Source organism: Dryobates pubescens, chromosome 5 (assembly GCF_014839835.1).
Source record: "Dryobates pubescens isolate bDryPub1 chromosome 5, bDryPub1.pri, whole genome shotgun sequence".
Lineage (NCBI taxonomy): Eukaryota > Metazoa > Chordata > Aves > Piciformes > Picidae > Dryobates > Dryobates pubescens.
The window spans coordinates 15,503,626-15,647,804 of NC_071616.1; the positions used below are offsets into that span (position 1 = coordinate 15,503,626).

The 144,179-nt window shown below is 44.9% G+C and overlaps 1 protein-coding gene across 1 annotated transcript; it reads right to left on the reverse strand.

Annotated features, from left to right (window-relative positions):
* Positions 1 to 13,123: 13,123 nt before the first annotated feature.
* Positions 13,124 to 91,185, reverse strand: DDHD1 (DDHD domain containing 1). The gene is made up of 12 exons (XM_009899543.2): positions 90,428 to 91,185; positions 73,124 to 73,297; positions 59,001 to 59,129; positions 57,226 to 57,373; positions 42,617 to 42,723; positions 41,109 to 41,215; positions 28,513 to 28,775; positions 25,837 to 25,912; positions 20,349 to 20,498; positions 18,796 to 19,048; positions 16,567 to 16,749; positions 13,124 to 13,504 (listed from the first exon to the last, which is right to left on the reverse strand). Exons 1-12 carry the CDS (start codon positions 91,092 to 91,094, stop codon positions 13,323 to 13,325), a joined length of 2,439 nt encoding a protein of 812 aa, XP_009897845.2. The 5' UTR covers positions 91,095 to 91,185; the 3' UTR covers positions 13,124 to 13,322.
* Positions 91,186 to 144,179: the final 52,994 nt, after the last annotated feature.

Genomic DNA, 144,179 nt, shown 5'->3' on the forward strand with positions numbered 1-144,179 from the left:
CAGGGGACAGGCTGAGAGAGTTTGGGCTGTTCAGCCTGGAGAAGTCTCCATGGAGACCTCATAGCAGACTTCCAGTACCTGAAGGGGTGGTACAAGAAAGCCAGGGAGGGACTTTTCACAAGGGCTTGTTGTGATAGGACAAGAGGGAATGGATTGAAGCTGGAGGAGGGCAGATTTAGACTGGAGATTAGGAAGAAATTCTGCCCAGTGAGGGTGGTGAGACACTGGAACAGGTTGCCCAGGGGGGTTGTGGATGTCCCCTCCCTGGAGGTATTCAAGGTCAGGCTGGATGAAGCCTTGAGCAACCTGGTCTAGTGGAAGGTGTCCCTGCCCATGGCAGGGGCGTTGGAACTTTAAGTTCCCTTCCAACCCAAACCATCCTTTGAATCTATGAATCTTGCTGCTCCCTCTGCTCTCCAGGGCACATAGTCCTCCCTTCCCAGGAGCAGAGATGTTTCAGAGCTCACAAAGGCGATTCACAAAGCTGACTGCAAACTAGAAAACCTTATGTCAGGAATAAGTCACAAGGCATCCTAACCAGAAACATATTTGAGGAGTGAGTCAGGGGAAGGGGGAGGGGGGGAAAGAAAAAAGAAAGTTGCACCCTTTAACTTGATGAAAAAAGCAGATGGCAACAGCCAGCATTGTGAACAACATTCCCCACTGCAGCAGCCGAGCCAGAAAGAAAATTCATGACTCAACCCTTGCATTTCATCCAAATATAAAGAAAAAAAATGTCTCTTCCAGGAGGGGTATCTTTGGGGAGAGTCAGCAAGAATGGATTTAGCTGGTTAATTAACTAAATGGCTTGGGGAGGGTGAAATTATTTTGCAGAAGCTTTTAGGCTCCTTTCAAAGCTCTGATTTAAACCCAGCGGAGTGTGGCGGAACAAGTGCACTCTGCAGATGGATGTAAGGCATGAAATATATTCCTCCATGCTCTCATAGAGTCATAGCATGTTAGGGGTTGGAAAGGACCTCCAGAGATCCTCCAGTCCTGCCAAAGCAGAATCACCTAGAGCAGGCCACACAGGAATGTGTCCAGATGGGTCTTGAAAGTCTCCAGAGAAGGAGACTCCACAGCCTCTCTGGGCAGCCTGCTCCAGGGCTCCATCACCCTCACCATAAAGAAGCTTCTCGTCACACTGAGGTGGAACTTCCTGTGTTCCAGTTTATACACATTGTTCCTTGTCCTATCACTGGGCACCACCAAAACCAGACTGGCACCTTCACCTTGACACCCACCCCTCAGATATTTATAGAGATTAACAGATCCCCTCTCAGCCTTCTCTTCTCAAGACTACACAGCCCCAGGTCTCTCACACATGGTTCCTCCTGGTGCCACAGAATAAACTCGGGAGGGCTTCAATGCTTACACGAAACAGCTTGCATCCAGAGCTTCTTCCCCCAAAAGGCTGTGAAGATGTCGCCATAAATCATTGAGCTGAGGAGGCCAAGAATGCCATCATGATTATGAAACATGAGGAGGAATTGGCAAAGCATTTGCTGAAAGAAAATAATTAAAACAAAAAAAAGTCCATAGAAGTCTGATTGTCTGTGAGCAGCTGGAATCAAAGGCCAGGACGCGCTGCGGAATGCGGGACCAACGCGTTCTGCAGATGTTTTTCAGGTGCTGGCACTCGCTAAGGCTGTTCAGAATCAAAATCCACTGCAGGGAGACACTTGTCTGAAGCAGCCAGTCCTCAACATTTTTCTCCCCCCCTCCAAGACTCTGTGGTTGCAGATGTCAAAGCTGCAATGCTCGGTCAGCGCTGTGACTTGGGAAAGAAAGTGAAAAATCCCTGGAAAGCAGCTTGGCGATATTGGGTGGGAATTGCTGCCTCCAGGAGATCAGACAAGATGCACTGGTCCTTTCTGACTTGAGCCACCCATCAGTGTCTGAGTTTAGGTGGCTCTTGGTAAGGAAGTGAAGGCTCCTTTTGCAGCTGCTCCTTAGAGGCTGCCCACTGAAAATGGGCTGGAGACCATGCACCAGAAAACCCCCATAATGGGGACAAGCTCAGCAAGGGGTTTCAGTTCCCTGGGAACATACCTGTATGTTACCTAGAGACACAGCTCCCCTAGTTCTGGGAGGTCTCACCTAAGCAGACAGGACACAGGCTGCTTTGCAGGACTGTCCCCAGGCTGAGCATGGTCACTATAACAATGAAATACTACCAGGAGAAGCCTTGTGATAGTCATGCTTTAGGTAAACAGCAGTACCTTAGCTGAGGTGCTCTCATGGTGAGCAGGAAGGGATCACTCAACCCTGACGTCCAAGAGGGTGCTGGAGACAGGCGCAGGACTAAGCCCTCATGGGAGGAGAATCACAGAACTGTTGAGGTTGGAAGAGACCTTTGAGATCAGCAAGTCCAGCTGCTCACCTAGAGCTCAGAATCCCACAATTACTGCTAAGCTACTACTACTAAACCATGTCCCTCAGCACTACATCCACATGCTTTTTAAACCCCTCCAGGGATGGTGATTCCACCACCTCCCTGGGTGGCCTGTTCCAGTGCCTGAGAACCCTTGCTGTGAAGAAAATCTTCCCAGTATTGTACCTGAACCTCCCCTGGTACAACCTGAGGCCGTTTCCTCTTGTCCTCTCACTTGTATGTGAGAAGAGACTGACTCCCACCTGGCTCCAATCAAGGTTGACATAGTTGTAGTGAGTGATGAGGTCCCCCTCCAGTCTCCTCTTCTAAAGACTAAACAACCCCGGTTCCCTCTGCTGTTCTTCAAAACACTTATGTTCAGGGCCCTTCACCAGCTTAATTGCTCTTCCAAAGCACAGCTTCTAACTTCAGAGCTCTCCTCCTGCTTGCTGCCATCCGCCTTGCACCCACATCTCCTGATGGGAGCATCAAGCTACAACATGTGTTGAACACATGCTGGCTGATATGCATCAGGCTGCTCCATAAGGCTGCCAAGCTTTGCCTTGATTTAATCAGCGCTTCTCCTGCCTGTTTCTTTCCCCCCCCCTTTCTTCCCCGCCAACCAAAATGCAGATGTGGTCTCTCCAACACCAAGGAGATGTCAGGTTTCTTTCATAACAGCAGAGCACGCAGTGTTGGAAGGAACATCTCTACCTTCTTCCCTTTTCTGCAGCCACCACAAAGCAGCTTCACCTTCTTCCCTTTCCCCTGCTGTATCTTAGTACTTTGGTTTAGATAGAAATGTAAAATACCCCACCCCACACTCAACTGCATGAAAGGGGCAACCTGCTGAAGGAGAAAACCTGGGGAGCGTGCTAAGAGATATAACTGTACAAAGCATGATGTTGGGATGGGAAACACAGAAAATTCATAGAATCAAGGAATCATAGAATGGTAGGGGTTGAAATCATAGAATGGTAGGGATTGAAAGGGACCTCCAGAGATCAAGTCCAAACCCCCCTGCCAAAATAGATTCACACAGGAACACATCCAGAGAAGGAGACTCCACAACCTCTCTGGGCAGCTTGTTCCAGTGCTCTGTCACCCTCACAGTAATGAAGTTTTTCCTCATGTTGAAGTTGAACTTCCTGTGTTCCAGTTTGCATCCATTGCCCTTTGTCCTATCACAGGACACCACAGAAAAGAGACTGACCCCTTCTTGACAACCACCCTTCAGATATTTATATATATAAGATCCCCCCTCACTCTTCTCTAGACTGGATTTCAGCTGCTGTTTCAGTACAAGCTCTTCCAGCCATGGACACCAGTGCCACAGCCAAGCTGTTTAGAGATTCCAGTTGAATCTCTCCTTATGGAAACCATAGAGACTGACTGAAGGACCCTTCACAATCCAGCAGATGTAAAACAAAGTGGGGAAGTACTGGTGAAATGTAGTGGTGGTATCACTTGGACCCACTCCTGTAAGACAGCAACTGGGAGATAGATTCATAGAATGATTTGAGTTGGAAGGGACCTTAAAGACCATCTAGTTCCAACCCTCTGCCATGGGCAGGGACACCTCCCATTAGATCAGGCTGGTCAAGGCCTCATCCAACCTGGCCTAAAATGCCTTCAGGGAGGGGGCATTCACTACTTCCTTGGGCAACCTGTTCCAGTGTCTCACCACCCTCACTGGACAGAATTTCTTCCTAATCTCCAGTCTAAATCTGCCCTCCTCCAGCTTCAATCCATTCCCTCTTGTCCTATCACAACAAGCCCTTGTGAAAAGTCCCTCCCCAGCTTTCTTGTAGCCCCCTTCAGGTACTGGAAGGCTGGTACAAGGTCTCTCTGGAGCTTTCTCTTGTCCAGGTTCAACAGCCCCAACTCTCACAGCCTGTTTGTTGTGGAAGTGGTTTGTCCTTCTTTGCAAATATTCTTGAGCATTTCCTAACTGAAAGCATACCTAGCAACATTGAAAGTACAGCAAGCTAATTTTAAACCTAAGAATTGGTTACTTAAAAGTCATTCAGAGTGTGAAAAACACTGACAAATCCTGAAATATGAAACATTCTGGAAAGGTTCTCAGACCTGAACACAGGCATTTTCAGACCAAACAGGTGTTTGCTCCTCATTTGGCCCTTCAGCACAGCAGCAGGGGTTGAAGAGCAGGGAAGAAAATAATTTGTGTACATGTCATAGAAACAGAAGGGTTTGGGTTGGAAGGCACCTTAAAGATCGCCTTGTTCCTACCCACCCCCTACCATGGGCAGAGGTACCTTCCACTAGACCAGGTTGCTCAAAGCTCCATCCAACCTGACTTGGAACAATTCCAGGGTTGGGGCATCCACAGTTCATCTAGGCAACCAGTTCCAGTGTCTCACCACCCTCACAAGGAAGAGTTTCTTCATTTTATCTCATCTAAATCTCCCCTCTTTCAGTTTCAAGCCATGAACCCTTGTCCCATCACTATGCTCCCTGATGAAAAGTCCCTCCTCATCTTACAGCTTCTCTTTAAGTACTGATAGGCCACATAAGGTCTCCCTGGAGCCTTCCCTCACTTCAGGCTGAACAACCCCAGCTTTTAAAATCTCAGAGGGTTCTCTTCATCTTGCAGAGACTTTTCCCATTTTGCATTTCTACAGCAATTCACAACAGGGAAACACCTACCCCAGGAGCTAGTGGGGAGCCTGTTCCTGCCCAGCTGGACTCGGAGTGACGAAGCACAGGGCAGGTGGCGAACCCACAGCAAACCACAGTGAGGGGAAGCCCCACTCCCTCCCTGCAGGCTGGTTTTTGCAGCATGGCCAACTCAGCATGCCAGCTGCTTATGGTTTCACGAGCTCCACAGCCCTGAGACCACGACCATTTACCTCAACTCACCCACCTTTGCTCAATCATTCACAAGTGACTTTTCCACTTACGAGGGCCACTCAAAATTATCTCCATCCCCTGCCTGCTGGGTCCTTACCCTGCAAAACCTGAATAACTGGAGTCCAGAAACCCCAGTGTGTGATGGTGACTCAGTTCTGAAAACACAAGCTGTGAAAAGTCACCAGAGACGATGCGGTCTGTCAGCCTCCTTCTGCTGGTAGCACAAACTCCTTTTCAGTTTTGGGTAGGTGTGAGAGGCAGCAGTAGATGAAGAGATATCACAAATTCACAATTAGCAGAGCTGCTCTCCATTCCCCCTTCCTGTGGCTTTGGTTTCCAACCAGTTTGGGGTTGGCAGGCAGAGGAATATGAACAGAAAACCAGCATTCAACCCTCTGCTTGCTGAGAGGCTGCTGTGTGTAAAACAAGCATGGAGCAGCTCATGGAGGCTAAGACAGATCTCAGGGTATCAGAGAATGGTCTGGGTTGAAAAGGACCTTGAAAATCATCCCCCCTTACTATGGACAGTGACACTTTTTCACTAGACAAGGTCACGCAAGGCCCCATCCAGCCTGGTTTTGAACACTTCCAGGGACTGGACATGTTCAGCTGCTCTGGGCAACCTGTTCCACTGTCTCACCACCCTCATGGGGAAGAACTTCTTCTCTGCTTTAAGAACAGAGCATGTGACCAGTCTGAGATGACATACTGACCTTCAAGGAGATACTGAAAAAGTTATAAAGCCAGCAAGAACAACAAATTTGACCTGGGGTCCTTGCAACTTGTGTGTCCAGGCAGGGCTAGAGTCTGTAGAGAAGTTTGCACTTTTCCTGTCCTGTGTTCATGCTCCCAATCAATGAGTCACCAGGGAATGGGCAGAGTAGCTGCAAGAAACAGAGAGAGAAGTTAATCTGTGGCAGATGTCTACAGAATTGTCAAATGGAAACCCTCCCTTTGGATAAATCAATATGGATTTCAAAACCACAAGAGATTGCTTCTGGGACATCTCAAGTTTGCCAGGGGACTCATTGACTTTTCACTCTTGAAGGGAAAGGATTGGCCAAGGGCTGCTAGTCAGGAGCAGCTGCCACAGAAGCTGGGGAGACAGGGCATTTTTTTTGAGGGGGAAAGGCTGATGTTGGAATTTGCTTTCTAACAGGACCAGGGAGCACTGACCTCCGGGGTGAACTGAAACACTACAGCAAAGTGTGGGTCAAATGGACCTTAAGGGATGCAGGAGAAATCCAAAGAGCAAGGAACCAGTCTTAGGAGATGCCAGCTCAGATCCACTGCTCACTAACACACTACAATTAATTGCTAGCGACAGAAAATGCTCTGTCAGTCCCAGGGTTAAGCTGACTGAGGGAAGGCATTAAAAATAAAAGGTGAGGAAAGAACATGCAAACCCTTCCTGAAATCTAAAGGCATCCAGCTGGGCGTTGCTGATGCTAAGCTTTCTGGAGACGTCTCAAAGATCACAACGGCAATATGTCTCTTGGGTTTCAAGTGGGTTTGAAAGTTTTTACTTTAGGACTTGAGCGTGCACAGGTCTTAGAATCATTGAATGGTTTGGGTTGGAAGGAACCTTTAGAGGTCATTTAGTCCAACCCCCTACAGCCAGCAGGGACAGCTGTAATTAGAGTAGGTTTCTCCGAGCTCCAAACAACCTGACCTGAAATGGTTACATGGATGGGGCATCTACCACGTCTGTGGGCAACTTGGAACAGGGTTTCACCACCCTCAGCACCAACATTTTCTTCCTTCTATCTTGTCTGAATCTCCATTTTGTAGTTTAACCCCATCACTCCTTGTCCTGTCACAACAGGCCCTGCTCAGAAGTCTGGCCCCAGCTTTCTTACCAGCCCTCTTTAAGCACTGAAAGGCCACCAGTAAGTCTCCCTGGGGCCTTCTCTTCTCCAGGATGAACGTCTCCAACTCTCTCAGCCTGTCATCATAGAAGCATGAAGCAACCTTCAATTTCAGCAAAGTGAAAGCAGAAAAGAAACCCAAATAGTTCAGAAGAACTCGAAAGCAACATGTAAGAGAGAAGCTATAATAAAAAACACCTGCGGAAGAGAGAGGAAAAAGCAAACCCATGAGAATTAAATGGAGAGCAAACATGGATGTCAAGAGAAGGGAGACAGACTCTTTTCAGTGAGAGGACAACAGGCAATGGGCACAAACTGGAACCCAGAAACTTCTATATGAAGATAAACTTGTTTGCTGTGAAGGTACTGGAGCCCTGAAGAGGCTGCCCAGAGGGGCTGTGGAGTCTCTTTCTCTGGAGATTCCAAACCCACCAGGACACTGAGATCCTTGGCAGCCTGCTGTGTGTGACTCTGCTTTAGCAGGAGGTTGGACGGGATGACTCCAAGATCCCTTCCAACCCCTACCAGTCTGTGATTCTGTGAAAAACATCAAGCTGGAAGCCATCTGATAAACTTGAAAATTGGATTGCCCCACAGGTGACATTTGGAAGAAGATTTAAAAGCTTTTCACAGGCTCAGCAAAGCCAATATAGAGGGACTCTAGGGAAGCAATGAAGACTTGCCACTGTGATTGCAGATGGACAACAACCAGTAGCATAATACCCGGAAAAGTGAAAATAACTCAGTGGGAGCCTGTCATTGGGACCTGGTGTCTAAAAGCTCACTGAACCTCTGATGGTCCCTGAAGACTGGGGACATTCATAGATTCATAGAATGGTTTGGGTTGGAAGGGTCCTTCAAGATCATCCATGGGCAGGGACACCTTCCACTAGATCAGGCTGCTCAAGGCCTCACCCAACCTGGCCTTGATGACTCCAGGGAGGGGGCATCCACAGCCTCCCTTGGCAACCTGTTCCAGTGTCTCACCCTCCTCACTCTAAAGAATTTCTTCCTAATCTCCAGTCTAATTCTGCCCTCCTCAAGCTTCAATCCATTCCTTCTTGACCTATCACTACAAGCCCTTGTAAAAAGTCCCTCCCCAGCTTTCTTGTGGGCTCCCTTCAGGTTCTGGAAGGCTACTCTAAGGTCTCCCCAGAGCCTTCTCTTCTCCAGGCTGAACAGCCCCAACTGCCTTGGCCTGTCCTCACAGGGGAGGTACTTCAGCCCTCTGATCATCTTTGTGGCCGCCTCTGGAACCACCTCACCAGTTTGGTGGCTTTCTTACACTGGGGTACCAGAAATGGATGCAGTACTCCAGGTGGGGTCTCATAAGAGCAGAGGGGCAGAATCACCTCTCTTGTCCTGCTGGTCACACTTTTGATGCAGCCCAGGACATGGTTGGCCTTCTGAGCTGCAAGCGCATATGGATGGCATCATGAGATGACCTTGTAAAACACCATGGGTCAATAACCTGCAGTTCAATCTCAGCAGAAGAATGATGTGTGGAGGTAGAAAGCTCATTTCCAAGCTAATAACAGAAAAATGAGAACAAGGAATTTCAAATAAACTCGCTGGGCAGAGGGCACACAAACAGACACCAACTAACTGCAAACAGTTGACACAGTGATTCACGAACTCCGCTCGAAAAAATCAATCCCCACCGCTCAACTGACAAGCAGCATAGAAGAAAACTCTGAAGGAGGAAGAAGTGGCAATCCAGCCCAATACAGACAACTGAGAATGTGAAATATTTCAGATCAGCCTAATAATACCAATTAGGAAAGGAGATACAATAATTGAACTTGGCCACCTAGACTATCATGGTGAATGGAAATCTGAGCCCAGTGCCCATCAGTGCACTAAACTCTGGTTTCTCTGCAGCCTTCCAGTGTTATTTTCCCTCATAAAGGAAGCAGCTTGGGGGTTATTTTTGCCCCATATCTGTATACAAGGCTTGTTGTGCTTTTTTCTACCATACAATGCCACCCCCCCACCCCCAACTGTGCCCAGCCATCCTGAGTGACATGATTCTGGCCCCAGCAGGGAGCTGCATCCTCAGTGGCTGGGAATCACCACTGTGTGTCCAGCCTCAGCACCTCCATCTGCAAAATGGGGAGAAAATTGCTGCAGTTTCCTTGGCTGCAGCTGTTTATACCTGGATTTGGCCAAGCAAACACCCTAAAGCCAGTAAGAATGGCCAGGATATCAATGAATTATAGTGGTAGGGGTAGGAAGGGATCTCTGGAGGTCATCTGGTCCACCCCCCCTGGTAAAGCAGGGTCAAAAGCAGGTTGCCCAGGATCAGAATGTCCAGGTGGGTTTGGAATCTATCCAGGAGACTCAACCTCTCTGGCCAGCCTGCTCCAGGGCTCCAGCACCCTCACACCAAAGGATTTATTCCTTATGTTCAGATGGATCCTCCTGGGTTCCACTTTGTGCTTTTTGCCCCTTGTTCTGCTGGTTGAAACCACCGAAAAGAGTCTGGCTCCATCCTCTTGCCCCTCACTCTTTAGCATGGAAAAGATTCCTTCTCAAGTCTGCTCTTCTCCAGGGTGAACAGCCCCTGCTTTCCAGCCCTCAGCATCGCTTTTGTGGCCGTCCTTTGGACCACCTCCAGGCCCCTAATCATCTTGACATATACAAAGGAAGAGAGGTTGTAGTAAAACCATGACAGAATAATTAGGAGGGAAGTGATAGAATTCAGAGAAAAAGAAAAAAAACAAACAACCCACAAAACAAATAAAAATGCCCACCCCACAGCCATAATTAATGCTGATTATCTGCCAAAATGACCTTGTAGCAAAAAAACTGTAAGCATGAAATCTGGGCTAAGTTCTCAAGTTTCTCTTCAGAAAACAGCTCAGTATCGGTCAAAGACTGACAACAGTGCAGCGTGTTCCCCTTATCTTGGTTTCTCAAGAGAAACCACCAGTCAACACAGCTTGTAAAGCTAAACATCATTCTTGCAGAAGAAAACAAGTTGGTAATTGGAAGCCAGGACATTCCATCTCTATATTATGCCACAAACCATCTGACCAGAAAGTTTCAAGTGTGAAATTTAGACTGCAGCATGCAGAGACGTGACCCACTGGAGTTTGTGCAGAAGGGAAATGGGGCAACCCTTTTCCTAACAACTTCAGTGTTTCATTTTCAAATGGTGTTTCATCTTTGCAGGAAGACAAGAGATCTTTTTGGAGGATTAAAATGATGAAAGCCTGCCCACAGCGTGCTTGACACCTCTGCATACACTGTAGAATAAATCTCCATTTATTGTTCTGAGGTATGTTTTATCTTTGTGATTAAGAGTGGAGATTTGCAGATGCTCTATGAAGCTACAAATCAGAACAGAACCATAGAATCAGAGAATAGTTTGGGTTGGAAGGGACCTTAAAGTCATCCAGTTCCAACCCCTGTGCCATGGGCAGTATCTTCCACTAGACCAGGTTGCTCGAGGCCTTGTCCAACCTGACCTTGAACACCTCCAGGGAGGGGGCATCCATGACCTCCCTGGGCAGCCTGTTCCAGTGTCTCACCACCCTCACTGTAAAGAATTTCTTCCTAATCTCCAATCTAAATCTCCCCTCCTCCAGCTTCAATCCCCTTCCTCTCATCTTAAGACTACAAGCCCTTGTAAAAAGTTCCTCCCCATCTTTCTTGGAGCCTTCTCCAAGCTGAACAGTGCCCCAACTCTTGTAGCCTGTTCCCATAGGGGAAGTGCTCCTGCCCTCTGGAGCTGCTCCAGCAGTTCAATGTCCTTCTTGTGCTGAGGGCACCAGAACTGGACACAGTACACTAGGTGGACATGAATACATGTCCATTAACTTGAGAGAAATGCAAAGCAATGAACAGGTATTGATCCTTCTTATCCCTTCTCCTCACAGAATATAATTTACTTCTCAGCTCTATCTTGTCCCTGATTCACCAAGGTTCAAGTACATAACAGTAGGATCCCATCCCTTATATGGACGGGAGTCAGCAAGTACTAGCACGTTCTGAGGAGAGGGGAACAGCTATTCCATAAATCTGAACCACACTCTGGACACCAGCAGTTTACACAGACCACAAGAATGACAGGAATTAAGCCCCATCTGTTTACAACCTTTAAACTGGGATCTAGTGTAGATCCAGTAGTGGAAGGGGATAACACAGCAGCGACATGATCCAGCTCCAGGCACTGAAAGCACAAACCATGCACATTTGGAAATGGTTTGTGTCTCTTACTTACAAAAGTGGATTCTCCCTTTTTATGTTGCAGCTGTCCTAATTAGGAAGGGCTGATTAAACAACTTATCTAGGAAGCCAGCAATGTAAACAGAAGCCTGTTTTCTGGAGCAGAGACATTAAGCTTCCACCTCTCACAGGGCTGCTTTAATTTTTTTGTTGTTTATCAACCAAGATAAATACATCAGGCAGGAGAATCACAATTCACTGAGGCCAGAAGGATTTCTTTGCAGAGAGCCACAGTGAAGTGTGGTGCTTTACACTGTCTCAACATCTTTGTTCACTGCATTTATAAATGTAGTTATACTATAGTATAAACACAGAATGGTTTAGGTTGGAAGGGGCCATTAAAGGTCATGTAGTCCAACCCTACTGCAGTCAGCAGGGACATCTGCAACTAGAGCAGGTTGCTCACAGTCCCAGACAACCTGATCTGGAATGGTTCTAGGGATGGGACATTTACCACCTCTCTGTACCACCTCTCTGGGCAGCCTGGGCCAGTGTTTCACCACACTCACAGTGAAGAGCTTTTGTTCTATCTAGTCTAAATCTCCCCTCTTTTGGTTTAAAACCATCACCCCCCTTGTCCTCTTGCAACAGGGGACAATAACGTTTGTCCCTATCTTTCTTACTGACCCCTTTAAGTACTCAAAAGCTACCAGAAGGTCTCCCTGGAGTCCTCTCTTCTCCAGGCTGAACAACCTCAATTCTCTCAGCATGGCCTCACAGCAGAGGGCTTCCTGCCTCTGAATCATTGCTTTGACCTCCTCTGGCCCCACTCCAACAGGTCCATGTCCCTCCTGTGCTGAGGACTCCAGAGCTGGCCCCAGTACTGCAGGTGGGGTGTCGGCAGAGCAGAGCCGAGGGGCAGAATCCCCTCCCTGCACCTGCAGCCCACATACATTTACAGTGGCCATATAAATTTAATAATGCACATGGCAGCTGGATCCCCTGCAAACAAAGTTTAAAGTGAAGCCAAAAGCTGAGAAACACTTGGGACCTCAAAAGCAAGGGCAGTTACTCACCTTGGAGAAGAACGTGACCGATGTCATTTGTGTGAAACCACAAATATTTATTTTTAATGAAAAAATACTTAAAGTGTGCCACAGTGTCCATAGAGTCATTTGAATAGTAGTACAAAGATATGCATTTCTGAGAAAAAGTCTTAAACACTGTAGAAAATAAACGTGGTTCTTAAATTATGCCAAAAGAAACCAGTAAAAAAGTAATGTTTTATACACTGGAATAAAACAAAACAATCATTAGAGATAAGAATAAATTATAATTACAGTATTTCAAATATTTGCTCCATGCTTTTGATTTTTTTTTTTTCCTTTTTTTTCTTTTTTTTTCTTTTTTTGTCTTCAGCATTCATTTCTAAACAGGTCAATGTGGAATAATACACCCTCAAAAGCCAGCAGTCAGATGGTCTTTCAATGGAGAAGAGGACGTGGACCTGAATAAAGTCCTGGAGAAATGACACAAGCGAGTTGTTATTGACTGATACAGAACACATCAGAATATGGCAGTTTTAGGTTTGTCTCTTCACATATATTTTTTGTTAATGGAAATTGATTTTAGATTTGATTTTTGTGTTTTTTTTTTTTTTAAATCAACTAATCTTTTATACTTCAATGAACTAAACAGTCATTATGCTCGTTAACAAGGATGTCACCCAAGCACACCGTGCCACTGTGCTTACAGGATGCTACACATTGTATCAGCTTTTTATACAGTCAAACAAGAATTTGGGGTCATTTCAGGGCTAATTAAGCACTGCAAAAAAAAAAAAAAGTAATGTTTAAAACTATAAAGTGCTTCAAAATACAAATTCAGTTCTGCTTTTCAGAAATAGGAAAAAAACCCCACACCCAAACATGCACTTAAACCTGAAACCTCCATGCCATACATTACTGCAGTTCAACAGTAAACCATCTGGGTTTGTGCCATTTGCTTTAAAACCTTCTTCCCCAGCCCCAGCCAACAATTCAGCTCAAGTCCAAATTGGATTTGTCAGGCTCTTCTTGGTCCTGTTTGTACATGAAGGTGAGGAGGAAAAGCGCGATGTCTAGAGATGACCAGTAGGCAGTGTGCGATGTGACGGCAGACCAGTATCTGCTCTCCACAAGACCTTCCCTGAGCTCAAAATCAATCCTGTGCTCCAGTTCCACTAGAAAAGGAACAAGAAACAAAAGCACCATTAGAGTTGCACATCAGCAGAATCAAAAACCCCAACAGATTTGGATTCTGACTCTTCGTGTCAGAAGAGCAACAAAGACGGGCCAAGGGTCTGGAGAACAGGTCTGGTGAGGGAACTGGGGTGGTTTAGCCTGGAGAAAAGGAGGCTGAGGGGAGACCCTGCTGCTGTCAACGACTCCCTGAAAGGAGATTGAAGCCAGGTGGGAGTCAATCTCTTCTCCCAAGTAACAAGTGAGAGAACAAGAAGCAATGGCCCCACATTGTGCCAGACAAGGCTTAGGTTGGACATTAGAAAAAACTTCTTCCCTGAAAAGGTTGTTAAACCCTGGAATGGGCTGCCCAGGGCAGTGGTAAAGTCCCCATTCCTAGAGGGATTTAAAGGCCATGTAGATGTGGCGATGAGTGACGTGGTTTAGCGGTGACTTGGCAATGACCATGTAGATGTGGTGCTGAGGGACATGGTTTAGTGGTGACTTGGCAGTGTTGGGTTCATGATTGGACTTGATCTTAAAGGTCTTTTCCAATTAAATTGAGCTTATGATTCTAAAACCTAAAGCTTGCAGAAAACTGGCATTTTTTAAGCATCTGTTTTCCTTCTAATAGCTACATAAATACACTTAATTTATGCTCCTGATAAGTACAGAGACGTGTCCAGCTAATGCTGAGGCCCTGCTGGGAAGCACTGACGTTCAGAAGCTGGACACTCAGATCTTTCTAAAATAAATGAACTTCTCACTTCTTCAGTGGCTCCACAAGGAGACTACACCCAGCATTAGAAGCCCTTTCTGAAAACCAGCAGTCCCCATGCAGCACCAGCCCTTTTAATTTCCAGATCATTGCAAAGCTCTTTCAGCAGCTATCCTTTCAAGCTCAATGGCTGCTTTGATTAATTCCACATTCAAGGCAATTTTCACTGCGTCTTTAGCGGGGCCAATGGTTAACCTATTGTTACAGGCACTTCGGGGGTTAGAAAAAAAACAGTAAGAAAAAAATCTCTACAAGGAGCAATAGAATGAAAAGGACAAAACAAAAAGCCTGCTCAGCTCCAAAAGCCAAAACCCCATATTGAGTAAAAAATGCAGCCATTTATCAAAGCCAGTTTGAAGGAATGTTAGTTCTTGGCTGGAAGAGCGCAGAGAGGGAGCATGGCGCTTGGGGAACCGCATCCCTGCGCCTCTGCACAGGAGCATCGCGCACGCAGCGAGGAGAGGAGGTCAGAGCCTTCAAACACCAGGAGATGACCAGACAGAGTCATTTCCACCAAGAGCCATCTGTCCATAAAAGCCAGCCGCTTGGCAGGAAGGACAGCCCGAACGACTCCGTCTGAGAGGCCGTTACGGCAGCTTGGGAGGCAGCCAAGCCCCACCACAAGCCCAGCGGCCGCCCTCTCAGAAGCAAATACTTGGGTTGTGGATTGCATCATTCAGCTCACAGCCTCCCTGGCCTCTGCTCCACGCTCTCCTTCTATGGAGCAGGGACAGGCTTTCAGCAGAGAGGGAGGCAGGAACCACGTAGGCGTGCCTACCCCCCTTCCACCCCCCAAAAGGACCTCACGGCAGCTCCACCATATTTGCTCTCATGCTGCTCTGTTTTCCTCAAGTTTCAAACCAAATCTCTGTCCTCAGCTACAGACTCAGACAGGTTGCCTGCTGAAATGAGCAGTGAAGAACTCGTAGCAATGCATCATGTGGACACTATCACAGGGTACAACATACTTGTGACTCCTTAGATTGCAAAAACCACCCCTCGCCTTGCATCAGTGCCAAGGAGAAGTGTGGAAATAAAACCCACCCAGTATGAATTCCTGCAAAGGAAGTACCTATATTTTTCCATAAAAAGCCAGCTGCAAAAATTGCACATTCTGTTCTGGGAGGTTCAGATCAGGACAAGGGCAGCTTCTGTTTCCAGTCATACGTGCCTGTAGGTTCAGATTGCTTCAGAATCGTACATGCGTGGGGAAATGTAAATAAATCCACTAATGATGAATAGTGACCCGAATTCTCTGCAGGAATTACTTTGTTTTTCCTAGCAGAGAAGCTATTGATATGCAGAGTCTAGGAACTACTGATATGCAGACCTCAGTAACCACAGTTCATAGATACATACACATACACGACTGGGGCACGTGTACGGACAAAACATAAGGTAAGGTAGACTGGAGAGAAGGAAGAAATTTTCTATGCTGAGGGTGGTGAAACACTGTTCCAGGTTGCCCAGAGAGGTGATAGAAGCCCCATCCCTGCAACCATCGCAGGCCAGGTTGACTGGGGCTGTAAGCAACCTGCTGTAGTTGCAGATGTCCCTGCTGTCTGCAGCAGGGCTGGACTAGATGACCTTTAAAGGTCCCTTTCAATCCACATCATAGAATCCTTTTGATTGGAAGAGGCCTTTAAGATCATGATGTCCAACTGTTAACACTATCATGTCACTGCTAGACCACGTCCTTCAGCACCACATCTACACGGCATTTAAATACCTCCAGGGACAGGGACTCCACCACTTCCCAGGGCAGCCTCTTCCAAGGGCTTTATGGTCCTCCAACTTTAACCTCCCTTGGCACAATTTGAGGTTGTTTCCTCTCATCCTGTTTCTTGTTACCTGGGAGAAAAGACCAACTCCCACCTCACTCCAACCTCCTTTCAGGTTGCTACAGAGAGTGAGGAGGTCTCCCCTTAGCCTTTTTTTATCCTGACTAAATAACCTCAGTTCCCTCAGCAGCTCCTCATAAGAATTGTGCTGTAGACCTTTCACCAGCTTCAGTTGCTCTTTGGACACGCTCCAGTACCTCAATATTCTTCTTAGGAAACAAACAAAAAACCCCATTAAAGCCAGAACAAAGAGTCAGTCTTTGGACAGTCTTAAGATATGGAAGAAGCAAGCTCAGGTTCAGTATTTATCATGCTAGAGCAAACCAACCTAACCCAATAGTGACAATATTTTATTACAGTATTTTCGGCCTCTCAAGCATACAGATGGAGCCCCCCCAAGCTCTCGTTTCCACACAGCTTGTAAGGCAGCCTCCTCAGCACTAACCTGTGGGTTCAAGAAACCCCGAGCTGCTGTGTGGTAAAGGCGGTGACCCAGCAGCTGTGGCCTTTTTGTCATCTCCCTCAGCTCCATCTTTTCCTGTCTCCAGTGTCTGTGGGGTGGTTGTGCTAGACCTTCCAAACCTGGAGAAAAGCATCCCACCGAGGCCCTTCCCGATGCTCGCAGCTCCTGCAGTTGGCATGGAGGAAAAAAAACCCCAAACACAAACAGAAGGGCAGCTAAATCAAACAGCAAATTAAAGTGACTGTGGCACCCATGAATTAGAGTTGAGTGACAGATGAGGGAAAACACCATTCATGCTTCTCTAGGGTGGGAACAGCTTATCTGACTTCAGCGTCCACTGTTTATCGTGAGGCCAATCTAGCGTAGAAGCAAAGGCTGTAATTTGGAAGCTGTAGTTAGAGGAGCAAAAATACATGAGAAGATTCTTGCAGCAAGAAATGTGGGACTTTTACAGAGAAGAGTAATTCTTCTAGTCTAAGGCTAAGATCAAAATGCTCTATAACAATGTTAGTACCTTCTGCACTTAAGAATCCTATCCCATTTAAGATACTCCTCTCCTTAAGGATTGTTCTGTTGGCATCACCCCACAGACCCTGAAAACCGTGCTGCAAAGGGACTTTTTTTTGGTTGCTCACTAAGAGGGGTATAAAAGTCAAGAACAGATCTAGGATGTTTTCTCCCGACTTTGCTGCCACCTTATGGACAAGCCATTAAAGTTACTACAGTAACGGCAAAAAGCAACCCTGCTTTGAAACATAACCTACTTCTACTTAAGGACTTGACTTGTTTGATTGGGAAGAATCCTGGCACCAGCTTTCCTCCAAATCCCACAGAGAGGGCTAAAGAAAAGCCTTGAGTCAACAACAACTGCAATCGTGTGCTCAAATGTGAGCTCCAGTAAAAGTGAATTTAAGCTCACTTAAACCAGGGCTCTTTTTGAAACAGAAAGCCAGGAGGGGACAGACTGAATGTCCTGTGGTGAAATCATTAGGTAAATGTAATAGCTCACAAAAAGTGATATTTTTCTTCTATTTGCCAAACCCCAAAAATGCAGTCACAAACCAGACTTCAATTTACCTTTTCCTCCCATAAAGTGGAAATTATTAAATCACCAGGATGTTCCTTCCTTACGGCAGGCAACAATCATAAATTCATAGAATGGCTTGGGTTGGAAGGACCTTCCAGACCATCTACTGCCAACCCCTGTGCCATGGGCAGGGACACCTTCCACTGGACCAGGTTGCTCAAGGCCTCATCCAACCTGGCCTTGAACATCTGCAGGCAGGGGCATCCATGACCTCCTTTGGCAACCTGTTTCAGTGTCTCACCATCCTCACTCTAAAGAATTTCAGCCTAATCTCCAGCCTAATACTGCTCTCCTCAAGATTCAATCCATTGCCTCTCATCCTATCACTACAAGCCCTTGTAAATAGACCCTCCCCAGCTTTCTTGCAGGCCCCTTCAGGTACTGGAAATCTGCTACAAGGTCTCTGTGGAGACGACTTCTCTCCAGGCTGAACAGCCCCCAATTCTTTCAGCCTGTCCCCATAGCAGAGGTGCCCCAGCCTTCTGATCATTTCTGTGGCTTCCTCTGGACCTGCTCCACCAATTTGATGTGCTTGTGCTGGGGTACCAGAGCTGAATGCAGTACTCTAGGGGTGGTCTCACAAGAGCAGAGGGGCAAAATCACCTCCCTTGTCATGCTACTCACACTTCTTTTGATGCAGTGCAGGACATGGCTGGCCTTCTGGGCTCAAAGCGCACATTGCCAGCACCCAGTAAAGCAGCAAGAACATGAACTCCCTGATCTACATCCTCTCCCCACAAGCTTTGACTCCAGCATACATAAACTGTCTTTTCTGCAAAGGAACTATCACCTGGGAGTTAAACAAGCCATAAACCCACACATGACCTTTATAGGTACAACCAAGGAGGTTTGAGGTGCTTGTGGTTGCACCTCAACCATCACACCACAAAGCACTGAAGCCCTACAAGAAAGTCCTACACATTCTTTCCAGTAAGGGTAGTAAGACACTGGCAGAGGTTGCCCAGGGAAGTTGTGGATGCCCCCTCTGTAAAAGTGTTCAAGGCCAGGTTGGGTGAGGCCTTGAGCAATCTGGTCTAGTGGAAGGTGACAGGGAGGCATTAAGGTCCCTTCCAACTCAAACCATTCTATGAATCTACAAAACAAAGGAGATAAAGCAGAGTTACCTAATATACTTGCTTTGCCTATGTTTGTTATAGACTCCCCATAGTGCCGTCGAACCATGACTGGAGAAGTAGTTGGGCTTGGTACAGCCGAAACGCTCTCGCTCTCTGTAACTGAGGTAGTTTCTTTTGTTGGGTTGAGGAAACTTGGCTTCATATGCTCGTAAGGTAGAGGGTTTGCAGTGTTGTACCAGTGGATCTGGACAGGCGAAATGTTGCTGTAGTGTTTCAGAATTAAAGGTTCTAACCTATAGGCCTGCAAGAGTAATTCAGGAAAGACATGATGAGTGGCAAGACTGAAAAACATCCCTGCCCATACAGAGTCCTATCCAATCTCAAACCCAAAACATCTAAGAAGTGGAGCCCAGAATCTGTCAGAATGGTGGTGTTATGTTCGGGTTCACTTTTATTTCCCCAGTCTGGAAGATACATTAGCTGTCCAGTTGCTTGTGCATTTACTGTTGCACATTGCCCTGCAACACTACTTCTACTGCAGCGTGTTTGCAACACACAAGTTACCATCAACAGATGTTGGTCATCGTGGATGGACAGTGCACACTTTAAAGAGTTCAGCTGCTTCTGCACAATGCAACAGAGAGGAAGGAACTGGCCATGTAAACGTGTTGTCTGATGACTCTTTACATGGAGTGCTTATTAAAACCAATCATTTTCAATTTGTTTCATGTAGAAAAGCATTCTGCAGTTCTTTCTCTTAAAACTGAGTAAAGTTACTATCTGCAGAGTGGGATCACAGATTGCAGCCTGACCAACTGTACTGAATGTCCCAGGGGAACTCAGGTTTTGGAGTAGTAGCTGGAGCTGAACAAGATCTTGATGGGTAGATCAAGCACGTTTGGATGGAAGTCTGAAGATACTCAGATTCAGGCAGAGTTAAAACCACAATATTACCCCCAATTTATTATTCTAAGATAAGCATGAAATCAAGCTTGCATCAAAGCAGTTGCCAAGGTGATGCAGATCAAAGGCTCCTTGATAACAGCAAACACTGGCTATCTATAGAAGAGAGTAAGGACAGGGTTGAACCTCTTCCAATCCTGTCCTTCCAAATATGGTCCCATCCTCTACCAACCTGTTACTCTGGACCCTTTGCAGAAAAATAAAACCCCAACACAATGGTGGTTTTGTTTTTCTACAGCATCTTGTAAACTGCTTGTGAACCCTTTTTTTTTAACAGCAGTAGTATCTTTGAACAGCTGATGTTTAACAGAAGTCACTAAGTTAAATACAAGCTGAAACTTGACTGAGAAGGATTATTTCTTATGTCTCTGGGGACCAAAAAAGGCAGAGTAATCTTTAATCTTATGCTTATTAATCTGCAAAGGGAAGCAAAGCATCTGGTACTTAAGGCAATTCTCTGCAGGAACTGCTATTCTACAGGTACAACCCCCAAGCCATTGCATGATAATCATTAACAAATAGTCCTGTGCCGGAACATCCTTGTGTTGGTTCACACCTTTGAAGAGCATACATTAGCACACAGCTGTTGCTTAAAAGTAGTCAAGGTAAAAAAGCTTGCAGCTGCAATTAAAACTCACCACTGGATCTGTTGGATGAAAAATATTCAGCAAGCGGTTACAAATTGTCCTGGGCAGAATGTGGTCTTGACTGCCACTGTTCCCCGGACGGATGCCGCGCAGTGCCAAAAACACTGCTAGCGGAGATCCCATGCAGAAGAAATTCTCAACCTGATTGAGAAATTTGATCCACGTTAACAAGGATGGAAATAATGTTTTAAACATGGCTGGGTTTGAGCTCTCAACTGATTTCTCAGTTTCAACTGAGGGATTTGCACAGTATTGTTAAGTCAGAACAGGGAAGACCACTATAACGTAGATATAACATGAGGATCAAGTTTCCCATTTTCCATTGCTGTGAAAACAGACACATGTTGTGGTGCTACAGCAGTGGAAAACTGAAAAGCAAGTCAGATATTGGAAGTGGAAGAGGTCAACCAACACTGGAAAGGCTGGAGCAAGAAGAATTTGGAAGACACTAAGGAAATGTGGTGAGTTTTACAAGACTGATTTCTCTCGAAACATCCCAAAGCTTACCACATCTCCTTCATCTTACCCTAACCAAGTATTCCATAGTTTTGTTTTGCTGCACCCAACCACTGAGGAAGTAGAAATGCAAGCCACACTGAGCATTAAAGGTGACCTAGAGAATTCAGTCACAGGCATATAGGCTGGTGCTGTCAACAGAACGGTGCTTGTCAAAGCGCCACCACATCAGGAACTGCTGCCAAGGGGCAAGTACAGCACACTAACAGACTCTGTGCTACTCTCATGTCATGTAAAGTTACTATAACTTTGCTCTAAAAAGACTGCCTCTAGCTCTGAGGCAACTGAGTAAACCTGACCTGCAACTGCTAACCCATCTGACAGAGGTGACCATAGGTGAACATAGAACCACAGGATTCTTTTGGTTAGAAAAGACCTTTGAGTTCAACCATTCTCTAATTTTATGAAGGCTGCTGCCAAGCCATGTCCCTCAGCACTGAATCCCTGCATCTTTGAAGCACCTCCAGGGATGGGGATTTAGCCACCTTCCTTGGGAGCCTGTTCCAGTGTTTGAGAACCTTAACACTGGAAGGTGAGTACCCTAACCTAGATTGGGACTCAACAGGGACCAAGAGGTGAATGGGTCTGTATCCCATTACTAACCCTCAGCCATCATCTCCTAGAAACACCAGGTGTAAAACTCTGTAGTTATAACATAGAATCATAGAATTGAAGGGACCTTTAAAGGTCAAGTCCAGGGACATCTGCAGCAAGATCAGGTTGCTCAGAGCCCTAAACAACCTGACATGGCATGATGCCAGGAAGGGGGCATCTACCACCTGTCTGGGCAACCTGGGCCAACATTCCACACTTTTGTAAGTCAAAATTATTTTTTAACCTTTAAAGTATTTCCTTCTATGAAAAATAAACTTCACCATTATGAGACCTTCACTGCAGCTTGCCCAGTTTGCAGGGCACTACAACCAAGCAACTCCTAGTGTGCTGCTACTAAGCTGCATTCTTGCTAAGTGCATGTGGAGGACGCTTGGATTCCCATGTGCCTTCTCTATACATCAGCACATGGAGTGAGGGTGTAGAAATAATAGTCTGTTTCATCTATCAGATTCCAGCACTGCACAAAACATTCCTCCTCCTCTGTCTTGGCTCTGGCACCCCACCTCTTCCTTCCAACAACCATCTCGGTCTTCAGCAAAGCTATTCAGTGTCATACGCTGCAAAGCTCTGCTCTGTCATCTCCATTGTTCCTTCAGTCTAGTCAAAGCTTCTCTCCTTTCTTAGAATGAAGCTATACACAGACCCTTCCATCCTTGCACTTCGGACAAAAAAAGCTTTCTCATCTTCAGATAACAGAAGAGGATATTCACCATGCAATCCTTTAAAGTGAACAAGCAACCTTTGGCCCTTTAGTCCATCTGATACTCCTGTATCCACCACCTGGAGCACGCAATTATGGTCTTTCTGCTTCAGAAAGAAATCAGAACGCCACTAGCAGCTTACACCTGCTAGCAGGTTCTTGAAAGATGTTTTCATGATTTCCCCTTAGCCAACTGCAGACCAGGCCAAAATCTTACAAGGTAAATACTTTTGGTGGTTACATGGTGCATGGCTTTTGCCCTGTTATTTCTGTTCCTAGACACAAGATTAACAGTGTCAACAGACACAAGCTTTCTTCTTGGAGAGTGCTCTTCTTTGCTATGTATTTTCTTACACACACCAGCCTTTCAGTGTGGTTTCCCAGCTCTGGAAATGCTTACAAAGTACCAAGAGGTGGGGGCACATTAATGGGTAGCACTAGACCAACACCAAAGCAGTGAATACTAGAAATCACAATTAAATCTTCCAAAAATAAAGTCCTCTAAATTGCAGCCATTAGACTCTCAGCGCTGCTGCAGAGTGGCTGATGAGAAGATTGCCATAAGATGAAACCCATTGGGAACTAAGGACTAAAATCCTTCTATAAAACATTCATTTTTGTGTTTCTCCTAGAAGCAGGAATGGAGCACTTCACATATAGCCCTGCAAATGTTTAATCACAAGGAAGAAAGGTTTAATACTCAGGCAAGCACTTTTCTTCTGGGTATGATTAATAAACAGAAGACTTAATGAATTTATTTGTATTTTAAGTGGAAGCTGAGCCAAAGAGTCATCCATTCACCTTCAGACTGCAGGATTTTCCAAAGTAAATAACCAAAATCAGCTGAATGAGCTCACATAAGTGAGGCAGCACAGCTCTGCTGTGCATAGGTGAATGTGGGGGAGAAACAAATGTTGTTTAGTGGTGATGTTAAAACAATTACAATTTACGGCTCTGTGTTGTCTTTCAGCCTGAAGTATCCCAAATATCCTCCTAGAATGAGGAAGTAAAGATCTCTGCACCAGCCTCTACCTGTTTCTACACCCAGAAATGCCCTGCAGCTATGACAGACAAAGGCAACAAAAACCTCCACAGGTGTAACACACAGAGAACTGAACTGGGCAGTGTGTGTTGAACTCTATGGCACATTCCTGAATTGGATTTAAAGGCTTCCTCGTCTCAGATAAGGCTGCACATCAGCAGCCATTAAGCTCTTGTAATTCTTGTACACATGCTAAATCACTAGTAATAAAAGTAATTTGTGATAGTTATCAACACTGATATCACTGTCAGATGATGCTACATAGAAACCACAAGGTTAAGCACTTGAGCTTCTTACAGAAGAGTGTCTTTAACCCTGGGTGAATGAGAAGTGCTAAGAAATCCTCAAGCACCTTGGGCCAGCACACTGACAAGTCCAGATTTCAATGGATTTCCATATTAGTCGTAGGGAGCAGTGTGTCTTGTCCTCCTCTTCTCAACTGTGACTGAAAATCAACTTTTGACAGTTATTTTCATGCACCACAGAGTCATAAAGAGGCAGGTATCACATCATCTTTCATGTTCTTCAGCCCCTTTAACCTTTTCCTCCAACCCCTCTCACACAGCTGGTGGGGAGAAGGCTGAGCTTCTACAAAGAGTGTTTGCTTTGCTCCTAACACACACAGTTCCCATCAATGTAAGTGCATTCAATTATAGCATCTGAGAAGCAGAGGAAGAGAGAAAGATACCTCACCCTCAAGTTCTCCTTCTGGTGGCTTGTCCAATATATTATTAGAGTACAAGACACTTTGTATCTTCAGGCTTGGTGGTTTTGTTTCTGCCCCAAAGGCTCAGTCAATTGCAAAGAGCATTTCAACACCGGCCAAGTGAGCTGCTGAATTTATTCTTGCACTTGCCTTGCCAGAAGCAACCTCTGTGCTTGCTCAACATCAGCAAGCTTAACTTTGCTTAATGTAGGACTAGAGACTCTCTCTCATCCTGGGAAGCTTAATTTGTTGAAGTCCATAAAAGAGGCAACACATCAACAGTGCTGAGCCTTTTTCATGACAGTTGTACATGCCCATTAGAGCCTAAGGAGATCAGTGCCCAGAGTCCAGTCTCCTCCATCACACAGACTAAAATAATTGGTCAATCAAGCATTTGTGGTGAATGGCAACTCATGATCAAAGCAGAGCTTCGGTCTGCCATGAAGAGTCAAGGTGCAGGTACCTACAAAGTTGTTGTTGGTGGTACCTACAAAGCAGTTCATTCTCTTCCAACAAGCTTGTCACACTCAGTAAGCAGGACTGGGCTGCTAATGAGCAACTATCTTTCCATCAGCCTGCTGAAACCCTCTTTTGGCAGAAGCACTTTGCCCTCATGTTCATGGGAAGCCTCTCTCTTTCCCTGGAGCTCTGTCTCCGGCATGATAATTGAACAATTACAGAATCACAGAATGGCAGCAGTTGGAAGGGACCTCTGGAGACCCTCCAGTCCAACCCACCTGCTAAAGCAGGGACACCCACAGCAGCTTGCCCTGGATCACAATGTGCAGGTGGGTTTGGAATCTCTCCAGAGAAGGAGACTCCACACTCCACAACCTCCCTGGGCAGCCTTTTCAACGAAAGTCACTAGTGTAAAGTTTCTCAGAAACAAAACATCTTCCTCTCAGTAAGGGATGTACTGCAGTGGAAAACTACCTAGCAGTAATCCTCCCTTTCTCTTCCCCTCCTTTCCTGCTCCCCCTGAAAGACAACTGTTCAAAAACTCTTCAGTTTAAACACAACTTAGTGGAGAAAATTTTTCACAGAGCTGGAGGAATATTGGCTTGACTCCAGCTTCCTTGATGGTAGAGATAATAGCATGATACACACTTCTGAGCAGTGATGAGAAGGAGAAGGCTATGACAAACTGAATTATGGTTAGCTTTCTCTTTTTTATAGCTCAAGACTGACCTTGGCTTCTGGGAGTCCTTCTGAACTCAGATGGAAAGAAAAAGGGCAGATACAGACACAATAATCTATTTTGTTCTCATCTGTCATGTCACATCTTTATGATTTAAAATGTCAGGATAGTTGAGCAACTAGAGAATGGTGTACATCCCACCAAAAAGCTAGCAAAAATCTTCCCCCCAACACTAAAAAGTTCTGGCAAATTTGTACAGCTGATTAGCAAGCCATCTCTTTCATGAGACTAGAAGTAACTTGTGCTAACTGTCAGAGCAGAATAATTTGGGAGGAAAATCCACCACTGGAGGAAAATTCAATCAGGTTTGCTGAGAGCTGTGACATGCTAAAAGTAATCCCCGAGGGAAATGGATTAGTCAACACAGTAGAAGTGAAATTGTTTAAGATGCATGATGAATGTCATTTGCCAAATGGCTTTTATCTTTCCACACAGTTGTCTGTGTGTGTAGCAACAACAACTTATATAAAGGTTTATGTATTTACATATAAATATTTGTAACAAAAAATAGATGAATCTAGGAATGTATTTACATTGACACATGGACACAGACTTCAACCAACACACTGAAATGATTCTACCAACATCAACTCTAGGGACATGGAATAACCCCACCCAACCCAGCAAACAGGATCATTCCTATTGCAGATGTATTTTTACAGCAAGGAGAACATTCAGGAGAAACCTCTCAAATATACATACCTTAAATTTTAAGACAGGTGGTTTTGATATGGTGGATGCCTTTAACCCATATAACCTCTCTTCAATTTCTCTCAACCTAGAAAATAGAGATCTTTCTGAGATCCAATAAAAAATGCAGCCTTAACCTCTCTGATCCAAACAGGCATTCCTGTGGGGTCCAACAGTTTTGTCTGCTGGGAAGAGAGAGTGATGGTGTCAGTATTTCTTTGAGGCAGTTCAATTGATTAAGAATCAGTATATGTGAAATCCTCTTTCTCTGACCACAGAAGAAATCAATCAACACTTGACAGTTTCCTTGTTCAGCACCCCAAGCATCTGCCTAGCCTCTTTCCTCAGGAGCAGGTGATTCACCTCCTGTTTCCTCAGTGTTTTTTGCAGTTAAATCATCTGTTTTGGTTTGGGTTTCTTATTAAAAAAAAAACAAAGCCAGAGGAAATTCTGTGGCCCAAGCATTATGGAGGTCTCTAGTTTGGGGGAATAGCTGGAGAACAGTGTCCCACCCTTTCAGCTGGCATTAAAAAGGTTGGGCACATTCAGTTAGCTTGAGTTTAAAAAGCAGCTACAACAAAAAGCAAAACTGTCACCAGTCTCAGAACATTATACCTTTCAGAGATGGGAGACTTCATCTCATAACATTCACAGGTTCATACAATGGGTTGGGTTGGATTGGAAGGGACCTTAAAAATCATCTAGTTCTAACCCTCCCTTAGACCAGGTTGCTCAAGTTCCATGTAAGTGTTACAGAAACAAGTACCTTAAGATTAACCTCTGCCACCCTGGTTAAAAAGAACCAAGTCTGGAGCTAAAACTTCCCACAGACTTTCCAGTACTGTCAAAAAATGGTTGTGTGGTTCAGTCTTAAAAAAGGAAGGCATGAAGAATATTCAGCTCTTGTGAACTGTTGTTGAAGGTTTCCAATGCCTGACCTCACACCCTGTGTGTGATTCTACAGTGTAGAATATTTGTAGGTGCTACAACACATCTTGCATAAGCACTTTCAGAAATCCACTCTGTGTTTGCCAACCTTACAGCACCAGAAATCCAGAAGTTACAGGATGTTATCAGAAGATTTTCTGTTGTTTCAGTCTGAACTGTGCTGGAGATGTTTCACAAAATGGAGTTACTCTTTCTAGATGGAAGTGCCAGTGTAGAATGGTACTTGGATTACTATGAATGCAACCTGAAGAACTTCAAAAGGTGCCTCAGGAGCTGGAACATGGTATATCTTCTCTGATGATATGCTAGTGGTAAGCCTGAAGGATGTGCCTGGACAATTTCATTAGAATCACAGAATGGTTTGGGTTGGAAGGGACCTTAAATATCATCTAGCTCCAACCCCCCTGCTACGGGCAGGGCCACCTTCCACTAGAGCAGATTGTTCCAAGACCCATCCAGTGTGGCTCTGAACACTTCCAGGGATGCAACATCCACAAATTCTCTGGGTAACACCACCCTTATAGTGAACAGTTCCTTCCTTATATCTAATCTAAATCTCCCCTCTTTCAACTTGAAATCTTCACTCCTTCTGTTACCACACTCCCTGATGAAGAGTCTCTCATCTTTCCTGTAGGCCCCACTTAAGTACTGGAAGGCAGCTAGGAAGTCTCCCCACAGCCCTTTCCTTCTCCATCCTGAACAACCACCACCAACTACGTTTATTACTTTCCTTCTCTCACAAAGACTGCACTTTATCCAGCCTTGCAGCTGACAAGAGATGTCCTGTACCAATCCATAATTACATAGAATCACAGAATACAAGATTGGAAGGAACCTCAAGGATCATCTGGTCCAACCTTTGATGTACTGATTTCAAGCAGGGCAGGAGATTTGAAGCTGTATTAATGCTTCCAAGGTACCACCAATACTACAACAGGTTTCAAGAAGAAACCAAACAGAACTGTGACCATGACTGATCCTCAGTTCCACTGGCAAAACTGAAGCTCAGGCTTCATCTATGGGTGTCTTAATAGTACCTCAATACCCAGGTTAGGACAGGTAAGACACCTTAACACTGTGGAGACATCATGATGATCTGCAATGTCCTCTGACACCAAGAGTCCCTACGAACACTTGCAAGGTGCCAAAACTGAGACTGTCTGTCACAGTGGGGAGTGCTGCTTTACACTCCCAATGGCACCAACATTTCTAGATGTGAGCAGGAAGAAGCTGGTAGGTGATCTGCAGGCCAGTAGCAACCCCATAAGCCAAATCCCAGCAATTACATCTGTATCCAGTTGGTGGAGCTCAATTTCTTAGGCTCAGCTTGGAAAACTCTTTTTGCTCTAGCAACTTGGGAATTTGACTGCTCAGGTTCTGCTCAGTACTACAGCTCACTGCCCACCTGTAAGCTACTTTGTTGTGCTTCTCAAGTATCTGAAGGGCTAATGGCCTGACCTCCTTTCTTCTTGGCTATGATCTGCTCCCACTTCATCTAGTCAGTGAGCAGCAGCTACTTGCTTGGTTCTGGTACAGCCCATAGGATGTGGATTTAGAGCTTCTATTGCAGTGCCAGCTCCCTTTGCCTGCTTAGTCCTGCGTTTAGCTTTCACCACAGCCACTCAAGGGAAGAACATCAGCCACAAAAGATAACAGCCATGGTTAAGTTCTGGAAACACTCAAAGAGCACCATCTTGAGATGTGGTTTTCTCCTTTGATTATCAGAAGTGGGTGCATTACCGTTGTTTAGTTACATAAAGCTCTTCAAGCAAACGTTGCTCCTCATAGCTCATCCAACGGTCTTCAAGCTCCTCCTCTTCCTTCTGCAGCAACTGTTCATAAAGCCTGACTGGGTTCCAACCAGTCATGATGTCGTAGGTGATGACGCAGCCCAAGGAGTGGGACACAATGGAGACTTTCCCTCCTTTCTCCTCGAACTCAGGATTCCGGGAGCAGAAGAGCGTGTACAGCCGGTTCAGCTCCTGCTGCAGCCCTTTCACCAGCTGTTTTGACAGGGTAAGGAAAGAAAGTTTAATATCAACATCTTATCACTCTTGTTCATGCATGCTCATGTACTACACCGGCCAGCTTCCCAAGCATGCATCTAGGGTGAACATAACTAAGTCTCTTCACATACATTTGGAAGATGAGTAAAATCTAATGGCTAGTAGCAGCAGCAGCTCCTCTGACTGTCACTGGATTCAGCAGCTCATCTCTCCCCTCCACACCCAGCAGCAATGGTCACAGAGGACACCTGGTGACCCTAGAACTGCTACACTACATAACCCACAGCACTGCATTGAAAGAAACCTTTTAACAAATGACATGTCTGCTTAAATGACTTCACAGCATCCTGTGAGGTGAGCAACAGCAAGGTACTTGGTTGTCACTAGCGGTCCATTAGCACAACAGTGACTAATTAACACCACTGCATTTCCCTTATTGGATGTTTTGCTCGTTTTTTCACAGCACTGAACGATTCTCCTGTGTCAGAGGTTTAGCTCTTTTTTTTAACCTAAGGAGGCTGAGCCATACATGGTCTAGAATCGACTCACATCAAGACATTCTCTCTCTTCTCCATTTATTCAAGTAAGCATCAGCATTCATAGAACTATACATTGGTTTGGGTCAGAATGGACCTTTCAAGGTCATCTAGTCCAATCCCCCTACACCAAGCAGGGACAACTGCAACTAGATCCTCTTTGCCCTGCACCCCTGCTATTGATCAGAACTGAGAGGATGCCCTCTCACACTGCTCCTCCTCTCCAGGCTAAACAGCCCCAGGTCTCTCAGCCTTTCCCCCTCACAGAGATGCTCCAGGCCCCTCAGTGTCTTTGCAGCCTCCACTGAACTCTCTCCAGTAGATCCCTGTCTTTTTTGAACTGGGGAGCCCAGAACTGGATCCAGTACTCCAGATATGGCCCTACTAGGGCAAAGTAGAGGGGGAGAAGAACCTCCCTTGCCCTGCTGGCCACATTCTTCTTGATGCCCCCCCAGGATACCATTAGCTTTCTTGGCCACAAAATGCTAATATATACATATGCAATTTATACAGAATGATATCAATTATCACAGAAATTAGAGAGAAAAGTTCAAAACTCTGAGATTAAGGAACTAGACAATACATAAGAAAAAGAAAAGGCATCTTTGCTTGTAGAACTCAGCATGGTAACTGAGCAATGCTTCCAGGCTGTGGCAGAGAGGAGGACCAACAAGAAATTGCAAATCATCCCCTTGTTAGCAGCAGGAAATTAAAGCTATAGAAGATGTAATTTCAGCATGATTTTTCAAGAGCCTGAATCATTACTGGATATAAATATGGATGGCACGAGGACTGTCAGTGTTTGAGACACATTTGACTAAGTGAGAATCCACACATCCAACCCCCTGCCTAAAGCGCTGTGAAATGATTACCAAAGCCTTCCAACAGCTTGGGGAAATCAGGATTTTAATACCTATTCTCGAGTATTTTTGACTGTGACATTGCCTCATTCTTGTATTTGGCTCTGTAGAGACTTTGGGAACTACTTTCACACATGAACAAGCAGGCAGAGGTTTTAGCAAGAGTTGGAGCTGAAAACAGAAATCAGGACTAGCTTTGGCTGGCTGGAATGTTCTCCACTTAGGAAAGTTTTGATCAAAATCCAGAGCACAATAGCAAAGATCTGTTGAAACTGAAGTGTTTTGGGATTCCTGCCAGGAGCTCAGTGAAGCAAGGGAATACTGATAGCCAGCAGCTTGTGTGGCTGGCTGCTGTGGAACCTTCCATGGGAGCCAACACACATCATCCTGCCATCAGGGAACACAACAGGGAGCCCATAACCTCCAGCCATGCAGCTGACACTCTGGGTGGAGCACTGCCTTCAGGTTTGAGAGCTGGTGGTGTTAAAAATGCCAAGCAAAGTAGTGCTGGATTCATCAAGGCTTCCACCATCCCTGACAGTACAGTAGGGAAATGAGTAATGTCATCTTAGAATCATGGAATTGTTTAGGTTGGAAAAGACCTTTAAGATCATCAAGTCAAACTGTTAACCCATCACTGCCAAGTCTACCACTACACCATGTCACCAAGCACCAAATTTACCTGTCTTTTAAATCCCTTCAGGGATTATACATTTTTATCCACAGCTTGCCTTTTTTGCTCACCCAGAGCTTGCTGACAACTTCTCCTGCTCTCACTGCACATCCATCCAATGACCTCTGGAAGCCCTTTTCCCTCTGTCTTCCCTGGTGTTTCTGACAACCCCAAGCCTCATCACCTGCCACTCCATGGAATCTATTATATCCTTAGGAAGCACCTGCTGGTTTCTACCTGAAAACAGGAAAGCAGAAATCATCCAGGAAAACAAAAAAGGTGAGTAACAGAATGCAACATGATCAGATCCACCTCTCTCTCTTCCCATCTCCCCTCATCTCCTCTCTCCCAGTTCCCACCTTAATTTGGGGACCACTCCAACAGCTGTTTCTCCAGCCCCCTTGGCAGAGGCATTTTTTGACAGCCCTCCCAGTAGGGCTTGCCTCAAGAAGAGACTGGAGTTCTCTTGGATTGCTGCCCAATCCATACTGCCATCTCTTAAGACTTCTGCCACAGACAAAACAAGCACAAATATCTCACAAAAGAATAAATGTGACAGCAGTAGACTGAGGAATTTTTTTTTTCCCCTCTCGTTGCAGCTGCTCACACAAATGCTGCTTGCTGCTCTGACTGCTAAAGAGCTGGCTGCTCACTCTGCTCCATCACCCTCAGCTCTTCCAGAAGGTCCAGTGAAATGAACAGCTCAAACCACGGTGACAAAGGGAGCCCTTCCTATTCCTTCAAAAAATCCCTTCCTCCCAGCCGAACTTTCTACCACAGCATTAGCTCAAGCATCAGCTTGAGCATGCTGCAATAGTGGAAATAAAAGTGCAGAAAAATATTTCAGTGGTCCTATTTTTCCCCCCAGGAAAGGTTCTTTCTCCTTGTTTTGCTCTTTTTAGGGGAAAATTTCCTCCTTTTCCTCCTTGTTTCAGTGCAGAATTCAATGGCTAGGAGCCTTGTGGTAGTGCTGCAAATATTCATAGCTACCCAGAGAAAATGAAATGCAAACAGAGCAGGGTTTTGCAATGCCTGAAGCCTTTAATATAATCAAATTTCTGAGGCTGATTTTACAGCAAGACCTAATCAGGCAGATGAAGCACCCCACAGATCTCAGGCTGGAGAGAGAACCCTCAGGCACTATTAAATTTTCAGACCTGCTTAATTCTGTTTAATATCTTTATCAATGACCTGACAAGGGGATTGAGGGCACCCTCACTAAGTTTGCAGACAACACTAAGCTGAGAGTGAGTGTCAATCTGCTTGAGGGTAGGGAGGCTCTACAGAGGGGTCTGGATATGCTGGATTCATGGGTTGAGGTCAGTGGGATGAGGTTCAACAAGGCCAAGTGCTGGGTCCTGCACTTGGGGTCACAACAACTTTGTGAACGCACCAGACTTGGGGCAGAGTGGCTGGAGACTGCCCAGAGGAAAAAGACCTTCCAACCCCTACCATTCTGTGATTCTATGTGTTGGCCAATAGTTGGCTAAATACGAGCCACTGTGTGCCCAGGTGGCCAAGAAGGCAAACAGCATCCTGGCCTGCATCAGGAATAGCATGGCCAGCAGGACCAGGGCAGGGATTGTCCCCCTGTACTTAGCACTGGTGAGGCCACACCTTTAATACAATACTGGTTTGGGCCACCCTTCCTCCAAGGACACTGAGGTGCTGGAGTGTGTTCAGAGAACAACAAAGGTAGTGAAGGGTCTGGAGAATAAGTCTTGTGAGGAGCAGTAGAGGGAACTAGGGGTGTTGAGCCTGAAGAAAAGAAGGCTGAGGGGAGACCTTCTGGGTCTCTACAACTCCCTGAAAGGAGGCTGGAGCCAACTGGGAGTAGGTCTCTCTTCTACCAAGGAACAAATAGTAAGACAAAAAGACATGGCCTCAACTTGTGCCAGGGGAGGTTTAGGCTGGACACTGGGAAACATGTCTTTTCTGAAAGGGTTATCAGGCCCTGGAACAGGTTGTCCAGGGAAGTGGTGGACTCACCATCCCTAGAGGGGTTGAAAAGCTGTGTAGATGTGGTACTGAGGGACATGGTTTAGGGGTGACCTAGCAGTGTTAGATTAATGGTTGGTTGGACTCAATGATTTTCTATCTTACACAATTCTATTATTCTATGACTCAAACTACCAGAAGCATAGATACTTGAGAGACAGCTTGACACAGTTTGACAAGGCAGCATCCAGGAAATGGATGCATCTCCTACACATTCTAGTCTGGTCCCAAAGAGTAAGGGAGAGTCTTGATTACCAGTAGTCAAAGATCTCACCAAAACACAGTGAATGGAGAAAAAAATGCCACTGGACAACTCATCAGATGTGGCATGGTACTGTTCTTCTACAAAATTCTTCTGGGAACATGATTCATGCTTGCTTCATAAAAAGCAGATTGATTACTAGTTGCCTGAAGCTCCCTTTATCAGCTGAAGTTTTGCCAACAAATCTTCCCTGCAGGAAACCCAAGCCCACTAGATCAAGTTGCTCAGAAGTCACCAGCTTATATTCTGACAAACAGAGGTTAAATGCTCAATGCCCTTCACAAACCATGTTAGAGGCACAAACCAAATTCTGCACATTCACAGAGAGCCAGTGCCGACAGCTGTGCAGTCTGAGGGAAGCCAAGAACAAGGCTGTCAACCAAGGAATGGGTTGTTGGACTTGCTCAGACTGACAATCCCCTCTCCTTTCCAATGATATGCCTGCTTGGCATATCATTTCCAAGAAGTCAAAAAAATAACAGCCCATTCCACCTGGTCAGGAATCCTGGTGGCAAGGGATGAAGACAAGGCCGGAATCATGAGTCAGATGAGACACATCAGTGTCATTTCCAGCAGAAGAAGGAGCAGTGGCAAGGCTGATAATAAACACTGAAGAATCCTATCTCTTATCACCTCTTGGGTACTGGGGAACTGCTTGATCGTGATGGGAAAGCAAGTAACTGTGTAAGCAGTGACACACTGAAAGCTGCTGCCCGTCTCAGCTGAAGCCCTTTGGTGCAGAACATTAACAGCATCCTGTGCTGAACTGGAAAAAACAACAAGCCTCTGAGTCTCTGGCACCAGCATCCAACACAGCTGTTCATTCCTCTTCAGATGCAAAAGAAGCCTCACAAGACACCACCATAAATAATCACTTCTGTTTCCTCCAGGAGGAGGAAGAACTTAAAATCACAGAAGCACAGAATGCTTCAGGTAGGAAGATATCTTTTAAAGTCATCTAGCCCCCAGCAGTCAGCAGGGACATCTGCAACTAGAGCAGGCTGCTCAGAGGCATCTAACACTTTCTCTGGGAAACCTGTACTGGTGGTGCACCACACTCATTGTCAAAAACGTCTTCCTTCTCTCCAGTCTGAATCTCCCTCTTTCAGGTCAAAGCCATCACCCCTTGTCCTGTACCAACAGGCCCTGCTCAACTGTCTGTCCCTGTCTTTCTTATCAGCCCTCTTAAAGGACTGCAAGACTGCAATAAAGTCTCCCTGGAGCCTTCTCCAGGCTGAATAACCCCCAAACTGATCTTCCTGCTCAGAGCAATACCTGTTCCAGTTCATTAAGGAAGTGATTAGCCCCTCTGCAGCTAATTGGAGTGAGTCCTGCAAGGTCAGGCCTTACCATCCCCCCAGGAGAAGCCCCATGCTCAGTCAAGAGGGATTCCACCTTGGGTACTTTGCCCATTCTAGTGGGCAGATCACTAGGGTCAATGGGGTTTTTCATTGCATGCCAAAAGTACCAGGATAGAAAATTACATTTTCCCTTCAATACCCTGGAAATGAGTTTTTTTCAGAGAAAGCAAGGAGTACAAAACTCCTGCTGGGACCCTGATCACAGAAGTAAGTGAGCTGGCGCTGCTCTCGCTCAGATCCTCAATGATGTGTTCACTGCCAAAACTTGAATATAGCACTCCAGACCCAGCCTCTTTGATCTGTCAAAGTCAACAAAACCACTTGCTCTCCTCTTGGACTACACTGCTTGTTCTCTTCTGAGACTGCTCTCAGCTCTGACCACCCCCTTGTTGTAACTTTCTGAGGTCCTTTGTCTCTGCTGCCTTCACAATACCCTTACCCAACGGGCAATCTTCTCACATGAACAGCTTGAAGCAGGAGAGAAAAAAACTTAAGATAGCTCCATATGAAAAGGGAGTGCAGGAAACTTGACCTCTGTACCCCTCCAGCTTAAGCAGTGTAACTGTTTTCGTAGGCTTTGTGGGAAAGGAATTTTAAGGAGATCTGAAGAACAGTGTTGCAGCAGCTCCCTCCAAACCTCAAGAGAACTTCAGGAGAAAGTGCAAACTCATTTGAAATTCAGCAATCAGGCAATAAGAAGGTGTGTGAGGCAACTGGAGGTGGAAGGTCCTTAAAAGCCAACTAAAGAGCTGCAAGCTCAAGGATGGATTGTTAAGGAGCAGGAAAGCAAAGACAAGAAGTGTTTGCTTCATGTGAACCAGGAGAAGGTGCCAGCACACAACATGGGCCTGGATGGTGAGACTGCTGACCCTCCAGAATACAAGTTGTCAGGCTTCCCGACAGCATCACTGACGGCTGCCAGGAGAGTGTCACAACAACAGATGAGAGGCCAGAACGACACCTAGCTGTGTGAAGAGACAGGACTGGCTGTGTGTCTTAGTGATGTGAGAGAAAGAAGATCTGCCCGGACCTGAGTCTCTCTCTCAATTCGTACTGCTGCTGATGAAAAGCTGAGTCTAACTCACTTCCGACCAAGTCACTGTGTTCAAGGCTAAGTGTAGGCTCAGGCAGATCCAGACACCTGTCACTTCGTAAAGTCAAGAGTAGATTCAAGGACAATCAAGGACAAGCCATCAAAGTGCTGCCAAGCAGCTCCTAGACTATTAGGTTCACCAGAGTAAGCAAACTCAGGGCTGAAATAGTCTCAGTTAAAAATGTCCTGCTTCACATCCCTCTTGTTTTCAAACATGCATAAACCAGTTGCCTTTTACAGCTGAAAGGATTGCTGAAGTGCCTCCAAAGAAAGGCAATCAAGGTGAGGGGTTCAGAGGAACAGCTGAGGGAACTGGGATTCTTTAGCCTGGAGAAAAGGAGGCTGAGGGGAGACCTATTGGCTCTCTAGAACTCCCTGAAAGAAGGCTGTAGCCAGGTGGGGGTTGGTCTCTTCTCCCAAGGAACAAGCAATAGGACAAGAGGAAACAGCCTCAAGTTGTGCCAGGGGAGGATTAGGTTCGACATTAGGGAAAACATTTTCATAGAAATTGTTGTCAAAGCCTGGAACAGGCTGCCCAAGGAAGTGGTGGAGTCCCCATCCCTGGAGGGCTTTAAAAGCCTTGTAAATGTGGTGCTGAGGGACATGGTTTAGTGGTAGACTTGGCAGTGCTGGGTTAAAGGTTGGACTCAATGTCTTTGAAGGTCTTTTCCAAGCTAAACAACTCCATGATTTTATAAGAGAAGAACATTGCCATTGCAAAACCTCACATCAAAGAATGATGAAGACTCTCGGAAGAGTTAATATTTGTCCTGACTTTCAAGGGTATAGTCATTAATTCCCCTTTTTAGTACAACAGGCAGATCATCAAGCCATTCAAGGTGGACAGTGAAGTTTGCTCAAGGGAGCAATACTAGGTTGGCTGAATTGCACTGCATTCTCCCTGGCCTCCTGAAGCCTGTAATGACCCTCCAACACCAAACCCACAGCCAGCACATCCCAGATCCCAGCTTCTTCATTTCCTCTCCTCAGCTGGTGAGGAATGTTCAATATCCCCTAGGTTTCCTTGCTCTCCAGCTGTGGTGGAAGTAATCCATAAACATCTCCTACTAATTTTCTAAGGCTACTGTAATATTTGCATTAAATCTTTAGAGCTCTTGGGATGACAGATGTAAATAACATTTATCCTGCACTGAAAGCATTTTCTGCCAAGATATAGATCAATAATTTACAGAATTACAATTAGGCTGCAAGTAAGTACAGTGAAGACCAGTAAAATAAGCATTTAGCCATATAATGGAGGTGACAACACTGAATTTACTATGCATCAATTAGCCTTCTTAATCTCTCCTACAGCCATTTATTATTAAAGGAATATGAAGCTACAGTGACACAGATGTGAAATAAAGTCACCCACTGAAGACACTCAAACCCAAGATGATGTCAGAATTAAAATATTAAGTGAGTGTTCATTTAAAAACAGGCACATGTGCACCCAAATATCCATTTATTGGTTTTCCTTATTGTCTGTGCCACGTTTAAAAAGTGATTCTGTTTTACTCATCATGGACCACTGCACAGGCGAGAAACTGCAGAGCACAATCCACTTTGCAGCCACACACAAATGCTCTGTTGGCTGCATTCTCCTGACTGAACCCTGAGACCAGGCTGTCTGAGATGTTCACAGGGCTGCACTGAATTATTAATACTTGTCTGGTATCAAATGACATGTCAGAAGTCAGGGGCACTTTTGGGATATTCTCCTACCATGCTGCTGAAGAAACAATACTTGAAATGAGAGAGGAGGTCATCCACCATGCTCCTGTAACACTTAGCAGAGCAACACATCTGCATCTCAAACAGCTCCCTGCTGTCTCCTGTGAAAGCCTACACAGAATCACAGAATTGTTTAGGTTGGAAGAGACCTTTAAGATCATCAAGTCCAACCATTAAACCATCATTACCAAGACCACCACTAAACCATGTCCCTCAGCACCACATCTACACAGCTTTTAAATCCCTTCAGGGATGGTGTCTCCACCACTTCCCTGGACAGCCTGTTCCAGGCCTTGACAACACTTTCAGTCAAGAAATTTCTCTCTATGCCCAACCTAAAGCTCCCCTGACAAGGCTTCTTCCTCCCAAAAGAAGATAGTGGCTGCCCACTTGCAAATCCCTTAACGAGTTGTTTGAAGAGTGGTCAAAAAGCTTTAAAGAAGCAATTACGATACAAAAAATTCTTGGAAGCAGAAAGAAAATTCCCATGGAAGTACTGCTGAGGAGTCGCCAGGTGAACTTTGTCAGCTTTACTCAAGGCTCCATTTATTTCACAACAAAGTTTAATCAGCTCCTTTAGAGAGAGATAGTTCTAGTTTTTCTGTATGGAAAGCACCAGGAGTGCCTATACTACACACCAAAATGGTCAGTGGGATGAAGTGGTGATCAAGAATACTAATTCTGAGCAATGTGTGTCCACGTGAATACTTGAAGACAAGGCTCATTCTGAGCTGGAATGTGCACTCAGAGTTAAGTGCCACAAAAGGGTTCCACAATGAACACAGGGGAAAAAAATCCCACCAAAAGTATTTTTCCAGAAGAATGCTCAACTTGATGCTAGTGTTTTCAAACTCTGCAAACGTTAGGTCACAGCAAATAAAATGGGATAAGGAAGTCAAACCCCAAAATCCCCCACAATCAACCAACCATAAACCAAAATAAGTCTGCTGTCTAGAGGTAAAGGCAAAATAAAAGATGAGAAAAACCCCAACCCAATAAATTATTTCAGCTTTGTATGACTCCTAAACCAAATGAGCAGAATCAAACAAGAAGCCACAACGCTGACAGCTCCCTGGCAGAACATGAACTCTGTGGCTGAATGAACAAGAAGAAAACCTGCATCCCAAAGATGTTGACTGCTACACCCAAGATGCATCTCAGAAACCGGCTCTTCGAGGTTCTAACGTTTCATTTATAATGACACTTTCTGCACTGGACAAATACTTACAAGTCAAATTGTACAAGTCTGCTTTGAGAAAGTTGTAGGAATTATCAAAACAGCCTGAATATGAATCTTAAAACCACAGAATGGTTTGGATTGCAAGAGACCTTTAAAGGTCATCTAGGTCAGCCTCCCTGCAATCAGCAGGGACATCTTCTAAAGGACGTTGCTCAGAGCTTGGAACAATTTGACCTGGAATGGTTCCAAGGATGGGGCATCTACCACCTCTCTGAGCAACATGGCCCAGGGTCTCATCACCATCGACATAAAAAATGTCTTCCTTTTATCTAGTCTGGATGTCCTCCTGTTTTATTGTTGTTGCTTTGTTTAAAACCATCAGCCCTTGCTTGTCCTGTTGCAAAAGGCCCTGCTAAAAAGATTGTCCCCATCCTTCTCCATCCCCAATCACAAAGAGCTCCAAGATCATCAAATCCAACCTTGTACCTACCACCTGCATGACCCATATGGAGCAGTATGAACAACTTGTGTGTGTTGTTGCAAATGCTTCGAGAAAATTAACTTGATTTGGTAAAAACCCCCTCAAAACAACTTGCAGAGCACACCCATTTGATTGGTCCATTCCTGTACCCCAGGGATGGTGACATACCTGAAAAACTGCAGTTGTACCCAGCAGTGAATTAAATTTTTCATGCATTGTTGGCCAGCATACCTGAACTTTACTTGCTAATCTATTTCCCATAAGATGTCTACAGACATGCCAAGCCTCTAATGCAGTTTGAAAAAAAGGCTATTTTAAAGCTGTCAGAAAAGTTTTCATCTCATGTCACAAAAGTTCATGCTGCCCTCAGTTGCATAACATAGACAGGAGAAATCTGATATACAAGGGAGATACCCAGGAGCCCTGAACAATGAACTGTGCATCACTGAGCAATGAGAGAGGTTCAGCTTTCAGTGCACCTATTGCTAGTGTTGGAAGCTTAAAAGGTTCATGGTGATCTCACTGTCACTGCTGCTATCAGGGAAAGAAGTATTATTAGGTAGCTTAGGCTTTACAATTATGTTGTACATAGCTCATTTTAATGAAAGGTAGCATCAAATCCACAGGTAAACCATGCAAGTCTCTCCCTGTCCCAAGTTAACCATGCACAGAGCACCAAGGAAGCAAAAAGATTATCATTCCTAGGTGATCCTGCTTTGGCAGAGGGATTGGACTCAATGATCTTTAAGGTCCTTTCCAACCCTAACCAATCCATGAATCTCCAGAGGTCCTTACCAATCCTTACCATTCTATGATTCTATAATTACTCCATATGCAACACAGTTAATACACAAAAAGTCTATAGTTCCTGTAGAAATTACTCCTAAAATATCCCCACAGGGATTTCCAGTAAGTGGACACAAAGAGGATGCAACTTGTGTGATGCACCAGACATGTTTTCCAGGTGACTTTATCACTTACGCAAGGCTTTTCCCTTCTGATTAATGGGGTCACACTCGACAGCTAAACAGACTAAAGCACACAGGTGCCTACCCACACATGGCAAGGTAAGATGGGAGCATGCAGTATATGGATAGTCTCCTAACAAACAGGTAACTTTGCTTTTTCTGCAAAGAAATTGTACAAAAAACACATTAAAATGTGTGTCCAGCAGGACCAGGGCAGTGATTGTCTCCCTGCACTCGGCACTGGTGAGGCCACGCTTCAAATCCTAGGTTCAGTTTTGGGGCCCTCACTGCAAGGAGGACATTGAGGTGCTGGAGTGGGTCCAGAGAAGAAGGGCAATGAAGCTGGTGAAGGGTCTAAGGCAGCACATATTTGTGAGGAGCAGCTGAGGGAACTGGGGTTGTTTAGCCTGGAGAAAAGGTGGCTGAGGGGAGACCTTCTGGCTCTCTAGAACTCCCTGAAAGGGGGCTGGAGCCAGGTGGGGGTCGGTCTCTTCTCCCACATAACAAGCAACAGGATGAAACAGCTCAAGTCATATCAGGGAAGATTTAGATTGAACATTACGAAAAAAATCTTCCCTAAAAGGGTTGTCAAGCCCTGGAACAGGCTGCCCAGGGCAGTGGTGGAGTCCCCTTTCCTGGAGGTATTTAAAAGCTGTGTAGATATGGTGCTGAGGCACATGGTTTAGTGATGACCTGGCAGTACTGGGTTAATGGTTGAACATGACGATCCTAAAGGTCTCTTCCAGTCAAAACAATTCTGTGAATCCATAAAACTGGCCCAAGTGGCCATGCTTGCAGACACTACCATTCCATCTGACTGCACAAAATGACAAATGGGCACAGATTTTGCAAGAGGCAAGAAGCAGCTCACCTCTGTGGACTCCCATTGCTCCCAATAAGCAGATGCAAGATAATGCCATATAAACATTCCCATTCCCAGACTTAGTTTAAATAAACACTTCTGCTCTAAATAAATTATTTCCTTTTATTCCCCAGCTGTTTCTCTGATCCTCTCACTCTCAAAACTGTATTTTGATCACTATGGATGACCATCACACACTTGCAAAGTGTTGGTATTCTCTATGCAGGGTGTCTCATAAGGAAACTTTGCTCTCATTTCTAAGCCCAGTTTGATTCACCCTCTGTGCCCAGCTCTAGTCAACCTTCCATAAACCCACACTTACTTCATCTCTGTAAAGAGGACTTGTATAATACATGATATCCATCGCGCTGCTGTTCAGCATATCCCTTAAACCTCGGACTTTATCTGGGGTAATGGAGTCCACAGTGTCTGAAAAAAAGAAAAGAGAAAGTTTGAGTTACATGTAGGAGAATGATAAAATCCAAAAAAGGCACAGGGTGAGAACATGACATGAAACTTCTGGGGACAACTTTACAGGTTGAGGGAAGTGATTGTCCCCCTGTACGTGGCAGTGGCGAGGCTTCACTTCAAATGCTGGGCTCAGTTTTGAGTCCTTCACTCCAAGAAGGGCATTTTGTTGCTGGATCATGTCCAGACAAGGGCAACAAAGCTGATGAAGGATCTGAAGAACAGGTCTGGTGAGGAGTGGCTGAGGCAACTGGGTTTGTTTAGCCTGGAAAAGAGAAGGCTGAGGGGAGACCTCACTGCTCTCTGCAACTCCCTGAAAGGACCTTGGAGCCAGGTGGGGGTGACAGATTCATAGAATACATCAGAGTGGAAGGGACCCTGATAGGTCATCTTGTCCAACCTCTCCTGCAGTCAGCAGAGACACCTCCAAGTAGATAAGGGCCAGGGCAATATCAAGTTTGATCTTGAATGTCCCCAGGGATGGCACCTCAACCACATCCCTGGGCAGCCTGTTCCAGTATTTTCAGTATTCAGTATCACCAAGGTTGGAAGAGACCTCAAAGATCATCGAGTCCAACCTGCCACCACAGGCCTCATGACTAGAGTAGGGAGGCCACTACTGCCCACTGCAGGCTTGAACTCACAACCTTCCCATTAAGGGTCTTATGTGCTACCAACTGAGCCACACAGCTGGAGCACCCCTGTTGTAAAGAACTTCCTCCTAACATCCAACCTAAATCTACTCTGCTCCAGTTTCAAACCGTTACCCCTCATCCTGTAACTACAAGCCCTTCTAAACAGTGCCTCCCCAGCCTTCCTGTAGGTCCCCTTCAGATATTGAAATACAGCTATAAGGTCTCCCCAGAGCCTTCTCTTCTCCAGGCTGAGCAGCCCCAAGTCTTTCATCCTGTCTTTGTGGGAGAAGTGCTCCAGCCCTCTGATCATCTTGGTGGCCCTCCTCTGTTCCAGCAGGTCCATGTCTCTCTTGTGTTCAGGACCCCAGAGCCAGACACAGTACTCCAGAGCAGAGTGGCGGAATCACCTCTCTGACATGCTGGCCACGCTTCCTTTCATCTTCTCCCTAGTATCAGGTGATACAAGAGGAAAGGGCCTAAAATTGTGCCAGGGGAGTTTTAGTTGGACATTAGGAAAAATGTCTTTTGTGACAAAGTGGTCAGGCATTGGAACAGGCTGCCCAGGGAGGTGTTCAATAAATGTCTGGCCATGGCATTTCAGGGCATGGTTTAATGGCCACGGTGGAATTGGGTTGATAGTTGGATTTGATCTTAAGAGATCTCTTCCAAATGACACAAATCTATGAATGCATATTGGAACAACAAAAGAACCAAGCAAGTAATATACCTCCATCAAGGGTGAGTTTTGACCTCCATTCAACTGGGAGAAATTCAACATGCGTTGCAAGATTGGAAAAATATTTTTCTTCTATTTTTCGTGCGGTATCTCGCATCCTGTGGAAACGAGAAGAGAACATGCTCCTGCAAAGACTGCTACTGGTGGCTCTGTCACATGCAGCCACCACACCCAGGAGCAGCGGCTCACATTTCGACTCTCCAAGTGCGGCAGTGCCTGCGTACTAGCGCTGGGAACGACCTCACCTCATGCTATTGTTAGGAAGTAATTCAATTCTCAAATAACAAAGAATTTTGTGCATTACAGCCTCCAGAGAAAGCTTTAGAAACTTGAAATGTGTCAATGCCATGGTTTTAACATAAGCCACCTAAATTCAGCCAAAAGATACCTCTTAACTCTGAGGGGTTTGGGGTACAATATGACTGAAAATTAATGATTTTATCACCGCCTTGAAATTTTGAATTCAAGGAAATCAACCATTTAGACCAGTATGGAAGGAAGATAGAACAGAATAGAACAGAATAGAACAGAACAGAATAGAATAGACCAGACCAGGTTGGAAGAGACCTTCAAGATCATCGTGTCCAACCTATCATCCAGCATCACCTAATCAACTAAACCGTGCAACCAAGCAGCCTATCAAGTCTCCTCCTAAACACCTCCAGTGATGGTGACTCCACCACCTCCTTGGGCAGCTCATTCCAATGGGCAATCACTCTCTCTGTGTAGAATTTCTTCCTAACATCCAGTCTGAACCTCCCCTGGTGCAGCTTGAGACTGTGTCCTCTTGTTCTGGTGCTGGGTGCCTGGGAGAAGAGACCAACCCCCACCTGGCTACAATCTCCCTTCAGGTAGTTGTAGACAGCAATAAGGTCTCCCCTGAGCCTCCTCTTCTCCAGGCTAATCAACCCCAGCTCCTTCAGCCTCTCCTCATAGGGCTTGTGCTCCAAACCCCTCACCAACTTTGTTGTCCTTCTCTGGGCACATTCCAGCAAGTCAACATCCTTCCTAAACTGAGTGGCTTAGAACTGGACACAGTACTCAAGGTGTGGCCTAACCAGTGCAGTGTACAGAGGCAGAATGACCTCCCTGCTCCTGCTGGCCACACTGTTCCTGATGCAGGCCAGGATGCTGTTGGCAACCCCAGCTCCCTCAGCCTCTTCTCATAGGGCTTGTGTTCCAAACCCCTCACCAACTTTGTTGCCCTAATTGGGTGCTTTTTAAGTACACAGAAAACTACTAGAAATATTGCTTGAAAAGTCAGAATTTAATTTCACATATCAAAGTGGAAGGCTTGAGACCTCTGAGAGTGACATCTCTGGAGCTGTTCAGGAAACCTGTGGACCTGACACTTCAGGGCATGGCTTAATGCCCACAGTGCTTGTAGGTTGCTGGTTTGACTCCGTGACCTTAGAGGTCTTTTCCAACTGAAACAATGCTATGAAATAGGAGCATTTATTAGCATTTTAACTTGCAGTAGCAGAAGGAATGGCTGACTCTCCTTTTAAAAGGCTTCCTGTTTTTAAAGCATACCTGAATGTGAACCTGTTTGAAAAGATGTGAGAAACTTTGAAGTACCTGAGAAAGAATGGTCAGGCATTAGAATAGGTTGTCCAGGGACATGGTGGCATCACTGTCCCTAGAGGTGTTCAAGAAAGGTGTGGACATGGTGGTATTAAGTTGATGGCTGGACTGGATGATCCTAGAGGTCTTTTCCAATCAAAACAATTCTATGATTCTACAATAAATAAAGTAGTTCTGACCCTCTTTGTTGTTTTGGAGGAGAAAGGGAATCATGGTGTATAATATTCTTTTTGAAATGCTACTTTACTAGTGGTGTGTGAAAGCCTAGTCAGCAAAAAGTGAAAATCACCATGAATTGTACTATTAGCAAAACATGCATGCATTCTACCACAATCAGCCAGTGACCTAACTGAGAAAGCATTCCACTTTCCTTCCTTTCTATGACTCTTGGCTCCCAATGACGTTGCTGTGTTTGAAGATGAGCATAACTAAATCTGACCAAAGGGCAGCTATGCTGGGTTTCCAGCAGCTGTTGCCCAGTTCCAACCATTATTTCTGAGGCAAAGCCCAGAGTTTCAACATGGGTTGTTTTTATTCCTTCTTCTTTTCAAGGCAAACTCCTTTGAGTGATTGCTATGACCAAAGGCATGATGACATTAATCTCCCATCTGTACTTCCACCAGTCCAAATGCGGTTTAGTGAGCTTAGCCCCCTCACTGAGACACTTTCCTTAAACACATCAACGCTCCTCTGGTCTCCTTCAGTAGAAATGAGACAGTTTAACTTAAATCACTATCAACACCTAAGACAGTAATCACTTAAGCTGCTCCATTTGATGAGCACTTTCTGCACCAACGCAACATCAGCCATACACAGAGATCCCATACAGACAACTCTGCCAAGCCCGAGTTTCATCCCCCTTCCGAACAAAGGCAGCAGGACACAGCAGGGAGCTGCAAGATGAAGTCAGGAGCTGCCCAAATCTCCTCTGGACCTGACAATATGGATAAAAAGGAAGGGGTATTGACAAAATTTCTTCTTCATCTCCCGCTGTAGCTGTCATCCTGCCTGGATGCTAGTGGGATTTCGGCTGTGCAGAAGAGCTGAAGGCAGAGCTGTCTGGTGGAACACAGATGAATTTCAAACGTCAGTGGCAGCTCCTGAGGGCTGCAGAGAGATTTCATGGCGGCTTTGGGCAAAATGCCTTCTATGTTTTCACTTCACTGCACAGTGAAAGAACACTTCTCTAAGGAAGGGGTATAAAAGGCAATGCCCTGCAAAAACATTTTCTGCAAAGATACTGAATTTTTCATCTTCATCATGTTGTTTGTTTCATCAGGAAAAGGGAAAGCCCATCATGGTACTAATGAAGCAGATCACAGGATGTTAGAGGTTGGAAGGGACCTCTGGAGACCACCTAGTCCAACAACAGGCCAAAGTTTTGAAGGAGGCAATCAAAACACTTTTCCACAGGTGTCATCTGCTTTCTGATGGGGCAAGGGAAAAGGGAAAAAAAAAGAAGAGGAGCATCCTTTACACCCTCTGGCCTGACCAAATAGCTAAGACACACAACTGCTCAGCAGCTCTATTTTTAAAGGCTGGCTTGATTGCACTCCTAATCTCCCAGTCTCTAGTACAAGATGACCAAGGTTTAAGTAAAGCAGAATGCCCTGCCCATGATGAGGAAAAAAAACAATTCAGCAAGAGGATCTGCTTAAATTGAGGTTGACTTAAGGCCTGAGCTGACTTAGCTCTGCAAAACACAAAACCACCCTCACCACCCCTACCCCACCCAACACATCTACTAAGGTCATTTTTGGAGAGCCCAACTTCTAAATGATCAACAATGTAAAAAACAATATAAATCAGTAGATACATGAATATGCCTGGAGTCCCCAGTCAACCAAAACAAAAGAGGAACATACCTGTCTGACCCGAATCAGAAGATTACTAGCACAAGTAATTGCAGGGACCCCAATTTTCAACAAACCTTGTTTGGAAATGCAAACAATTCCTTGGTACTGCCAAGTCAGCTTGACTTTCTCTGCATAGTGGCCAGCTCAGAGGAATTTCGAAACAGTTAAGTTTAGCAGGAAACCATCCAAGCAGCAATCTAAAGCTGCCAGGCTAAAAAGCAGTAAAAGCATAGAAATGTTGTATGAATAAAGCACAGGATTCTACCCAGGAGCTACTAGTATAATGAAGGAACCAGTAAATAACCTGGTCCTAATGGTGCAGGGAAAAAACATCCAAAGTATTTACACATCAGTAAACATTATGAAGAAATAGCCATTAGAGCTTTTGACATGTCTACATTCAAATATGGCAGCTACAGGGTTTCTTCTCCAAAAGGGTCCAGGTCTCACTAAAGCTATTCATAGGCAATTTGACTTCCTCCTGGGCCCCCCTTCACTAAAAGTCTCCTTTCTAAAGCTAGATAGATGAGTTTGGGAAAAAACACTGCAGCAATTCCACCAGAGCTTTTGGGAAAAGCTTGAAGTCTTTCCTCCTAAAATCTATGCCAGCTTTGTCTCCTTATGCAAAATACTGTGAAATGCAAAACCTAATTTTACCCAGATCTGGAGGGCTCTCCCTGACGTCAGCTGAGATAATGCCTAGCCTTGGGCAGAATAGTCCCAAACTTCTGCTACAATGGGTTACGGACAAACATTCAAAAGCCCTTGGGTGCATTAGAAAACCAAACCTCAACACTGTGTGAGTCTTCCCCATGCATGGCAAAATCCATTCTGGCAGAAATGCACAAGAACTCTGCTTCACGAATTTGTTTTATTGTCCTGGTTTAGGAGAACAGAACTAATTCTGTTCAGTGATTTGACTTTTCAGCTCAGTCTCTGCTAAGTAAATGCAGTTTCTGAAGTTCACAGCATGTTTTCACAGACATTGGTTGCTTCTCTCAGTGCTGATAGAACAGAATAAACCAGGTTGGAAGAGACCTTCGAGATCATGCTGACATTTAGAGTGAATGCCAAGGACTGGTGCACAGAACAAGGTCACTGCTAAATCCTGTGTGCTGTATTGGAGGTGCAGAGTAAAAGGCTGCACCTGCAGGGAATGGCAGTTCAGGTGACCCTAAACTGATCAACAAGGGATTCCATTCCATATGCATATTTGGTATAAAACAGAGGGATCAGCAGGGTCAAGTCTCTCTTTCACTCTTCTTTCAACAGCCAGCATCCAAGCATCTGCCTTTGATCTCTGTCCATGAGTTCCTGAAACAAATTCCAGAATCTGGTTCCCATCTGCTGCTGAGTCCAGTCTGGCACTTCCCCACTGCCTCCCCACAGTATCAGTGGTGACAGTAACTAATTGCCATCAGGGGGCTGTGTTTGATACTGGTTTGCATGTATTTGTATGCAGTTCATTTTGTTGTTATTTATTTCCATTGAAGCTGATTCAGCTTTCTTTTCCAACCCATCAGTTTCTCTCCCTTATTCCCTTTCTCTTCCCTTTGGGAAGGGAGAGGGGTTCATGGAAAGCATCTGCCACTGGTTTAGAATCACAGAATCAACAAGGTTGGAAAAGACCTCAAAGATCATCAAGTCCAACCTGTCACCCAAGACCTCATGACTACTAAACCGTGGCTCCAAGTGCCACGTCCAGTCCCCTCTTGAACACCTCCAGGGATGGTGACTCCACCACCTCCCTGGGCAGCCCATTCCGATGGCTAACAATTCTCTCTGGGATGAACTTTCTTCTCACCTCAAGCCTAAACTTCCCTTGGTGCACCTTGAGACTGTGTCCTCTTGTTCTGGTGATGGTTGCCTGGGAGAAGAGACCAACCCCCTCCTGGCTACAACTACCCTTCAGGTAGTTGTAGACAGCAATAAGGTCTCCCCTGAGCCTCTTCTCCAGGCTAAACAATCCCAGCTCCTTCAGCGAGGCCAGCCCAGCCCTAACCCTTGACATTGATAGTACAAATTCTGAAGAACACTGTGGTGTCATTGCCAAATGATGTGGCTGTGCTCACACACAAAATCCCAGCAGCTATACCTGCTGTACACATCCTCATCTGTCCTGATATAAAGGTGTTTGGTTCTTTCCTCTATTTTCTTTGAAATAAATATTTTGAGCTATTTTATTAGCTAGCAAGCCCTTCCACTTATTTGCTAAGTAACACCAAGTGAAGTAATAAATATCCACCTAAACAGGCAGAGAATTATTCTCCTTTCTAATAGAAATGAAAGCTGGAATATCGACCCCAGAGAAACACTTACTTACACCTTTACATTGAAAAATGCTGTCACAACTAAAACAACTAAGAAAAAGAATGAACAATTCAGGTGCAGATACACTGCATACTTTTGAAAGCATTTTGACATATTGCTGTTTTCCATGCAAGAAGTTAAGGCCAGAAAATAGATACTTTGAGACTCCCCATAAATAAAATGTGCTTGGCTGCCTTTCTCTGATTAAAATAATAAATAATAAACTCCTATTTTCACAAGCATATTCCAGAGGCATATTAACATATTTATGATCCCTGCTGGTTTATGCTACAAAATTTACTCTTGTGGAACGTTCACAAATACTACATTAAGAAGTGGAGAGCTACGAACAAGTTCACTTCAGCTAGTTCACCAGTTTTGTAAAATGACCTTGACAGCTGGGAACAGAACAAAATGCCTGGAGGCTGGAAGATGTTACTCATTTTATTCCCAAGTCAGCTTTGCAGGCTCTCCTCAGTTAGATGATAAACAGCCAAGAAAAAGGGAATGGTTTAGAATTTAGAAAACCATAACACCAGCCAACTTCTTACTCTGAACTCTCAGTTTCAGAGATAGGCAATTGAGATGTCCCCATAAAAAAAAACCCACAAACCTAAACTCTGGCTACTGTCTGCAAAACTGTGTGGATCCACTGCTGGACTTGGGCTGCACAGAGTAAATTATGCTCTAAAGCACTTCTCAACTGCTTCTCAACACTCTGATGTTCACAGAATGGTAGGAAGTGGAAGGCACCTCTGGAGATCATCTAGTCCAACCTCCTCCTGCAAAGCAGGTCTCTTACAACAGGATGCCCAGCATTGCAATGTCCAGGTAGGTTTGGAGTATCCTCCTCCTCCAGAGGAGGAGATGTCACAGTCTCTTTGGGCAGCCTGCTCCAGGGCTCCAGCACCCTCACAGAAAAGACATTTCTCCTCATATTCTGATGGAACCTCCTGGGCTTCACTTTGTGCCTATTTCTACTTCTCCTGTCACTGGGGACCATGGAGTAGAGTGTGGCCCCATTCTCTTGACTCCCACCTTTTAGATCAATACAAGCACTCAGGCTGCTCTTCTCCAGGCTAAACAGCCCCAGGTCTCTCAGCCTTTCCTCCTCACAAAGATTCTTTAGTCCCCTTGGCATCTTTGTAGCCTCCACTGGACTCTCTGCCCATTAGTTCCCTGTCTCTCAAATGAAGCACAGCATTCACTGCATCTTTGAGGAAATAATAACAGAACTTAGTAAGGAAACTCAGGGCTGGCTTGAGCTAGATTGGTCAAAGTGAGAGTAGTGGGTGTAAGTAATCGTAGAAATGGAGATCTGCTGAAACCAGAGCAAATGAAAGGGAGGCTGTTTTCAAAAGCATAGCTGCATTGCAGAAATGCAAACTCAAGTCTTACTCAAGCATATTTCAATGAGTCTCATCTAGTTCCAGCCTCCCTGCCATGGGCAAGGACACCTTCCACCAGAGCCAGACTAGACCCGACCCATTAAGACCTCTGCTCTAGGACACACACAGACTCATTTTACTTCAGAAGGAAGATGGAACTTGTAGCATGTAGACAAAATAAGCTTGACTAATTAACACTACATCCTTCTCAAGAATAACAGGACTGTGCATGATCAAAGAACTCAAGCTGCTTGGTTAAGCGGATTATGGAATCCCTGAGACAAGCTTGAGGAGATTCAGGTGCTCCAAGCATGACTCCCTCCTTGGCACTGCCTTCTGAACGGCAGTTAAGCTTGTTGGATGGAGCTTGCAGCAATCTGGTCTAGTGGAAGGTGTCCCTGCCCATGGTAGGGGGGCAGTTAAAACTAGATGACCTCTGAAGGTCACTTCAACCCAACTATTTTGTGATCAAGGTAGATGTTGTCTTCCTTACATCTATTCTAAATCTCCCATCTTTTAGTTTAAAACCACCACTCCTTGTCCTGTCACAAGAGGCTCTGCAATAAAGTCTGTCCCCAGCTTTCTCATAGGACCCTTTAAATACTGCTGCTAGGTCTATGCAGAGCCTTCTCTTCTCCAGGCTCAGCAACTCCAACTCTCTCAATCTGTCCTCATACCACAGGACACCTCTTGTTAAAAGGCCTCCTTCAAGTACTGAAGGCTGCAATAAGGTTCCTCCTGAGCCCTCTCTTAGATGTTTAGGAAATCTAAATCCTAAAGAGGCTGTTACAGCTTCTGTCTAATCTGCAGTCCTGTGTTAGGTAATTAATAAACAGACAGCTATTATGGAAGTACTGAATGCCCTAACTATCACCTTTTACCTCCTGAGTTGAACTTCTCACTTAGCTTGCAAGACAAGCTCAAATTGAAGCCTGTAAGTCAGTTTTTACCCCTTGGATACTTCATTTCAGATGAACATGATGTTATTACCAGCACCATTGGAATGTGCTGCCCAGAGAGGTGGTGGAGTCACCATCCCTGGAAGTGTTTAAAAAGAGACTGGATGAGGCACTTAGTGCCATGGTGTCTGTGTCCAGTTCTGGGCCCCTCAGGTTAGGAAAGATGTTGAGTTGCTTGACCATGTCCAGAGAAGGGCAACAAAGCTGGTGAGGAGTTTGGAGCACAAGCCCTGTGAGGAGAGGCTGAGGGAGCTAGGGTTGCTTAGCCCAAAGAAGAGGAGGCTCAGGGGAGACCTTATTGCTGTCTACAACTACCTGAAGGGAGGTTGTAGCCAGGTGGGGGTTGGTTTCTTCTCCCAGGCAACCTGTGACAGAACAAGAGGACACAGTCTCAAGCTGTGCCAGGGGAGGTTCAGGCTGGATGTTAGGACGAGATTATTCACAGAAAGAGTGATTGGCCATTAGAATGGGCTGCCCAGGTTGGTGGTGGAGTCACCATCACTGCAAGTGTTTAAGAAGAGACTGGATGAGGCGCTTGGTGCCATGGTTTAGTTGATTAGATGGTGTTGGGTGATAGGTTGGACTTGATGATCTCAAAGGTCTTTTCCAACCTGGTTAATTCTGTATTCTATGACCAAGGAATGGAAACCAGGCATATAATACATAAGCAATGTAAGCAGTCAGATGGAAATAAGCACAAAATAAACATAAGCAGAACTACCAAAGATCTGAAAAAATTAAAAATTACTGACAAAAAAGATCACACAAAATTTTGTTTTCAGATTCCAGAAGCACACATTTATTGCACTGAAAGGCCTCTGAGAGCCTCTGAACTTCATGGGGGCTTGTGTACCACTGGAAATCTACCAAAATAGCTATTCTGAAGTAATTATTATAATGATATTCCACAATTAAAATGCTTTCTAATGGGATTTGCAATGAACCTGCAATTGGTGATCATGGAATGCCAAGATGATGTCAGCTGTTCAGACATCAATTTTTGTTCTATGAGCAGCAGTACAGGCAAATACAATTTCTGAATCAAAACAGGAGTTCAGGGGTAGACAGAGAACAGTTTAGAGTAAGAGCAGCCAAAAACTGTCACAGCATTACAGCTACTATGGAAATACAATGAACAGTTGCTTTTGATTTTCCAGCACTGGAACTAATGAAATTTAGAGGGTCAGTCTAAAAGTCTGACCTTTATCTAAGTCAAGTAAAACAGGGTTATTTCTAAAGCAGGTTGGAAACGTGGATAGCAACATCCCTAAACTCTATTTAGTATGGGGCAGGACACCCCTTCCCTCCTACTCTAAATCAGAGATTAAGCTTCAGTGAAAAACTATTTCAAATAACAGGAGAGTGTGTTTAGTAAAATAAAAGAATGTTCCAAAATCATTTTAGGTCAGCATTGTACCTTTTCTAAAACCTGGCAATGCCAGCATACTGCACCTGATGGCAAAGAACCCCCCCTCCAGCTATGGACATGATGCCATAATATCTTAGTTTATATAACACAGAAATACAAAAAGTCATGGAACCACAGCATGTTCTGACTTGGAAGGGACCTTTCAAAGTCATCTAGTTCAACCTCCCTACAGCCAGCAGGGACATCTGCAACTAGAACAGCTTGCTCACAGCCCCATACACCTTGACCTGGAAAGTTCCAAGGATGGGGCACCAACCACCTCCCTGGGCAACTTGGGCCAGTGCTGTACCACTCTCAACATCAAATATTTCTTTCTCCTCTCTAGTCTGAATCTCCCTTTTGCAGTTTAAACCATCACCCACTGTCCTGTCCCAACAGGACCTGCTCAAAAGTCTTTCCCCAGCTTTCTTATCAAAGCTTTTAAGCATTCAAAGGCCACCTGAAGGTCTCCCTGGAGCCTTCTCTCCAGGCTGAACAACTCCAACTCTCTCAGCTTGGCCTCACAGCAGAGGGCTTCCAGCCCTCCCATCATTGCTGTAGCCTCCTCTGGCCCTGCTCCAAGAGGTCCACATCTCTCCTGTGCTGAGGTCTCCAGAGCTGTCCCCAGCACTGCAGGTAGGGTCTCAGCAGAGCAGAGGGGCAGAATCCCCTCCCTCCACCTGCTGCCCACACTGCAGGACATAGCTGGGTCTGGGCTGTGAGCACACAGTTCCAGCTCATGTCCAGCTTTTCACTCACCAGTACTCCCAAGTCCTTCTCCTCAGAACTACTCTCCAGCCCTTCATCACCCAGCCTGTGTTGCTACCAGTGGCAGTCCCAACCCAAGTGCAGGCTTCACACTTGGCTTTGTTGAACCTCATGAGGTTCACACAGGCCCTATTCTCAAGCCTATCTTAAATGCCTCTGGATTTAAGAGGAGGATACCCTATCTTTAAGGAATTAAATACCCCCCACCCCGTGCTACCAAAGTGGCTCACACCATGTTATTCTGCTCACGTTAGGTCAGCTGAATCACGATTCCAGCCTGGAGGATGCACAGTCCCTTCCCAGATGAGTTCTGCACTTAATATCAACACTGACAGGAACAGCTTGCTGTACCAGCTGCTGTGCTACATTTAGATAATAAATGTGTTTAACTACACTGTGAAGAAACAAAATCATGGCACATCTACCAAAGATCTGTGCAGTCAAGCATCGATAAAATGCATTTTTTCTATTTACCTACTTACAGGACACTGTGCAACCACAGCATCTAACCACATTAATAATTAGAGTGAACTCCCATTCCTTAATGAAATTAGTGCATATAATGTTAAATTACCCTGGAAGAAGAGTTCTGTTTTTACCTCTGTAACCAAGACAATCTGTCTAATGATGCAGATGCATCCACGTGAACTGCATCCACTTCTCAAGGTGGTAACCTGAGGACAGAGCACATCAAATGCTCTGGCAACAGGACATAAGGAAATGGCCTCCAGCTGCACCATGGGAGGTTTAGGTTGGGTATTTAGAAAAATATCTTCAAAGAAAGGGTTGTCAAGCCTTGGAATAGGCTGTCCAGGGCAGTTGCGGAGTCACCATCCATGAAGGGATTTGAAAGCTGTGTAGATGTGGTGCTGAGGGGCATAGGTTAGTGGTGACATGGCAGTGCTGGGTTAATGGTTGGTTGAACTCAATGATTTCAAAGGTCTCTTACAGTCAAAACAGTTCTATGACTATGTTACAGACTTAGCATGGCTGAAACCACAGGTTTGCTACTAAAAACTTTGCACTTAAATGGACAAACCCCAAAACCAACCAACCAAAAACCCACAACAAAACCCTGAAATCTTTTCTCCTCGTCTTCTACGTGTGAGTGGTCAAAAAATATTTCTCCTCACCCATCTTATCTTTCAAAAGGCACCATCTGATTCCCTGTGTCCCTCTTGCAAAACCATGTTAAAAAAAAATAAATTAAAATGCACACATCTACTGTGGATGAAAGTGCTAACAGAAAGCACTAGCATGGCTTGTGTGAGCTGCCATTGTGCTGGCTTGACAGACATTGCTTCTAAAATCTCTTCCTAGAACATATGGGATGTTCCTCACTGATAAGTTTTAAGCAAGAAAAAAAAAGAGAGACTTCAATCTAAACCAATGCTTTCATTTGCAGATTTTGTACAGAATACACAATTTATGCCAATAATTAGCATTTGAAAAGGCTATGCAACACTGTCTGATATTTCATGAGGATACGAGTGAGATTTACTGAAGCACAAAATGTCTTGTTTCCCTTTTAGATAAAAGATCTCACATAATGGGCTGTCAACTAAAGCAGGACTTCTAGAATAAAAACACTTATACATTGTGTCCTGAGCTGCTAATTCATCCATATGACCCCTGTTATGTATGTTCAATTGAAGATGGGCTAAGGAGAAACAAAAACCAGAATCATAGAGTGGTAAGGGATGGAAGGGACCCCCTGGAGATCAAGTCCAGCCTCTCTGCCAAAGGAGGATCACCTAGGGCAGGTCACACAGGAATGCATCCAGATGGGTGTTGAAAGTTTCTTAGAGAAAGGGACTCCACAACCTCTCTGGGCAGCCTGTGCCAGGGCTCCAGCACTCTCACGGTAAAGAAGATTTTCCATCATGTGAAGGTGAAACTTCCTGTGTTTCAGCTTGTATCCACTGCCCCTTGTCCTATCACAGGACACCACTGAGAAGAGACTTGTTCCTTCTTCTTGACACCCACCTTTCAGATATTTATAAGTATTAATAAGGTCTCCACTCAGTCTTCTCTTTTCCAAACTAAACAGCCACAGATCTCTCAGCCTTCCCTCATCAGACAGATGTTCCAGTCCCTTCACCACTCTTGTAACCTCTGTTGGACATGCTCTAGCAGCTCCTGGTCCCTCTTGAACTGAGCATCCCAGAACCGGACACAATACTCCAGACATGGTCTCACCAGGGCACAGTAGAGGGGGAGGAGAACCTCCCTTGACCTGCTGGACACAGTTCTTAATGCACCCGAGGATAACACTGCCCTTCTTGGCCACAAGGGCACATCGTTGTACCACGGATAACTTACTGTTCACCAGGACTCCAAGGTCCTTCTCCATCTCCTCAGAGATAACAATAAATGTATGGAGCAGCCAGAAGAAGTCAAGAACTAATGAGCAGGCCAGGCATACACTGCACACTTTATCTTTCCACCAGGAGCAGTGGGAAAAGCAAGCCAATGAGATTTAGAACAGATTTTCATTGCTCTGTAAAAGGGACTGCTCTGCAAGCTGCATACACAGCTTTGGTGGGTCTCTTCCAATGTGCCCACATATGCCTGTGTCTGGGTTAATATCCCCAAACAACACCCCAGTCAAGTTCATCTGTTCTGGATCTGCAGTGCTGATGGCCTAGGCCCCTTAATAATTCTAAGGTGGAAGTTTTATTTCTCATCACTGTTAAATCAGCAACTTGTATTCAAGGTATTTGCATCCCCAGTAACTGCATCCTATAAAAATGTCACTTTTTACATTTAGTGATAAATTCATCTTTTTATCTTTGGTTTTGATTGCTTGCTCTTAAACACCATGAAGAAAGGAGCAATGAAGTGACAGAACAAGGGGCTTCGGGAGTAATGGATTGTTGCTTTGAGATGACAAATGACATAGTAGTGAAATCCAGAGGTCTGCTCTACTACTCCAGAAGACACTGGAGTGAACAATGAGCTGAAGAAGCACAAGAGGCTGCTGACATGATGGCACACACCACAGCAACTGCACAGCAGCACTGACCTATGTTGTTATTCTGGGTTTAAAGGGAGGTTCACAAAGGTCTTACCATGAAATCAGCAATACCAGATCTACACACACTTTCACAGGCGTCACTGGTAGGTCTACTGTCAGCTTTGATAGAGCATGGAACTATTTGGGACACAGGTATGAAACCATCTGCACAATAGAGATGTGCAGTTAACACTTTAGCTCTTCTTTCAGCTAGTGAAGGAGTCCTTAACCCAGCACTCCCCACACAACGCTGTTGTCATGATTTGACAATTTCTTCTAATATTCAAAAATCTTTTCATGTTCAGCATTCTCAATAACTCAAGAGTTTCTCTTCCCATTCACCAGCACCCAAAGTGGCCTTCTGAGTCAGCTCAAATGTCAAATCAAAAGCCATTAGCAAACCAGTCTTCACAACAGACATTCAATTAAAAGATTTGGTGAGCTTTCAATCACGTTTTACTGTTCAACTGCTATCTATGCACCAAACTCCATAAGCAGTCCCACACCAATAGCTTCCAAGGGCATGAAGTAAGTGTCCTTTCAGCAATGCCAACATTCCTAACTTAAAGGGGGCTTATAAGACAGATAGGTACAATCTTTTGAGCAGGGCTTGTTGCAACAGGACAAGGGGTGATGGGTTTAAACTGAGAGATTCAGACTAGAGAGAAGGAAGAAATTTTTGATGCTGAGGATGGTGAAACACTGCTGCAGGTTGCCCAGAAAGATGGTAGATAGAATAGAATTAACCAGGATGCCCCATCCCTGGAACCACTCCAGGCCAGATTGTTTGGGGCTCTGAGCAATCTGCTCTAGTTAGCAGACTGCAAGGGGTTTGGACTAGAAAACCTTTAAAGGTCCCTTCCCACCCAAACCAATCTATGATTCCTGCTGAGTCCCTGCTTCCCCTCTTTTACCAGTATGCACATGTCCACTGTTCTGGCAACCAGCAGGAACAAAGTTTTCCTTGATTTTGACCAAATGAGAAATGTCTTTCTCGAACAAAGCAATTGACCAGAGCTGCTAGAAATTCACAGGCCAGTCTCCTAGAAGGCTCAAGTGCTGGTCATGAAAACAGAGTGTACCTTTGGTCTTCCTGCTTTCCTGGCTTGCAGCTGCTCCCACTAAGTACACACATTCAAACTAACACAGAAAGTAGCATATCCGCAACATTAAGACTAATGACTCAGGGAAAGAGGAGGAAAAGGAAACAGGGAAAGATACAGCCTAAAGCAAGAAGTCTGATTATCATTTAGAACAATCAGCCTTAGATTCAGGCTAGAGTTGGTACTGTAAATATTACAGATCACTCACATAGCTGTATTTTTGATGATCCTTCCTTGGTCCATTTTCTGCCCAATACCATGCACCACAAACACAATGTGACTAGTTTGTGGTGGCTTGTCCTCTAACGTAGCTTCTTCTACATAGCCTCTATGTAGCCTTGTCCCACTACTTGAAGCTGTAGAAAAAAACCATCATCCTATATTAGTTACATTCTATGAAGTGCAATGGTCTTATATGCTGACAGAAGCTTAATTTTGCTCACACCAACACATTATTCTGAAGATTATACATGAAGGAATAAGATGTATTTTGGAATAGCTGCAACTTTAATCTCTTGAGGGATTCGAGTGAGTAGGAAATACTAATTGTATGGATTCATTACCAGGCCTTTTCCACTGTAGAGATAATTTCAGAAATGTTTTGAAAACCACATTTTGCATAGCTGTGCACTTTTACAACACAATACTCTTCCTCTGTATGTCTCAGTCATTAAACTTCTTTATATATCTGCCTTACTCCCACAGCATGGAAATACCACAGAAATGTCTGGCCACCCACTGTCACGCTTTCTCTGTCCCAATTAAGAAAGCTTTGTAGTTTTGATGGGGAAAACCTTGGTTTGACTTCAGACTGATCCAATCTCACATTCTTCCGTTCAGTGGAAGAATCAATAATCAATTAACCAGGGCAAATCTGGGTGCTCTCTGAGATGCTTGAGAAACCTGCACAGTGTGTCTCCACCCCCCTCTAGTGACAGACCCCTAGAGAGGACCACAGCCACACTGAGTCCAGAAACCCCTTCAGAGGGTCATGTACAAGGTGGCAGCATGGTTCCCCACCACAAAAAAACGGGAAACAGTCAACCTGTTTTGTTTTAAAAGAGAAGGAAAACACTACAAAACCCTGAAGGGCAGATTTTTTACACAGGATAGGTTTTGCCTACCAAATGGAATTCTACCAAATTGCCTACCAAATGGAATTCCTCTGCCAAAATTGTTTAGGACAAGTATTATTTATTGCACAGTAGCCAAATAATATTCTGGATACAGAACATTTACTGTCTTCTGCAGCTGAAGCACTGAACTGTATTAATTTGGGGCAAACAGTAATTAAGTATCCACTCAAGAGCCCTGTGGGGTAAAAGGACAATAATTACAGAACAGAAGTACGGAGTTTAAAGCCAAACTTATTACCTGACCTTGCCTCTTCAGAGACCAAGGAACAAACTAGGTGTGTATGTTCTTGGTTTTGTGGTTGTGCAGGAGCACGAGGCCAGAGAGGACAAGTTCCAGCTGTCCAGGTTGGCAATAAATTGCCTTTTGGTTGATAGAGACCATTCTCTCTTCCAACCATCCCAGCCTTGCTGGTTCTATGACTAGTAGTTTTGAGGTAAACCAAGCCTGGATTCCTACTGAAAACAATTCCTGTCTAAATCTTTCACTCCTCCTCTCAGTTGGTATGTTTAATGAACAGAAAAAAAGGCAAGAGGTGGTGAAAGGTGAAGGAGTGATAGTGTATTTGAGGAATCCATCACAGCATGCAAGCACACACTGGGGAAGTTAAGGTTGCAAAGGGAACTGTAATTCTCTTACTGTGCCTGTGACACTCTGACACTGTAATATTTTCATATCATTGTAATACTGAGTGCTGCATCCAAAACAATAATATGCAATACAATTAACTCACAGCCCACTCACATCTAGTTATGATTATGTACAACCACCTAAAGACCCTAATCTACTTGTCTGTAAAAACTGCCATAGTTATTCACATTATTCTTCACAAACTCTGAGAAATATTACCTTTGGAAAACCCCAACTTCTGTGTAACAGTTCTTGCAATTTTAGATGTGGTTGCATCACTGTAAAGATACACTTCATCCACACTGTGCCAGTCCACATGGTTGCGACTCAACTTCAGACTATGAATAGCTGCAGCAAAAAGAAACAACATTTAATTTAGATGGGTAAGATTAAAAACAAACAAACAAAACCTCTTCAAATAGAGACAAAAGAATAATTCATATACAGGTCAAAAGCTAAAGCTCTGTTATACCTAAATCTGTATTGTTTCTTACCTTGGAAAGGTTTTTACATTTAGGATTAATCTGCCCAGGACAAGCAGCAGTTTGGAGACCACTTCCGAGGACAGTTCACATCATTCTCCTCCCACCCTTATTTTGGGATGGCAGGTGTTCAAAATATTCCCTTAGCTAAAGACAAAACCTAAGTGGAGGCAGGGCAAAGCATCCTGAACTACTGCAGGATGGTGGGATGACTGAGGGGCTGCCCCATGGACTCTCAGCACTAGAAAAAGACATTTCACTCCTATCTTCTCTCTCCTGGCTCTGTACAGTGAGATCCTTGGTTTTGACGGCACTCTGCAGTGACCCAGAGGCGTTCAATGACTCCATTACTCGAAGGCTCCATTGCATTTCTTTCCTTTCAGAAATATCTAGGAGCTGGAAATGTGGTTGAATGAGCAAGCCTGTGAATGAGTAATTTCTGGCACAGAACAGAATCTAGCTCTTTCAAAAGCCACTAAGAGGCCCAGTGTTTTTTGTGCAGTTATTGTGTTTTCCAGATTCAGAACTGATTGAGCGCTGGGACCAACCTCATGACATACACTACCCAATTGTCAGGATTAAGCCCAGCAAGCATGTTATAATGCAGATCAGAATGTCTCATCTAAAGCTTGGAGCTTGCAGGAGCAAAGCAGTACCACAGCTGTATTAGTAGTAATTTGGGTTTCACCTTGAGTTTGGAAATCTGCTTCATAGGTCTCATCTAACATGGGATACACAGCATTTGGAAAGCTGACAACAGCAATAACCCTGTGACAAAAAAGAAGTGTTACTTAACTGTCATCAGCCTTGCTCAAAAGTTCAAAGTTGTGGAAAACACCCAGGGAGGCTGCTTTGGGTTTGTTGGTGTGTCGTTTTGGGTTTTTTTGCCATCACAAGCAGAGCTCTAACCCATCTCCTACTTGAAACCACCGAAATGATTTTTTTTAATACTCTTCTAAAAGCATTCTGAGAAAGGTTGGGCCATCATGATTTCATGTTTTAAATGTGCTACAGCACAAACCAACCACAAGTCGTGACCTTTCTCCCGTAGCATGTTTGGTTTCTTTGCCAAGGTCTGACCTAGTCTGATGAAAAAACTAAATGAAGTCTGTAAGAAGCAAGGGGATTAGAAAAGGATTACCCCTTCAAAAAACCAAAATAACATGAACTGTATTGCTGTTTTACACTGACAGAGCAAGAACAGGAAAGGAAGAAGCCTGGCTTTGAAGAGCAGACATCAGCTGAGGGGAATGACTGACCAGAGCAAGAAGTAATCAATGAACATGCTTTCATAAACACCTCTGCAGACAGAAAGATGGGTCCAGGTCCAAAAAGCTCTATTTAGAACTTGAGAAGGAAAGGAAAGGAAATTCTCAGCAAGCTTCCTCTTTCAGACTCAAAGACAGTGCAACAGAGACTGATGTCCTGATATAGGCACACAGTCTAGCAGCAAAGGCACGACACTGCCTTGCAGATGCCTCTGCAATGTCTTCCATCCTCAACTCCATGACAAACAGACTTGCTATGCATTGTTTAGCAGGTCCTTAAAAGCTGTTGTGCTAAAATTCCTCTCTGAATATGTTCCTGGGGAAGCTGAGAGAGAAGAGCTTGAAGCTCGGTACCTTGGGACATTGTGCTCAAGGTCCAAAGCATGCAGAGGCAGAGAGGCCTATGGCTGAGTCACTTGTTACTACTGAAAAAAAGCAGTTTGGAAAGGAGTAACCTGAAACTCTCTCTGGACTCAAGTACATGACAAAATATACAGGGAGAAGCAGGTTTTCCTTACCCTGCATGAATTACTCTCATTAGGGAAGAACAATTTCTAATTCTTACTCTTATGGTGTTCCTCAAACACACGCATGTTGAACAACACTTCAGAATGAAATACAACACATGCAAGCACTGAGGAACCGCAGATGAAATAACCAATGCCATTTCTCTACATATTTAGCAATGGTTTCAAAAGGGAACCTGAAGAATTCAGTCTACTGTTAACATAAGCACCACATGAAACAACCAGAAACCTGAAGTAGGAACATACTTCTCTGTCTTGTGACAACAGGGAGTCTTACTTCTCTGAGTTGTATTGTTAGTATATACAGAATGACAGAATGGTAGGGGTTGCCAGTGACATCTGGATGTACTGAATTCAAGCTCAGATCTTTTTACAGGCCTTGGACTACAGAATTTTCCTTTCTGCCCAGCACCCAGAATAAAAATACAAGTGTTTATTTGTTCTTGCTTCTCAGTTTTCCTTAAACAACAAAACATCAGCAGCTTTTAGGGAAGCAGTAGGATCCAGGACATGTGTATGGACAGTGCCTTACAGAGAATCTACCAATTTGCCAGTAAGATGACAAATTTTGCAACTTAAATTGACATATTTACATTTTATTTTGCATCTCTTCACAAATGTTGTTTGCCAACACATTCACTGCTTTGCTTTTCAGTGCCTGGCCTTGTGCACTCTCCTGAGCAAAGCCCAAACCAGCAGTATAGAGGCTCACTCACTGAAAAAAAGTGTCCTAGTGGAGGCACATCTGGAATACTGGCTCCAGTTTTGGGCTCCCCAGTTCAAAAGAGACAGGGAACTACTGAAGAGAGTCCATCAGAGGCTATGAAGATGCTGAGGGTCCTTGAGCATGTCTGAAGGAGGAAAGGCTGAGAGACATGGGGCTGTTGACCCTGGAGAAATGCAGCCTGAGAGGGGATCTTTTCCATAATCAACAAGAGCTAAAGGGCAGGGGGTAAGAGGATGGGGCCAGACTCTTTCCAGTGATGCCCAGCAACAGGACAAGGAGCAAGTATCTTCTTACTATGGTGGGGTGGGACATTGTCTTCTCTTTCTTAATTTATAGCAACATTGAGAAGTCTGTTCATCCTCAGATCCTGGATGTGATGTCAACCATTGGAACAAACTCCCCCAGTAAGGGAAAAATCTATCACTGTGTCCTCCAGGCCCTCTTCATGTGCAAGAAAACACATTAAAAATAGAAGAGAGACACAACTTGACAACTGTTGTTGTGCTTTATCTTTACTGTGTCGTAGCAATGACAGTGTCTAGGGAGGCAGAAAAGGTACAGCCTTACAGATTTGCATGGCAGAAACCAAACTGAGAGAAGAGCTGAGATCAGTCACAAGGATAAAGGATCCATAAGCCATGTGTGCAGGCACATCGAGGTAGAGACATTGGTTTTATGTCACTATGAACAGGAATCATAGAAGGGTAGGGGCTGGAAGGGACCTCTGGAGATCAAGTCCAATGCCCCTGCCATGCAGGGTCACCAAATCAGGAGATACTCTTTAAGCAAAAGAACCCCACCCCTGCAACAAGTTTCCTCCTCATGAGGGCCCTCACTGTACCAAGGATGGTGAGGAGATTCTCAAGACTCTCAGGAGTCCAACCAAAATGTGCTTCTGCTGCCACCGGTCCCAGGGTCTTAATAGTGAGGCAGGAAATTAAAAGAAAAACAAAAACCTGTCTTTGGAGAAGATTTGATTGCAGTCTGAAAATCATCATCCTAAAAAGAAATCAAAATATGCAAACTGCGCTGTCCAGGTGTGGCATAACAAGAGATGCTATTTCTGTTTTGAAACTGATCACAAAGAAAAGAAGGTTGGTTTCTCCTGAAAATGATTAGGTAACATGTTTTACATTTTCTTTGCAGAACAAACAGTGACTGTCCTAGAAATCTCCTGCATGCTGCAGAGATGGTAAAATTGACAGCTCAGGAGCTTTTCATAGCAAGAGATCTCACAGAGTGTCAGGAAGTCACCAAGGCATGCAGTACCATGGCTGAGGAAGCCAACTTGCAGAATTCAGATTAGGCAGTGGGTACAGCACAAGGGAATGCTCTTTGTGTTAGTTCTTCTGCTTTCTGGGTCCTTCAGGAACATGTTTTCCATGTTTGTGGATTCTCTCCAGAGCACCAGGCCAGGGTATTGCTGAGCTTCACGGAGGTCTGACTGCAGCTACAACATCTCTGAATGTCAGGCATAGAAAATGCAAGGTCTCCTGTAAAACCATGGGACTGGAATCTCCCTCTGGTCTGGACCAGACTTCTCACAGCTTTATATTGACATGAACTGCTTCTCTAACACTGACAATATACACAGACTTCTTAGCAGGCACCTCCTCAGGTGCATTTTCCCCAGTGGCAGAAAACCCTGCTTAGTCTTCTACTTTGGGACTGAAAGCCAAGCTCATGGAAATTAGATCAAGTTTTGAGTTCCTTTGTAGCCAGAAAAAAAAAAGGGAATTTTTTTTCCCAGCAATATCAACCAAGACAGACACCTAGAATATGAGTATGGGGAAGGCACAACTCCACTGTATATGGAAGACAACCTGATGCTGAACAGGAGTGAGCAAGCCATGCAAAACCACGGAGAAAAGCACAGGAGAAAGGAGAGGAATCAATAAAGTACTTCCTCCAGGTGAAAAAACACAAACCTTCCATTTCACCAGGAGAGAAAACCTTTATAGATGAGAAATGAGGAGTTAAACATAAAAAACCAGAATACTTATATTCCTAAAGCCTTGAAGAATCTGATCTCAATAAGACTGTAGAAACTCATCTTGAATCAAAGTAACTGGAGAATAACTGAGGAGCAGAAATTCTGCACTGTTTTTGATGCTTATGGAGAAAGCTGGAGATACACACATGTAAACATCCTCCCAGCTGAAGTGCTTGAGCAGATGAACACCTCCAGCATCAAGTGCAGACAGACAGGCACTTGAACATGACATTTCACCATGGCATTTTAAATTAAATGTCTTTTTTCAAAGCAAGCACTTGTGGGTTTTTTTACATGATACTTTCATCCCTGCCAAGACCAAAGCATGGGGTGATTCTCTTCTAACAGAATTTGACTGTGCTCAAGACAAAATTAATTTAGAGGAAAGCATCTTTGAAGTGCTGAGAGCTGATCTTACCTTCATCTCCACCACAAAGGCACTGTCATTCCAGGCAGGGCTAAAGACCAGAAGAGGGATATGTGCTGTCTGAAAACCATTTCTGCCTTCTTTTTTACCTTTTTTAAAATGTATTTTTATTTAAATGTAGGTGTCTTGCCATCAGTAAGCAGTGGTTTCTATCCAAGAGCCTGCCACAGGTAGCTAAGAGCATAATTTGGCTGTGATTGTTCTTTCTTAAACAGCTCCAAAGCTCTGATACATAAACCTGAGGCACAGTCGTAGATTTTTCTTATTTATGTAAACAACAACAACTAAAAAAGACAAACCACTAAAAGGGCTGTTGCTCTTAATTAAAAAGGGCTGTTTCACTTTTCTGTCATTTTCATACTGCACTTTACCACCTCTCAATTAATCAGTGTCACTTTTTGTTGTACCAGCAATTACTTTTAAATTGAAGCACACTCATTACCACAACTGAACATGATTTGGAGGGAAAAAAAAATAAATAAAGATTGCAATTACAATTACAAAGCAAAAGGTAGAAGCTCTTTCCTACTGCTCCAGGCAGTAACACTTAATCACCATTAGGAGATTCAAGCTCCATGTGTGAGAAGAGACAGGAAAAGTTCACTGTCAAAAATTTTTATTTAAAACATTTTCATTTGGACCAATTTATAGGGAAAACATAATGAAAGGAAACAAAAAGGCAAACATTCCTGCATTTTAGAATAAATTCTCATACTTTACAACATCCCCAAGAGCTAGAAGCATACATGACGTGACAAGGATAACTCTAAACCTACCTCTAAACATTTACATTTTAAACCTAGGGTGCATTTTCCAGAGGTCCAGGTCCACAGTCACTGAAGTCTGTAAAAGTTTAATCACTGCTGGCTTTAATGGTTGCAGTGAAAGACCAGTGACAAGTACTTTTGAGCCTCTGCAATCAGTAACAGCTCCTCTAAGATCTGCTCCCAATTTCAGAAACAAATTTGCATGTCAGCTGCTGCAAAGTTCAAAGGTTTTAATCACCTGTTTTATCAGCCTTTCTCTTTTTATATTGTATGTGCAAAGTCTCATTCCATTCAGCTAATCTAAAAGCTGCAGTAAAAATTATTTACAACATTAAAATTAAGGATGCATGCACTATCCAGAAAAAGTGACAAAGATTACCTAATACACCCCCCAGTCCATGCTTTCTCTGACACTACCAAACCTAAAAGTGTTGCTTTTTGTTTATTGAAAAAGCCAAACCACATATAAAGAGCATAAGAAACAAACTTTTGCAGTTTTCATTACATTCACAAACAATTATAATAAGGATTACTGCAGAACAGTGTTAGCATCTACTTTGCTCTAAGATTCACAAGGCTTCTACTTTTTCTTCTAAGATTTATGATGCTTTTTCCTTCCCTTTTGAAGGAAATGGCATGAATACAACTCAAGAAATTGAAGCATGTAAATGTAACACATTTAACTGGGATAAGCAAACTAGCTTTTCAAGCTTCCTAAGCCAGGAGTACTACAGGAAAAAAAAAGAAATCTACAATTACTGTACCTTGGGAATGCTTTCGCTTAAGACATGCAGCCTCTGACTTCTCCTTATATCCTCTCCATTTGAACAAAGAAGGGAGGGAGAAGGGAGGGAGGTAGTAGAGAACTAAAAGTAAAAACACTGAGCTTCAAAGTAAAATTTTTAAAAGGGGGATAATTTTCATTAGTATTTATCATTTTTGGGGGGGGGGGGGAAGTTGGCACATTTTCTGTATACACATTAAAAACACACCCCTGGTTTTGTAGCAAAAGTGTCAGGTCACATTAGCCAAATCTAATTTCTTCCCTCTTCATAAACAGTTATGATAGCACAACAAAGCTAAAGGCATCAGTACAGGACAGCTGGGACACAGTATAATCAGGTTCACCAAATGCCTTTGCATTTATACTTACAAAAGCACAAATTTGTATAGGGTAGAACCCAGTAAACCCTCTTAAGTATATGCTGAACATTTGAGAAAGAAGCAAAAAGCAACTTAATTTTAAGCACCCCCCTATAATTTTCCCCAAGGAGTGTAAGTGGACCATTAAAAGCTAGATTAGCCAAAATAACCCTACTCTACCCTGTTCTGCAACTCCTGTTTTCTGTGGTGAAATGCAACAACGTGGTTTCATGCTTTGCTGCTGAGGTTCTTGATGGTAAGACAAGTCCACAGCTTCTGTTAGACTTGCAATCATCTTTAATTTTACTCCTCAGGAAGATACCGAAATGCTGCACAGCAATCCAAAGGATTCTTTTTTCAGGGACTTCTGTATTGTGTGATTATGGAAGGAAATATGGAAGGTTAAGTGAAAGCTGCTGCTAAGGAGCAGGTCAACCTATGTTAGTAGGAAGAAGCTGCTCTTGGCACTCCCACAAGAGAACTTCACGGTTAACTCAGGCATAATAGACAGATACTTTTCCACTTCTTCAGGGGTTCCTGAGCAAGGCCGAAAGACCCACAGATCTACACCTTCCCTTTTCTGTGGGCCCCTCACTCACACAAATAAATCTTAATTTCAAAATGTTTTAGTCTCAAAAAACCTGAGTTAGTCAAGAGAACATGTTTAAAACCCAGTGAGAAAACAAGACTCTCCAGCCTGGCTTCTGCATCCACAGTCATTAAGCTGTGAAACCAATTAGGAGAGAGGGGAGAAGTGAGAGTGAATGACACCTTCCCTTACAAACACCAGGTGCAGTTAATACTCCATGATCCAGTAACTTATGCCAGCATGAGTGATATTCCATGGTTGTGTCAGGGGCTTTGGTGATGGTCCAGGATCCCACATCTTCACAATCTCAGCTAACAGCTCTGTCAGCAGATGCCTTAATGCAGATGCAAGTCAAGTATATTACTATTCACATCAAAGGAGAAGAAAATTAGGCTCATAGCTACTGCACTTGAGACTTGATGGAATAATTTAGTCTGTAGAATATTTTACTGGCAGTTCAACACTCAAGAAGCATGTACACAGGAAATCCAAGAAGACTACAGGGTGAAAAATTACACAGTGAGGATGGTTAAACACTAGAACAGACTGGTCAGAGAGGCTGTGGAGTCTCCATTGTTGGAAGTAGTCAAAATCCCACTGGAAACATCCTGAGCAACCTGCTCTCATAGACTGTGTGGCTTTGAGCAAGGAAATAGGACTAGACCATCTCCAGAAATCCCTCTTGATCTGTGTGACTCTGTGTTTAGGACATTCCTACCTAAAGGTTAACCTTAGCAGGCTGTGACAAAAATCTATATAAATTTTATGAAGAAAGTAAATATTATTTCAAACATAATTACTCCCCCCATCCCCCAACTATTCCAAATACAACTTCTGTCGTTTTTGTGGCATGTAACCACATCCCAAAAAAAAAGAAAAATGAATGAAATTCCAGAAAAACCCCCAATACATTTATACCCTTTCAAAAAATCAATGCATTAAAAAAATTCTGATTCTGACCCACAGGGTTTTTTCTACAATTCTTATCATCTATCACAGAATCATAAACCTGATCATAGAATAACTTCTGTCAAAGGGAGTTTTGGGGCTCGTCTGCTTCAATCCATTACACGTAGCAGGATTGACTTTAAGTTGGATAAAATCCATTTGGAATCAGGTTGCTTAGGAGTTCTGAGCATCCCTCTGTGCAAATACACTGAATGACATCTATTCCTATCATACTATCACATATATTAAGTTTCGAGCTTCACTTCAGCCTTAATTAGGATTGTCAGGTCATACCTCAAAAAGATGATAGATTTACAGATGATAGGTACTCAATTGTAGTTGTGATAGTAACAAGTATTCTTAAGGTAGGTATGGAATTACAAAACCATTTTGGTTGAAAAATGATCTTTGAGATCATCAAGTCCAGCTGTTAATCCAGCACCAACAAGCCCACCACTAAACCATGTCCCTTAGCACCACATCTCCACGGCTTTTAAATCCCTGCATGGATGGGGACTCCACCACTGCCCTGTGCAGCCTCTTCCAGGGCTTGGCAGCACTTTCCATGAAGAAATGTTTCTTAATATCTAATCTAAACCTCCCCTAGCACAACTTGAGGCCATTTCCTCTTTTTCTATCACTTGTTACTTGGGTGAAGAGACAGACCCCCAGCTGGCTCCAACCTTCTTTTGAGAAGTTCTATAGAGCCAGAAGGTCTCCCCCTCAGCCTCCTTTTCTCCAGGCTGAACATCTCCAGTTTCCTCAGCTGCTCCTGATGTGACTTGTGCTCAAGACAAACATTAAAGCAGCTAGAGGGTATTATTGATACCAAGGGTCATTTTATCACGTACCCTTTGAGCCACTGCTCAGTGGTCTTGAATGGAAGAATCAGAACTAGCCCTCACGGTAACCTAGAGCAGTGGAAGAAACCATTCACTACTACCCCCCCAGGAACACACTGAGCTCTTGCTGCTCCTGCTCTGCTGTTTGACACCATCACTGAGACATGGAAGGCAAGAGATGACAATTTTACTGCGGTAAACCACTGAACCCACAGGTTGAAGCTGCAGATGAAAGTCACACTGTGACAGAAGTTACTTTTCCATCTCCGACTGCCTTCCTGCGCTTGAAACTGGGCACCTGCCTACTAACATCTCCTCTGTGCTTGAGGAACTCACAGCACAGGATATGTGGGCTCCGGACACAGAGCAAGAGAGAAAAATCAACAGTGAAATAGTGAGTCTGACCCTCCATCAAGAAGTTCTTGGTCTGAACATCACTGCCTTTATTGCAGTTAATGCCGTTAGCAAAATATCTACATTGGGAGCCCTTAGGAACCTGCTCTGATCTGAGTTCGTGGTCTTGTTTTATCTTACAATGGCCTTGATATTACTGAAATATCTTGAGAACACTGCTCCTTTGATGAACTACTTTAGCTAAGTCCTGAATTTACTGTCTGCATCAAAAGCCATTTCCAAATCTTATGCGGTTCTGTAAGCTCTAAGCTATATTGACTGCTAAAAGAGTACTACAATACCATTTGCCTAGTCCCTTCCAAGTGGTTTCAGCTGCAATACTGCTTCACAGAACAAGGATTATAATCTAGGTTGTCTCAGAAATATTTATGGAATTATTTTACAATAGTTAGTGTAACCAATAGGTAGATGTAATATGAGAAGGGTCAGTGTTCCTGCACAGAGATAAAACCCATTCCCAATCTGATCACATAAGCACCTCACATACTTCCAGATCTTAAGGATTGAAGTTCATATCCAATATTTAACATTTGGAACCTAAAAATGTAGATCAAAATGTCACACCTCTGTTGCAGAACCACTGAATTATAGGGGTTGAAAGGGTCCTCTGGAGATCATCATGTCCGATTTTCCCACCAGAGCAGGTTCATCTAGAGCAAGCTGCACAGGACAGCATCCAAGTGGGTTTTGAATTACTACAGACTCCATCACCTCTGAGAAACCTGTTCAGTGCTCTACCACCCTCAAACTAAAGAAATTCCTCCTCATGTTCAGATGGAACTTTCTATGTTCAAGTTTGTGCTTGTCACCCTTTGTCCTGTCACTGGGCACCACTGAAAAAAGACTGGCCCCATCCTCCAGACACCTACCCTTTAAGTATTTGCAAGCATTGACCCCCTCCCTCAGTCTTTTCCAGGCTAAAAAGCCCAAGTCCCTCAACCTTTCTTCATGTGACAGGTGCTCTAGTCCCCCAATTATAGTTCTTTGCTATACCCTCTCAAGCAGTTTCCTGTCTTCCTTGAACTGGGAAGCCTAGAACTGGGCACTACTCTGGGTGCTGATGTTAATTTACATATGTTAAGTTTGAAGAATAAATTATTCTTAAGAACAGGCAAAGCTAATATGAAAAAATAGTCTAGTGTTACTTGGATGAAAAAACAAGTACCAGACAAATTAATTTGAGGTCTTCAAATCTTCCCCAACATGGTGTATCTCTCAATAGAGCAGTAGATCAACAAACCAGACCTGGAAGCCCACATGTACTCTTACTGCAGTGCAGTGTCTCATTTAGGGGTTAAGGTGTCATCCCAGTTGACAGCTTTTAGCACAGACTGGAGTGGCAAACGCCAAGCTCTGCTCCTCAACACAACTACAAAAGGACAATAGGATGACTCTCATTCTGCTCAGAAAAATTATATACAATTACTTTATGCAAAGACAAGCCAGTGCCTTCCTGAATCTGTCAATATGCAGATTTGTGCAAATGTGTGATTTGCATTAAATGCAGGCTGCAGACACTGAATTTCCCAACAAAGCAGATGAGATGCAGCCAACTCCCCAGTTCCTCATCCTCATCAGTGTGGTTTCCTCTTAACTACTCTGTCTTAAAGATCACAGAATCTTTTTGCTTGGAAAAGACCTTTAAGATCACCAAGTCCAACCATTTATAGCAACATCCTTTCCTTTATCAACAGCAAACCATTTAAACTGAAAAACCTATGTGGAATTTGGTCAGGATCAAAGCAGACTCCAGGATAGTAAAATGTGAAACAGTGTGGTCAAGCTTTGGAGGAAATGGGTGATGCCTTGCAGCATCTGCTTGCACCAGGACTTCAGCAGCATTCCTCTGGCCTGGTTTTAGGAGACAAAGCTCCTATGTAGGGTCAATGAAGAGAGTTTCATGCTCTCGGGATCCCTCCCTGACATGAAGACATTCTGCTGGTCTGTGGTAGTCTGAGGAGTCAGCTGTCACATGCCAACATTTATCATGGACACTGTGCTTCAGAAATCTCAGCAGACTTAAACAACCACCACCTTGATGGGACCATAATATGTTTCATGCAGGATGCAATTACAACAAATTGTAGCATTTAAGGAATTTATAACCTGAATTCAGCACTTCTCCAACTAATTATGTTTACTTCACCAGAAATAATTCAAGTTGTAAAGCTTCTCCCAGTGCCACGTGCAGATGGCAATCATGGATGCCAGATAATCAGAGATGTATTCAGAGGCATATTATAATGACAAAAAAAACCCCTGAACCCTATTCACACTTACTGGTAGCTGTAATTTTCCTGCAACTCTCCTATTACTGTGAAAAAAAAATAAAAATCAACTAAATCTATTGAAAGCTATTGGAAACTTGACAGCCCAATTTGCAGCAACTGCACACATAGATTGGGATTTTTTATTTGTGTTTTTTTTTTTGTGTGTGGTTTGTTTTCTTTCTGTGTTTTTGTTGTGTTTTGTTTGTGTTTGTTTTTCCTGTTTGTGCTTTTTTGGTTTTGTTTTGTGCTTTGTTTTCTTTCAACTTCAGTTTTGAAAAATGCACTGGTGTCTGACTTTGGAGGTTTCCCCCCCTCTAATCTTATATTTGCATATGTATTAGGGATTATGTCTTTTTCATCATTCTTTCAACTAAACTGAAAATTTCTGCTCCACAGACCAGACTTTTTCTTAAAAAACCTGAACTCTCTTCCTTACTCAAGAACAATCCAAGTACAACTGAATCATTCTCTCCCTCCTTTCCAACTTTATCTTACTCCTTCCTTCCAGAATTAAGCCACCAAAGGCTCGAAGCACTCAGCAGCATGAAAAGATGTGTTTTTCATGCAAAAGCATACTACCCCTACCAGAAACAGGGTGCAGCTGTACTAACAATGCTGAGCTTTGTACCAGTACACTGGAACAATAGAGCAGTACAAACAGACAGAAATACAGGTATAAACGCCTTTTAAAAGGGCAGTTGTACTGGCATGGTACTATAGCTCAGGGCTCACATCATTTTATGCATCTGCTTGACAGAGCTGTTGAAGGAGACTGTGCTGTAGGCATGGCCAGAGGAAAAGATCTTCTGAAGTGGGATAAATAGGAAAAAAATATTCAAAGACTCCTTTGTAGCTTTAAGGGGATTTAGAAACTTAGTTACTCTCCCTACTGTTGAAAAAGCTCCCTGATTCAACAAATTGTATCCTGTTTTTCTTACAGTAATCATAGAAGCAGCATAAATCCTTCCTTGCTCCCAATTTATTTACAAGCTTGTACTTTTTTGTGGTCCATGCAGCTCACATGCAAGAGCTCCTCCATGCTCAAGGCCAAAATACAGCCACTCCTGCACTCCGTAACTGCTTTCTACACAGTTTAACTGAAAGAGTTTAAAAGTGAAGTTGTTTTGTAAAGAATAACGCAACAAAACTCCTGCTAAAATATATTGTGAGGCCTCTGCACTTGCAGCCCCCAGTTTGTAGATTGTTCACCAAGTGACAAGCAATAAACAGAAGTGTGAAAGCCCAAAATACTGAACTTACCCTGAGCAATCAATGTCACTGTGTTCTTTAAGTAATAGATAACCCATTTCAGATGGCTATTCTCAAAAAAGTTAAATGCACTTAACTGAGATTCCCAGGAATGCTAATTGATGTCCTCCACCTGGTCATTATAATATAAGGACTTCCACAAAGGAATGAATGTCCAAGATTTAGTATAGCTGAGAACTACTCACCGCAGACTGACCAAGAATGGAAAATGCAACGTGATCTGTGAAACTGATACTCCTTTCAGGGCAGAATTAGGAATGCTACCCCGAGAGTTAACAGCTGCTTTGTATTTGGAGACTGCCTCTTCTTGTTCCATCAAGAGATTGCAGTTTTGAGTGAGATGCAATTAAAAGATACATGATGTGAAGCAAAAGAGGAACAAGAAGTTTTACCCATAAATATAATTTTCAGTGTTCTTCAAGCATGCTGCAGCAGGAAATCCTACACCACCAGGATGCACTGAAAAATGGGAGAGCAAACTGATGCCTGTCACGATATCCACCCACTGTGTTGGATGGAGGACATTACAGATCACATTCTTACTTAAGACTTTGTGTGGATGGACTACATCACCTTTAAAGGTCCCTTGCAACCCAAAGTGTTCTATGAGTTCAAAACCAGGCTCCAACTTTCCAGAGAACATACTATAAAAATAGTGAATGAAACACAATCTTACCCTCCTTCCCATCAACAGGTTTTGATACTTCCATATCAAAGCTCTCCTGCAGTTGCTGGCCTTTGAAGCGGTTGAGATGCTCCTGTTCTATTAAGTTGCTTTCCTCTTCTTCCAGAGGTTGCCAGGTACCATCAATAAACCACTGTCCACGCATTACAGGGATCTTTTCTGTTTCTAAAATTCAAACAAAAAGTATTTATTTTGTTTATGCAACAAATCATAAATTGACAGCAGAGAAGGGAAAGGGAATTGTGGTTCCTGTATTGCTGAGAAAGTTACCCTGCTGCTGCTGGGATCCCTAACAAGGCAACCACAAACGCCTTGGGAAACACAGAAACACACACTGGTGGGGTTGGAAGTAACCTATGGATGTCATCTAGTCCAACCCTTGTGCTAAAACAGGGTCACCCAGAGCAAGTTCCCAGGATCACACTGTCCAGGTGGGTTTGGAATCTCTCCAGAAAGGCAGACTCCACAACCTTTCTGGGCAGCCTGATCCAAGGCTCCAACACTCTGATAGTGAAGAAGTTTCTCTTCCTGTTCAGATGCAGCCTCCTGGGTCCCAGTTCGTGCCCATTACCCCCTTGTTCTTCCACTGGGAGTTAGGACAGGACCCTCTCCCCTGGGGCTGAAATGAGTAGTGAAAGTAATGTTCATCTGCAAACGTATGAGCTGATGAGGCTAAATTTTCAGAGTGTGTGAGGATGTGGGAGCTGTACAAAGACGCAGATTCTGTAAAATTTAAGGGTTAAGCTCAAATAGCAGTCCAGCTTGGGATACCAATCCAGTTGCCCTGAATTCTCAACAAATTATCAGCTTGGCAAGACTCATGCTCTATAAAATCTGACAATAATCCCCCAGTTTCAAACTTATCAAGGGGATGCAGAACATGGAGGAGATATAAACCTAGTGATGCTTACCCTGACTGCACAGAGCCTTGTTTCCTTTGGGAACTGCACTTACAACAACCTAAATCACACATCAACCACCTTTAAAATCACCCTTTGTGCTAAAAGGTGTTATTTATGAAAACCAGTCTTTCACCAAGGGTTGGTTTGGTCACTGTCCTCCTCATTTTGGCACTCTGAACAAGGAAGCTGAGTGCCTGGCATTTCCTGCCCATGTGAACAAAGAGAAGTCTGTTGCTAATTCTTCATCAAACTGCCTGATAGCCCACACTAACTACCAGAGTTGTATTGAATAAGGCTTATCCTCTTAAGTTCATCAATGCAAGCAAGTTGAGACAGTAACATTCAATAGCTCAGCTCAGAATTTCTCCATCATCTGGAAAAATCAAGAAGAAAAATGGCGTGTGCCTGCACTCCCTAAGCCTCTAAGACCCCAACCTTCAGCCCCATGGGACCAGCACCAAGTCTGCTGAGACCTTAGAGCCGCTGGAGACCTTAGAGCAGCTGGACCACTGACCTCCAGTGCATGCTGATGTGTGCTGCTGTATCTTGCCTACATATTGAGACTTGGCCAAACGCAAACATCTTGTGTGTGGGCACACTAATCACATGAGATTAGCTCTCCAAAGCACCTAAGAACCCAACCCCAAAGAAGCAGCTGGAAAAAAATGGAGTTAAAAAAAAAAAAGAAGAAAAAAAAGAAGGCTTTACTACTCAAAGATCTACCTAGAAGGTGGGAAATAAAGCTGGTAAGGACATCCTGGAAAAGAAACAATATAGGCCAAGAAACAGTTAATTAAAAATAGGTAAAAAACAAACAAGAAACACTGGAGAGCATGGAGATTTCAGTGTTACTGAGCAAAAGGCAAAATCTATTTGATCTCTCTCCAATACACAAGCAGCTGGACAAGATGACCCAGCCAAGGGCAGGAGCTTTTAACCTGGTCACACTGCTCTGTTAGCACAAGTCATACAAGCATCTGCTTCACAGAGCACCATACACACACCAGACACGTCCCACTCCCTTTGATGGCAATTCATAGACTCACAGACTGGTAAGGGTTGGAAGGGACCTCTGTCTACCACCTAGTCCAGCCCCACTGCTAAAGCACGGATGCCCAGAATCACAATGTTTGAAATCTCCCTAGAGTAGGAGATTCCACAGCTTCTCTGGGCAGCCTGCTCCAGGGATCCATCACCCTCACAGCAAGAAGTTTTTCCTCATGTTCAGACAGAAGCTCCTGGATTGTCATTTGTGCCTATTGTCCTGTTGCTGGGCACCACTGAAAAGAGTCTGGCCCCATTCTCTTGCCCCTAGCCTTTTGGATTTTGATGAACAGTGAGAAGATCCCCTCTCAGTCAGCTCTTCTCCAGGTTAAACAGACCCAGATTCCTCAGCCTTTCCTCCTCAGAAGTCACTGAACATGCCTGCACTAGTGTTCATTGTGCCCCTGGACACTAGGGTATACCAGAAGTGTATACATACTAATTGCTTGCAGGTAAGTACATAATAGAGAATTACAAGCCATCTCCATAATTTACTTGGGAGCCTCTAAACTATTCTGAATTCATTCCTCAGACCACTGCAGCTACAAGCTATGAAAGCAAAAGGAAAATCTCTCTGCAATAATCTCCCCACAAGGCAAGCAATGATCAGAATGTTACAAAGCCAATTGCAAAACCTTACAAGTAAGAGATTTAGAGGAAAACACTGTTTCCACAGTACTAGAAGGGATAATAAGCTCTTAGCACCTTTGTAACATGAGAAGGGCATATTTGTGGGTGATGCCATCCTTCAGCTGGTCCTGCAGTGATCAGCAAGGACAGGTGAACAGCAGGAAAGCCTACGGCAAGGAGGGAAGAGGAAGCTGGAAGCAGATGATCTGGAGCAAGGAACCAAGATTACCACTGTCCCTCACCTGGTGATGGTATACATGTTCTTCCAGTTACCCAAGTATTCTTGTGACTGGGAATCCTACAGGCAACTCCATAAAATAGATCCTCTGGGTAACATGGCACAACACAAGGTGCCTTTCCCAAAACAATGGCTCCAAGCACTGCCAGCATCTCAACTTCTCACAGGTCTCTGTTTTCTCTGCAGGCATCGAATGTGCCAGTTTCCCCTCCCAAGTCCCCCAAAGCTCCATTCAAACTCTTTGATCTCCCTGCATCCTCAGCTATAAATAACACAGATGACTCAGGTCTTGTTGGCCTGACCAAAATGCAGACAAAAGCAGTGCAGGACCCAGTTCTGCCATTCAGCTTCTGTCTGCACTGCTAAAATAGCTATGCCAGAGAGAAGCCACTTGCTATGCACTGAATTTCTAATGTTGATGATCCATCAGATGAATAAAGAGGCTGGACTGTTCAAACAGCTTGGTTATTTAATGAAAACTAATCCCAAATATATCAGAAGAACAGAATCATAAAATTACAGAATGACTTAGGTTGGAAAGGACCTTAGAGATCATCTATTCCTAGCTCCCTGCCATGGGCAGGGACGCCTTACACTAGCCTAGTTGCTCAAGCCCTCATCCAACCTAGCCCTGAACACTTCAAGGGAGGGGTCATCCACAACCTCCCTGGGCAACCTGTTCCAGTGCCTCATCACCCTCACAGTAAACATTGGCAGCCACGACAAATGACAAAGAAAATTCAGCTGTTTATGAGAACTGGAACTAACTTTGGAGTCTGTAACCCATCAATGAAGTGTGAAGCAAGAACATTCAGTTTTCCTGAAACCAAAGCTAATCACAGCCCTGTTGTCACCAAATACAGTAGACTCTCATCATGAATTTCTCCGAACCTTTGTTGTATTCCTCTAGAATTTACACCTGCCAGGGAGCCACATATTTCAGTACAGTTAATGTCCACAGACCCAGTTCAGGCTGCCCTCACAAAGAGAGCACTGTCTGCAGGAAAAAAAATGAAACGCACATTATGTGTGAGGGTAGAGAAAGAAACCCATTGTTAGTGAAGCCATGATCCTTTCTGGGAAAAATCTGTAAGCAATCCCTCAGTTCTTGACTAAGCATTCTGATGAGGCTCCATTCTTCAAACCCACAAAAAGATAATTTTTTCCCCCAAATCTAAAAAGATTTTTCTTTTGAAAAAGTAGCCATAACATGAAGGCTATTTTGTACTCCAAACCGAATGAAAACAAGACACCTCTTTTTCAGTTTTGAAGGGCTTTAAGCTTTTCACATGGGAATTTCCACCTACAGATTGCTAAAATTCTAAATGTGGGACATTAGAATAAACATTTTGAGGGTCTTTTTTTGCCCAAGAGAGACTTTCCCATAGTAGTTCTTTACAAGAGCTCTCTGCAGCACTCAAAGGCATCTCTCAAATGTAAGATGGGCAGTGCCTTTTCCAGAAAGGTTCAGCCAGGGAAAATTGGCATGTCTGAAATGAAGAAAAAAATTGTAAAATCTTCACAGGGTGGTTTACATTGAGAATACAAGAAACTGTGGTATCTGACTATGGGGCTGGAAAGGGTGTTTATATGGAAATATAAATAATTTCAGACCCAAAGACAGATGATTAGGTTGGAAGGGTTTGGGTTAGAAAAGACCTTAAAGATCATCTAGTTCCAACCCACATGCACTCAACAGGGACATAAAATCAAAATGGTTTAGGTTGGAAGGAACCTTCAAGACCATATAGTTCCAAACCCCCCACTATGGTCAGGGACACCTTCCACTAAACCAGGTTGCTCAAGGCCTCATCCAACCTGGCCTTGAACACCTCCAGGGAGGAGGCATCCATGACGTCCCTAGGCAACCAGTTTCAGTGTCTCACCACCCTCACTGTAAAGAGTTTCTTCCTATTCTCCAGTCTAAATCTGCCCTCTTCCAGCTTAAATCCATTCCCTCTCATGCTGTCACTAGAAGCCCTTGTAAAAAGGTCCCTTTCCAGTTTTCTTGTTGGCCCCTTTCGGGTACTGCAAATTCTTTCAGTTGCTTTTGGTTTATGGGAGAATTAAAAACTTGGACATTTACATCTTGTTGTAATTGAACTTATTTTTCTTGACAATACCAAATTCTAAATCTATACTCTGAAGCACTGTTTATCTTCATCCCTACAATCTTGATCCCCAGGAAAGGATTTGCCTTGATTTCTTTACTGCCTTAATTAAGTCTTACACCACATAATCTGCAGTTGGCAGCGCTTCAGACTGAAAGATACCAAAATATTTGGCCAGTTAAACACTTCCATGGTTTATTTATTCAACAATTTTCAAACAAATTTCAATGGCAGGGATTATGAGCCAATGAAAAGCACTTTATTTTAATTAGTCATACATATTTTACCACTTTCAGAAGAAAAATAGTTTATGTGATCTAGACTGCAACAAAGGATTTATTATTTTTGCACAAAAAGGGTTTCTTTCCCCCTAAATCTATAGAATAAAAGAATACAAGTGCTGTAATTAATGATGTGAAAAGACATTAACATGCTTGATTTGCATTATGATAATCACCTAAATCTTCCAAAGAAGAAAAATAATGTTAAAATAAAATCTGTATCGTAGAATGATGTCCCCTCCCTGGAGGTGTTCAAGGCCAGGTTGGATGAGGCCTTGAGCAATCTGGTCTAGTGGAAGGTATCCGTGCCCCAGCAGATGGCTTGGAACTACATATCTTCAATGTCCTTTTCAATCCAAACCATTCTATGAATCTATGAATCACAGAATGGTTTTGGTTGGAAAAGACCTCTAAGATCATTGAGTCCAAGTGTCAACCCCACACTGTCAGGTCACTACTACAGCATGTAGCCAAGCACCATATCTACAAGGCTTTGAAATCTCTTCAGAAATGAGGATTCCACCACTTCCCTGGACAGCCTATTCCAGGGCTTGACAACCCCTTCAGGGAAAAAAATCTGACCTAATGTTCAGCCTAAACCTCCCTTGTTGCCAACTTGAAGCAATTTCTTCTTATCCTTATTCATTTGTTATTTGGGAGAAGACACCAATGCCCACCTCACTACAACCACCTTTCAGGGAGTTGTAGAGAGTGAGAAGGTCTCCCCTGAACTTCCTCTTCTCCTGGCTAAACAACCCCAGCTCCCTCAGCTGCTCCTCATAAGACTTGTATCTGCAAGACACAGCACATGTGTAGCGATTTATCTGGGTGCCCCAGCTACTCCTTTTCTGCAAAGATCTTTAAACTGTATCATCACATCCAATATAAACTGCATGAAAAATCTATGGACTCCATCAGAACACAGTACAAAAAGTAATAACTGTGCACAATTTGCCTTCATTTTTCATCCTGTACTACTACATCAATGCTATCATTTGTTCCCTGCCACCACACTGGTTGAGACAGTGTACACCTGTACAGCTCGACCTGTGGCTTACATAACCCTCTTTCACCTTACTTCATTCAGAACCAGGAAACTGTTGCAAAACTGAGATAAATAGAGGTAATTAAAGGGTAACAAACAGAGCTTAAACCAGCAGCCCAAATATCTGCTTAAAAAATGCCAACACCAGCCAGCATGCAACTTGGAAGATAAATAGAATAACTGCGAGCAACCAAGTAAAGTCCTGTTTGATTCCTCTCCAAAGCTGAGGTCCTGTTCAGATTCATAGGTTCACAGAATGGTTTGGGTTGGAAGGGACCTGAAAAATCATCTAGTTCCAAACCCTCTTCCGTGGCAAGGGACACTTTCTACTAGACCAGGTTGTTCAAGGCCTCATCCAGCCTGGCCCTGAACACCTCCAGGGAGGAGGCTTCCATGACCTCCCTGGGCAACCTGTTCCAGTGTCTCACCAGCTTCCCTGTAAAGAACTTCTTCATAATCTCCAGTCTAAATTTCCCCTCCTCCAGCTTCAATCCATTCCCTCTCATCCTATCACTACAAGCCTCGTAAATGATGGAAAGTTAAGGCACTTCTGGCACTCTTCACTCACTGGTCTCAAGGCAGCTGTAATAATTTACCCACAAATGAGATCTAAAAGGTTAATATAATATTCAAAGGCTCAGAAATTTCAATTAAAGCTGGTCTTTTGCTGACATTGACAATCCCCATTCCCCAGCTTTGCAAGCTCAAAGCCAAGAGGGTTGAACAAGAAACAAGCTCATGAAGTGCAAGCAGCTTGAGATGCTTTTCCATGTAGTAATTTCAGATTCCTGGTTTTCAATGTACCTCCATTCCTTAAATTTTACTTCCTTATTACTAGTTGCAAACAAGTTGTATGAAGATAACATATGCCCAAGCTGAAGGCAACTGTGAAGTTACCATAAGTGACATTTCAAGATGAAAGGTATTTGAAGTACCCACACATTCACCAAGGGGAAAACAAAAAACAACAAAAACAACCTGGGGAAAAGAGTTTTCCTTTTTTTCCTTCTTTCTCCCATTTCTCTCCACAAAGGCCTGCTAAAAGTGCTGAACATCACATGACTTGGAGCACCATGAGCCCAGCAATTGTAATACATGCAGGAACATGCAAGAATGAGGTTTAGATTGGACATTAAGTAAAAAAGGGTTGTTAAGGCCTAGAACAGGCTGCCAAGGGTAGTGCTGGAATTCCCATCCCTGAAGAGATTGAAAAGCTACATAGATGTGGTGCTGAGAAACTTGGTTTAGTGGTGGTCTTGGCAGTGCTGGGTTAATGCTTGGACTTGATGATCTTTAAGGTCTTTTCCAACCTCAATGATTCTGATTCTTTGATTTTAACCTGAATGTTGATATCTGCCACAGAAAGAAATCTATTCTGGAGTAACATCAACAATATTACTGGAGATTTCAAAATTTGCTATCCATTCCTACTGTATCAGTCCTACAGCTCTACTTTGAGTATAGTAACTACTGCACAACCCTGAAGACTTTTCTCTAGTGCAAACCTTGTTAAGTATAAGGTTGGGTATTTCTTGACCCTTGCACCAGTGTGCCTCTTACCCTACCAACAGCCACAGCACCCACTGCATCCCCAGCAAAAGCAATTTGCAGATTCTGGTTTTGTCAATGCAAATGCACAGCTAGCAGTCTGTGGGACAAGAGCTGTTCTTACTTAAGTTTCCTTCTGGTTGGGTTTGTAGAGTCTATGGAAGGAAATAAATAAATTAAAAAAAGAAGAACTCATGAAGACAGGAAGTTTTAATTGTGAGAACGGAGCATTACAGAAGCTGGTCATGAGATGGAAGATTTCACAGATTCAGAGTGGTTTGTGACCTTAAAGATCACCTAGTTTCAAACCCCCTGCCTTCTGCATTTTACTGTCAGTAATATGATCTTGCATGCTGAGTGAACAAACAGACGTTACAATAAAATAGATCTAAACTAAAATTACATTATTTCATGTTTGCTAGGTAATATTAGAGACTTCTGGTCTCTTTTAATAGCTTTAAGTTCTTGATCTTTCTAGCTATTCCCTAACATATTATTTCAGAACAGAGCAGGTTACTAACATCTAAATAAACAAGGCCACTCGTTTAATCACAGCCTGGGTGACCTCCCCTTTGTTTAACCACTAACGCATGCAAGTCTGATCTGCTCTCTCAAAAGTGAAAACGTAATCTGAAGAGGAGTTCAAGGGTGAAATCCTGGCCACAGAAAAACTTAACAGACCTATATGAATTTACAGAGCCAGACAGACAGTTTTTTATTCAGTGTGTGAGATGAAAAGAGAGATTTCATTCACTGAGTAGTAAAGGATATGATTTTTCTGGTCTATCAAATAATTCTGAATTGCTTTAGTGAAGCAATTTCAAAATTACAGGTAGAAGTTACTTCTGAATTTCACAGAGACTAAGCACATTATTAAGAACAAGCTGATTGGCATAGATAGGATTTTCTTTCCATCTCTGATCTAAAAAGCAGCCACACATGTGAGCCTCCACATTTGCTTCTATGTTAGACATGGCAACAGAGGAACTCATGATTTGTTCTGCTGTGAAATTGCCTCTTTTTGACCAAGACTGCCTGAAGTATTCAAGTACCAGCTTGAAACTGGTTTTCCCTGAACCATTTCTAATCCATTTACACTATGAACTGAGCATTCCAAAACAATAACAAAAGGCTGAACTTCAGGGCTGGTTCAAATATCAAACTCAGAAGGAATGCCTCTAAAAGAGATGAAAAAGTCATCTCTCATCTCTATACCACCCCAAAAATATAGTACATATTGTTGTTTTCAAGAATGACTTTCCTGGTTTAAGATAGTACTTTAACATCTCTGCAATAGCTCTTTATACAGACCTGAACTTGGTGGTCTAAGTAAAAAAAAAAATAATAAATCATCTGATGGTCCAAAAAATCATAAAGCTCATCTTCCTAGCCATATCAATGATCACAGACTCACAGAATGGTCTGGGTTGGAAGCAACCTTAAAGATCATGTAGTTCCATCCCCCCTGCCATAGGCAGGGACACCTCCTACTAGACTAGGTTGCTCAAGGCCTCATCCAAGCTGCGTCTGAACATTTCCAGGGATGAGGCATCCAGAGCTTCCCTGGGCAACCTGGTTCAGTGTTTCTCCACCCTCACAGCAAAAAGCTTCTTCCTTACATCTGACCTAAATCTACTTTCTTTCAGATTAAAACCATCACCCCTTGTCATAACAGCCCCTGCTCAAAAGTCTGTCCCCATCTTTCTTCTCAGCCCCTTCAAGCACTGAAAGGCTAACAGAACGTCTCCTTGGAGTCTCCTCCAGGCTGAACAACCCCAACTCTCTCAGCCTGGCCTCACAGCAGAGGGCTTCCAGCCCTCACATAATTTCTATAGCCTCCTCTGGACCTGCTCCAACAGGTCCATGTCTGTCTTATGCTGGGTGCCCCAAGACTGGCCACAATACTCCAGCTGATGCCAGCAGAAAACTCTCATCAGAAAACTTTAGATTGCTATAACATGAAATATGCCTATGTTTTTAAGTTTAGAGCTTTATTTTTATTAGATTGTTACCAACTGAAATATTTACCAAATTTCAATACCTCCATCACCACTGGAGTCAGTAAGCTGTAGGAGCTGGTTCATTATCAGCTCTTTTCTCACCCAGAGAAATTTTGTTTTTTTGAAAACCCCTTTTAGGTAAAAGTTAAACTGCTCCACAAAAAACTGACTGGGCCACATGACAAACATGTCAGCACCTCCTAAAATGTAAGCATGTGCCCAAACCCCATTGAAAGTCATGGGACCGTTGCACAATCAGACCCTCAGCTCAAAGCTTGTGTGGCAGGCCTTCATCAATTGCCCTTTGTTAGTGAGCTACCACCGGCACTGAGCAGCACTGATCAAGCAGGGGCAGTTTGAGCAAGTAGGTTCTCATAAAGGAGCATCTTTTACAGCAAGAGCAGCAAGATTTTTCCTGCACATATCTCAAGTCTACTGCTAATGAACTAGATTAGTAAGATGGCCTTCTACAGGTATGTCAACTGGAAAAGGAAGGTCAAAGAAAATGTTCCTCACAATGAGCATAGCTAGCAAGCTGGTAACAACAGATGAGATGTAATGGTTTTAAACTAAAGAGAAGAGATTCAAACTAGATAAGGAAGAAATTCTTGGTGCTGAGGGTGATGAAACACCAGCCCAGGCTGCCCAGAGAAGTGGTAGATGCCCCATCCCTGGAAACATTCCAGGTCAGGTTGGACAAGGCTCTGAGCAATGTGGTCTAGTTGAAGATGTCCATGCTGATTGCAGGGGTGTTGGACTAGATGAACTTCAAACGTCCCTTCCAGCTCAAAACATGATTCAAGGGCACACTAACCTTTGCTCTTAACTCATTCCCTCTTCCTCCTCTGCAGGGACATTTTTTTCCTGCACTCTCCTTCAAACCTTTATTTTTCTGACTGCCCCACCCCACCTCCAAATTTCCCTACACTTTCATGCCCAGATGTTAATTTTCCCTCAAATAAAATACCACTGCCTGGGATCCCACTTGTACCACATACTCCATTCACCACAGCACTTACTAACCACACTATTTACAACACCTACGTTCTCTAGAGCTTCTCCTCTCTAGCTCCACAGCAGACTTCTCTAGCGTGTCTTCAGCTGCTGGCAACCGTCTCAAACAAATCATGCCACAGTAGAGACCTTTTCTCTGGCCAGCACTCAAAGCCACTACTACATCATGGTTTTCAACCTTACAGATACCACTAACAAAATTGCTCATGCTTCTTATTTTAATTTCTTGCTCTTCTGGAATTTTTTCTTCCATCTAGTCATTCTGCCTGCTAGGTTACACTGTCAGCTCCTACAGATTCTCCTTGGGTTCCTCTCAAGATAAAATGTAGCTCTGCCCAAGGTCTCTCTTTGCCTTCAGTATTGTTTTTTTTCTAGACTGCATCTCCCACACACAGAGAAACTGACCTATCATCTCTCTTTGATCTAGCCCTGTCACTTCCAAACTACATCTCATCTTTTTTATTTAGTAATACCACAGTCAAACCAGTGTTCAAGCCTGAATTAAGCCACAACTGAAATCCTGATCCTTCTCATCCCACATTTTCTGCTTTCTCAGTTACAGTAGATAACACTCTGTCACCCACAACTTATAACCCAAGTAATTCCCTGTATCTCTGCCCTCTTCCTTGTTGACCACACCAAGGAAAGTGCTAGACCACGTGGAGGGGTGAGCACAACTCAGTTTCTAAGATGAGTCAATCCTTCAGTACTCTGCTGTTGCTGACACCATCTGCCAGAAAGCAATTCTGTGATTATCATTTGCAGGAGTAAGAGAACAGATTCATTTTGCTTAAATAATGCTTGTAAATCACAAAAAAAAAAAAAAAAAAAAAAAAAAAAAAAAAAAAAAAAAGAAAAAAAAAAAGCTGAGATCATGGAAGAAACTTGCCCTTAAAGACACATCCAAGCCAAGTGCTGACATCTCCCATTTGTTCTAGTAAAAGCATCCTAAATGTCTTGAGCTCTGAAAAAAAGGTACCAGAGATCATAACCAGAACATACATACAAACAAATGTAAGTTATCATTTAATACATGGAGCACTGCAAAGCTAAAAATTATTCCTTCTGTGTGTGTGTGTCTTAGGCCTTCTGCTCAGAAAGGAGTTGGCCAAAAATAAGCTATACGATCTCTTTAGAAGGCTGGCATGGTAAGAACAGAAGCAAAAAAGTAAAATCCAGGAAAGACTTTGATGCTTTACCTTGCCCTGTAAAGCAAGAAAATAGCATTCAGGAATTCAGCTTTTAATGAAAAGGTCCTTTACAGAAGGGAAATTGTGTTGACCAAGGTCAAAGACTGTCTGACACACCAAAAGCAATGTTCTAAGGATGCTGTAAAGCAACTAGAAACGTGTTCTGCTGCTAAGAAGAGAATAAAACTAATGCAAGCCACACACAAGCTGATAAACTCTTAATTTCAAACCCTTAGCTTTCATCTTACTTCATGAATCTGTTTCAGTACCATTTGTTTCAGAATACAAAACAAACATGCAGCCTCAGAAGAAATAACAGACACTGATTAAAGCAGCCAGGAAAGAAGTCTAGTGGAGGCTTAAGACAGGTTTAAGGTTGCCAGTCTGTAAAGTGTCAACGCACATGGCAGCTCTAAGGAAGGCAGAAGCACCCTACGCTCTTTCACAAAGCAGAGAAGCACTCACAGCTCTGAAATGTTGACTTCGACCCTTGACAGCACAGCCTAAAGAACCATGAGCAGCTGAGGGACAGAAGGCTAACATCTATCCCCTACATCAAAGCAAACCTAGGATAAAAAAAAAATATATAAAAATTCACTAGGAAAATAGGCTTTTTAATCATCTAGTGTTAGGAATCAACTTCTACACTCCAAGACTTCTCAGTAATCTTGAGCACCTCTAAGTTCAGAGGGCAGATAACATTGCCCTAGCATTCGCAGAAGATGAACCTGCAGAGGCTTTTCACAAGGTGCTGGTGACTGCCTTTTCTTCCAGCTTGCAAAGCAGCTCACAGGAAGCTCACAAAAGAAAACATCGGGTCTTTAACAGTTCAGTCCAAGCTTAAAGGTTTGGAAACAGCCTCAAAATCTGCCCAATTCCAGCCTAGGCATACAAATTCTAAAAATAAGGTTAGCACTCTACTGACCTTAGCCTGGAAATACCTGGCAATACAAAGTGTCTCTTCTATCAGTAGAATGGATCTCAGGGATGATGTTGGTGAACTACTTTTGTCTAAATACAACAGGAAGTATTTTACTCAATAGACTTCTGAAACTATAAGGTACAAAAATACATATTATGAAAACAACAAAACAAAAAACCTTCTTATCAAGCCTGTGTCTGGGTGTGGTTTATCCTTCCCTAAAAGACTCCAGAGGCTCCCCAAGTGGCTGCAGAAACACACATTTTTCTTACTGTTTCTCTTCACATACCACCAGATTTTACTCAAGTTTTAGAATCACAGAATAAGTAAGGTTGGAAAAGACCTCAGGGATCATCAAGTCCAACCTATCACCCAACACCTCATGACTAACTAAACCATGCCACATCCAATGACTAACTAAACCATGCCACATCCAATCCTTTTTTGAACACCGCCAGGGATGGTGACTCCATCACCAACCTGGGCAGCACATTCCAATAGCAAATTACTCTTTCTGGGAAGAACTTTCTCCTCACCTCCAGCCTAAATTTCCCCTGGCACAGCTTGAGACTGTGTCCTCTTGTTCTGGTGCTGGTTGCCTGGGAGAAGAGACCAACCCCTTCCTGTCTACAACCTCCTTTCAGGTAGTTGTAGAGAGCAATAATGTCTCCCCTGACCCTTTTTCCAGGCTTAAACAACTTCAGCTCCCTCAGCTTCTCCTCATAGGACTTGTGCTAGAGACCTCTCCCCAGCCTTGCTGTCCTTCTCTGGACACGTTCGAGTGTCTTAATGTCCTTCAGTTTTAAATGCTGTCATTATAAAACAGACATGAGCTGAGGCAATGAGTATCCCCAACACACAGTCAGAATTGAAACTGGAGAATACACTGGGATGAAGACCTGGAGAGTGGAGTGGTGTAAGAAAACACTGTCTGCAAGAACTAAATACAGTTCTGCAAGACAAGTATCAGCCCAGCTCCAAGTCACTCACTAATCTGGATGCCTACACTAATAAGTTTTGTCCTCTTGTGCCGTCTTTGCAAATTTTATGATGCTAATTAAATAAATCCCAGAGGTCACAAGGTAAGGATGAAATGCTCAGTAATTAATCTGTTCAAATTGTTAACTCAGGCTGATATTCCTGATGTTACAAAGATCTCCTGTAATGAGCTTAAGGTATCTGAAGATGTGGAGTGAAAAAAATATGTCAGCATATACCAAGCTATAATCAACATTTTTTTGATGTCATTAAGATGCCAAAGTAGCTGAAGAACTGTCAGCACGTTCAGTAGCGAAAGCAGCCTTGCCTCAAGTATAGCTCTTACGTGAAAAAGAACAGCAAAACAGGCAAGAACAACAAAGGGAAAAGCTTTTGACCTTTGCTCTGAACTGAAAATGTGAATCAGCAAAACCAGAGAGCAGTTTCTGTACTCTTTAATGTGCACCTCAGCATATTTTAAGTCAGTTGTACTCATTAAACTTCATGTTCATGGAATCATAGTGAGATCTCCTTCCTTACTCATGGGCTTCACTCATGTGGGATCTGGTTACCCACCATGAGCTTTTCCCAGCGCTAGAGCAAACCAGTGTAGTAGCTATACTTTGGATCCACAATTACACATGCACTATCAAATGGGAATAATTGGGAATAACAGCTACACCAAAGTCTACAAAAGCACATGAGACTGAATCCTTGGGATTTCACCCTGCTGTTTTCTTAGCTGTGGGCACAATAGCTGGAAAGAAAGAAGGGGAGAAAGGCAAGAGTACTCATGTACACAGGGGATAGAAGCAAGGAAATGTGCAAGTGAAAGAGTTAGACCAGCAGACACAGACAGATCCTCAAAACACCAAAAGTTTATCTCAGTCTTGAGAAGGAGTAGACTTGATAGTAAGAAAAGACTTGAGCACTCTCCTTAATCAGCTTTCTGAGGACTAAAAAACATCCCCATCATTAGTCTTCTCAGGTCCATGAGTTTATTACTCCCCTGCTTACACTGCTTCTGGTGCTAACCTCAGAATCTCCACTCTTCAAGCATCAGAAATCTGCACAGCGTATGCTGTCACTTGGAAACATCTGCTCCTCAGGCTTAATGAGACTGAATCAGCTTCCAAAATGGACAAAGCACAGGGTCAAGAAATTAAACCTTTAAGCTGCTGACGAGGACAGTCTCATGCTCCCATTACCCACTGCCTCACCTGACAGCTCTGCGCACTTGCTCTTCTCTCTCCCTGTGGCACAGTCACAAAAGGGATGGTAGCAGTTTCCTCAACCTTTGGACAACCTGCTATCATCTCTTTCCAGTAACCATGTGGGAGATGCATTAAGTACTAACAGCAGGGTGTTCAGGGTGGTGACAGGGAGAATCACCTCCACTTTCTGCTCAAGGAGCTGTGGCCAGATTCCTCCAACTCAAAATACGTGTGGACCAAGAAATCTGTTTGTTCCTCAAGCTCAGTGTCTGTCTGCTGGGGCGATGATTTGAAAGACAAATTGACACACCTCAAATGAATTGTACCACCTGGTATTGTTATTTATGGATCTTCTTTCCCATAAAGATGCTGACAAAGAAGAAGGGAAACAAAAGCTAACCCTAGTTTTCATAGCTCACACAGTTCTGCTGTTCATCTGTGACTCCCACCTGAGTCTCAAAATTATGCAGAAGAGACAAGAGAAACCTGTCTGCCCCTCTCCCAAGCGCAAGCCTGGACAGCGTCCCTTGCTGGGATACTCTACATCTCTCACTCAACTGCAGCAACTCACTCAACTTCCTTTCCTTGAAGGACTGCCATTGGAAAGCAGGGAGGGAGTATGAGCAGTGGCACATCTTTTCTACTACAGGACAGCAGATGGTCACTTGCCCAGTGAGAGATTCTGGGAGACATTCCCCCCAAAGGATGAGGCAGAAGAGCTGAGGTGTATGCTTTTCTTTCAACTTTGTTCCTCAAGGTCCCCTTCTCCAGTAAAGGGCACATGAAAGCAAGGGGAAGGGTGGAAGATAGAGTGCATCACCACCTCATTTTGAATTTCAAGGGGTGAAACAAATTCCTCTCTATTGGAAGGGTAACAAGAAAGGACTGTGTTATCTAAGATGCCTGTTGCATTCCCTCCAACGGAGTCCCCCACTTCCTGCCCACTCCCAGTGGACAGGTGATGGGGAAAGGAAGAGAAAGCACCTTATCATCACTTTCCTAGCACAAGGGTAGGAGATGGGAAGCCAGGTACCAGCCCTCTCTTCCATTGTTCCTAACTAAAGAAGAGGGACCAGAAGCGTTAGTGTGGTAGGGAGGCAGTGGACAAACAACTGCTGTTTCTACCCTGCTCCTTCTGAAGGAAGGGTGTGCATATTGAGGGAAGGGATGGGGGTGGGGGGGAGGAGTGCTGAAAGCAAAATACTCACCCTGCCTCCCCCTTTGTTTAGCAAAAGGGGAAGCATAAGCAAGAAGGTTTGCAGTCACATTCCCTCCTGCCTTCTATGCCTGCCAAGAAATGAGAAAGTGCCCAGATCTCCCATTCCTACCTCTCTATATGCCACGTGTGACTGCCCAGATCCCAGTCTCCTTCAGGTGCGTTTGGGCAAGGTGGGTGAGAGGGCAATATGTCTAGTTCCCTTTGAAGCTGCAAGTGGATGAAGACATGCCCAGTACACCCTTCTTCCATGACCCTGCACTGGGGAGTGAGGGGTATCCAGTGCCTGTCATCCTCTGACTGTGTTATGGGGGGTGCTATGGAGGGTAGAGTGTCCCACTCTCTCAGGTGTATGCCCATAGCACTTCCCATATGGATATGCCTGGGAGGGCAGGATGCCCAGTACTATCGTTAACACCTCATTTCTGAGACTTGGAAAGGAAATTCCCAGTCTTTCTTCTTTCAGGTGTGTGACAGCTGGGCACTCAGTGTCTCCTCTGCCTCGAGAATATTTCATCCTGTATCCCCAAGTGCACACGGGCAAGCAGTGCCCAGCCTCCTTGGCTGAGTTCGGTGTGATGGGGAATGCTTGGACCCCTGTTTTTCTGTGGGGAGGGGGCAGGAAGCGCTGCCTGGCGTCCCCACGGTGACCCATTGCAGTGTCTCTGTGCGCAGAGGGAATGCCCAGAGTCCCTCGTTGCGGACAGCAGGTGACAGGCAGCCCAGGTGACCCCCGGGGCCGCGGTACGAGGACACTGAGACACCGTGGGAGGGGAAAGAGCGTCTCTGGTTCCCTGGGCAGGGAAGGCAATGCCACCGGAATCCCCTCGGTCCGAGTGGGAGGGGTAGGGGCGCTCCGCGGTCCCCAAGGGAGGGACAGCAAGGACACCGGGACTCCCCCGGTCCCCGTCGGAAGAGAAGGGGGAGTCCCAGGTCCCCATGGGAGGGACGGCGGCACTCACGGTTCCAGTAGACGGGGTAGCTTTCCGCGTTGACCACGTCCACCTCGTAGAGCCCGCTCCGCACGCACACCGGCTCCACCGCCGCCGCCTCGCCTTCCCGCTGCTCTCCGAGGGCGCGGTAGGCCAACTCGATCCGTAACGAGTCGTAACCGATAAAGGGCTTCCAGGTTTTCCTGTCTTCTCGGTAAAACCAGCGCACCTCCTCGGCTCCCAGCTCCCGCACCACTTCATAGCGGGGCCGGCCGCCGCCCGGTCGCCTCCTCTCCGCCAGCGAGAAGCCGCTGCCGCCGCTCTCGCTGCTCGCCAGCCCCGCTCCCTCACCCTCGCTGCCCTCGCCGCCCGTGCCCGTGGAGTAGCGCAGCGAGGCGCCGGATTCGGCCGAGTCGAAGTCACCGCTACCGCCGCCGGCGGCCTCGTCGCTCAAGCTGGGTTCCCGCAGCAGAGCGACCGCCTCCGGTTCCCCCTCGGAGGAGGACGTGGAAAGCGTGGCGCGGAGCAGCGGCGCGGAGCGCTGCTGGGGTAGGCGAGAGGGGCGGGCGATGGGATGCTGCAAGCCTTGGTTCGCCGCCTCTTCCTCCTCTCCGTGTGTAGGTCGCTCGTAGTAGCCGGTACCTTCGCCGGGCAGGTCCCAGGTGCCCTGCGGCGAGCCGGGCTCCGGGTAATCCATGCCGCAACCTGGCGGTACCGCCTCGTCCGCCCCCGCACCGCACCGCCCCGCTCACGCCCGGCCCGCGGCTGCCGCAGCCGCCGCCGCCGCCGGCTCCGTCCGGGCGGGGGCGGCGCCGCCGCCGCATCGTCACGCGCGACGCGACGCGGCCGGGGGCGGGGCGCTGGCACGCGGCCTGCGGGCCCGCGGGGGCGGGAGAAAAGAGTGGGGAGAGGCCTCGGTAAGCGGGGGTGGGAGAAGGGGTTCGGAAAGGGCCTGCAGCGCCAGGTCTGTGTGCGATGCATTCAAACGCAGCCTGCAGCCCCAGGTCTGTGTGTGAGACAGCCTCAAACGCAGCCTGCAGCCCCAGGTCTGTGTGTGAGACAGCCTCAAACGCAGCCTGCAGCCCCGGGTCTCTGTGTGAGACAGCCTCAAACGCAGCCTGCAGCCCCAGGTCTGTGTGTGAGACAGCCTCAAACGCAGCCTGCAGCCCCAGGTCTCTGTGTGAGACAGCCTCAAACGCAGCCTGCAGCCCCAGGTCTGTGTGCGATGCATTCAAACGCAGCCTGCAGCCCCAGGTCTCTGTGTGAGACAGCCTCAAACGCAGCCTGCAGCCCCAGGTCTGTGTGTGAGACAGCCTCAAACGCAGCCTGCAGCCCCAGGTCTGTGTGTGAGACAGCCTCAAACGCAGCCTGCAGCCCCAGGTCTCTGTGTGAGACAGCCTCAAACGCAGCCTGCAGCCCCAGGTCTGTGTGTGAGACAGCCTCAAACGCAGCCTGCAGCCCCAGGTCTCTGTGTGAGACAGCCTCAAACGCAGCCTGCAGCCCCAGATTATGGGAGACGGCTTCAAATGTAGCCTGCAGCCCCAGGTCTGTGTGAGATGCCTTCAGACACGGCTTGCAACTGCAGCTTGTGAGCTACCCGCGAACACAGCCTGCAGCATCCTCAGCTTACAGCCTTCCTGTCTGTAAGACACTGTCAGATACAGCCTGCAGCCATATCTTCCATGGAACACCCTCAAGTCTACAACTCCAGCTCTGTGTGCAAGACACACTTAAACAGTCTAGAGCCCTGTCTTGTGTAAGACACGCAAACACAGCTTACAGCCCCATCAGCGTGTGTGAGACACCCTCAAACACAGACCCTAGCTCCCTGTGTGACAGGCACCTTGAACGGCAATCTGTATGCTTGAGACCCTTAAAACCCAGCCTGATGCCTCATGGACATGTTAGATGCCCACCAACATGGCCTGTGACTCTCTGTGTGGGTGAAGTACCCTGATAGGCAGACCAGCAGTCTGAATTGCAGTCAGACAGCCAGTGAGTGTAAGACACTCAAGCATAACCTGCAGCCTCACAGGCAGACAAGAACACCCTGTGAAATACACCCTGCAGCTGAGTGTGTGAATGGTGGGCACTCTCAAGAAGCATAAACCACAGCTTGTTGTGTGTATGGGAGGCACCCCTAAAACAACCCTCTCTGAGTGGCAAACAACCCCAAAATGTATGTCCTCCCCCAGTTCAACATCCTGAGGGCCTGGCAGGAAGTGGTGGTCAGGTTTGACCTCTGTTTGTTGGTATGACATCCCTTTTCCCTTCAGTCAGGCATTGCTTGGTTGTGTGGGGAATGTGTGAGACAGGCATACCCTGAACACACTCTGAAAAATAACAGGGGCAGCAACCCTTGTGTGAGAAGGACCTCACTCCCTCAAATGCTAGCTCTGCCCCCCCAAATCATAGAATTGCTTCAATTGAAAAAGATCTCTAGGATCAAGTCCAACTGTCAACCCAATGCGCCATGCCTAATAAACCATGTCCTGAAGTGACTCCACCACCTCCCTGCACTGTCTGTTCCAATGCCTGACCACTCTTTCAGTATAGAAAATCTTTTCCTCATGTCCAACCTAAACTCCCCTTGGTGCAACTTGAGACCATTTCCTCTCATTCTACCACTTTATACTAGGGAGAAGTGACACCTACCTCATTACAACCTCCTTCCAGGTAGTTGTAGAGGGTTTGGGGTTCACCTGTGCTTGTTTGTGTATGTGAATGGGAAACAACTGCATCCATCCCCAACAGGTCAACAGGAGAGGGTGCTGAAATGCATATCAGGGTGATAAAACACCTGGCAGCTTGGAGTAGGAAAAAGACAAGGGAGGGTGCCTGGGATTTACTCTGCTGTAAGTAAGACCAATCCTGGTCCCAACACATATGCTAAAGCCAAGTGAGGGGCAGTGATAGATCACCTCTGCAGTGCCAGTTTCCCCTTCATGCTTTCTCATGCAGTGAGCTTTGTTGCATGTGTGGGAAAGAGAGAGACTCCCAGAAACACACCCCTGCTTACTGGGGTGGGGTCACCTGTTTATGAGATGCCTCCCCCTTTTCGCAACATGCCCAGGAGGAAGGAGGTGGTGAGAGGGTATATCAGTGATACTCCTATCTCAGTTCCACTTTGAAGGGTGAGGGAGCCGATACCTCTGCATCTGTACATCTCTGTGTACTATGTCCGTGTTTTCTTACCTACACATCAAGGCTGGTGGGGCAAGGTGCTAGTCTGCAGCCTTTGGCCATACACAACCTGCAGCCTTACAAGGGGATGTGTCTGTGCATAGACTGTAACCCCAACCCAACCTTCACACACACATAATTTTTCCTTTAATAAGAACAGGAGAACAGGGAAGGACTGGATGTCATTTCTGCCCAAAACACCCAACTACCTTTTGTGGCATGCAGTGGATATCTGGGTTTTACCCCACCTAAAAGAGGCATCTTGTGTGCGTGTGTTTGTGTGTGCACAGTCAGAATGCAGAAAGGGAAGTAGTTGTTTGAGAGTCATGTAAGTTTGCACCTCCATTGTCTCATTCTCCTTGATTTATAGCAAAACCCTTCACACAGCCCTGCTGCCAGCTGGGGAGAAACACCCAGAGTACAGTGCATGTGTTCTCTGGTTCTGCTGTCTCCTGCACACTCTGCTTGTCTCCATCCTACAATCTCCATCGACAAGGGGACTTCTGTGTACTGCATAGCATTGTATGTCCACAAATAGGTTTGTGCCCTACCTCCTACATCTGCTTTCAGCTGGGGAATCCTGTTAATGGAGTGTGTTAAGACACAGAGAGAGGCCAGCTGAGGTTCAGGCGGGAAGGGTAGGTGAAGCTTTTAAAAATGTTCACTGCTGGTGTGTTGTTTCCCTGAGTCATTAAAATCATGCTGAAAGACTGCATATGGATTCTTGAATGCATCGCCAGCACTTTTCAACCCCCAAATCTCCAAGAAGTCTGTTAGCATTCATGAGTTCCCACTGCAGGAGCTTTGTGTGTGCTTGTTTCACCTTCTCAAATGGGTAAAGAGAGGAGATAAACCAGGTATGAGCAAGAAGTCAGGGAGGAGGCTGTGCCAGGGTGTTTGACCACTTTGCTGTGGCAACAGGGACATGAGCTGTTTATCTTTTGCATTTCTAATCAACTCCACAAGGTAATCTCTCCGTGAAACCTGCCCCAGTTTTTTCCTCACAGTGGGGGAGCAAAACAGATTGTCACTTAGCTTGTAGATTGCTTTGAAGGCACAGATTGTAGCACTCTCACTTTTTATCCTCATTTCCTTTAAAACCAGGGAGATTTCACCATCTTTTCTCTTTCAACAAGTGTTTCATGTCCTACTCAAATTCTCCCTTTTTGTCCTTGTTTGAGATCACAGAATCACACAGAATCACAGAATAGTAGGGATTGGAAGGGACCTCTGGAGTCTAGTCTAGTCTAACCCAATTTGCCAGAGCAGGTTCACTTAGAGCAGGTTGCACAGGGCAGCATCCAGACAGGCTTTGAAAGGCTCCAGAAATGGAATTGTTCCACTACCGCTCTGGGCAGCCTGTTCCAGTGCTCCACCACCCTCAACATAAAGAAGTTCTGCCCTATGTTGAGATGGAACTTTCTATGTTCAAGGAAGGATTGTCCAAACGAACGTGAGGCACTTTAAAATGTTGTTTACCCTCTTCATATATTCTTTTAGATTATTTGATTTATTTCTTGGTGTATATTTCTGGGGTATATGTCTGCTCTCTGTATGCAGATGCTACAGTTTGTGCACAGTGTCCATGTAGACAACAGGCAGGAAAACTGAGCATTAGTGGTGCATCACCATCCAGCTGAACCACAGAGAGTTGCAGTGTGTCTGTTCTTCATTGCACCCATTTTGGAGATCTACAGGGACCCGGGGCCTGAAAACAGGTTGCACAGAGCTCTGAGCAACCTGCTCTAGTTGAAGATGTCCCTGTGCCCTGCAGGGAGGTTGAGCTAGATGACCTTCCAACCCAAAACATTCCATTATTCTACGATTCTATGATTAAAGACAAAGTGAAAGGAAGTCCAGGGACTGGAGCCCTTCCTGGAAAAGTCCAAAGGGCTTTGATTTTATGAGGAAGGTATTTGCTGGAGTGGGCTGGTTTGAAAGCTCAAAAAAAGGAGTATTTTGTGGTTTTATTGTTAGTAGCTCTGAGCTTACAGGTGTGGAGTAGCTTGAGAATTTCTGTCATGACATAGGACTCAAGTTTGATCCTCACAGAGTCACGAGAAATGAAAAATAAAACCAAATGTATAAACTTAATTTACCATAGATTTTCCTTAGAGTGGAATAAATGTGAAAGAATGGAAATGTCTATATGGAACTTTGACAGTAAAGCTACTTTTATTTTGGAATGTCATTTAGGTAGCACTGTGAATTTCCATGCAGATCAAGAGCAGTGGATGCTGTGGTAGTTCCACCATGAGACCTTCACAGAGAACTTCCATAGCCATATGTGTGTAGAGGTTTCCTTTCTGCAGAGTTAATGCAGTTAGAAATCCCCTGGGAAAGACTTAGGGCAGTACCACGAGGAGTTGCCAAGGATCTCCCTTTGTCCAAGAGAAAAAGAAGTGCTATGAAGGTAGGTGAGGAGTTTCCAAGGACCTCCCTTTGTCCAAGAGAAAAAGAAGTGCTATGAAGGTAGGTGAGGAGTTTCCAAGGACCTCCCTTTGTCCAAGAGAAAAAGAAGTGCCATGAAGGTAGGCAGTATGTGTGTAGTCGAATGTCAAACACACTACCAATAATCTCTGAATATCCTCCAGTTTTTAACATTAAAAAACCCCAAGCAAACAAGAAATGGACTCTGAACTTCTGCAACAATATCACTAAAAATGAAACCCAGCAATGCCTCCTGCTTGTCCTGAGGTTCCTGTTAGCTACAGCAGCCACAGCATTGCACTAGAGTTAGCACAAATGTCCCTGAATCACAGTTTTTCACAGCACACTCCACTGCTTTCTAGGATATGGACTAACCAAGAGGCACTGCTACATTTAGATGTTATCCTGGAGTCATAGAATCACAGAATGCCAGGTTGGAAGGGCCCCCAAGGATCATATGGTCCAAGCTTTCTAGGTAATAGTATAGTTTAAATGAGATGGCCCAGCACTCTGTGAAACTGAGACTTGAAAGTGTCCAACATGGGGGTCCACTACTTCCCTTGAGAAATGATTCTAATGTCTAACTGTTCTCATTGTGAAAAATTTGCTTCTGGATTCTGGCCAGAATCTCCCCAGGAGTAACTTGGAGCCATTACCCCTTGTCATTTCCATGTGACTCCGTGTAAAAAGGGAGTCTCCATCCTCCTGGTAGCCATCCTTTATGTACTGGTCTCCTCCAAGCCTTCTCTTCTCAAGGCTGAACAAATCCAGTTCTCTCAACCTTTCCTCATATGGTAGGTCTTCCTATCTGTCTATATGACCCTGCACTGTGCTGGATATTTGTCCCAACTGTGGGATTTTCCACTTACCTCTTCTAAGACTTCCTTTAACTAAGCTCATTTTACCAAGTTATCCTGATTATCCTCATGCTAGCAGTCTTTGTTTGCTTCTCCCAGTAGTGCCATTTTAAACAGCATAGTCACTTTTGAAACTCTTGGTTCACAAATGATGCAACCATCTTGTGCTTTCTTGCAGATCTGAAATAACATCCAGTGACTAGCACAAGTGCAAATGCCTGTGAGAGCCCATTAGAAACAGTCTTGATCCATTGATGAATCCTTTATAACAAAGCCATTTTAAGGTCTTCCCATTGGCTATTTTTAAACCATTTATTAGGTGTATATATTGATTTTGTATTTTTTCCCCTCTAATCTGGATGCTGTGCAGCACTGAGTCAACACAGTTACTGCTATCAACTGTACCTATGAATTTATCAAAAAACAAGATGAAATTTGCTGTCTGATAGGAACCATTTCCTGCAAAACGTGCTGATTAGTGTTTCATTACACTCCTACTCTCCACCTCCTTATTAACTGGTACAAATCCAGTTCAAGAGAGACAGAGAGCTACTGGATAGAGTTCAGAGAAGTCTATGAAGGCTATGCTGAGGGGACTGGAGTATCTCTGTGAGGAGGAAAGGCTGAGAAACCTGACGCTGTTTAGCTTAGAGAAGACCAGCCTGGAAGGGGATCTTTTTAATGCTGATCAATATCTACAGGGTGGGGGGTGACAAGATGGGGGCAGATCCTTTGCAGTGATGCCCAGAAACAGGACAAGGGGCAAAGGGAACAAACTGGAACCCAGGAGGTTCCATATGAACATGAGGTAAAACTTCTGCTGTGAGGGTGCTGCAGCCCTGGAGCAGGCTGCCCAGAGAGGCTGTGGAGTCTCCTTCTCTAGAGAGATTCCAAACCCATCTAGACATTGTGATCCTGGGCAACCTGCTGTGGGTGACCCTGCAGGGGGATTAGACTAGATGATTCCCAGAGGTCCTTTCCAACCTTCCCCAGTCTGTGATTCTGTGTGATTCAGTGAAATCACTTCACTGTACCTAGTTCAGGGAGCACTCTTGGACTAGCCAGCCTGAAATTACGTGGGCTTGCCTCAGGCACACTATCCAAATATTGACCCTGCACTGTTTTCCTTCTCAGAATTGGTCTCCTGGACTGTTTCTCAACTCTCACATCCCCACCTCAGGTGGGGCCAGCTCTTAAAAAGCTGGTGTTCAAGTCTGCTAGATGTGCTGCTTTTAAAACATTCGTTGTACTGTTTGATATCCTTATAAAAGTTTCTTGACTGGAATTCATTTTGTTATTGTGATATAATGTGGAAATGGCATTCAACTTTGTCCCAAATAGAGGCAGGAAATATTTATTGAACACTTCTGCTTTTTCATTTCCACAGCTATCCAAATATGTTTGGATACACTGAGAGTGTTAGTAATTGGACTCCACTAAAACATTTTTTCATCAAATTCAGCAAGGTTTCCAATAATCTTTGCTTACAACATGCTATTTTCTGCACAGGGGACAAAAACTCTCTGGCTCTTTTAGAAGGGGCCTTGGTCAATTTGGTTAAAAATCCCCCTTGTGAATGCTTTACCCTGTCAGATATGGGGTGCTTGTCTGTTTATGTTTTTCTTTTCCTCAAGCACCGGCACTGTTTGTACAGCTCTTATGCCAAGGTCAAAAGTGCCTTTTGCTAGATCTGAAATGTTCTTCCAAAGCCATATCTCTGTATTCCCCAGCCCTTGCTGCCAGCAGCACAAGAATATTCCCCTAGCTCCAAAAGACAGGAATTAAGGAGCAAGGAGAGGGTCATTTCTATGATACCAGATACTGTCTTTCTCAATGCTGCATTGTTAAATTGTGCAGGCTTTCTTCCTCCTTTTTTCCCCCTCTTCTCTTTTCTTTTCTTTTTTCTTTTCTTTTCTTTTCTTTTCTTTTCTTTTCTTTTCTTTTCTTTTCTTTTCTTTTCTTTTCTTTTCTTTTCTTTTCTTTTCTTTTCTTTTCTCTTTTCTTTTCTTTTCTTTCCTTTCCTTTCCTTTCCTTTCCTTTTCTTTTCTTTTCTTTCCTCTCTTTTCTTTTCTTTTCTCTTCTTTTCTTTTCTTTTCTTTTCTTTTCTTTTCTTTTCTTTTCTTTTCTTTTCTTTCCTTTCCTTTCCTTTCCTTTCCTTTCCTTTCCTTTCCTTTCCTTTCCTTTCCTTTCCTTTCCTTTCCTTTCCTTTCCTTTCCTTTTCTTTCCTTTCCTTTTCCTTTCTTTATTTTCTTTTCTTTTCTTTTCCTTTCTTTTCTTTTCTTTTCTTTTCTTTTCTTTTCTTTTCTTTTCTTTTCTTTTCTTTTCTTTTCTTTTCTTTTCTTTTCTTTTCTTTTCTTTTCTTTTCTTTTCTTTTCTTTTCTTTTCTTTTCTTTTCTTTTCTTTTCTTTTTTCTTTTCTTTTAATTTCTTTTCTTTTCCTTTTTATCTTTTTCTTTTTCTTTTTCTTTTCCTTTTTCTTTTCCTTTTTCTTTTCCTTTTTTTCCTATTGTTCCAGGGCAAACAAAGAAAGCAAGCAAAGTAATGACCCCTGCCAGAAATATTTACCCTTTCAGGCTTTGATCTGCTGAAGTCCTGGTGTTCAGTGTTCACCTGCATGTTGGTGTGACTCACAGAAAGCCAGGCACAGGCAAATTACTGGCACAGCTTGCAAATAAAAGGCTGAACAGGAGATGTGCTGCTGGTATGGGCTCAGCCACCAGATCTCCTCCTGGCTCCTCCTTATCTTCTTCAGCAGGGGCAGGAATTTTGCCCTTCTTGCTGGAGTGAATGAGAACAGGGTAACTTGTGTAACAAGGAAAAGTAGGGTTGATGAGACTTAGAGAAGAGTTCCTGATGGTAAGCCTGGCATCACACAAGCTAATACCATCATAGGGATGTTGGGCATGAATTATTGCCCACTCTTTGTTAAAAAAAGTCCTGGCCTTGCACTTGTGCTCCTGATAAAGAGGGGCAAAGATAAATACATCAAATGAAGGGGCTGCACTCAATTTTTTAGCCAAGACTTCTTCAGTGCTCTCCTGAAAAGTGCCAAAAACAGGTTAGTTGCAAAATGTTAGTTACTAAAATTATGTTCTCTGTGTGCGTGTGGTCACAGAGATGGATAAAAGGCCTCTTCCATAAACATGTCTGCACTCCAGATGTGTGTGCTGCACTGGAGAGAGTCCTTCAAACCCAGGTAGTTCTCACAGAGCATTGACACTGCTCATTTCCCAGGATGCCAATAGCTGTGCTGTGCCCCATACACAGTGCCCCATAAATGATGCCATATCATGTCTAGGATATTTGCCTTCTTTCCAGAATGCTCTCCCAAGGGACTTCTATCACTTATGCATTGGCTCTGGGATTGGGGCACTTCTTGGTATTACAAGAGTCACTATTGATTATTTTTTTTCCTTACTAAAGATGGTGAGCACATGGATGAAAATAATGTAGAAAAGGTGGGGTTTGTGGGGTTTTTTTGACTCCTAGTTGTAACAAGACACAGGAGGTGCACTGAAGTTACACTTTCTCCAGGTCTTTCATGTAGCCAAAGTCTGTAACATATAATCCAAGAGTAAACATATTTCTTCCCATGGTTGTTTTGTGGTTTATTTTTCTTCCTGATGAGATCCTATGAGTGTGGGCACATGAAAAGCAAATGAGTTTTGTAAATCTAACAACAATAATGTTGGCACGGATAATTTTTAGGGAGGGGGAGAGGGGTGTTGTGTAACATTCTGGTTAATCTTGATTGTGGACTTGACCTGATCAAGGTTGAAAATAAGGTTGAAACTCTGCATTCACAGAATCACAGAATCACCCAACAGTTTGGGTTGGAAGGGACCTTTAAAGGTCATCTTGTCCAACTCCCCTGGAGTCATCAGGGGCATCTGCAACTAGAGCAGGGTTCATCCAAGCTGACCTGGAATATTTCCAGGGATGGGGCATCTACTACAGCCTGGGCAACCTGGGCCACTCTCTTACCACCCTCAGCATAAATAAGGTCTTCCTTCCATCTAGTCTGAATCTTACTTTTAGTTTAAACCATCACCCCTTGTTCTGTCACATCAGGCCCTTCTAAAACGTCTGTCCCCACCTTTCTTCTTGGCACCTTTAAGTACTGAAAGGCCACCAGAAGGTCTCCCTGAAGGCTGAACAACCCCAACTTTCTCATCCTGTCCTCACAGCAGAGGGGTTCCAGCCCTTGGATCATTGTTGTGGCCTTGCCTCACCCAATCCAACAGGTGAATACTGTGCCAACTACTAAGCCAAGAGATGAAGCACGAAGACCTTCCAGAGAAAACCATCACAGACCTTTGGGAAAATGGAACCCTGGTCCCTTTGTGTAGACACTGGAGTCAAGAGATAGGCTACTGTTTCTCCCACACACCTTGCAGCTGGCTGTCTCAAAGGATAGGACACACACAGCACAAACTGGGGAAAGGAGGAAGAAAGGAAAGGGGGAAAAGGGCAAGGCAGGAGAGGTGAGGGAAGGGAAGGGAAGGGAAGGGAAGGGAAGGGAAGGGAAGGGAAGGGAAGGGAAGGGAAGGGAAGGGAAGGGAAGGGAAGGGAAGGGAAGGGAAGGGAAGGGAAGGGAAGGGAAGGGAAGGGAAGGGAAGGGAAGGGAAGGGAAGGGAAGGGAAGGGAAGGGAAGGGAAGGGAAGGGAAGGGAAGGGAAGGGAAGGGAAGGGAAGGGAAGGGAAGGGAAGGGAAGGGAAGGGAAGGGAAGGGAAGGGAAGGGAAGGGAAGGGAAGGGAAGGTTTTGTGAGTGGCTGAAAAGCCAAGAACAGAGGAGGTTACAAGTTGTCAAAAACTCCTGTGAGGGATTATGAGGAAGCAAACCAAAAATACTCCCTCATTTACTTGGAAAGGGTTGGCTGCACAAGGCCAGGGTAAAGAGGATTTTGCAGGGGAGTGTGGCTGTGCTAGAGTTCACAGCTGAGGATCTTTGACAGCAGGGTCAGATGAGGATGAAAACATTTCAAAGCCAACTGTGCCCGAGTCACAAGGTTGGAGGGTTACACAGAAGTGTCTGGTCTCATAATAACATCCAAAAGCATTGCTGGAGTTGCAAGACCTTGGGAACACTTGGCACTAAAAGCAACTTTAAGGTCACATGTGAAATCCTGGCTTTACTAGTAGAGACTCATGTGAGTATTGCCATTGATTTCAGCAAGGTTAAAATTTCACCTGCTCTCTGGTTCATCCTTTCCTCTCCCAAGTGTTTTTTATTGTCAATTGATCACAGTCCACTGGATGTATTTCTGGCTCAGACTTGAGATAACTGTTATGCACAATGAATCATAGGAGATACAAAATATATTACCTAGTCCTCACAGTACATGCTGTTCTAGGACAGCAGTGCTTGTGGTTGCCTCCTTGATGGAAGCACTAAGGGACATACTTAACTTCAGGCATGAGAACATGAGAAATTACTTATCTAAAGTCAGGTACTGACTTTACTATCTTACTGAAATAGGGTCTGATTGAGAAGACTTTTAAGCCTGCAGAGTAAGATGGTAAGATGACACCTGACAGCAGGTGAGTGACCTTGGATCAGCTGACACCATCGTATTATCCTGAGGGAATGGCCTCATGACTCGTGTTTGAGTAGGTAAAATGGGCTCTTTGCTGCTGGTGGCTGTAGCACGTGTGAAGGGTTATGGAAAGCTGCTATGGTAGCTTGAGGTGAAAGACACTGTGCTGTCATCTGGCTGGAGCTGTCTGTTGGTCAGGTGATACCTAGGACCAGATTCCAGCTATAAATATACCACATTTTAGTCACCACATCAAAAGTCTGGATCTGCTCCTTGCTGAATATTCCAGCTATGCCATTCTGCCTCAAGCCCCAGATTTATTCACTTCTCCTTAATGTAAAGTTGAAAGATTTCCTCCTTTATGGCATGTCTGGCAGATGGATTTAAACTGCAGTTTTGCAAGTCTAAGAGAGATTGAAAGCCAACTGTTCCTACAGCCCAGGCCAGTGGTGTGGCCAGATTGCCTTTCTGTTTAAGGTGGAAGTGCTGTTAGAGCAAGTAGTAAAGGGTCTGGCAAGGCAAGCCAGGAGAGGGGCCTTGAAGAGCGAGATCTGTACCTGGGTACACTTATTTAGCCTTCACTTTATCCAAGATCACTGCTGTGAATGAGACAATCTGTACACATATGGTACAGAGGGATAAAAGAAAAAAAAAAGAGAGAGAGAGAAGGAGAAAGCATCTGACGTGGAAAATCTTCCTGTAGTAAAAAAATCTAACTCTAGTAGGAAACTTGACTGTAGTGGAAACCTTCCAAGGACTCAGCTGATTGAAAAGGCCACATGCAGCAATTTTCTCCCTGTTTCTTTGTGGAGATAGACAACCACCAAAATCTGAAAAATCCCTTTTGCTTCCCAATGACTTACCTTCTTTTATATCAATGTACCATCCCAAAATATCCCTTTTATATAATGCATGGTTCAGTCTGGAGAACATGAGGCCCAGGAGAGACCTTCTTGCTCTCCATAACTACTTGAAATGAGGTTGTAGTGATGCGAGGGTTGGTGTCCTCTGCCAAGTAACAAGTGACAGGACAAGATGAAACAGCCTTAAGCTCCACCAGGGGAGGTTTAGGTTGGATATTAGGAGAAATTTCTTCCCTGAAAGGGTTGTCAAGCCCTGGAACAGGTTGCCCAGGGAAGTAGTGGAGTCCCTGTCCCTGGAGGGGTTTGAAAGCCACAGAGCTGGCAGTGTTGTTGGGCTTGACAAAGTTAGAAGTCTCTTACAGCCAAAACAATTCTATAATTCTATGTAAGAGTATTTCCAGCACCTCCTGCCTAGGTGGTGTGGATGGGGACACTGCAGCACTGCCCAGGGGACAAGCTTCTTCCTGCTTCTTACCTGCAAATTACTCCCAGGGCTGCATAAATGCAGTAATTACAACCTTTCAGAATATTTCAGTAGGTAGAATCATAGCCCTTTCCAAAACCTTCCTAAGGAAAGGCTTATTGGCCATTTAAGTCCCAGGTCACTGTAGATTTCTCACCCTAGGTGAACTAGTTGAACAAGATGCTTACAGTCATGCATACCTTGTTTGTAAAGCAAGGTGTAATGGGTGGATCTGCAAAACTGCAATGTCTTGAGTGATCCTTGTCCTGTTCCCCAAACAGGTAGTTGCACAGGGAAACAGGTGACAGCCCTCTCAAATTGGCTCAGTTAGGATGTTTAGGTAGATGAGGGATGAGCAAATGTTTTGTGTCACTCTCACTGCAGCTGATTTCACGCCCTGATCTGAGGGTTTGTTTTTTCCTGTGGGACTTCATCACTTGGCTGCTAGATGGGATTTGTAAATCATAAGGGAGATTCCAGTAAGAGAGTTAGATATTCAAAGCTGGCATCAGCACTGCGATTGGCTGGCTGAGCAGCGCGAGCAATGACAGGTTTCATGATGTGAACATCTGTATTGACAGTAATGTCCCGTGCCTCACTCTCTTTTTACAGTAATTTTAAGTCAGCAGTTCATGATATGAGGGAGTAAAATCAGAACCATTCCTCCTGGCCTGAGTGGGTGGCCAGCACTGCAGATTGTGACTTGGGAATCTGAGATGCAATCAAGCAAAGTACATGGTCTGCAATTGGAACTGTCTGGGCAGATAAAACTCCAGGCAGAGGCTCTGTCTGTCCATCACTTTCTATTCAGGTCCTTCAGAAAATGGAGAGAAGAACATTTCTGTGGGGAGGTATCTGGATAAGCTTTATCATTGTGACTTCCACATTCACAAAGAACTGGTCCCATAGCGAGTATCAAGGTGCTGGCATTGGATTTGCCCTCCCATTAGCTTGTGTTTGAGACAGACTCAACTAAGAGGAGTTCAGTGGAAGTGACTTTTCTGCTGCCTTTTACTCTGACCTGAACATTGTTCGAAATGCAACACAACTTCTCCTCTTACTACTGTTGTGATTTTTTTCTCCTTCTCCATCTCTTGCATAATCTTTCCTTCTTTCCTATCCTATGCCTTAGCAAAGGCAGCCAAGAATCCACATTTTGCAACTTGGTGTAACTCTTGTAGCTGTTTCTGATGCTGGGAAAGCACCATCCTAGGAAAGAGGCCAAAGCTGGCAAAAATGTGTCAGGTTTCAGGGCTGCTGATAAAACAGAGAAAGTGTCTGTTTGCCAGCCACCAAAGCACAAGTGACAGTTGCAATCAAGCAGTGATTTCTATATTTATTTATCTTTTCTCTCTACTTTACCTGGCTTTCATCATATCTTTTTGTAGAAAGAAAGCAAGGCCAGGTTGAGCAGGGCCTTGAGCAACCTGATGTAGTGAAAGGTGTCATGGGGGTTGGAACTAGATGATTTTTAAGATCCCTTCTAACCCAAACCATTCTATGATTCTATTGCTTGTACTGCCTGGAGAAAGCCAGGGGTATGTTTTTTTGGTTGGTTGGGGTTTGTGTTGTTTTGTTTTGGTGGAGCCTCTGTTTGTGGGATGAAGAACAGATATAAGGACATCATCCTTTTTTAGAGACTTTCAAGACCCACTTGAATGTGTTCCTGTTTCACCTGCCCTAGGTGATGCTTCACCTTCTTTAGGTGAATCTGCCTTGGAGGTGGGGTTGCACTCATTGATCTCCAAATGTCCCTTCCAATCCCCACCATTCTGTGAGTCCATAATTCTGTGACATCACCCTCTTCTATTACACGGCAGACTAAATTCCTACAACATGGACTGACTCCCACAATCTGTTTTGTGTGGGTTTTGATTAAGTCTCATGGTCCCCTGGATCAAAATATTAGCTTTTTTTGTTTGTTTAGGTTTTTTAATTCCTGTGGCTCTGATTGTTATCTGTGCTTTGGGAAGATTCTGAGCCTGTTCACCATGTGCTTTTGGGCTAAAGACTGCAAAGCCCTGACAACCATGTTGTACCGGCAGTGAGCTCATGGCCACGGATTTGGGTACAGCTACATGAGGACATACAGGGACCACAAATATGCTGTCCCTCCTTCATCATAGAGGATTCTCTTCATAGAATCAGAATCATGGAATCATCGAACCATAGACTGGTTTGGGTCAGAAGGGACATCTTCAGGTAGAGCAGGTTGCTCAGAGCCTCAAACAACCTGACCTGGGGCATCTACCACTTCTCTGGGCAACCTGCGCCAGTGTTTCACCACTCTCAGCATAAAATTCATGTTCATTATATCTATTTTTCATGGCAATCACTGGTGCTAATGGCTTTTGCCAAATAGTTTTCCTCATTTTTGTGGTCAGCTTAAGATTATTTATTCTCTCTAACAACAACACTATGCTTAGGCACAACAACCCTCTGCCTTGTGACTTTCTCTTGGGGCTGTGCTGCCTCCCTTTCTCTCCTATCCAGCTTTTTCTCTTTATGTGGCTAGCAAACAATACCCATCTCTGTGTCTGTGCTCAGCATTAACAGAACAGTTGCCACACACAGCTCAGCTCCCACTGGCATGGGCTGCTGCTCATGTTTTTGGTGATGCCCTCTTCCTCTGACAAGAAGCTTGCCTCCTTCATGAGTTCACTCCATTAGGTCGACATGAAAGCCCTTTGCTCAGAGCAGCCAGAAGTTCCTTGTTTTCACCTTAGGATGCTGGTGTTGTAGATCTGTTGATAGCGCTTTAGTGGAAGAGACTCTTTGACTTGATGTGAACTCATTAGTGAGCTTCTCTAATTGTTTGTTTCAGTCAAGGCAGCAGGAGCCTTTCCAGGAGCTTCCATGTACTTCAGGACAAGCCCCTCTTGCTTTATTTATTTTACTCAACTCTTGGTACCTGAGGCATTGCCAGCAGCTGCCCACTTTACTCTAAAGATAACATGGGGCCTTTTCTACCTCCTTCACCCAACCTTGCTGTGGGTTTTCCTCTAGTTGTGCTGAAAGAGTCAGAGTGAATCTTTTGGAGCCAAACCTATCCATCACCCTGGAGGCATGAAACTGGTGGAGGAAGAGTTGCCCCACACCTAGCACCTAGCCTTCTCACTGCCTCCTCTCCTATGAGGTGAGTGAGGAAGTCCAGGAGGACAGAGGGCTCCCCTAAGAGCTGGCAGGCACCAAGTTGGTCCACAGAATGAGGGGAGAGCAGGGCAGGGTAATGCAATGAGCAAATGCAGCCACCAGGAAAGCAAACCTCTTTATCATAGAAACATAGAACTATTTTGCTTGGAAAAGACCTTTAAGATCATCAAGTCTGATCATTGAGCCAACCCCACCATGGCCAGTAAACCATGTCCCAAAGTGCCATGTCTACACATTTTTTGAATACCTCCAGAAATAGTAACTCCATCACCTCCCTGGGAAGCCTATTCCAATGACTGACTGATGCTGTGGAGCAGCACAGATCATGAAAAACATCTCTATTGAGCCTGCTCCTTCCTTAAACCCCCAGCAACCCATCAGACACTATCTTAGTGCATGCAGGAAGATGACTCTAGGCAGCAAATGTGGTAATTTCAGGCTTCATTCTGGATTGGTTTCAGCCTGGCAGGTGAAGTGCTGCTTGATTCTTTAAAATCTGAAATGGTTTTCATATCACAATTTGATTGGCATGTGGTGATGCTCATTTATTTCAGATCATGCTTTTCTGCCTTTTAGCAATGCCATATGTGGTGATCCAGAAATTCCTGGTCAGGTTGGAATGTATCTAGTATGTCCAGGAGGCTTTCATAGCTCTTAAAATAATGGAAGACAGATCTTCTTGTGGTCTTTCAGTACTTAAAGGGGGCCGATAAGAAAGCTGGGGACAGACATTTCAGCAGGGCCTGTTGTGACAGGACAGGGGATGATGGTTTGAGCTAAAAGAGGGGAAATTTAGAGATAAGGAAGTAGTTTTTATGCTGAAGGTGGTGAGGCACCAGCCCAGATTGCCCAGAGAGGCGGTAGGTGCCCCACATTTGGAAGCATTCCAGGTCAGGTTGTTTTGGGCTCTAAGCAATGTGTTGTTGTAGTTGCAGATGTCCCTGCTGACTGCAGAGAATTTGAACTAGATGACCCTGTAAAGGTCCATTCCAAGCAAAACCTTTCTGTGATTCTATGATTATGAATGATTTAAAGGCTTTAACCAAGACAGAGCACCACTGCATGGAGTGTGGTGCCAGAGAGAGGTGTAACCATGTTTTCTCTCTAAAATGTGCGAGCTCTAAGGAGAAACTGAAGAATCAAGAAGAAAGAAGTGTGCTAACATCTTGGCAGAGAATAAAGTGAAGCACTGAATTATTGAACAGTTTGTGGGAGGGCACATGGGGCTCTTGCAGAGCCTGGATGTGAATCCAGATCAGAAGGTACCTAACTACTCTCCAAGACTTCTGGCAGTATGAGCTTTGCACAAATAACAGCTGCTCCCCCTCTCACATCTGTTTTCTAGGGCACCTCTTAAAGAAAGAGTGGGAAAAAAATCTCTGTGATGAAAACAACACTGGAAGAAAGGGCTGAGGACAAGCATGCCTGTGTCCTGAAGCCCTAATTCTGGCCTATCCTTCTCCCCTCTTGGCAGGTTGAGAGCATTAATGCTGGAGAAAGAGGAGATTAATGTGTAGACCAGCTCAGGGAAGGCACAACTGTGTCCATGCTCTGCAAAAGGCAAATTCAGACATGCAAGTACAGCTAAGCTGGCTGCATTTCTGTGTTAGATAAATGCTCATTGATAAAAAGCTGCCAAGTGTGTAAATAACTGCCTGAGGAATCTGGTTGGTTGGGGGTTTTTGGAGTTGGCTATTTTTTTCTGCAGCAAGACCATCCCGAGCATTTGGAAACCATCTGCAGGCACTGTGCACCCAATGTTGTCCAAAAGGATGTGATGGAGGGATCAGAGATTTAAACTTCCTGTCCCCTGTTGCTCCTTACAAGCCCCATTCAAAGCAGGCACTTCAGATTTACACTACCACGATGAGACCCTGCTTTTGTCCCATCCCATCCCATCCCATCCCATCCCATCCCATCCCATCCCATCCCATCCCATCCCATCCCATCCCCACATTTTCAATTCCAGGTTTGCCCCTTGGTGGAGAGAATCCCTCATGGAAAGACAGCCCTCCATCACTGTTGGCAAAACACTGAGTCTTTTTTGTGTGTCATGTAGCTTCTGTGAAACACCACCAGGACATAGCACAGTGAGTGCCTTTAGAAATCCGTATGAAAATCCTAGTGATGGGTCTAATTACAGCAAACCAGCATTTATCTGCATCTCACACACAGCATCTGTGCTTTTCAGAGGTACCTTTTGGTCTCTGCAGGAATCTGACTGCTGAAATGAAGGAAAAGAAATACGTGAGCAATTAGAACCCTTCTTTTTGTGGCACGTTTTCTTCTTAAGATAATAAATCTCCTGAAGACATCATCTGCAGCATACAATAATGAGAAATGCAGACCAGTCCTGAGGAACTGGAACTGTGCCCAAATCCTTGCTCTGCAGAGAGCATATAGCTCTTTTCAGTGCAAAAAATGGTATCATATAGAATTTCTTGAAGGTCAATGACCATAGATAGAAATTTTCTTATTAGGCAATGTTAATCAGCTCGAGCCTGGTCTAATCAAAGATATGAGGAGTCGGCTTCAGCTCAGCTTGGCAGCTCAAAGCCTGCTAATCCAAGGACCACAGATGCTGAGACATTCTTTCATATGGTATGAGCCAAGTTCTGCACACTGCCAAGTGCTTCCTCTGAAATTCATGGGAACCTAGGAGCGTGTGGCACCTGGCAAGACCCAGCTTGCTCTAAAAACCCTTTGAAACGGCCAGGATTTGCATACCAGAACTTGGTGTAGTAAACTGACTTTGGCCCCAGCCTTGCTGTTTGCATCAGGAGCCAATATCAAGATCATGTTGGAGGAAAGCTTGTGAACCAGGATGAGGAACCTGCAGCCTGGGGATTTACAGACTGGAATTTCATTCATACAGCCCTGATCACGTGGCTTGTCCTTCCATGGTTTTACATTAAAATGTTGACTACTCTGTTGGTAAAGCCTATTTTACCCTGAGAAAGGAAGTGGTTCTCCACCATTGTTGCTGGAAAACATCAGATCCATTGCACAACTCTGTTGGTAAACATGCTGAGGCACCCAGCAACCACTTACCCAGCCTGTGCTTGGCATTGACTTTGTAAGCACCACAAGAGGTCTGAACTTGATTAAACCTTCACACCAAATGCAGAGAATGGAAAAAAGATAGATTTTTCACTCTTCCACCTCTGAGTGTCATCTTTTTAATCTCCATAATCCAGATGCACAAAGCTAAACATGCTGAATAAGACATACACCCCCATGTTATGAGAAGGTCTTCACAGCTCACCAGCACCTCAGCTTTGCAGAAAGGTAGCTCAGAATACTGCTGGAGTTGTGGTAGTGGCTAGGAATCATGAGGAGAGAATGACATTTGATGGCCAAGACCAATGACAGAACAAAAGAATCAAAAGGTAGAACTGCCCTACCAAATTTGCTGGTATTTTGGGGTTTGAGGCTTTTCAGTACTTTCTTGAGGCTAAATTCACCAGTGTTGTCATGAAGGTTTTCTTTAATCATTTCTGCATCCCAGTGCTGCTACAAACCTTGTTTACCTGGCAGCTAAGATCCTTTCCTACTAGTGATTCTTATCTCCAGGTTCAGCAAAGCATGTGAAATATGCTTTCATCTGGAAACATGTTGAGCTAAGAAGCAACTGTTTGGCCAGTGTGAGATACAAAGATGATCACAGAAACCTTGCATCAGCCCTGCAGAAACAACAAACTGGCAATTGAGCCAAGAGAAGCCATAATCAGGGTTCACCCCAAGATGTTTGGTGGACCTGGTTTGCTGGAGATGTGACTAAACCTCTGGCATGAGGTGTTTATGAGGTTCAACACGGATCCTCAGCTGGTCTTCTTCCAGTGTCCACCTCGGTCCTGCTGTGAGTGGCCATGCTGGATGCAGTGTCCAGTGTGGGATTGTCTGCTCTTGGTGCTTGGTTGGGCAAACCCTGGTCCTGCAGCAGAGAAGAGTGATTTTTTTGGTGGTTCTTTGTGGATTCAGTGTACTTTCATGCAGTGGGCCCTATGTGACTTGCATTTTTCCATTTTCTTGTCTCCTGCAGCCCCCATAAGCTGGACAATGAAATTTGACCTAATTCCAAGGACATATAACATTGTCTGACTCTCTGGGGCACTAGAAGTGAATTTAAGCGACCTCCTTACAAATTCACTGCTCTGTTTCAGCCTGTAGATCCCATTAATTTTGTTGTTTGCAGATCCCATGTTTTTCAGGGGAAAAGTTTTGGATTTTACTGTTATCATGGGATGTGAAGGTTTGATCCAAATCTACTCCAAATGAGAGAGGTGTGCAGAAGGAAAGTGGCCTCATGTGATATGAGGACCTTACACTACACAGTCAGGAATGTTTTGTTGTGGTGATTGGTCCAAAGGTCCTTCTGGAGCATGATCCTCGCTTTGCTTTGGAGACACTCAAAACACAAGTGGTCTTTTTGAGGATTTTCTATAGGCCTGGATTGAATGCCAGGGGTTGAAGGTCTAGAACTTAAACATAGTGTCAACCCATAGCCCTTGGCGTCAGAGATCAGTCTTGTCCCAGAAATTAAGTGGCACTTGGGCAGGAGTTACGTGACTGGCCATGCACCACTGTTTAGTTGTATGTAACAAAGCAACGGTTGAAATGGAAAATGCTTGCTGGACATTGCCTGATGGCTAGAGATGTGGTGACCTACAGCAAGCATAGAGTGTACTGGTGCCAAGATCGTCTTCATTGGCCTTAATGAGACACAAACATCCCTTTGGATTATTTGCTGAGTTATTATTGTGCCACATTTGTATCAGCATAGTCATCTAAGGCAAGTCCTCCTGTAGACAGCAAGCAGACTTCCTTTCCTCTACAGTGAATAACATTCTTAGAGCTATTGTCTTGATTTTAAATTAAAAAATAACTACTTTGACAGTTTAACCAGGCTTCTTGCTGGACTTCATATTTTATCAGTGCTGAGGAAGGATCTGCTGGGTACTGGGCCATCTCATTTAAACTCTATTCTTACCCTGAAAGGTTGGACTAGATGATCCTTGAGGTCACTTCCATCCTAGTATTCTATGAATCTATTGCTCAGGTTCAGTTTCTCTGTAGAAAACCCAGCATATCTGGTAACTCTGACTCACTCCCCAAGGACATGCTTCGAAGAAGACACGATTTAGACTGCTCAGGCACCTGGCACTGCACACCATGTTTGCCACTGAACTGGTACAGATGTGTAGCTTATAGACCACAGATACCCAGGAGATGATGATGGGAAGCAGGATACATGAACAGTTGCAGCAGTGATGAACCATGGACAGGACTTCTATCCCCCTTGCAGCAGAAGGAATTGTCTTGGTGGGCCATCAGAGGAAGGAGCCAAAAAAACATGTCTCCATCTCAAAGGGGATGCAATGTGCAGTAGCTTGGCCCTCTAGCTGCTTGGCCTGCTGGCTTTCTAAACCCTAAAGTGTTCTGAGGACTCTTGGCCTGGAGTGGTGGGCTGAAGGGTATGAACCAGGAGTCAGGATAAGGCATCAGAAAAGTTTAAACCTGAGTGTGTAGCTGAGCACTGTTTGAATTTCCCATGAGCTCTCAAGGCTGACAAGCAATGTTAAACACCTCCCTCCCTTAGAGCCCACCTCGTTCAAATGTCACTTGGTGGAAAATAAAGTGTCCTCTCTAATGCGTGGTGAAAAGGCCAAAACCACTGTGATCTGGGAATATGATGCTTACAACCAGAAACTTCCCAGAAATTTCTGACATTACCAATCCTGGAAAAGTACTGCTTGAGCCACGAATGGTGGTAGATCAGAAGGAAAAAAATGGGAAGATGTCTTACATGACCACGAGATGGCAGCTGGAGCCTGGAAAGTGTTTTGCAGCCACAGTAGCTCCTGTGGAAAATTTGAGTCGTTTGCCAACCCAGTTTGAAATTGCAGAAGACAAGAGCCTGCAGTTGGGAATATGCACCTGCACTGCTTTGGCTTTGAACATTCCATGCCAGGGCTCACAGCAGGTGAGCTCCGGAATATCTGATTCCCCCTTTCATCCCAGCCCTTCTGAGCCATCCTCGATTAGTCACTATCAAATGCATGGTTTAACCAATGTAATCCCTGTTGATAGGAAACCAGCACTGCATCTGTTTTGATGCTGCTGTTACAATCTACTATGCTCCAACACCTAATTCAACATAAATCTGAGGCCAGATGCTCTGCCCACCTTGTGCCATGACCAATTCTGTCTGCAGTTCCTCCTGGAGCTTTAAATGGTTGATTGTGTGTGGTATTAATCAATGATTGTGTTTCATTCCAGAGCAGACCACATTTCAGCAGCCATTTATTCATAGATTCATAGGCTGGGTTGGGTTGGAAGACACCTTCAAGATCATCTAGTTCCAACTCCTCTGCCATGGTCAAGGACACCTTCTACTATCCCAGGTTGCTCAGGGCTTCATCCAACTTGGCCTTGAACACCTCCAGGGTGTCCCTGGGCAACCCGTTCCAGTTTCTCACCCCCCTCAGTGTAAAGAATTTCTTCCTGATATCCAGTCTAAATCTGCCCTCCTCAAGCTTTGATCCGTTTAAGCAATCTCTAGGCTGCCCTTTTTCTCTGCAATGTAATTCAGTTGGGCTTGGGCTCTGCAAAGGCCTGTTATATGGAGCTGGTCTCATGAGTGCTACCCTCACCAAGGGTTAGGTGATGATTCACAAGCCAAATATTCCTTGACACAGGCAACCTGAGGCCTGAGATTTCTTAGCTTTGTTAAGAGCATAGAATCATAAAATCATTTTGCTTAGAAGAGACTTTAAGATCAGGTCCAACCTGCACTGCCAGGTCACCACTAAACTATGTCCCAGAGGACCACATCTACATGGATTTTCAGTCCTTCCAGGGATGGGAATTCCACGACATCCCTGGGCAGGCTGTTCTGAGGCTTGACAACCTTTTCAGGGAAGAATTTTTTACTCAATGTCCAATCTAAAAGTTCCCTGGTACAACTTGAGGGTGTTTCTTCTCTTCCTGTTCCTTATTTCTTGGGAGAAGACACTGAACCCCACCTGGCTCCAACCTCCTTTCAGGGAGCTGGAGGGAGCAAGAACATCTCCCCTCAGCCTCCTTTATCCCTGGCTAGAAAACCCATTTCCCTCAGCATCTCCTCACAAGACTTGTGCTCACCAGCTTTGTTGGTCTTCTTTGTACATGCTCCAGCACCTCAGTGTGCTTGTAGTGAGGGGCCTAATGTCATTCTTGTAGTGAGGGATCCTCATGAAGATCAGAGAACTGGAAAGTGGAGGTTTAGGGTAGCAATTAATTATTCCTGATGGAAAAAGGAATGAGCATTGACACATTTACATAGATGGATTTTTAGACCACAGAAGAAGCACATGCAGCGGTCAGTGCAGTAATTGGGAAGTCCTGCTGTAAAGCCATTTGGTTTAGAGCCAGCATCCATGAAAAGTGTCAATGCATTTGGCTGCTTTCCCCAGAAGTGACAGCACAGAATGCTCCATCCCCACCTTTTGCAGCTGCTCAGCATATGCCGGTGCCGTGCGGGAATCCCGTCCTTTGCATGATGGAAAACATGCTCATATTTCCCTGTTTCTGCCTGGGGGAGATCTTCACATGATGTGGAGCTATCACTGTCCATCTTTATGCCATTCCTGCTCGGTATTTCCCAGATGAGTTGGGTGTATTTTTTTCTCAGTTGGGGCAGTGATAATCATGCCACCAAATTCCCATCTCAGCAAGGTCATAGCACTGCCTCTTTAGAACCTCTTTAAAAAGCCAAAGATAAAGCTCTTTAGTTTGCAGTTTGTTTTGTGGTCACACTCTGAACTGCTGGTTGACACAACTTGAGCTAAAGAAGGTGAACTGATTCATCCACACGCCAAACTGGGACAGACCTCTCCACCGTGCTATGGTCTAGTCATGAGGTCTGTGGTGACAGGTTGGACTCGATGATCTTTAAGGTCTCTTCCAACCTTGAAGATACTGTGATACTGTGATACCTAAAGCCTGGTACCCCCCAAACTGGGACCAATCCTTTTTCAGTGGCACCCACTGACAGGACAAGGGATAATGGGCACAAACTTGAACATAAGACATTGCATCTAAACATGAGGAGGAACTTCTTTAATTTAAGGGTGATGGAGCACTGGAACAGGCTGCCCATAGAGGTGGTGGAGTCTTCATCTCTGGAGGCATTCAAAACCCACCTGGACCTGTTCCTGTGTGATCTTCTTTAGGTGAACCTGTGTTGGCATGGGGGTTGGACTCAATGATCTCCAGAGGTCCCTTCCGATCCCTACCATTCTGTGATTCTGTGATACAGCCACACCATCCATGATACCTCCTAGCAGTGGAAAACTTACCTGTTCCTCCTCCCTGTATCATCTTGCTTTGACATGCCATGTGCAGATAGTTCCTAGGAGCTGTCACACTTTGTGTGGCAGCAGGAGGAAAGCCTTGGGAGTCAGGAGGTGGTAGGAAGCAGTCACAGTAGGAATGTTGAACAGAACAGGAATCCTTGTGGTGATTTCTGCACTTCTTGATTGATTTGGCTTGTGGAATGGAAACTACCACCACTCTGGGTGAATTTGTTCAGCAATATTCCCTCTTTCTTCAGAGCCTAAGCTTATTTTATAGGACAGGAGAACACAAACAGATATGAGCTCTGAGTTTGCTCCCCCCACCCCCAAATTATTGTTTATTTTTTCCTCCTGAGCTATCGTGAGTTATTTACAAAGGTTTAGACCAAGTTAATGCAATGATGAATTTATGAGCCTGCTGCTTAATATCTTGCAGCTGCTCTTCTGAGGCCCGCTCCAAAGACCAGTAATGCTGCCAGGCACCATCTCCCTGACATCAGGGGGCACTAGAATGGGATTTATGCATTTGGAGGAGGGGTTTGAATACTTCATTTAAACTCTGGAGACAGCAACAGTGATTCCAGTCAAGTTAAGGGTTCAAGATTTGGTGTCTGCTAAGTGCCAAGTCTTGTGGGATCAGATGTTTGTAAAAGGGGCACTAACCTTGTGAATGATGCAGTCCTGATGAGAAAGGGACAATTCCTGCCCCATTCTCCCCTCTTCAAAGCTGTTGTATCCCCATGGCATCCCCTTGCTGTCTGTGGAGCTTTGTGGGCTCTCAGTAGCCAGGTTGTAGAGCTGGTGGATTCACACTGCTCCTGTCCCACTGTTTCCTGAACATTGTCCTTAACCAGAAATTAGACTCCCCACGGATGCAGGCAAACACCAGCTTCTTGACACGATTCACCTGTCCCACTGGCTCTGTGTGTCTGGCATGGTGGTCTTCAGTAGGGAGCAGTGTCTTCTTGCAGTGCAGGGGGCTGTTTGCAGACTGCAGTGATGTCCCTGGGAATGCAGCTTGATCCTGGGACACTGGAGAAGGAGTGGGGCTTTGTTCCGCTGGGCAGATCTTCTGAGGCTTTTGGGTTCCTCTCAGTGTCTCTTGAGCCCCATCCCCTGCTGTACAAAGCAGACATGCATGGTGACTCATGTATTCATTTGATCATGGAATCATACAATTGTTTTGGTTGGAAGAGACTTTAAGATCACCAAGTCCAAATGTTAACCCTGCACTGCCAGGTCACCACTAAACCACATCCCTCAGGACCACATCTACATAGCTTTTAAATCCTTCCAGGATTCCAGCCCATAGCTGGAGTGAGGTGCCTGTGGAACTGGAGAACTGTGATTGTTCATGCTGGAGAAACGGAGACTGAGGGGAGACCTTTTGGCTCTTTACAATTCCCTGAAAGGCTGGAGCCAGGTGGAGGCTGATCTCTTCTCCTAAGTAACAAGTGATAGGACAAGAAGAAATGGCCTTAAGTTGCACTAGGAATGGTTTTGGTTGGACATTAGAAGAAACTTCTTCACTGAAAGGGTTCTCAAACACTGAAACAGGCTCTCAAGGGAAGTGAATGAATCCCCATCCCTGGAGACGTTTATAAGACACAGAGATGAGGTGCTGAGGGCTATGGTTTGCTACTGGACTTGATCAAGTTAGATAATGGTTGGACTCAGTGATCTTAATGGTCTTTTCCCACGAAAATGATTCTCTGATTGTATGAAACTGACCCATGCCACCCTCTCTTCAGCCATCTAAGGAGAGTGCACTCCTGCCATCTCATGGACATCTTGGAGAACAGGGAGGAATTTCTGCACAGGAAGAGGAGGTTATGAGGACTTTTTCTTCGAATCTGTTTCAACAGTTGAGAATTTAGCTAAGTATTAAGCAGATTATTATTATTATTATTTCTAATTTTTTAAACTTTTTTTTTTCTCCCTTTTTTTTGTAGGCTTTTGATTATGCACTTTTGGTAATGAACTCAATGTGGTTGTTTCCGATCTGGCCCTTGTAGCATCTGGCAGAGCGCCTCTGTCTGAATGTGAGCCTTGCTGCATCCAGATTTGATTCCTTTTCCTTGGCATGACTTTCCCTCCTGCTGATGGAAGCTTAAAAGGAAAAAAAAAAAAAAAAAAAAAGGAAAAAAAAAGCTGAAAAAAAAAAGCTAAAAAAAAAAAAGAAAAGTACCATGAATCTGAAACTCTGCCAAAATCCATCAAAATGCTTTCTGGCTGCCATCTATTGTGCAATGCAAACCTCTTAAGATTTAATATTTCTAAAACTGTGGTGCACCTGCTTGCAAGAAAAACTACCTTGTCACATGATGGCATGTTTTCTTAAATCACTTCTTTTTTATTTATTAGCTTCGGAATGTGGGCTTCTTTCCTCTCTCCCTTTCTTTTGTTTTTGTTTGCCTCCTCTACCCCAAATTTTTTCCATCAAAAAACCCACAACTTCCTCCGAGAATTTTAATCTCTAATTATATAATGCATTTCCCACCCTCTGCTTTTGACAGATCCTCGTCTTCTGACTGTGGCGACCGCTTTGATGGCTGGATACATCTGGTTGTGTCCTGATGGCATTGCTTCTTCTGGCTACCCCCAAGCACCAGATAAACCCCAGCTTGGCTCAGCTGGGAGATTTGGGTTGTGGATGCCCCCTCCCTGGAGGTGTTGGTTGAGGCCTTGAGCAACATGATCTAGTGGAAGGTGTCACTGCCCATGACGGAGAGGAGGGAAGGGGAAATGGAACTAGATGATCTTTAAAGGTCCCTTCCAACCCAAACCATTCTATGAATTTATGAATCTGTGAATTGCCAGTGCCTGCAAGGTCACTTTGGTTCAACCAGTTTTTCAGTACCCAGCACTGGACTGAAGAGGGCTCTGCTGTCTGGCCAAAGCAAGCTCTCCTAGATGCCTCAAAGAAAGCTTTTTCTTCTGTTTGATTATGTTTCAGTTGGTTTTTTTTTGAGTTAGATTTCAGCTCCACAGGTGCTTTGCTGGTGTGGGAATCTGGGACAGAGCTGGATGTTTCAGGTGGGCTTAGGTGGGCTAGGAGAGCTCAGAGTGGAGAGGTCTCCTGAGAAACATGTGGGATCCCTTCCTTTTGCTCCCACCTGGCAGATCAAAGTATTGCTCAGCGATAAGGTCTAGCAAGTCGCCTTCCAGGTGTTACAGAGATAAGGTGCTTTGCTCAGGTTACACTGAGCTGTTGCTGGTGCTTGCTGTCACTAGAGCAAGCACAAACAACATGTGCTCACTTTGAAGATCATTCTTGAAAGACCTTTTCCTAGTTTTCAGAAGGGTGGCAGCATGGTCTCACCTCTATCACCCTTTTTCCAATTTTTCAACCCCCTTCATGCCTCTTCTGCCCTTGGAAGGTGACACAGAGGCTAGAGTTCTCCATAAATAACTAAAAAGTCATATTGCTGTGCTTCACCCAATATCTTGGAACCTGGTCCATGGGAGAGTTTGATCTGTGGAGTCTCTTGAGCAACAGCACCTGGGGGACCCCATCATTTTTATAGGCACTGGTTTTTTTCCATTGTGTTTGCCTGTTGCACAATGGCAACCAATAGAAATCCCTGGAGGAACAAACACAGCCTCTTTTCTTCCATGTTTGGGCCCTTTCTGGGATATTTAAATTGACTATTGAGACCATGGTAGGAGACCCTCAGGGGAGCGTAGGATCTCCAGGCATGTGGCCTCTGGCTGCAAAGCTTCTGGCTTACTCTGACCTGTCAGCTCCTTCCTCTCACAACCCACAAACTGCTTTTGATTCTCCACAACTAGAAAGGCAAAAGTGCTTGTTCAGGTTCCTTCTTTTCTCTGTCCCCCTGGCCTTTGGGAGAAGGAGCATGGGGAGCTTTTGGGTTACATGACTGTAGCTGCTTCAGCTGAAAAAAAAAAAAAAAAGAAAGTTCCCTGTTGCTCTGATGTGTTCCAGAGAGAGAATCTGAGCAGCTGAATGTGGTGACCCTTTATTGTAAGGGTGATGGAGCCCTGGAGAAGGCTGTGGAGTCTCCTTCTCTGGAGACTTTCAAACCCATCTGGATGTGTTCCTGTGTGGCCTGCCCTAAGTGATCCTGCTTTGGCAGGGGCGGTGGACTAGATGATCTCTAGAGAGTGCTCTTCCAACCTCTAACACTTTGTGGTTCTATGATTCTACTTTGCAGGTGAGGAAGCTGAGACACAGAAGGCCATGAAGTCCACAAGAACCCAACAGCAAAATTTGGTGTTCTAGCTCCTTCTGGGTAGGTGTTATCAGCCTGCAGTGTCTGATCTCTAGCAGCAAACCGAGGCAAGGAGGAGTTCCCACTGGAGCTTTGTGTCTGTGTCACCAGCCTCTGTGATACTTTAATTAGAAGAGGAGGACACGGGCATCCTCTTCCTTGCTCTTGGCTGTGAGTTGTCCTAAGAGTGGGTGGCAGCTTGCGGTGACAGACAGATGCACCAGGCTACCGAACCACCTGGTGCTTTCAGCAGCTGCTGAATAAATGGAGATCCTTGGGAGGTTTGTCAATATTTATCCTTGCTGCATATAGCAGATGAGTGTTGGCTAATTACAGGCTGTACCACCACAGACAGGCAGGCTCTGGTTGTGTGGAGCTGGGCTTGCCAAGTGTCCTCATTGATGTTGCCTTCATCAGCTGTGCTTGCTAGTAAATCAGCCACTTCAGCTCACTGTTTGTCTCTCTGGAAGGGCTTGGAATTCTCTCAAACTGTTGCAGACGTTCTCATGCAATCCAGAGCAGTGTGGTGATACAGAGATCTCTGTAGGAGGATGCAACTTGCTCTGCAGTGGTCTGGAAAACACAGTGGACCTCCAGAGAAATGGAGCCTACTCTTGTTATCACAGAATCATAAAATGCCATGGGATGAAAGGGACCTTAGAGGTCATCTACTCCAACCCCCCTGCAATCAGCAGGGACATCTGCAACTAGAGCAGGTTGCTCAGAGCTCTGTTCAACCTGACCTGGAACGGTTCCAGGGATGGGGCATCTACCACCACTCTGGGCAATAAGGTCCAGTGTCTCACCACCCTCACTGTCAAAAATGTCTTCCATCTATCTAGTCTAAATCTCCCCTCTTTTAAAGATTCACAGATTGCATTGCATCAAGTTGGAAGGGACCTTCAAATATCATCTTGCCCAAACCCTCTGCACTAAGTAGTTTTAGTTTAAACCCATAACCCCTTGTGCTGTCACAACAGGACCTGCTAAAAAGATTCTCCTCATCTTTCTTACTGGCCCCTTTAAGCACTGAAAGACCACCAGTAAGTCTCCCTGGAGCCTTCTCTTCTCCAGGCTGAACAACTCCAACTCTCTCAGCCTGTCCTCAGAGCAGAGGGCTTCCAGCCCTCCCATCATTGCTGTGGCCTCCTCTGGCTGCACTCCATCAGGTCCATGTCTCTTTCTTGCTGAGGACTCCAGAACTGGACCCAGCACTGCAGGTGGGTTCTCAGAAGAGCAGAGCAAAGGGACAAAATCTCCTCCCTCTACCTGCTGCCTGTGCTGTGGGGATGGACATGACTGGATCCTGGGCTGTGGACACATTTTGCCAGCTCATGTTGAGCTTCTCCTCCATCAGCACCCCAAAGTCGTCATTCCCCAGCCTGCACAAAAGACCTGTAAAATGTCCTTTCCATTCCAAACCATTCTGTGATTCTATGATCCCATGGATGTCATCCTGACTCCTCTCCTTGTGCTTGCTGGCACTGAATCAGTGCCTTCAAATGACAGCGAGCAAAAGGGAAGATCTCCCCTCCTGCCTTTTCCACCCTGCACTTGAGCAGACACAACATTTCTCTTCGTTTGCCAGAGTACAACACAGGTCCCCTTTCCCATATTGTGAAGCCCTCTGCCATAAATCAGGCTGATAGGTTTATTCTCTACGTAATGGGAAATTATGACAAATGCAGCTGTATAATCTAGTTAGTAACTCACCATAATGACTACTTCTGGGGTGATTTATGGGTTTTGTCATATGTGAGCTTTCAGAACATTAGAGATTACATTTTTCACACATTTTTTTTTTCTTTTGGGTTGGAATCTCAGTTTATTAGGCTTCACTGCAGCATTAATCACTTGCAGTACAACCCCGGACTTCACAAATGTATCAGATCAGCATGAAAAAGGCAGAGAAAACAAGAACTGTTGTGAATTAATGAGCTGAGTAACACATGTCTCACAAGCATGTGATGAAACAACCTGTGTTCTTCTTCTTCAAGCCACAACAGAAAGCCCTGAAGTCTGTGACTGTACTTATTATTTTTTTCTCCCCCCCCCCCCCCCCCCCCTTTTAATCTTTTTTTTTTCTTCCACATAACAACAAGTAGCAGCAAGGAACTGAAACCACCACAGCCAGGCTTGAAACCTGAAAGATCCTGGAGGCTGAACCTATCCTAACTAATGGTAAAACGATGTGTGGATCTGTCCTAAATGGTCAAATAAAGAAGATTAATTCCTGGTTATAACCTGGTTATATGGCTTATAAGCAAAACACTAGGATTATACAGGAGAAATGCATGGCTTGTGAAACAACTGATTAATCAAGAGAGACAGTTCCAAGGTCTACTGTGAAGGTCTGGGAAATGTTCAGAGTTGCTATCTAAGGAGTTTCATGGAAGGGTTTGGATTGGGAGGGGTCTTACAGATCATCTAGTGCTAATGCCCTTGCTGTGGGTGGGGACACCTTCCCCTAGACCAGGTTGCTCTCTCCAACCTGGCCTTGAGCACCTCCAGCAAGGGGGTATCCACAACCTCCCTGGGCAGTCTGTTCCAGTGTCTCACCACCCTCACTGTAAAGAATTAGGCTCGATGTGAGGAGGAAGTTCTTCCCAGAGAGAGTCGTTAGCCATTGGAATGTGCTGCCCAGGGAGGTGGTGGAGTCACCGTCCCTGGAGGTGTTCAAGAGGGGATTGGACGTGGCACTTGGTGCCACAGTTTAAGTCATGAGGTCTGTGGTGACAGGTTGGACTTGATGATCTTTGAGGTCTCTTCCAACCTTGGTGATTCTGTGATTCTGTAAATTTCTTCCTGATACCCAGTCTAAATCTGCCCTCTTCCAGTTTAAAGCCATTCCCCATTGTGTGTGGGAACCTGGTTTGATGTGGGAGAAAGCAGACCCAAAAGGCCAGCACTACCCAAACTGCTTTGGTTTATGCTGTTGTGTTGGTTTATTTTGCAGAAAGCCCACTGAGATAATGTTTTATAATACCCCAGGAAATATGTTGAAAGGGTCACTACAAGCCATCAAGAAGAGCAAAGGGAAAGGCTAGGGGTGATGCAACGAGTTCAGGGGAGGTTTAGGTTGGATGTTAGGAAAAATTCCTTTCCTGAAAGTCTGGCCAGGCATTGGAACAGGCTGCCCAGGAGGTGGTGGAGTCACCATCCCTGGAGGTGTTCAAAAAATCATCTACTTGTGGCCCTCTGGGACACAGTTTATGGTGGTGCTGGGTTGACAGTTGGACTTGCTGATTTCAGAGGTCTTTTGCAACCTTAATGATTCTATGATTGTATGTTCCCTGAACTGGGAATAGGGTGGACAGGTCTCTTTTGAGCTGAATAAGCATGGTTCTGGGAGGTGGCTCACAGCCCACCTCAAACCTTGGCTAGCAAAAACCTTGATGGGCAGCGATACCCAAATGACTCTGGCTTTCAGTGGTGGTAAGATGATCTACAGGTGGTGAGGAGTATCTCTGTTCCCTGAACACCTGGAGAGCCACAGACACTGATAACTGATAACAGCATGGGCCAGAGAGGTGACCTGAGGTTGGTGAGCTAGTCCTGGTGTCTCCTTTCCGCTGCTGCTTTCTGCTGGAGATAACAGCTTGTTACTGAGATCTTCTTGCTAAACTGATAAATGACTTGTGAGATTCAGTCCTGCATGTCCCTGTTTTCATCTGCATTTCTTCTGTGTTCAGTACCAGGAAGGATTGGGCCAGAAAAGAGGGATTTAGGGTCTCAGAGCTGGAGATGAGATAGACAGCCAAGTAGAGTGGCCAGAGGTGTCACAAACCCTCTGCCAAAATACAGCCCTACTCTATTAATGCAAGGAGGGGATACTGAGCTGCACCATAAATGTATGACATCAGTGAGATACCACAGTGCTCAAGGCAGCATATCTTCAGAAAAGAGGTCCTGCCCTGGTCTGAGTGTCTTTGGATACTCCAGGAGCAGATCAGGCAGGAAGCTTCACATCTGCTGTGAACCAAGGCTGCCTTAATAGCCCCTTTCTGCTTTATGACAGGACTACCATATACATGGGACCACACAGCCCATTCTATGATTCTGCATGTCCCAGCTTGCTATAGGCCAGGTCTTGGTTTGCAGTACCATGTGCAGTACCCATCTTCTACCACCTCTGGAGCCTGTCCCCATCATGTCAGCTTCTCCTCCTGATAGGTGTTGCTACTAAGTTTCATGCAATGTTTTACTTCTATTTTCTGGGCAGCACAGAGGAAAATGTCCCCAGAGGGCTTGTTGGTGTCTTACTCTTGCTCTTCCAAAGACCTATTTGTCCCCTGTTTCCTCTTTTCATCTTTCTTGGAGGAAAACTGTCTTTTATTTCCAGCCCTGAATACTGGGGAGTACAACATAAGTTGTACTAGAACCATAGAAACATAGAATTGTTTGGGATTGAAGGGACCTTAAACATCTTCTAATTCCAGCCCTGCTGCCATGGACAGGGACACCTTCCACTAGACCAGGGCGCTCTCTTCCACATGGGAGTGGGCATCCACAGCCTCGTGGGCAACCTGTTCCAGTGTGTCACCACCCTCACTGGAAAGAATTTCTTCCTAACATCCAGTTTAAATCTGCCCTCCTCAAGCTTCAAACCATTCCCTCTCAGCCTATCACAGCAAACTCTTGCGTAGTCCCTTGCAATTCCTTTCCCCCCATGCCTATGGCTCCAAGGAATGAAAAATTTGGGGCAAACTGGTGAAAAGGTTGCTTTAGGAGGAGCTCAAGTCAACAGATCTGCTCCAAGGTCAAGGAACTGCTGCTTTGGCCAGCAGAAAGAGCCCAGATGTTTTTCAGCGCCCACGGGTGAGCTCACCAAAGGCAGGTTAGCACCATCAAACTGCACTTCTGTGATGGCAAGGACCCCCTCTTTGCAAAGTCCCTGGCATAAAATCCCCGCTGTGCAACGGGAGGCGGGGAGTGCTGAAGTGATTTAAGATCCTTTGCTCCGTCGCGAGGATTTTGAAAGGGGTCTTGGTGTTTGTTGTGTTTCTGGGTTCTAATATCAATGAGAGAATTAAATCATTATATTAAAACATCAAAACACTTAATGCTTTGTTTTCATTGGCACGAACCAAAATGATCTAACTCAAAAGCCATGAAATATCAGCCTGGTTGGGTTTGTGAGGGTTTTCTTTTTTTTTCTGCCTTCCCCCCTCCCCTCCCCCCCCTTTTTTCCTGATGAATAATAAGATCTCTGGCTGCTTGTGATAGTAAATTTAATAATGTCAGTGATTTGAAAGGTTTGAGTCCTAAACGTGAAGAAATGTGTTTTACCTCCTCCACCCTCTTGTCTTCCTGTCCCGTTTCCACCACCACCACCCCCCGCCGCCAGCTTCCATCAGGAAGTTTTGTGGTAAATAAACCCAAATGCAGAGATTAGAGCCCACTGGCCTCGCCTACCTGGTGAGTGCCAAACTCCACATACCCTACCCAAACCTCCCATCTCCCAGGTGGTCTGAATTTGCTTATAGCTGGGTCCTGTAAGCAGATTTAATATTTCATAAGCACTGCTCCATCTCATGCCTATATTATTGACACCACATGGAAGTCAGGAAATTGGTTCTTTCTGGGAACAGTTTGCAGAAATATGCAGCCTGTCAGCTCCTTTCTCATGGGGTGCATTAACAGAGGGGCTCACAATTACAAGTAATGAACCTTCTCCAGATGTCTGCAGTGACTCAGCTCCAACTTTATCTTCGAACGTCCGAGATGGACTTGACAAGATGGATTATTTGTGGATATAATATAATAACTTTGCAAAAAGTGGAATTCCCAATTATTGCAAGGCAAGGGAGGCATTCGGTAGGAGAGGCAATGCCAAGGTTCATCCACTGGATAAACAACAACAACCAAAAAAGGAAATGTGCTGCACCATTTCCCCTGCTTCCAACTACAAAATGTTCCCATGCTGTTTTAATTCTTCCTCTTTACGATGCCGTTTATGTTACACACATTAAAGTTAAGTCATGTCTTTAATAAGATGGAAACTGGAAGTGAGATTTTGAGGGGGAAAAAGGAGCTCAGCTTCCTAAATTTACTCTGAGTGCAAAAAAAAATAACCCCAACAGAAAGGATGGGATATACCAAAGAAAGCAATTTTAATTGTCATCTTCCATGGAAAATTGAATCCAGTCATTCCCCACCGCCACGAGTGCCAGCGTGCTGTGCTATATATGGCTGGGTGCTTATTTTAGCCTTTCAGCTGCACAGAAAAAGTGTAACCAACGTGGAGTTTCTGGGGTAAAGTTCTAGCTGCAAACGATGCATCGGGTTTCTTGGGTTATAAATTTTAAACTGGGTATTCCAGGGCCTGCATCAAGTAATTGGGACAAATCTGTTTCGTTTTGGGTTTGATTAAGAGTGATAATTCCACGCGAATGCCCTCCAAAAGCATACTTGTCAGGTGTGGATAAAGAGATGCTGAATTATCTTTCTTTTAAATCACAAGTCTCCCAGTACCCAAGTTCTAAGTCTGGGGTCTCCTTGGGGAAATATTTGTATATCTTCTTGGGCTGAGCTGCAGGTTTGTTTGATGTGGATCTTCAAGATAAAATTACTGCGCTCCAGATGTTCCAGTTTAAATGTTTGTACATAGGGATTTCCTTGGTTGTTGAAGAGAGGAGACTCGAAACAGACTCGATCATTCATGCATCTATTTCTAGCACATGCTTTGCTCTGTTTGAGGAGGTGAATGTCAAGAGGAGCTTTTATAAACAGGCTTTTCTTTCTCAGAGCACAGTTTGTTTACCAGCTTAACATGCGGAGCAGGCTTCTTCAGCACTAACAGCAAACTGTTGATTTAAACTATCACGCCTCTCCCACCAGCTCCAAAACCCCTCCTTTCTGCTCAGGAGGAGAAAATAAAGGGGGAAATTCTGCTCCATACCTGTTGCCTGCCAAGGGTGAGATGTGCTCTGCTTCCATCCCTGCTGGCTAGTGTTGCAGCTTCTGTGGTGGCTTTTCCAGGATGTGGGAAAGGATGAGCTCTCAGGATGCTGGACCCTGTCCAACCCCAGGTTGTGTTGATCTGAGGAACCCTGGTCAGATCCTTGCTGCAATCAGGCTCTTTGCTCTCCTGGAGGTTTCCTTGTGCTCCCCCATGCCCTGCTGCTTTACCAACCCCATATGATGTGCTGTGTGATCCCAGGGTGGTGTGGAGACCTGGATGGGAATGATCACAGTTGCTTGTACATTTGCTGGCTGCATCTTCTGCATTGTGTCAGTCCTGCAAAACAAAACACACCTAACATATCAAATCTCAAAATGCTTATGGTGGTGACATGGTGGTGTTGGGTTAATGGTTGTACTTGTTGATCTATTCCAACCAAAATGATTCTATTCTATGACCCTGTGCCATCGGCCAGCTGGCAGGAGCAAAAAGACCACCACTGTTGGCACTTATTGAGAAACTAGTACCTATTTTGGAAGTAGTAGAGACCTTACCCATGTGGTTTTGTGCCAGGGAGGAGACTCTTCATGGGTGTCCTCAGCAATCTGGGACATAAACATATCTCGAAGCAGCAGCAAGCATGTGTGGAGACAAAACCGACTTCAAAGGGAATAAAAAGCACATCAGCATGGCTGATAATTATCAAAAGGAAAAGCCAGGCCTTTGTAAAGAAGGGAAAAAGAAAGCCCACTGCAGGATGAGGTCTATCCAGACACCAGTTTTGGTGGCATTGCATGCAGCAGTTGGGGAGCACGGCTGGATCCTCCCTCTTGGACATGTGTAGCAGTCAGTGTAATGGGCTGTGCTGCTTTATGTGGGAACTGAGAAAACCTGGGACTACCTCAGCAGTTGCTATTTTCATGTGATCATTTAGGGTGGTTCTGATGTCCCAAGTGATGGCTCTGTCAACAGGGAGATGCAGAGAAGGTGGTTAATTCTTCACCTGCATGTATTTACAAACCCTACTTTTGACAAGAACTCAGAAATGTGGGGAAGAATAGACAACCCTAAACAGTGGGTGAGTGAAGAAGCACAGGGTTGAGGAACAAGGTGGTGGAAAGGATACCTGTCTTGAAATTGGTCTCAATCCTTTTTGCTCCACAGCAAGATGGGGAATGGCCTGTAGAGCTCTGTTTGAGGTGAAAGCCTACAGCAACAACGCTTTACATATGGCACTTGGGGCATGGTTTGGTGGGCACAATGGTGTTGGTTTGACAGCTGGGCTTGATCTTAGAAGTTTTTTCCAACTTCAATGATTCTATGATTCTCTGGAAAGAGAGAGGGCATCTGGGTGTGACCACTACATGAAACTGCAAAACTCATCTCTACAGTGACATGCTCCCCTCTCCCTCCTTTTCCATCCATGCAGCCGAGAAGCTCTAAGCCATCACTGGTGGCTGCAGTCAAGGTGAGCCTGCTCCCGCAGCCACCTGCACCCAGCACATGCAGCTGTTTCCAGCCGGAGCATCTGGGGCTCAGGCTGCCTCTTTCCGGGCACCTCATCCTACTCAATCTATGGTGGTGGTCTTGGATGAGCTGCAGCATCTGCTGGTGAGCAGGACCAGCACTGCTGGCCCCAGGGTGCAGAGCGGGCGGCCTGGTCGGATGTTTCCCAAGTGGCTTGAGGCATTTGTAGTGAGAAAGGAATGTTCTTCCTGTCCCGCCCCTTCCCCTTTCAAAGCCCAGCCAGCCATATGATCCCCTTCCTGATATATTCCTCCCTCCAGCTGTATTTTGGTTTTTTTAGGTCTTTTGCAAAACCCCACAGAGGAGAGATCACGTCCTACCACCTTGTCCAGGTGAGGACTTCACCTGTAAATCTCATGCAGTACCTCCATGGCCTATTCAGATACAACCCTTGGTTCTTCCCTGTTCAGGCAAGTCCAGGTGAGCATCCGAGACTTGGGGTTTTGTACCACCATTTCCCAACACACTAGGAAGAAATCTGGTACTTCAAACTGGATTCAGAAATCTTCATCCTGAGGAGGAAGGAGAGTGAAAACTCTTTGGTTTTGTTGTTACTACTGCAAAAATGTGCATCATCCTTCTTCTCAGCCAGAAGAAGACACACATTCCTCAGTTTAAGGGGCCAGCATGGAGGGCAAAGAGAGACTTTCAAAACCCACCTGGATGCATTCCCATGCAACCTGCTCTAGGTGAACCTGCTTTTGTGCGTGTGTATTAAACGACCTTTTGAGGTTCCTTCCAACCCCTACCATTTTGTGACTTTGTGATTCTGTGAAAGCAGCGGCATGATGATTGACTGTTCTGTGCAAGGTGACCTGGTGTGCATCATGACAACCATGTTCCAGTTCCAGTAAAGCAGTGTATGGGGAGCTGCTCTGGCCATTGCTATGAGTTCCTGGGGTTTGGCCCAAGGTTGTTGTAGTGTTATGGATGTGAAGACCTAGATGGCCAGAGGATGTTTTGTTAAACTGAGGGTCTGAGGAGACTAATGGGCCAACAAGAAGAAATAATAAGCACTAAGAGGGCCATAGCCCAGGGTTATGCACTTCCCAAAGCTGTTCAAGGAAAGCCTGGTGATGCTGCAGGATCTTAAGCTTACCTTTGGATAACAAAAAGCACTTTGGTCTGATTTAATTCTGCCTTTTGCTTTCAGCTTGTGATGATTTTTGAAGCAAAAATCCACAATAAACAGCACTGCATCTTCCTGTTCTGCACAGGCTGCCCCAAAATTCCTCTATACAACATCACCCTGAGGTTATCAGTATTACAGTTTTGGGCACAGAGATGTTTGGTGCATGAGGGTGCCAACATAAACAGTGGGAAAGTCACAGTCTAGACTCCAAAAACTTGAAATCTCTGTTTTATGGTGGTTACTGTGACCTTACATGTGTGAGAGAGGAGGTTTGAATCTCTTCACAATGTGACTGCGGTTTGCCAAAGAGCAAGATCTTCCCTGAGAGACCCTCACAGGATGAAATATCCCCACTGGCAGGAAAAGTGACCAAACTAATCTGGAGGAGCTTTGGAAGCAAAGCTTTGGAAGCAAAGCCCACCTGCATACCCACAAAACTTACCATCAAAAGCCTCGAGATTTTTCCTAGGAGTGTTGGTCAGTAGCTAACTAAACATGAACCAGTGTGCCCAGGTGGCCAGGAAGGGCAACAGCAGGTGACTACTTTGAAGAGAATGGATTTAGCAGCATTTTCCATACCTACTAAAGCATATATAGAGAACTTTACAGTCTAAACCTCTCCTGGCTCCATCACTGGTGCTCAGTCACACCAGGCATAGCTGCATCTTACCTTGACCTAGAATGGCTATCTGAAGCTTGTTGGTCCCCAAAAGGACACTCCTTGGGTCCCTAGACAGGTTTTCTCTGCTGTCATATGTGCAAAATGGGCAGCAAAGGGGCAAAATTGGTTCCTAATAACTAGTCTAAATCTCCTCTCTTCCAGCTTCAATCCATTCCCTCTCATCCTATCACTACAAACCCTTGCAAGAAGTCCCTCCCTAGCTTTCCTGAAGGTACTGGAAGGCCACTACAAAGTCTCCCTAGAGCCTTCTCTTCCCCAGGCCCAACATCCCCAACTCTCTCAACCTGTCCCCATAGGGGAGGTGCTCCAGCCCTCTGATCATCTTTGTGATCTCCTATGGACCCACTCCAATAGTGAGGTGGAGAATAGTGGGAAAAATAGAGGTTAAAAGCAGCCTGGTGGTATAAATGTAAATTTTAGGGCCAAGAACCAGCATGTGAAAAGCAAGTATAATTTTTCTGGGATAAAAGGAGCTGTGCCACTTCAGATAGGGTAAACCAAATTGCTCTTGGTCGTGCAGGCTGTGCAGTCTCTTTAAGTCATCAGCAAGGAAGAACAGCACCATGAAGGATGGTCCCAGGTAGCTGTGCGGCTCGTGTCACTGTCCTTGACCAGCTGGCGGTCCCTTTTGTTCCCCGTGTGGCACAGGAGGAGCAGACCTCGGCGTGGCCACGCAGCCAGAGCAGCAGGACTCCCACCGTCCTGTCCCAGAACACTTTGTCCTTAGATACTGCTGGCGGTGCGGCTGCGAGGACAAAGACCTATGAGCCAACATAAATCATCGTTTGAAGTCTGAAATGACAACATGGAGAAACACTAATGGGAGGGTTTAATAAAATCCACATTGTTTCCGTTGGGAAGCTGTATAAACAGCACTATCAGGGGCTGCTGAAGCCAGCCCTTGAAGGCTGCGAGTGTGTGCTCTTGGGCTCATCCTTCTTGCATGTGGAGGGAGGCAGGGAGCTGGATTGAACAATTGATTAATCAAACTGTAGTTTGGCTCCAGGGTGGCTCACATGGGAGCTGGGACACACCCTTCCCTTCAGCAGCAAGCTGGCCACCTCCTCCTCGAGCCCAGCTGTAGGTGAGGGATGCACAGAAGAATGTGTGACGCCTCTTGCTTGTGTTACCCTTGCAGCCAGCCAGCACCCATGGGTCCCTGCTGTGGCTGCTCCTGGCTGAGACATCACAGAATCACAGAAGAATGGTATGGGTCGGAAGGGATCTTTAAAAGCCATCTAGTCCTATCTCACTGCAGTCAGCAGGGACATCTACAACTTGAGCAGGTTGCTCACAGCCCCAGACAACCTGACCTGGAATGGTTCCAGGGATAGTGCTTTTACCATCTCTCTGGACAACCTGGGCCAGTGTCCCAACACACTCAACATAAAACATTTCTTCTTTAAATCTAGTCTGAATCTTCTCTTCTTCAGTTTAAAACTATCACCCCTTGTCCTGTTGTAACAGGCTCTACTAAAAAGTCTTCTGCATCATTCATCTTAATTAATTTGTACCATGAGATGTATAATGATCCAGGGAGGATCTTGGAGTTATTTTTTCCCACACCAGCTCAGGGCACTTGAAGAGTGCCTGGATATTTCTAGTCTTTTTAGGAACTGCATTTCTGGACTTGATTGCTCTGAGCAAAGCCTGAAGAGGGGCAGAGCTGCCAGCTCACGGGATTTTATGGGAAGCTCTGTGGTATTTCCTAAGTCCCAGTTCTTGGAATTATGTGAGAATTTCAGTGTTTGTTTAAAAACTTTTCTCAGATGAGGTGTGAAACCTGAGATCACCTTCAAGACTCAGAAAATATAATGAAGAGAAAATGGGCTTTTAAAAAAATATTGGGGTTTGAGTGAGTGTCAGGTTCAGGGAGCTGGACTGGATTTTAAGTATGGCAGGATCTGCTGAGAAAGTGTAATTTTAACAAGGTAACATCTGTGGGGAAAGGGCAATGCATGGTGGAGCAAGAGTGTGAAAATCCTCTCTGAGGATGAGAGGTCCTCCTGGGATTTTCCTCCACTGAACTTGTCTCCTAGCGTTTGATATGGGGGCTTCTCACCTGTAGGAGAAGGGCAACATGGGCCACCCCTAAGCTCACAGGTCTGCACCAAGTGGTCTCTTCAGCACAGCTTCCTTCTGCTCCTGGCTATGGAATAGCATCTGTGAATGTCTGGCTGCAACTCATCAGACTTCAGGTTCCTCCAGATGAACCAGTTCTCTTAGGCTCCCTGTGGAGCTGGTGGGCAGAAGTAGAGACTCCCAGCTTCACATCCACCCAACACCTTTGATTTGTTCATTTCTCTCAGTGGGTTATAAAGGGAGCCTGTGAAGACCACCACAGATGCAGGTCAGAGATACCTAGACTGGGTCAGAGGAGTGGGAAAGGTGGTCCTCCTGGCACCATAGAGGTGACAGCATGGTCTTCCTTGCTAGCAGGACACTGCTTGGAGATGTCAAGGTACCCTGTAAAGCAGCTGATTGCAGAGTTCTGTCACAAGTGTGGCTATCAGAAGCTGAAAATATAATCAAGTGGTTTCATATCTATGAAAGTCACGAGTATGAGAGGTAGAATGGACCTCATCCCTCTCTCCATCAAAGAAGAATCCTCAAACATCCACGACAACTGATAAGCTGCTACCATTAAACCACATACCTCAGCACCACATCCACACATCTCCACCACCTCCCTGGGAAGCCTGCTACAACACCTAAGGACCCCTTCTGCAAATAAATTGTTCCTAATATCCAACCTGAACCCCGATGTATGATGTTCAGTGTGTAAGACAACACCCACAGCAGGTTGCACAAGATTGCTATGTCCACATGGGTTTGGAATCTCTACAGTGAAGGAGACTCTACAGCCTCTGTGGGCAGCCTGCTCCAGAGCTCTGGCACCCTCACAGGAAATATTTCTGCCTTTAGATCCAGTGGGACTGGGATATCCAGTCCTACACACCATGGACTGATTAAAAAATAATATATAAATGGACCCTAACATCACATAGCAATGTATTCATGGAAAAACCTCAACAAACCAAGGAATTCAGCAGTGCTCCTGCACTGTCATAGCTGTGGTTTTCATAGAATCATAGAGTGCTTTGGGTTGGAAGGAACCTTTCAAGGTCATCTAGTCCAATCCCCCTACAGTCACCAGGGACATCTTCAACAGCCCCAAATAACCTTACCTGGAATGGTTCCAGGGATGGGGTGTTGGGGTGTCCACCACCTCTCTGGGCAACCTGGGCCAGTGTTTTACCATAGTCAGCACCAAAAATGTCTTCCTTCTGTCTAGTCTGAATCTCTCCTGTTTTAGTTAAAAACCATCATCCCTTGTTCTGTGGCAACAGACCCTGCTAAAGATCTTTCTAAGGTCCATCACTAAGCCTGGATACAGTCCTGGGGGAGTGGACAGTGCTGAGAGCAAGCTGGAGCCTGCTTCTGTCCCTGCTACACCTCCCTGGTCCGATGGGAACAGCACATGGCAGAATAAGATGATCTTTGTGAGAATTTGCTGGTTAGTTTGTTAACTGTTTGGCAACCCTCACCCACCCAGAATGACACCGTAAACATGAAGGAGCATAAAGGAAACCAGAAGAGAGAAAGAAAAATCTTGGCTGAATCTAATTAGTTGAATCTAATCAAGGGCTGCAAACATAACCATGCTTGAATTATAACTGCGTCATTATTTCTTGACTGTAGGGCAGAGTTAAAGAAAGAATATCCTGGATGAACACACCCTGGCCTGCTTTGGATTTCTTTCCCATTTCAATTTAATTCTGATTTTTCTGACCCTAGCTCCTGGGGCTTGGGATGAGTCCAACATCTCTGTAATGGTGTTACTCCACCTGCAGCCTCCATTTCAGCCTGGATGTTTGCTTGAGATGCTGTATTTTAAAAAATTGCACCAGTATCTGAAGTCCTGAACCAGATCTTAGAATCATAGGATGTGTTGCATTGGAAGGGACCCTTGAAGGTCACCTTGTCCAACTGCCACACAGTGAGCAGGGACATCTCCAACTACATCAGGTTGCCCAAAGCCCCATCAAGTTTGACCTTGGAGTCCCTGTTGCAGTATTTCACAACCCCCATAGTAAAGAACTTGCCCCTAATGTCCAAATCATGCAGGAACATGAACCAACGTGTACCAACAAGGTGGCTTCAGCTCCGAAAGCATCTGGCTGTGTTTGAGAAAGCAGCCCCATGCTTTAGCTGAGATTCACCTGCTGCCTTCAGTGTGCTCTCCCTGCTTCCTCCTCCTGCTCACACAGTGACCTGAGTCCTACTGAACCATGTGCATCTCCATATAGAATCACAGAGTCATTATGGTTGGAAAAGATCTCTAAGATCATCAAGTCCAACCATCAATCCCACACCACCATGGCCAGTAACCGTGTCCTGAAGTGACATGGTTTATGTCTCTAAATCCCACTTTGTGACTACGCTGTGAATAAAAGGGGCTGCACAAGGGTCAGTAAAGCTGTAATTAAGGTTTAGGTCCATGTCTATGTTTTATGATTGGGACAAATGCACATGGAGGATATACCAAGTGTGATCCATCAATGTAATCTCTGCATGTATAGAAAAACCTTCATGATGGGGACAGTCAATGATGGAGCAATGACTGTGCAGTCTCCATCCTTGGAAATTTATGAGGCTGACTGGGTAAAGCTCTGAGCATCCTGGGCTGGCTCAGAGGTTGGGCCTCCTGATGTTTCTTCCATCCTGAGTTACCCTGTGGTCCTATAATGCTTGTTTTGATGTTCTAGACCATATGTTCACCTAGAATTGATGCACCCTGTCAAACCTTCAGCTTGGTCCCTAGATGTTGTGCAGTCTGGCACAACAAGTGCAAGAACCTCATCTTGTCTCCTGGTTCCAGCTCAGCCATGGGCTGGGAACTTGCTTGGGTATCTGGGCCTGGAGATCAGGGCATCCACCCACTGGTGGCTATTCTATAGAATCACAGAATGTGTTGGGTTGGAAGGGAAATTTAGAGGTCATCTAGTCCAACCCCATCTCTTCTTCTGTCTGTGTTCTTCTCCCACTCACTGCTGTCTAAGACAAGCGCAGGCCTGCAAAGAAGAACAAGGCAAGATCCACAGGGTCTTCATATCCCAAAACAGAAGGTGACTCTTAAGATGTTTTGGTGTAGTATGGAGTACTTGGCTTGGATAAGCATGACCTCCAAAATAACAGCACCACAGAATGCACTGGGTTGGTCATCTTGTCCAACCCCCCTGCAGTAAGCAGGGACATACCCAACTCAGTCAAGTTGCTCAGAGCCCCATCAAGCCTGGCACTGAATGTCAAGTCATCATAGTATCTGTAGCATCTCTCCGGGATTAGGACACAACTGCACCAGGAAAGGAAATAAGTCCTAGCAGACATCCTATCTTCTTTGGACAAAACCTTTCAGGCTCTGAAAAACATTGAGGACATGACCATGAATCCATGACAATTCATTCGTCCAAAGAGCTATAGGCTGTTTTCTTTCCCTCAGCAGTAATATGGACATTCAAACCTCAAGGGATTGCTTCTACACTGCTAAAATGGACAAAACTCAGTATGAGCAGCAAAAAGAGCTGAAGAGAAAGCCAAATAACCTTCAATCAGAGAGGACCCTGCTGATAAGAAGAGTCTCTGTCTGGGACTTGGGTGCATTTGAGAAGGGCAGAGGGTATCACAGGCTGAAGAGGAATCAGCAACGCAAAACAGAGATTGGGCTGGCAGGGCTATGCAGAAGACATGCAAAGTTATCCATCTGCTCTGCACTGCCCCAGGAAGACCTTGGCTGGACATTGAATCTGGCTTTTGGCACTATACTTGAGAAAAGATGTGGATTCCTTGGAAGGGGTCCAGAGGAGAAGAACAAAGAGGAACAGAGCTCTAGAAAACATGACCTACAAGGAGACACTAAAAAACTTGGGGTTATTTAGTCTAGAGAGTAGAGAACTGAGGGAAAACATGATAACAGCCTTCAAGTATTTTGAATTTCCCCACTGGAGAGGAGATAGGAAGAAGTTCTCCAAGTCTGCTGGGGTTAGCATATAAAGACATCAGGCTAAGGGCAAGGGTGACTGAGGTCAGACTTTAGGAAACATTTTCCAAGGACGAGAACTGGGATTCCTTGTGTGGGAGGAGATGGAAACTCCTTCACAAGAGGCTTTCAAGAAGTTATTTAGCTATGTGTCAGGACAAGCTAGGTGGATGAGAAGACTTGCAGGGGTTGGGAGACCTCTTGAGGCCTTTCTGGCCACCATGGTCCCAGGTGAACACACCAGGTCGACTACTCTAGCTTTGTTCATGTGGACTTTAAGACGTGCTAGGGGATTCATGGATTCATAAGATGGTTTGTATAGGAAGCAACCATAAAGAACGTCTAGTTCCAACCCCCCTGGCAGTGAAAGAGACACCTTCCACTAGATCAGATATCTCAAGACCCCATCCAACCTGGCCTTGAACACCTCCAGGGTGGGGGCATCCACAACCCCCCTAGGCAACTGGTAATCCTATCTGCTGGAAATCACTGCTCGGTTCTTACTTCAGTGCTACCCCAGCAGCTCTGAAGAAAGAGTGAGGACAGATCATCCCAAAGCACTCACCCTTGAGCTGCCTGCGGTGGACATCTCCATGTGGAAACGCTGAGGCATGTGGAGAAGCTGGACGTAGCTGCTGCTGAGCTTGGGTGTTGGGAGGAAAACAGTGGTGTCAGGGGCGGGAGATACTGTGGGTGGTTTCATTGTAGTTGTTTTTGTAATTTATGGCTGGTGAGCCTGGAGCCTGGGAGGAGTGCTACTTTTTATGCTCTTTTGTATAAATCCAAATAAATAAATTCAGGGAGAATCTCTTAGGCAACCAGGGCCCGGCCAGTATAGAGCTCTTAAGATTAATATCTGCCTCTTGAACTGCGCCAGAAGACCAGAGAAGGAGCTGGCAGGATTCTCAAAGAACTTTGAGGAGTGTGTTGGAAAGTCTGGCGAGTTATATGGTGCTCTGGTGGGAATTGAATTGCTGGGCAAAACCAGTCCTGGTGGAGGGTGAAATACAGAACTTTCCAGCCCAAAGTGTTTACCTTGAGCAAAAGCTGTGAATATTTCTACAAGGAGGGGACATCCCATCTCTGGAAACCGTGCTGTTTTGCTCAGCCCTGAATATGCCACCAGTGCATGGGGTACGAGGCTATCACACTCCTCTGGTCTCCTCAGGTTTGCTGGGAAGGGGAGTGAGAGATAAGCCAGCTAGCCCCATGCCCACTACATCCCCATCACAGAATCATAGCGTCAATCAGGTTGGAAGGGACCCTTGAAGGTCATCTTGTCTAAACCCCTTGCAGTCAGCAAGGACATCGTTAAGTAGATCAGGTTGCCCAGGGCCCCATCAAGTTTAACCTTGAATATCTCCAGGGATGGGGCCTCCAATACAACCCTGGACGACGTGTCGCAGTATTTTACCACCCTCATTGCGAAGAACTTCTTCCTAATGTCCAACTTAAATCCACCCCGCCCCAGTTTAAAGCCATCGGCCCCTGGTTTGAGCAGATGGAGGAGGTTACCAAGGAAATAGCATGTTGGTTGATTAGCAGAACAGCCAGAAGGCAAACCGCTTTTGGAGGAGAACAGGGTACTGCCAGTAAAATGTCACCGCCCAGTTGATGCAGCCACAGAATAATGGATAGGGGTGAGCCCCAAGGAAATTTTGGACGCTCTCAGATGCTGTGTTGAATAATTTTACGACACGGGTGTTCAGGGGAGTTTCTCCCGGAAACATTTGTTTTATAAATGGTTCATTTTCTAATTACATTCTGCAGAGCTGAGTAGCAATGGGGAAAAAAAAAAGAAAGAGAGAGCGAAAAAGGAAAAAAAAGAGGGAGGGCCACGAGACTTGCCAAAGCTGACTTGATACATGCCTGCTGCAGCTTCCACTTTGAAGTGAATCAGAGGCACCCACCAAATGCAAGTGACTGCCCTTGTGGGAGATATTTCAATATCTGAAGGGGACCTACAGGAAGGCTGGGGAGGCACTGTTTAGAAGGGCTTGTAGTGATAGGACAAGGGGCAATGGTTTGACACTGGAGTAGGGTAGATTAAGGTTGGGCATACGGAGGAAGTTCTTTGTGATGAGAGTGGTGAAATACTGGAACAAATTGCTCAGGGATGTGGTTGAGGCCCCATCCCTGGAGACATTTAAGATCAGACATGATATGGCCATGGACAGCCTGATCTAGCTGGGGGTGTTCCTGCTGACTGCAGGGGAAGTTGGATGAGATGACCTTTGAGGGTTCCTTCCAATCCAATGCAATCTGTGAATCTGAGATCTCCCTCATGGGAGACCTGCACCTGCGGGACCAGGAGTGTTGGGATGGCCGAGATGACTTTAACAGGGAGTATGTAGTGTAGAAGGTCTTCCAGTTGTGGCTATTCTCTACAGGCTTCCCAGTGAGCCCTGTTTCCCTCCCACACAAGCCATCTCTGGTCTCCTTGCTCTTGATTGAAGAGTGTGGTTGCAAATGAATCCCATCGTGGGGTGGTGAAGGAAGAGTTAACTACTTCCTTCCAAAAAAATAAAGGCCACTGCTTCCTGACATTGGGCAAGATGAGCTGATCAGTGGGGGCTTGTGGGGTGACCTTCACCCGTCCCCTTCAAAGTGGGGCAGGGAGAGGTTAGAGCATTGCTGGCTGGAGTGAGGTCCCCAGCCGTCTCCTCTCTTCTTTTTTTTTTGGCTCAGCCCCGCAGGGCAAGGTATCCCACGAAGCCAGGCAAGAGCAACTTTAAAGCATCACCCACAACGGGGGAAAAAGGGAAGGTAAAGGATGCAGGCCCTTCTTCACACTTTAATCTGGTGGCCACATGTATCTGCGTCCTCTGACTTGATGATGATGATGAAAGATGTCATGCTAGGAAACTCTGGAGATCAGAGACACACGGACCACATACCGGCATTTCAACACGAGAACACAGCTTCCAGCGTCTGCTGAACCTCGGAATTTGCACCTTGTAACACTAGAAATGGACATCTGTAGATGAAAGAAAAAAAAAAAAACAACACCCTTGTGTACACACGGGTTCGAGGAAGCAAGGAAGGGCTCTTTCATCCCTCCAACACACTGCGAGGGCAGCCTGCCGCTGCCGACTGCTCCCTTTGGGAGGTGAAGCGGGGAGCTCGGTGGCACTCGTGTGTGCCTGTGTGAGCGGGGGCACGCCTGCCTTGGGCTGGGATCAGAAATCTTTTCCAGGCTCAACAACAAAGGGTGGCACATGGCAGCTATTGTCCTCGCTCAGCCAGGGTGAAGTTGGGGGAGGTCACAGATGTCCTGACCATATTTAGCTCTCAGAACAGGATAAATTTAGTTTAGCTTTTTTTTTCCTTTTCCCTTTTTTTTTTGGTCTCTCTAAGGGAGAAGTTGCTGGCTGGCTGGCAGGAATGCAAGTCACAAGTTTCAGGACCAGCAGATTTGGTCTCACCCTGGAGAAAGTCTCAGAAAAAAGTTATTTTTCAAGGGAAGGACAAGATCCTGGTGCCCTGTGTAGCCAGGGTTCTGGCAGCCCAGCTCATCAGTCACTTTTGATAATCAGGGAGCTGTTTTGTACAAAATCAGGAATTTTGGCTGGACCTATTTGAGCAAGCATGGCTATATTGCATGGCTATCTTGAGCAACCTGGCTTAGTGGAAGGTGCCCCTGCCCATAGCAGGGGGGTTGGAACTAGAGGATCTTTAAGGTCCAAACCATTCTATGATTAAGGGCAACAAAGTTGGTAAAGGGTCTGGAGAACAAGTCTTACAAGGAACAGATGAACCGCCGAGGAAACTGGATTGTTTAGTCCAGATAAGAGGAGGCTGATGCTCATTGCTCACTACAACTCCCTGAAAAGAGGTTGGAGTGTGGCGGGGGTCAGTCCCTTCTCTCTAGTATCAGGTGATAGGACAAGAGGCAATGGCCTGGAATTTTGCTGGGGGAGGTTTAGATCGGATCTTAGGAAATGTTTCTTTCCTGAAAGAGTGGTCAGGCATCAGAACAGGTTACCCAAGGAGGTGGTGGAGTCACTGTCCCTGGAGGTGTTCAAGAAATGTGTGGACATGGCATTTTTGGATGTGGTTTAATGGCCACGGTGGTGTTAGCCTGATGGTTGAACTCAATGACCTTAGAGGTCTTTTCCACTTAAAACAGTTCTATGATCTTCTTCTGACCTTCTCCCCTGCAGCCATTAATGTGGGAGGACAACATTCCCTTGAGCAATTCCTTCTCCAGGTGTTTACAGGTCTGTCCCCTTAATGAAAAGAAGAGGGAGGGGGAAAATCCCCAATGCAGTGACCCTCCTTCTTCTTGCCAGATGCGCTGTTCCTCAAAAACACCTGTCTGGTAAATTACAGTGGGAATTGTAACCACTGAGTGCAGCATATTTTCCTTCGCCACTAATATATTGAAGTTGCATATGGTGCCCTGGGGAAAAGGCGATTGTTTCAAGTCAGATTTTCAAATCGTGAGCAAATCCTAGGGAGAGAGATTTGCTGATTTACAGTGGGGCTTGAGAAGGTATCACCATTCCATGCCTCAGGTAAGGAAAACACAGAGTGGGAGCTTGGGGATATTTACCAGGACCAGGACCACCTTTCTGGCCAGGTCATTGCAGAGGAGGTTGGTATCATGTGCACAGAGGCTGGAAGCAGAACCCAGGTGACTTCCAACTAAAACACAGATGTGAATTTTAACCATTGTAAATTAAAACCCAGGAAGGGTCCCCCCTGCATTCAGAAGTAAGATGGGGACAATCTTTTCAGCAGGGCCTGCGGTGACAGAGCAAGGGATGATGGGTTTAAACCATAGAATCATAGAATGCCAGGTTGGAAGGCACTCCAAGGATCATCTGGTTCAACCTTAGTTTAAACTAAAAGAGGGAGATTTAAACTAGATAGAAGGAAGAAATTATTTATGCTAAGGGTGGTGAAACACTGGTCCAGGTTGCCCAGAGAGGTGGTGGATGCCCCATCCATGGAAACATTCCAGGTCAGGTTGTCTGGGGCTGTGAATAACCTGCTGCAGTTGAAGATGTCCCTGCTGACTACACTGGGGTTGGACAAGGTGACCTTGAAAAGGTCCCTTCAAACCCAGCCCAGTCTGTGATTCTATGAGTCTGTAACTCTGATTCTGTGATTTCTCAGTCCAGGAAACACTTTAGTGACATGCAAATTGCCAGCCCCAATGCAAAGGAAAGAAAAGTAGCAGAGAGAAACCAAGGGGCACACAGTGTGTTTTATGTCCCCTTTTACATCCTCTTTTGCATGTCCATCACACCAGAAATGGGAATTCCCACCCAGGAGCTGTGCATACAGCCACGTAAAGGCAAAGTGACTGAAGCTTTTGAATAATTTCTGAACAAATGCTAATGCAAATAGAAAGCATTGTTTTGTCATTTGGTGCCTTCATAGCTGGAAGAAGTGCTTGTTTCAGATTTATGCTCTATGTGTTATTTTTCTTGGCAGTTTCCAGCATTCTGTGGTCTCCAAAGGCTTGCAATTTTAGGGATACTTTCTGATATTTAAAGAGAGCATTTTGGCTCAAGTCCACAAACTGCCTATAGTCACAGATACTAAAACTTCTTCCCAGTGACTGCCACTAATCATGCAACACTTTTTGTGCTTAACATCTTGCCCCCTAATTGACCCAGGGACTAATGGATCCCCATTCCTGTGTGCTGAGGTTGTGGCTTCTCCAAAAAATGGTGCGTGGGTAAGGCCATTGAACTTGGAGCCTGGAAAGCTGCTGCCTATAGCAGTTGCCAGCTGCAGGACTTTCAGGGAGTTGTAGAGAATGAGAAGACCTCCCCTCAGCCTCCTTTTCTCCAGGCTGAACAACTCCAGTTTCCTCAGTTGCTCCTCTTAAGACTTGTTCTCTAGACCTTTTACTGATTTTACTGCTGTTCTCTGAACCTGCTCCAGCACCTCAATGTCCTACACAGATAGAGGTGTTTCAGTGACTAAAAAAGAGATCCATGTGCTGGCTGTCCTGGCACTGTGCAAATAAAAGGAGATAGAGTTTAAACAGAATAGAATAGAATAGAATAGAATAGAATAGAATAGAATAGAATAGAATAGAATAGAATAGAATAGAATAGAATAGAATAGAATAGAATAGAATAGAATAGAATAGAATAGAATAAGCCAGGTTGGAAGAGACCCTCAAGATCATCGTGTCCAACCTATCATCCAACACCACCCAACCAACTAAACCATGCAACCAAGCACCCTATCAAGTCTCCTCCTGAACACCTCCAGTGATGGTGACTCCACCACCTCCCTGGGCAGCCCATTCCAATGGGCAATCACTCTCTCTGTGTAAAACTTCCTCCTAACCTCCAGCCTAAACCTCCCCTGGCGCAGCCTGAGACTGTGTCCTCTTGTTCTGGTACTGGCTGCCTGGGAGAAGAGACCAACCTCTGCCTGTCTACAACCCCCCTTCAGGTAGTTGTAGAGAGCAATAAGGTCACCCCTGAGCCTCCTCTTCTCCAGGCTAAGCAACCCCGGCTCCCTCAGTCTCTCCTCATAGGGCAAGATCAGGCATTTATATCCCAGTTGAAGGCAGCAAAGAGAAGGGGAAATCGTGGAAGCTGGTCCCACCTGTCCCCTGCCCCAGGGGAAGCTGGGCCATGCCACGTTGTTTCATACTCTCATTACCAACCCTGCTAATTTCATTCCTGATTATTTATGTTTTTTCATGAGCGGCCATTAAATGTTCATTTGTTAAAGGCTTAACACATTCCATTACACCACAAAATTTATATTTGTAACAAAACGATGTCTCAGAGTGATTCAGAATTAAATTAATGTGACAGGGACTATTTATCAATATGGCAGCCTGGCTGCTCAGGAACAAGGGATGATTTAGTGGCGTGAGTGTGTGCAAACCTACGGGCTCTGCCCTGGTATTTCTCTCGTACTGCAGAGGAACTGATAAAATAATCCTCCAAAGTACCTCAACATATGGTTTAGATCATCAAAGAGAAAAATACTTGTAAAAGCACAAAGAAAGGAAACCAATAAACATGTACATCTTACCAGCTAACTCCCTCTGTAGGAAATGTAAACCATGAAGGATGGTGGGGTTTGAGTCAAATTCTGTCACTTGTGTATTTTTTTAATTACAGTGACATGCTGGCTTAAATTACAGCGTGTCCATTCGAACAATGGCAGGGCAGGAAGGAGGGAGAAGCTGGTGCAGATCAGCAGCTCTGTGCTGATTTACACCAGCAAAAGGCTGAGCCCATTTCAGTTGCTGGCCCTCTGAACCTGCATGGGTTTGTCACTATTCCAGACCTCACTGGGCTGGTTCTACCCAAACAAGAAATGTACGATACTGTGCTGAATCTTGATGCTTCATTCTCTCTTTCTCTCTTTCTTTCTCTCTCTCTTTCTTTTCTTTCTTTCTTTCTTTCTTTCTTTCTTTCTTTCTTTCTTTCTTTCTTTCTTTCTTTCTTTCTTTCTTTCTTTCTTTCTTTCTTTCTTTCTTTCTTTCTTTCTTTCTTTCTTTCTTTTTCTTTCTTTCTTTCTTTCTTTCTTTCTTTCTTTCTTTCTTTCTTTCTTTCTTTCTTTCTTTCTTTCTTTCTTTCTTTCTTTCTTTTTCTTTCTTTCTCTCCCTCTCTCTCTTCTTTCTTTCTTTCTTTCTTTCTTTCTTTCTTTCTTTCTTTCTTTCTTTCTTTCTTTCTTTCTTTCTTTCTTTCTTTCTTTCTTTCTTTCTTTTTCTCTCTCTTTCTTTCTTTCTTTCTTTCTTTCTTTCTTTCTTTCTTTCTTTCTTTCTTTCTTTCTTTCTTTCTTTCTTTCTTTCTTTCTTTCTTTTTCTTCCTTTCTTTCTTCCTTTCTCCCTTTCTCCCTCCCTCCCTCCCTTCCTTTCTTTCTTTCTTTCTCCCTTTCTCCCTTTCTCCCTCCCTCCCTCCCTCCCTCCCTCCCTTCCTTCCTTCCTTCCTTCCTTCCTTCCTTCCTTCCTTCCTTCCTTCCTTCCTTCCTTCCTTCCTTCCTTCCTTCCTTCCTTCCTTCCTTTCTTTCTTTCTTTCTTTCTTTCTTTCTTTCTTTCTTTCTTTCTTTCTTTCTTTCTTTCTTTCTTTCTTTCTTTCTTTCTTTCTAACAGGCATGGCTTTCTGGCATCTAAGATTTCATGTTTCTTTTTAGAGATGAGTACAGCTAAAACCAAGGTAATTTTTTTTTTTTAGCAAATGCAGATCAACATCATAAATGTTTTAATTTGATATTTGTTTAAGGAAGTCTCACTTGAAAATTACAGAATCACAGTCTGGTGGGGGTTAGATGGCACCTCTGGAAATTATTCAGTCCAACCCCCGTGGGTAAAGCAGGGTCACCCACATGAGGTTGTCCAGGATCACAATGTCCAGGTGGGTTTGGAATCTGTTATAAGAACAACAGATAATCTCATACATTATAGAATACAGAATTAAGCAGGCTGGAAAAGACCTTTGAGATCATTGAGTCCAACC

Excerpts from the sequence above, each read along its gene's own strand:
- DDHD1 (XM_009899543.2), bottom strand. The coding sequence starts at position 91,094 with ATGGATTACCCGGAGCCCGGCTCGCCGCAGGGCACCTGGGACCTGCCC. Across the intron at positions 59,130-73,123 it reads ACCTGTTGATGGGAAGGAGG|CTATTCATAGTCTGAAGTTG; the intron begins GTAAGATTGTGT and ends TTTTTGCTGCAG. Across the intron at positions 13,505-16,566 it reads GGGGTTTCTTGAACCCACAG|TGGAACTGGAGCACAGGATT; the intron begins GTTAGTGCTGAG and ends TTCCTTTTCTAG.